This window comes from Ruditapes philippinarum, unplaced genomic scaffold (genome assembly GCF_026571515.1).
Source record: "Ruditapes philippinarum isolate M1 unplaced genomic scaffold, ASM2657151v2 ctg6773_1_1_1_1, whole genome shotgun sequence".
Lineage (NCBI taxonomy): Eukaryota > Metazoa > Mollusca > Bivalvia > Venerida > Veneridae > Ruditapes > Ruditapes philippinarum.
In genome coordinates this window covers 1-144,179 of record NW_026860543.1, presented here as the reverse complement: position 1 = coordinate 144,179, position 144,179 = coordinate 1, and the positions used below count along the sequence as shown (strand labels likewise).

Sequence of the window (144,179 nt, the reverse complement as noted above, 5' to 3'; positions counted from 1 at the left end):
TGTATTTTCGTCTTGTGGTCAAATTTTTCTCCCTCTACAGCTAAGACATTTTTACATCCAATGAGTTCTTTCGACAAATTTTCATTCTCCGATTTAACTTGCTTTAATTCAGTTAATAACGCCGCATTTTCTTTGTGTAGCTCTTCATTTGAATGTTGCAGCGATTTAACTTTTAAATCATTTTCCTGTGCCCTTTGAGCAAACATAAAAATATATGTTTCAATATTTTAGCATACTATTTAGCATTTATGAGAAACAATTATATCATAGTTTGTAAACGTGTCAGAGTTTAATCGTATACCAATGCATGCACAATGTGTTATCTGGAGTGCAAGCATTAGGTTCCCGCACTCACTGTTTGTCTTAAGCATTCTCGTGGATTGGTTAATTTTTTTTCTGGGGTTCCCTTCGGCAGGGAAGGGAAAGAGCTAACGATAGAACTGTCCTATTTGAATGCTCGTTCATTGTTTACTTTTTTCTGGGGTTTAATATTGTGACGACAGTGAACGTGTTTTTATTTTTGCCTATGGTCAAAAGGAGAAATAACATCAGAACACTCGGCTATGCCCCTTGTACAAATCAGATACCCTCGTGTGTTGATGCTGTTTTTATTTTATAACCTACATTACAATAAAAGCAGAATTATTTTTATGTTTTAAATCTTTCATGTATGTTTATCCTCAGAATTATAGTGGAAGCCCTGTACTTCAATTCTGACTTGTGACTTTGACTGATGACTTCAGGTTTATGACTTAATTTTTGAAGTGATAATTGTGTTAATTTTGAAGTGATTTGTGGCGGACGCATTTCGACATTCTGCTAAAGGAAAATATGAGACACGATACTTCTGACGAATTAAGTCATTTAACTGGCATTAAAGTAAATTGTATTTTTTTTTAAATATAATAATAATAATAAAGACAGTAAACCCATTACAAATAATAAATCTTTGGCGAGTGTCTCTCTTTGTATATCCGATGCTTGAATGAAACGGGTTTCAGATAATTGAAGTCGCAGTGTAAGAAATGTTTTTTGACATACAACTTTCGCAAGGAACTTATTACTTCTGTACATGCCATGCAAGAGCAGAGGTACAGCGCGAATGGTCAATTGCAAAGAAAGTGACCTGCGCCGTCCGGTAATCAAACCTGGGCCGCCAGATTCACAGTCCAACGCTCTAACCATTAAGCTAACTGGACGGCATAAATCATTGACTTGACAGGATTTTTTTAATATTTTTATAGCTCTGTTGGCTAGTTCGTGTAGTGAAGCGGAACGTACCGGCAGCATGCAAAACTTAGGAAGGTACTGGTTATAAAGTGTGAAGAAATGTCAAAATCCCGACAGCAAGTTAACCTGGGAATGCTGGACAAAAATTTACTATTTAAATCTCTGGTTGTCATTTTGTGCGGCGATGTGGGACAGCAGTCTGCCCTGAAAGTCGCACAAGATGTTGCTCTGACGGCCATTTTGTGTACCGAAGCAGAACACGCCTGCGAGATGCACAACTAGGAATGTTAGTGATCACTTCACAGATTTTCATTGAATTCCTGCCAGCAGTTTGACATGTGAAAGCCGGACAAGGCAAGGTTTTCTATTTAAAGCTCTGGTGGCAATTTTGTGCAGCCTAGTAGAACGTGCGGGAGAAATGCACAACTTGGAATATTACTGATCACTCCTTTGAAGTTTCATTGAAATTCAACCAGCAGTTTGACATGTGAAAGCTAGACAAGATCTTTTTATTGATAACTCTGGCGTCCAATTTATGAAACGAAGCCATCGAAATGTTCAACAAGGTATAGTATTGATGACTCCTGGGAGTTACAATGGAAGTTTGACCTTTGAAAGCTGGACAAGATTTTCTATTTTTAGCTCTGGTGGCCCTTCTGTGCAGCAAAACAGGTCATGCTGGCGAAATGCACAACAAGGTATCACTAAGGAATTGATCAGTTCTGTGATGTTAAATTGGAATTCGACCAGCAGCTTGACATATGAAAGCTGGACATTTTTTTATTTTAATCTCTTGTGGCCATTTTGTGCAGCGAAGTGGAACGCGTCGTAGATATGCACAACTAAAGATGGTACTGATCACCTCTGTGATTTTACTATGACATCCCGCCTACAGCTTGGCCTATCAAAGCTGTACAAGATTTTTCTTTCAATAGCTATGTAGGTCATTTTGTTCAGCAAAGCGTAACAGGCCGGCAATATGCATAACTAGGGATGGAACTGACCACTTCTGTAAATTTTCATTGCAATCCCGACAGCAGCCTGACCTTCAAAGCCGCAAAAGATTTTGCTCTGACGGCCATTTTGTGTAGCGAAGCAGAACACGCCTGCGAGATGCACAGCTAGGGGTGGTAGGGTGGTAGTGATCACTCTATTGAAGTTTCATGGATTTCCGCCAGCAGTTTGACTTGGAAAGCCGGACAAGGCTTTTCTATTAAAAGGTCTGGTGGCCATTTTTGTGGAGCAAAGTAGAACGTGCGGGCGATATGCACAACGAGATATAGTACTGGTCACTCTTGTGAAGTTTCATTGGAATCCTTCCAGCAGTTTGACCTGTGAAAGCTTGATAAGATTTTACTTTGATATACTCTGGCGTCCATTTTGTGTAGCGAGACAAAACATGCCGGGGATATACACAACAAGAGATGGTACTAAACACTCCTGTGAAGTTTCATTGAGTGTCCGCGTGAAAGCTGGACAATATTTACTTTTTGAAACATGCTGGCGATATGGAAAACAAAGAACAGTACGGATCACTCCTGGGAAGTTTCATTGAGTTCCCGCCATTCAATGGAATTCTACCAGTAGTTTTAACCTTTGAAAGCTGGACAAGAGTTTTCAATGAACAGCAATATACGGATCTGATCACGTCTGTGGAGTTTCAGTGCAATTTCACCAGCAGTTTGACCTGTGAATGCGGGACAAGACTTTCCTATTTATAGCCCTGGCGACTTTGTGCAGCAAAGAGGAACACGCCGGCGATGTGCACAACTAGGAATTGTGTTGATCACTCCATTGAAGTTTCATTAAAATCGAACCAGCAGTTTGATCAAGAAGCCGGACAATATTTTCTATTTATTACTTTGGCGGCCATTTTGTGTAGTGAACCAGAACATATACACCGCCTCCGTGGTCGAGGGGTTGTGAGTCGATGAGTTCTAATCCAGTTACATTTCTAGCGTGGGTTCGATCCCCGGGAGATGCTTAGGTAGTTTAGCACGGAGGAAGGTAGTCTAGTACTGTTGTAACTCTCCAGGAACGATGGTTAGGAAACTACCGGCCTATATGACTGAAATAATGTTGGGACACGGCGTAAAATGAATCAAACAAACAAACAAACAGACAGACAAGAACCGGAACATGCCGGTGATATGCACAACTAGGGTTGGAACTGATCGTTCCTGTGAAGTTTTGTTGAAAACTCCCAGGCATTTTACCTTTGAAAAGCTGAATGGGAACAGACAGACGGATTGACATTTTGGACAGACGATGAAGACAAAATGAAGACAATATTTATACCAAATGTTTGGAGATAAAATGAATATGGATGGTGTACTACAATTTTTATGACTAGTCGCACATCTCTGAATTTGGTAGGACTTGAACCTGTTTAAATTTAGGTGATGGAGTCAATTACAATAATATTTGGAGCTCATACAAATGATTAAGAAAGACAAACGGAATTCTAATCTGACTTTGTATACGATGTTGTTACTTTGATACATTTTTTATCTTTATAACACAACAAAAATATTTCAAAACTAATTTCAATTTACATTTGCAGTTTTAACCAATTGGGTCTGATGATATATTATTCATACACTGTATCCACATGATGTGTGATTTTACAGACGGCAAACTAAAAATAACACTGACAATTTCTGCCACTACTCTCTTAGTAGTCTTATCCAAAAGCACGAAATATTCTGCACAACAAGATGGAAAAATCACCATTTCAAAATGATGAAAATGATGCAATTAAATCCTTGTCAAATACAAGCAAAACAATCGGAGTAAGAGGGACAGTAGGAAATAATTATGACTTTTGAATTTGAAATTATTGAATAACATGTGATGATTCGGAAAATAATCAGCTGATGATAATAAAGGGGAAAACTAAAATATTCCAATACTGCTAAGATGATAAAATAAGTTTTGCTGACATTAAAATTATTGATTTATATATTTAAAAGGGTTTTTAAATTATTTAAATGATGTAGTAAAAATCGGATTAAGATACCTGTCTTGTAAATTGTCCATTTTTGCTAAGAGATTTTTGTACTCGTCAGCAGCTGTCTTTGTTTTGTCTTTAAGAATGTTTTGCAAGTGCTCTAAATTTCTAGTTGCCATTTTTTCACCTTGATTTTTTTCTTTTTCCAAATTTTGACATGCAGTTTCCAAATCTTTGATTCTTTCTTGGTGACATTGGTTTACCTTTGAATATTCATTGACTTGTTCCTCTAATAGCATTACCTCTGCCTCTTTGGACTTAAGATCTTTTTCAACTTTCATTGTCTTCTTGTTCTCATAATCTAATCTGTAAATATAATATTTCATACTTTGTGTTCACATGCTTTTATATAAAAATTTGAAAAGATTAATCGTATCACCTTCCGGGAGCAATGACAGCAACAACAATACCTCACACATACACAATCTTGTCAAATACGGTTTAATATTTTCTATTTTAATACAAATAAGTTGGAAGTGACTTTGTACAGTTTGCAACTAAGAACTACAATTATATAATTAAAATGTAGTGAAACATGCCATTTTTTTCCTGCTCCGACCCGGCTAATTTGCTTATTATTTTCTTTTTAAAAATTACACATACGGACGTTTATACCATCATTGTATATAAATGGACTTTTTTCATCTGCAGATAGCATTTTTCACATAAATCGCTATAACGTTCCACTTCAAACCGATGCTTTTGTTGTTTGTTGTTTCCTTCGTTTAAAGAAAATTTTCAAGAAAATTGACGGAACACCATTACTCAACACTTGACATTGTTAAAACCATATGACGACTTTCTAACTTTACTTGTGGTAAAGGCAGACCTCATAAGCCTAAAATATACATATTTAAGATACAAATGGGCGCCTTAGTCGGACACCGACCTTTCATTACCTTTCTTTTTATTTTCCTAACAATCCTAAAACTCATACGAAATACAATGGTAAATGCACAATCTCTCAAGTCCCCTAGCTCGGTTAAAGGTGTCAATATTATAAAAATCTAAGAATCTCGATGAATTTAAAGAAAAGTAGCAATTAAACAAAGTTCTAGGGTTGACCAATTTTTAACAGTTGCAACAGAAAACTCTAGTCTAAAGAAGGTCCAAAACGGCAAAATGTTCCAGACTCGATATTTGTGCCTGTTCATGAACGGTCTCAACCTGGTACGGAATTAGACTCAACCCGTTTTAGTCTAGAAAGTAGTTCCTTAAAATTTTGTAGTGGTCCAATTAAAGTCATCTCTAGTTAGAATGGTCATAATTAAAGTGTATTTATTGCATGTGTGTAGTTTTTGTGTGTTATATGATGACTTAAAAAGTTGTTTTAATTTGTGTATTCTTCAGGAACTCATTTGTTGGCGGAAGGGTTAAAAATGTACTACCCACCAGCAGTCAGGAGTTTTCAAAGTGGTAAATTTACAGTGTTAAAACAGAATGAAGATTTCTGAAAAAAGTAGATGGCTAACCTATTTTATTTTGGGCCTCATTTGACTTTAGTGTTGATGTTTAAAGTTGAAGAAAGTATATAATTCATCAAGAACAGTGAAATCCAGAATTAAGCCTCAAATGTGACTGATTTACTCTAGAACAAAGAATACAAAAATTCACCAAGCCGACACCTCTATGAAAAATGAGAAAATTGGGAACTGGTTGATGGATATTGATGAAACTTTGCATCAATGTTGTCTTTATGCATATAAATCGGGAAAATAAAGGATAACTGACAGGTTTGAACATTTGAAATTTTATTTGAAATTTTAAATTTTGACATTCAAAATTGGGACAGATGTTGTTATTGTTATCTCCCCTTCAATTTTAGATGTCTGCTTCTGTGTCAGTAAGCAGGAATAAGGGTACAGAACTTTTGCATGAAAGATTAATCACATTTTATTTAATTAAAACTGTAAAAAGTAATTTAAGATTAAAAAATGAAATTTAAAATGTGTATAAATCAGTTTATAAATTGATAAATTTTATTTTTGCACCCTGTGTTTAGCAGTATATTTTAACATATTTTTATAAGATTTATATAGAAGAAATGTATCTTAAATTATGGATAAACTATGCATTGCAAGGAATTGGGGAGTGTGTGTTTTCAGACTGGTTACATTGGTAAAACAGTGATTGGCAAGCTCTTTCCAGAGATCTTAGGGGCCCAAGAAGCACCGGCCATTGGATTCGAACAAGCACCATAGTATCCTATTGCTCATATGGACCACACATTATATGCACCGATGTTTCAGCAAAGGATTGATGCTGTAGTAAACAGTTTGTAAATATTCACTATTGTCTTGTATATCAATGAAGCAGAACTGACAACTGGACAGGACACATGTGATTTACATGTTGGACATATAGACATTTTCAGTGTAGTGAAAGTTTATGTTTTGCTGTGTTGCAGAATGTATTTGCTCATATATACACATAAAAGATTTTCTAGTCATTAAACAGTGTTGTTTATGGATAAATGGCTCATTTAAAATAACACAGATGATGTAATTGTTGTTGTTGTTGTTGTTGTAGCTGTTACAGCAGATAAATAGGGTTAGGTTCATAATATGTAAACTGTTATTTCCATGCAGGCATGCATTTTTAAGTACACAATATTTAAGCCCTCCTGTGTGAATAAGCACATCAGGCTATTGATTAATTAAGACATTATTTTCTTTCTTTTTTAGATATCAGAACTACAGCATAAATGCCTCTTATAATTTCTTTCGACATGTACTGGTGTTGCACAGTTAAGGTTCATATTCAAGAAATTGTACTGCATTAATGTAATTGTTAGAGACACGTCAAACCTATATGATTGTACTTGTATAACACTAAATTACTAGGAAATGAGTATAAATTTTGGCTTAACTTTAATTTTGGATTCATTTAGGTCTCAACCCGGTACGGAATTATCCCAACCCGTTGTAGTCTAGAAAGTTGCTCTTTAAAATTTTGAATTGGCCCAATATAAGTCATCTCTAGTTAGATTGGTCATAATTAAAGTGTATTTATTGCATGTGCGTATTTATCTATTTTATGATCACATCCGTGTTATTTGTGCCGTGTGGCGGCTGTAAAAAGTCTCCCCGTACATTTAATCAATGATGTTATATTTTCGATCCTTGAAGATCGTTCAGCACGACATTATTGTTGTGCTTGTGGTATTTTTATTTTCAACTTTTCGGCATTTTCTAGTTGGGTGGTTCCAATATTCCTACTTGAATAATGTTGAATCACCCTTAGGATATGTTGCCTGCTTTTTAAATTTGTCTTTTGACGTCTTTATCTGTGATACGCAGGCTTCATAACCTCCGATACCCTTTCAAAATTCCATTTCATTTAGTTCTGCCCATTGTTTTCTCGTTTAGGGCACACGCTTTATATTACTTGGGGACCATACGCCGCTTTTCATGGAATGGCACGGAAGTGTCACATTGAAGGTTCCATGATAACCGCCGTATGAGCACATCTGCGGATGTTTATAAATTCAAAATTTTACTATTTCATGTTTAAATGTTGAATTCTGCTTAAGCCGGTGCTAGGGGTCGTGGACGGTAACTTGCACTTTCCACTACCGTCCATGAACAGGCTCAATCAAACCGAGCCTGCAACATTTTCAATTTTGCCGTGTTGGGCTTTCTTTGGGGATTCTGTATTTATCTATTTTGTTTGTAATATGATGACTTTAAAAGTTGTTTTTTTGTGTATTCTCCAGGAACTCATTTGTTAGCGGAAGGGTTAAAAATGAACTACCCACCAGCAGTCAGGAGTTTTCAAAGTGGTAAATTTAAAAAGTGTTAAAACAGAATGAAGATTTCTGAATAAAGTAGATGGCTAACCTATTATATTTTGGGCCTCATTTGACTAAGATAGTGTTGATGTTTAAAGTTGAAGACATTATATTATTCATCAAAAACAGTGGAATCTAGAATTAAGCCTCAAATGTGACTGATTTACTAAAGAACAAAGATTACGAAAATTCACCAAGGCGACACCGAACGGTACTGGTATATGTAAGCTCCCGACAGCGGCTTAAGCAGTATCAACGTATTATATAGAGGGTATTAAATAAGTGTACGTTTAGTACTTAATTTATTGAACGAGTTGAATAAAAATTTATTACGCAAGTCTCCGGCAAGCAAAATATAATTCAATACATTCAGTAATGGACCAACACGAATATGATATTCTATTTATCACATACCCGAAATAAAAACTGTTTAAAGTGCAAAATAATTATTTTCGTTGACGCGCTTAAAGTGAAAATGCTAACATTTAGCTCTTCTTAAAACTGGGTTTGTGTGGCGTAAATGACGTTAAAATACATGCATGGCCGTTTAAATACCATTTTAAGGAGTCCCAAAATTGGCACAGGTATGTGATAAAATGGTATTGGCAAATATGTTTATACGTCCTTGATCATGAAACCTTTATTGCGAAACGTACGTGCCATTTCATGAAAAGCAGCGTATGGTCACGAAATAAAAGAAGGCGTATGAAAGAGAAAAAGGGCGAAACTAATAAAATCATATGTACCAAAATTAAGTTTTTAGCGGTTATTTAAGGTTATTAATATCAATGGTATTAAATGTTGTTTCATAATTTATTGGAAATCTTTTATGAATTAGTTCTGAAAATTTCACTAGACTTTGACCTTTACTTTGAGAGTTTTTGGAACTAATTCAATTCGGTGTTTTCGGTATGTCCTCCTCCCGCAGCTATCGCAGCCATTTCTCATGTGCACTGAATTCAAAGGATGTTTATGTTTCTCATAGAGATATTGCTCCACTCTTACGACAAGACTTTTTCACAGTTGGTCGATCGTGGTTGTGTGTTTGGACGCCATCTTTTCCTCCTGTCCCGTCTGTCCCATAGATATTTGATTAAAGACATATGTAGACTATATGGTAGTTGGCCAGTCAAATGACTGAATGTATTCGCAAGAAACTGTCTACAAACTCTCTCAATATTATGGTCGGTCCTTGTCTTGTCGGAAAATGAGGCTACGTTGATTGACCAAAGGAACAGTTTACGGGCCGAGGTTTTCCTCCCTTTAACTGACGGCGCTAAAATTCCCATCCAACACAACCAGGGTGACTTAACACCGTAAGATATTCCAAACAAGACCATTACTGAGCCACCAGCAATCTGCCTTCCTCAGTTACGCATGCATCAGCGAAGCGTTTCCAACGACGTCGATATATACGACATCGACAATCCGAACGAAACCGGGTGAATGGCGATCCACTCGACTATGAAAAGACCCGTCTCAAATGCCTGATTAGAAATGTTCGGAGTAGGAGCATGTGGCGCTTACCAAGCCACAAGACACGCGCAAAGTATACGAAGAGAGGCTGAGCAACGCAAGGATGACTACACTTAAGATACGCCTCAAGTTATCGGTTCCTTACAGTTTTGGAGAGAATATGATGGATATGATTGCTTTTTTAGTGTCATGGCAGTATCGTACCGGTTATGCAGGTGAACAAGACGTATATCTATGTCCTGACGTCGTGTTGTTACGCACGGGAACCCCTTGACGAAGTCGATCGGTCAGTAAGACTTCCATTTACTCTAGGAAAACGAACAAGGTGCTCTAAAGTAGAAACATTCAAGCCAAATTGTATTTCAACCTGCTGCGGCTTCTCACCTTGCATTAGCAACACAATGGACTACAACCTCTGAAATCCCGCAAGTCGTGTCATCACCGTTGGGAATCAAAACAGAGTTTTAACTACAGAAATGTGTGTGATAATCTCCTTTTAGAGTATCAAATGTAATTAAAAATGTGTTGTATCAGAATCAGAATTATTTTTGCACGGAACTTCTACTTTTCATTGCTTGCACTGAGTGAAACGGTACGTTACATGCTCCGGTAAGTACAAAGAGACTAAGATATAATGTGACAAATTTTTATTATTTTTATCAAAGCCGTTTGAAATTTATTGAATATCATTTCGTTTTCCTTTGGGTATATATTTGTTGATTTATTTTCAGAAGAACATTCCATTTGTCTTTTTTTACGAACCAGCTGGTGGGTAGTAGAAGCTGTAAATTTCCCGTATTTCACTTAAGGTATTAGGACCCTAATGGGCACTATCAGGAACTAAAGAATTGACATCATAGGTCAGATGTATACCTTAAAGTACACCTGTATGCAAAATTTAAACAAAGTTTACCGTACGGAAATCAAGTTATGGCCACTTTTCTGAACTCAAGCTAGGATGTTATGAGGGCCCTTTTTTAGAAATGAGGAACCTTTAAATAATCTGCAATAACATTCTAATGAAAAATGTTTTCCCATGAATTTTTGGTAAGAAACAAATAGTATAATTCAGCTAACAATCCACACAAGCAAAATTATGGTTTCTACTTAAAATTTATGAAATCTGTATAAAAATATTACCCTACCCCACCCATTTTTACCACATGTCTGACCATTTTTCTACTTAGGGAGCCTAATTCAAAACATTCTTAAAATTTACCAAAATGAGTGACTGTTTTCAAAGTTTCCCTAAATTTTTAAAAAAGTATATTGGTTGATCTTTTAAAATATGAAATACTTTTACCGTCTAGTTTTGATTATATTACACTTTGAAAATATCAGGTTCCATATTTATTACTAGATTTAGCATAATTTAGCCAATAAAAACCTATATAAATTAAAAATTCAAAATTAAACACTTTTTTCTTTCCATATGGGACATGAGAGATACATAAATAATGTTAAAAGAAAAAAAGAAAGAGAAAAAAAGTTGACCCTTCTGGGGATTGAACCCATGGCCCTCATTTTCAATGTAGTTAACAGTAATTCTAGCCTATTTGAATACTCTTCAAAGCGGAGGTAATGCATTAGGGTGCTAATACCTTAAGAGTTTTATATATTTTTCTGGTCCTTCAAATAGCCTACTTGTTTTAAATACACATGAAGCGTTTTTTCTTTAACAAAATAAAGTTCCTTACGTAAATTGCATCAACGTTTTGAAGGTTTATTAAAAACAGAAGTACATACCTATTACAGGCTGATCTATTTGCAATTTTTTCTATCTCATGGTTCTTCACAAACCGGTTGTGTTGCCTCAGGCAAATGCCACACATGTATCTACCATACACGCCACAATTAAAACAGAAGTACAATGCTGGTTGCAGTTTCCCATCAGTAGCACAATGAGAGCAAATGTCTGGGTCATCATCATCATCCCTAGCTTCATCACTTCCACATTCTTTGAAACTACGTGACATAGCCATTCTATGTGAAATAAAAAATAAATAAATAAATAAATAAATAAATAAATAATTAAATAAATAAATAAATAAATAAATAAATAAATAAATAAATAAATAAATAAAAACTAAATAAGTAAGTAAATAAATATAAATCAATAAATGATAAAACTAGCATATGAAAATGATTAACAGTATTTTAATACTACATTGTACTCTGTCATTTGTAGCTGAATAAGTTAAAAACTGCTTAAATTATTTATTAGTCTGCATGGGCCGAAAACAAACAAACAAAAAAAAACAACAAAAAAAAAAAAAAAAAAAAAACACGAAACACTAGACTTATCACTGAAGGTGATAAATATCCCCGCATAGTTCTTCTATACCTGAAAAAAGAACAATCTCATGCAGGGGCCACAGTTGACTATTTCTTTTAATCAATTGTAAAATCATTGATAGAGACCCATTTGGCATGTTCAATGTCATATGAATGTTTTGTCATAAATTTTGTTTTGTCCAGTCTAAACAAAATAAATGTTTATATAAATATATATTTGAGCAAAAATTACAAAGTTTTAAAGAATGAGGATGAATTTTCATATATGAACTTAAGGGTCATGGTCAGTTAAAGATCATGAAAAAACTTTAATTACGTAAGTATGAATATAAACGGTTAAAAATAACAATTTTTATCCTTTTTATGATAATTCACTTACATGACTTTTAAGGCCAAAGAAATTCTTACCTGAATTGTTAAAGTATAGGAAACAGTTTATTATTAGGTATTTACGAAATAAAATTGGCCAGGCATGGCTAATAAACTTTAACCTGCTTAGTGTTTGAAATTATTTTCATAAACAGACAATTTACTAGACTGATGCATATTTGCCGATTTACCTATGTAAATGTGTTGCGATTTATTAGGAATACTGCACTCCTATTGGACAAACACTAAAACAAATGAGAAACAAATAAATCCATTTAATTAAAAGCAATTGCAATTTTATCAAAATTTTAAAATAACTTGACGGTCGGGGAAAGTGTGTCATACTTAAATTAGTCAACACGTCTGTTCTGTTAGTAAACGTCTTGTTTTATCTTAGCGTCTAAACAATTTTTTATCGTTTGATTCTAAAAATATGTCGATTACATACTGATTATACGCTCAATGCACACAATATATGTAATCTTCGACGGATTTACGGTAAGTACCGTGAGTTTTACGCAGTAAGATGTGATTTATTAAGTTTGTGTCCAAAAAATATTGAGCGTCATTTAGCGTTATTTAAAATCTCTAGATTTCCTACGTCTTCGAAGGTCTATGCTATCTTTTTTATTTATATTTTCAACATTTGAATTGTTTTTTTATGTTTTCCGTTTTGTTTTAATGTGTTTTGCTTTTATTGGGCCATACTCTTTTAAAATAACAAGGTTTTAGAATTGATATTTAAAATTAATTCAGATTAAAATCAATAAATATCATTTCAATTTCGTAAATCACAATAAAAATCTAGACAAAATAGTGTTCCTAAGATGCTTTATATTTGAGCTAAATCATGCAAGCAATCTGCCTTTTTCAGTAAAATATACGGCAAAATAAAGAAAGAATTGGTCTAAAACGATGGCAGAACTGAAAATCGAACCGCAATCCTCTCATATATTAGGCTATCACTTTACCGACAGTGCTATTGCGGATATACATTTAGATGATATACCTGTTATATAACAGCTATATACTTTATATAAATTCTCGTAAACTACACAAACAGAACCGAAGTGGAATAAACTATTTTAATGAGTTGTAGGATATATTCATAATTGGCAGGTCAATAATATCAGACGAAATGTTCATTTAAGTAACAAAATTTCAATAAAATTCAACGATTTGACCTTGAAGGCCAACGTCATTTGAAGCTGAAAGTCATACAATATAAACGGTTTTACGCCTTGTATTGTTTTGTAAAAGTATGAATTAAAAAAGCGTTCCTTACTGTCATATGACTGGGGTCGGCCAGACCACCAGGTGGAAGGCAAGCCTTAAACCACTTCACCTCCTTATTGGAGTAAGTATAAGATAATATTAAGATTCTATATGGCGTTCAAAACTGCAGATTTAAAGAAGTTTACACGGAATACCGGGTTAAAAGATTGCCAAACACGAATGAATCAATACATATTCTAACACGACCCTCATTTTCCCTATTGAAGGACCGAAATTGTACATAAATATGCAATAAAATCACTGTTGACAATCTAGATTGAGACTTGTGCCGTACTCGTTTAAAGTGCGACGCGGGAAACAAATCAGGCATAATTCAGGTCCGGCAGCATTTGTTTGTTGACGGCGTGTTAGAATTGACCGTGAAATCACAGTCGCTCGGATGCGCCGAGTAATTGCCTCGTAATATAATTCCTCTCATTTAAACTCTAAACAGTGATGTAATTTAGAGATAAAATGTTGGGCTTAAGTACCACGGGGCAGGAAGTATTACACGAGGAATGGAGTTCGTATAATAACTTGCCAAGAAGTTCTTGTGATATCTGTCACGAAGTTCGTCGGAAAACTATTGTATATCCTGCAAAAACAATTGTCAAAAATTGTAATTTTCTTTTTTAGATAATTATGAAATGTAGTACGCCTACTTTTTTCACAAGAATGAGGACATATAATGATGGTTTTGAGTGTATTTTAGTTAAAGAGATATTACTGAGATATCTTATCCCCTTTTCTTTTTTATGGTATTTTTGCTGACGCAGATTTCGAAGACTGGAAAAAGGATTCAGGTAGAGCATTGACTTTCATGATAAAATGCGCTCAAGTATAGTGTCTTTATTTTTCTGCCGATGTTTGAGAGGAAACTTTGTTAATTGTGCTGTAATTGATAACAAAAATATATTTTAGTCAAACTTATTCCGCCCGAACCCGGAGGGACTTGCAAATTTCTTCGAGAGATCGGTAGTAATAGAGCCAACCGCACTTGATTTTTTATCATATTGTTGTACTTTTGGGAAACATATGTTTGAAGAAATTATCCTGGTTATATCAAGCTACTTTTTTATTATGGTATAAAATGAAACAAATCGCTTAGATAAACGATGCACAACTATATATTATCTGCTTAAGAAAGATAGTTGAGAACAACGTGTAAGTTTTGAGACATTTTTGTTTTGTTGTTTAGGCCATGATACTGCCGCAGATTTAATCTTTACTTAGATGATAACCTATCACCTGTTTATCCTTTGCAGACACAAAAGAATAACATTTTATCTACACTACACTATTATATTTCATAAGTATTTACAACCTTATTGAAAAATAAAAAAAAACGCTTAAACGTGCTGTGATTTAGCGCAAAAAACACATTGGCACCATAAGGACTCCAGGACATATTTTAAGGTATCACAAGAACTCCGGGAAATTTGAAAAATTTGGTATAAATTTGTTAGCGGGAGCTTCATGTTTGCAATTTTATATTATCATTAGGTAATTATGTATGGCAATGATGAAGACTTGAAATAAACATGTCAATACTTGCGAATTGTCAAATAATTTGAAATTTTTACTCACAGCTACCAGATTGTAAGCAAGAGGCGATGAAAAATGGACTATTAATTAGTTTTTGACACATAATACAATATATAAGGCAAGCTTAATCATTAAAGTGTAATATAGCACCTAAAACTAACTTTTTAAAGATGAAAATTACTATTTTTGACGAGTGTTTTTGCAGTATATACAATAATTTTCAGAGTTATCACAAGAAATCCTTGACAACTTATCATAAGAACTCCATCCATTGTGTAACACTTCCTCCCCCGTGAGTACTTGATAATATAATTCATCGATAGGAGTTTTCTGGCCTACATTGTTATCTCGTTTTACAACAACTTAACCAAATATTGTAAGATAAACAAAATCTTATGAAGTGCATATTTTCACAAGACTTAAAATAGAGCAATTATATTTAAACCTATTTCATTGATTTAATTTTATAACTCACTGAATTTATTTAAGTAAGACTTTGTATGCAGTTTTTAAGGTCAAGTAATTTATTAAGTAATGATTGTACACTAATAAGAAAAAAATAACAATTTAAACAACTCAAAAAAGCGACGTTGGAGCGACACATATTTTTTTCTTATGAGCGTCTATACATAGTATCTGATCCAACTTTCGTATCGCATCATTTAAATTAGTAAATAAAACTTTTTATTTTATTTTGGCGTCATTCCCATTGGACGAAAAATTATGGCAAAAACTAAAGATAACTCAAAACCCATATGATTGATTTGATTTTTTCATAAATCCGTATAGAAACAGTGAGATAGTTTTTGAAAATCATGCGTTTCCCCACAGTGAGATAGTTTTTGGAAATCATACGTTACCCCACAGAGCTATATTTCAATGGAGAGGACGCTTTGACCTCATAAAGTACACTAAATATCTGTATATTCGATTTATTATCCCGCAAGTTTACACTGAATATTTACAACAAATTCTTAAACGTTACCTGTTGTATACTAATACTGTGTCGTTATATATCACAATGTGATTTATCATTAAACCAAAAATAAGAACACAAATTGTTAATGCTTGCAGATAAGATGAAGGTTAAATAAATACATTTATATCCAGTTTCAATAATCACTTCATCGCGTTATATGAGAAAAAAAATATTGTATAATACCTTTCGTCCGCATTCGTAATGGCGTTGTTCAACAGGAAAGTTAATTTCATAAAACATTTATGCGCATGCGCATGGACATTCAATATAATATCGATCTCATTCGGATTGAACGTGGTTTTAGATGTAAACAAAAACCAAACGGTGTGATCTTTGCATAATGTATAGTCTGATTTTATTGACCTGTCAATTATGAATACATAACAGGACTCATTTAAATATTCGATCCCACTTCGGTTTGGTCCGTGTAGTTTACGAGAACTAATATGGAGTATTGAAAGTCACACCAGCTTAATGTGAAGGTTTTCGTTAATTCACAAAAGCACAGTCGGTTAAGAGAATGCCTGATTATTGAGAGGTCTGTGATCGATCCTTACTGTTGGCACTAGTACTCTTTTTTTATTTTTGCAGTATATTTTTAATGGAACAGATTTATAGTGTGTTTTACGGCATTGAAAAGACATTTATTGATTTTAATCCGTTTTAATTTTTTTACATGAATTCTTAAAACATGTTATTTAAATGAGTATGGACATAACAAAATTAAGTAAAAAATAATAAAATCAAACGAACTATATGAAATAATCATATGTACTTTCAATAATGTTGAAAGTATTAATAATAAGAAAAAACATGGACCAACGAGGTTTCGAACTTTAAACAAGTGTGGCAGATAGATTATAAACTCGTGCTTTACCCTATTGCGCTGTAACGCTGAGTGTACTTCGTTTATAGATACAAATTAAATTAAATTCCATCGTACAGCGTACATCTCACGGAACTTACTGAAAATCTACCGAAGATTTATATACTGTGTGCATCGACCGTGTAATCAGTATGTAATTGACAGGTTAATAAAACCAAACAATATAACGAATGTATACGTTTGACATCCAAAGGAAAATTAAGTATATTTCGCTAAACGTATTGTGGAAAAATATGTCTGACAGTTAGAATAAATTTTAAAGCGCCCACTGATTTATAACCATATCCGACTTAATGTCGACAGGTATACATTTCTTCAACCATAAAAAGAAGTATATAAATAATGTACTATTTTACTTTCATATCTATCAATTTACTAAGTGTTTGAAATTATTTTTTGTACAATAAGATTGCAGTATCTCAAAAGAATCGTTACACATTTACATCGGCAAACTGTTAACATTCTGGTAAGTCGACTGTCTATAAAAAATAATTTAAAACACTAATTAAGCCGGCTTAAATTTATTAGTAAGTATTTACAAAATTAAAATGGACGCGCGGTGTGCCGCGCATGGCCAATTTAATTTTGTACATTTGTACCAATAAACTTTAAACTATATATAAATTTAGGTGGACTTTTACACGATATATTGCGATAAACTTAATTAACAGCTCCAAACATTTATTCACTATTTGTTTACATGTTTAGTTTCCTAGCGCAGGTATGATCCAAGCACGATAAACAGAACTTTCATCAGTTCTAAAATACAAGTACAGTCCATTATAAGATTAACACAGGCAAGCATATTTTGCATTGAAAGAAATGAGCGTATACGGTTGCTGACACATTATTTCTAAAATATTTCCATGAAAATGTTTATTTTTCAAGAGTTTTCGTGAAACTGACGAACTGACTAGCGCACTTGTGGCGTTTTTTTAGTTTCGTTGATCTATCTTTAGATACAATAACATATATATTACTTGATGTTTTTTTATATTCGGTGTACCTGAGACATTTTCCAATTTACTGGTGTCATCTTACACTTAATTTAGCATATAAAGCGTAATTGAAACCATGTTTACGACATCAAGCTAAATTCGTGAATGACGCACAGAAGCAACGCCGGTTATCTCATTTATAGTTTTAACCAGCTTTCTTTTATTGTTATACGACACTTGTAGTTTGACAAATGTCTTAGGTATACAGAATATGAAACCATAATGTTTTTAATGAACAAAAGTATTTATTGAACGAAACACAAAAGACTCCTTCAAAACGGTATAATTAGTTTGTCTTTCTCAAGAATGATCTAAAGAAGTAAACATATGAAAAATAATTGTAATGCTAGTAAAAAAATAATATCGAAACAGCCGTATGATTATTTGTATGTACTTTATATATACTTTTGGGAATAAATATGTTTAAAGAGGATTGAAATGCGTTGAAACAATTTTCATTTGTTGGTCATTTTGTCCCATAAAATGAAAATATACTGAAATAAGAGCTGTCACGAAAAATTGACGAATATTTCCGAAAAGATTTTGTAAGTATTTTCAGAAAAGAATAATGAAAGGAAAAGTAACTAATTGCTTAAGATTGTTCTCGTAAAAAAAGTGCTATTCATAACTTTCCACCATGACCTTGAAGGTAGCGACATGGGTCTTAGACACGATACATCATCTTGAACTGGTGGAAATTGTTGTGAAAAGATGAAATTACCATTTTTGTAGTATACATTGTATATGAAAAATAAGTTTTCCGACGAGCTCGGTGACAGTTATCACACGAATCCCCGACAATTTATCATAAGAAATCCATCCTTCGTGTAACAGTCCCCCCCCCCTCCCCGTGATCATGAGATTTCAGAGCTGAAAATAAAATACCGGTGTTAAAGCGTTAGCTATAATGTTTAAGCGGGAAATGCCAAAGATAATATACATTTTTGTCCCATTAAGCGCTTTCTCAATAATACGTTGTTGCTTTTTAAATCGAACATGTCGAAAAGGTCAGCAATTATGTCGTCATATGTATATTTTTAGATCAGCAGTTAGTTTAAACGGAGACGCAGATCGCATCCTCTCGACTCTTTCCGTCAAACATCGGATGAGACTGTGATTGGAAAACGCGATAGTACGATGGTGAAATCACGATGGTACGATGGGGAAAACGCTAAGTAACATCGCGTTGTCACCATTGTACTATCGCGCCATCACGATTTCTCCATCGTACCATCGCGTTTTCATTATCGTTCTACGGTGTTCCGTTTGGACAGTCGTGATTTTTAATTTAGTCTGTTACCGCGATGCACGATGGTACGATGGAAAAACGCGATGGCACGATGGTAGAAAGGTGAAAACACGACCAGTTAGGCGAATCACTGGTGTATGAATATTGCAATAGTTCAGACTTTCAGTCCATTGACTGAAAAAGTAATTAATGAGACACCTCATGCAAAAAGAATTAGAAAAAAGATAAAACGAGAAAGTGTGATTTCGTTTGAAATCATTTTCTTTCAGCGAGAAACAATTTTCAAAACGAAGCCATTTCATATTTGACTGATATATTTTTAGCTTCTTGCACCGGAATTAACACTTTGTTCGAGACCTGCACCGTCCTTGTTGGTTTTATTCAGTAGCTTTATCGGGCCCTTCATTTTGATCCGTAATTAATCTTGTTAACCGGTGGCGGTTAATCCTTGGACGGCATGCTTACGCGTTTCATAACAGCGACCTTCTGTATGACAGAAACCACACTTTTCCGACAGGTTCATATGTTATACCTGGTATTTAAAATGACTCGAATTTGACCTGTCACGTGCCTTCTCCGCGATAAGCGCGCCCTGTAAGGATGTCATTTTTTCGTGTACCTTCTTTGCAACGAGCAAGCCCAGCGATGAGGAGGTAATTTTGATTCCTAATAGCCTGTCTCAGCTGGAGTATTCATACCGCCGATCAATTGTGATTGAATTTCGCTTAGTTCTGCCTGAAAACCTCGCTTTTTTCCATTGCTTTCGCTTCTTAAAACTTACTGGTGGAAGGAGACTCCAGAAGCTATCCGTCCTTTATCACGTAAGCAATCGGTTTACAGGAAAGAAGCTCTGTACTGTACTGTACTATTTTAAGCTAATAAATGACAAACATGTATTTACTACCTTATATTACAAGTAAAAACCAAATATGAGTACGTGTGAACACATATGTCCTTTTTATATTGCTACTTAACCAAGGAAACAACAACGCTGATGTACGTATGCGAGTAAAGCTTAAACATTTTATTGAGATATTTATGCAAGCATATTCTTTACATTTCATGTTTCTATAAAACGAAGAAAATATAGGTATCTACTTTGAAAAAAAAATGAACGAATACTAATATTTTTACTTTATCATATAAAAAGCATGCCCAATCAAGGATATGAAAAACATTCCCATCAAACAAAATCGATCGCAAATTTGTCCTATGAACTGTTGTCGTTTTACTAGGCTAATATATTTGATCCACTGTACCTGGCGATTCCATAGAATTCGTTTGATTGAAACAAAAGAAACCCCTAATTTTGTAAAAATGTTAAATATTGAAAAAACTGTTAAGATGAAATTTTAATCGCATAGCAGTAATCGCGGATATTGAAAACATACATACTCTAACTGTATTTTTCAATATGTATTAAAATACTATTAGTAAACGTATAACGGATATTAATGTTTGAATGTTCCTGGACATATGCACAAACTCACGCACTTTACCTATATTTTGTTTCTTTTTTTCGCTCTCAAAAGTTCAGTTATTCAAACTGTCCAATAAGTTAACAATGAAGGAGGACAATTTTCAATTTTAGCATGGATTGATACCACCGTCCGTTATCAAGACGGCAGACTTTACAATTTTAAACTTTCACTACAGTAAGCTTCGCATGGAACAATGTGAATTGAAAACAAATGGAACGTTTTATATTCATCTAGGATTTAAGTGATTGCTGTATATTTTGTGCAATTCATACGTGTCAGTCAGTTTCACAGCTATATATGTCTCAGAACCATGCGTACCCGGTATATTTTGGGGGAGAGTCTATCATATCATTTTGTTAGAACTTACTTATCTTGAAGCGGTAGTGCCTTCTGTTAAAAGAAATGACACTAAAACAGTTTGTGTGCTTCAAAATAATCTAAAACATATTGTTGTCATTGGAATATATGTGTGCCTTTGTAAGTATTAGTTTAAACTAAACTTGTTTATAAATCTAGAGTTTGTTATTCATTGAAATATAATAGTAATGTAATTAGACCAAACATCGTGTATTTTTATATTCGTATACTTGCATAATTGTCAAATTAACTACACTAATCTATGTTATATTTAACGTTCCTATCCTAACAAATATATGCGACATTCAATTAAATCTTAAAAAATATATATGACTTATGAACCTAAAAAGTTATAATACAGTCAACTATCGTTATCTCGACATCGCTTTTCTCGATATTTCGTTATCTCGATGAAATTTTGAAAGTCCCGATTTTCTTACCTATTTATCTATATTGGAAATATTTGTTTATCTCGATATTTCTATTTCGATATTTTCAGTATCTCGATGTAAAAGTTCAGCCCCAACAGTTATTTTCACACTATCATCTTTTGTTTATCTCGACTAATAGTTTTCTTTTGTCTGTTCCCGTCAGACGTGTGAAAAACACAATCTAGACGATAATTGCTCAATTAACAGCGCGTGGCATAATGCCGATTATGTTTGTAACAAGTTTAGCTGTGTTTATAAAAGTTAATCTATATAGCGTGTTGATTGACTTATGTCCAAAATGAGTGAATTTTACATTCTTTTTAAATATTCGAACACTGTATCAATTCATTATGACTTTAAATGTAAATGAAAAAGTAAAAGTATAGAAACGCTATCGTTGCAATATTGTTTCACAACATCACCACCAAATCAATCAGCGGTCGAACAATCTCGAGAAAGACCCGATAAATAACCCGGGAGGATATCCGAATCAACCATATCCGATATCCGATTCACTATATTGGTGTATTACTGAGTAAACCTCACTATGTCTTTTTATCACAGACACCCGTTTTTCCGCTGGTAAACATCCGCTAATGTTACTTTGTCAAATATTGACTAGTGCTATGAAAACAAGACATATGGATATTATAGTTTATTTGACATAAGGTATGCACATGTCTTTTGTAAAAATTAGTTTCGCTTTATTCTAACCCTAATATGTTTATCTCGACATTTCGTTATCTCGATATTTTTTGGACGGTCCCACTGACTTCGAGATAACGAGAGTCGACTGTACAATAAAAACGATGTTTAAAGTGTATTTTTAAAGTTAGTTTTATATCAATTTTTTCTATAAAAAAACCAAATGTTTGTGATATGAGTGTAATACATGTACTAGGAATACAATTTAACAATTCAAGCACATATTCCATTCTACCACAACTTTAAACACAAAAAATAACATGGATATTTTACAGACCGCCTAAACGCTGCGGTATAGAAATGCTAAAGTTTCGGTTTTCCTTAGTTGATTTTATTCATGGTAATGATCTTGAGACTTGGTCTTATGTCAATAAGAACTTGGTATACAGACTGCTTCAAATTGTATAATAACAGCTTATATTTTACATTTAAATTCAAATTAATTTTTTATCTATATTAAACACATTTTCTGATATCTTTATTCATCGCTGTTTTCTGTTTTAATATTTTTAAAACTATTGTTTAAGTATTCTTTTCACTAAGGTTAAAACACAGACACTTGGGGTTTGGAGCTCAAAACGCCTTTAAAATCCAAAAAAAATGCATATTTGTCAATCCCAGCACATGTACTGATCATATATATCAAAAAACTTAATATAAGCCGTTTTGAAAAAAAATCATATTTCAACATCTATAATAATACACATTTCAAGATAAAAATGTTTCCCGGAAAAAATCCGCACCCCTACCTTCATAATCACCATGTATTTTATTCCATTTCCAATATTTTCACATAATCCTTTGGTCCATCGTCACAGAAGATATAATTCTTCACGATGATGGTCAATTTTAAACTTCGCAACAGCCGAAATAAACATCAAGATTATCGCCGTTTTTCTCCAACTACAAAATCTTTCGATAAATTCAATGGACCAGACGGCTATGAACGAAGCTATCCGATTATGTGGCCCCAGCTATGCCGTGTGCAAAATGCGCAGCGCTTTTAAGTTTGGGAACCACATAATCGGATAGCTTCGTTCAAAGAGCACAGGCGGTCTTCATAAACGCGAGACAGGTAAGTTTACCTAATATTTGAACATGCTTTAATAGACAAACTTGATCTTGTTGTTTTATTTCTGTATTGTTAAAATAACAATAATGATAAACAAAATTTTACTTGTTTTGGATTTGGGATAATCAAAAAGTGCGGCATCCCTCATGTCCTCTAGCACCACCTTGAGCTGTACTTAATTTTTAGAGCGGTACTCAATTTTTAGAGCGGTACTTAATTTTTAGAGCGTGTTTTAGAGCGGTACTCAATTTTTTTAGAGCGGTACTCAATTTTTGGTATTAATTTATTGTTGCCAGATAAACGAGGAGAATGAGTACTGGCATTCAATTGCAAGTCAAGTCAAGTCAAGTCAAATTTCCTTTATTACACACATTTCATGTTAACATGAATAAATGTGGTTAGTAATAAATACAATGTTAGTAGAGGCTCTTTAAACAAATGTACAATGTATAATTATATAATTTGAGTGGTAAAATAATTCGTAGAAAGAGTATTTATTCATATCATTTGCTGAACTGCAGTACGTTCAATTAACAATGTATCAAAACCACAAATTGTTAAAGTTCTTAGTAATATGTTACCACAAAAAACCGTGGAGAGTCACGTAATTTGGACACTCTCTAAGGGTATAATTTCGTTTCATATTACCTTTCTTTTTATTTATCGACAAACGATGAGAATAGTTACAAAAAAGGAAAAGGGAAAAGAAATAATGATATAAACAACTGACAAGTGATGTACAGTTATGTACAACATAATATTTTAAACCTTTACAATGACATTTCTAGACTCATACTTATAAGCTAAATGAAAAAAGTGTCATACTATTTAGACAAATATTATAACAAACAAACACTTTACAATGGATAATAAAAGATTTATCTGTGAAATATTCGTGTAATAGTCTTGGAATGTAAGTAATTCTTGGAATGTAAGTAATCACATATGAGGTGAATTCTAATTTTAATTATCTTAAAATTATTGTTTTAACAAATTTACATAATTTCAAATATTCGCTCTTGTTTTCTGTATTAATTAGTTGATCTAGTTTGAATGTATTTGCACGTCTATAATAATAGGGTTTCAAAAATTTCTTTCTTTCATCATTAAGCAAAACACATTCAAATAAGTAATGAAAATTCGTCGCCTATTTTATTGTTACAAGAAGTACATGTTCTTTGATTGATTGGTATTCGGGCCCAAATTTCCGGTTTCTATTGGTAATCTATGGTTACGTGTACGAAATTTTATCATGTAACGAAGAAAAGGTTTAGGAGTTGATAAAAGGTATTTTTCGAATTTAAATTCTTTTTTGAATATTCTGTAGAATGTACTTTTGCTGGAGTTTTGAATAACGGAATACCAATCATTTAGAAAAACATCTTTTAGTTTCTGTCTAATTGCTAATTTCAACCACTTCTCGTTTCCAAAATTTTGTGTATCCCATATATTACATCAACCGCAATTTATAAAAATTGTCTTAAGTTTGCAATCCAAGGAAATTGTTTTTCTCAAATTATTTTTCACTTAAGGTTTTGGAAAGATTATATGTAATATTGTATAATAGAGACGACAATTTCTTTTGATGATTATTTACATCGTGCTTTTTTTAATCTAGCCCAAAACATGATTATTCTTTCGTTTATATCAATAGATAGCGGCAGACAGCCTGTTTCTCCGTACACCATATAATTTGGGGTGGATTTTTTCATATTTAAAATATACTTTTAAAATTCTAATTGGACTCGTTCAATCACTTCTATATTACCATATCCCCATATTTCCGCCCCATAAAGAAGAATAGGTTTTATTGTTTTATTAAAAGATCTATTTGGATATCAATTGGTAAACTAAGTCGATTTGAGTTTCTTATTAAACTAACATTGCTCTAGTAGCTTGTAATGCTATATGCTTTTTAGTTTTAGTATATGATCCACTTTTACAAAAAAAAACTCCTAGATACTTGTACTCCGTAACTACCTCTAATCTTTCGTTGTTCAAGATAAAATTATAGTTTTGTTGTCGTCCTTTAGAAATACTACGATTTTAGATTTAGATGTATTTACAGTAAGTTTCCATGTTTTACAATAGTTTTCATACAAATGTAATGATTTTTGAAAAATCTTCAACCGATTCAGATAAAAATATCAGTGTCATCAGCGTAAAGTAATATAAATATCTTTTAAAAAATCACGAATTTCGTCTGCGTTTTGGTCATTTTGTACCGTGATTCCCATAGTGTCATTACTATTTGCAAAATAATCGCTAAGGTCATTCAAAAACATTGAAAAAAGTAGAGGGGACAAGTCTCTCCTTGACGTACGCCTAATGTTACTAGGGAAAAAATTTTGAAACTTCAAAGTTAAACTCTGACACACGATTTAATGTTATCGTACATGTTTTTAATGAGATTTAAACATTTTCTGTTATATTAAGATTAAAGAGTTTTTGCCAAAGACCATTTCTCCAGACTGTATCAAAGGCTTGTTTGAGATCGATAAAAGCACAGAATAATTTATTTTTACTGTTATTAACGTAATTGATTAAATGATGTAATACAAAAAATTTGGTCTGTGGTTGAAAACCCCTTCCTAAAACCTGCTTGATTATTATTTATTATATTATTTTCATCTGCATAAGTAGTAAGCCTATTATTTATTATACTGGTAAAAAGTTTTCCCAAACAGCTTAGAAGTGTTATAGGTCTATAATTTTCAGGTTTACTAGCATCACCTTTGTTTTTATATATATTGGATTATTATCCCAATAGTCCACTTTTCAGGTATAACACCTTTTTTCAAATACTAAATTAAAAAGTTTGAAATACGTATCTTTCATTAAACTATATGAGCATTTTATTTGTTCGTTAACTATTTGGTCTAACCCACATGCTTTATTATTTTTAACATTTTTACTGCCTTATCAATCTCTTCATATGTGATAGGACAATTGATAGATTCGTTTTGGTTTGATTGCTCATTATTTTCTAGATCAAATGTGTTATTGTCATTAATTGTTCCATCATTTGAAAAATTAACATTTCTGAAAAAATTCATACATTTCATCGATACTTGCTTCCGTTTTGCATTGACTGTTATTATTACAAAGTAAAATTCCAATATTTCCTGGGATCTTTGATTTTTAATTTGCGAAATTTATCAATGTTTTCTATTCAAATGTTTATTTTTAAACGAACGCATAGTATTTTGTATATCTTACTTTTTTCTTTAAGATTATATTTTGTTTTCGTCAGTTTTCCTTTAATTTATATAAATATTTTCGCTCTATGAAAGTTTCTTCTTGCTTTCCTACACTGATATCCAAACCAAGAGCTATTGTTATTTACTACTTCATTGTTGTTTTAATTTTATAGCGAAATGCTTCCTCAGAAGTTTTAAGAAAATAGTGAGGAGATATTTGTAACTAAATCATCTGCATTTTGCTGATTAAAATTGTCGCTATTTTTCAAACGTCAAGTTTTTCATTTAATTCCTCTATAAGATTTATATCAAATTTCTGTAAAAAAGCTTTCATTTTCTTATTGTCCCATAATTTAATATAGATGGTTCAGTATTATTAACATGTTCAACAATTTCAATTTGGTTAGTATTCAATGTTAAAAGAATAGGATTATGTGCATCTGATAAATGGACAAAAATCTTTAACAGTAAGATCGAGTACATTTTTAAACAGATTTGAATTTACATATAAATATCGACGGTACTGGTACCTTTATAAGTAGTACTTCCGGTGTAATCGCCAGAAGTTCGACCATTTAATATATACATATTATTTAATTGTAAAAAATCAATAAATCTATTACCGTAACTGTTATTATGTTTATCGGTGTTATAACGTAATAGCTTTACATTTTGTGCATTTTGAAATTTACTCATTTCAGTATCAAATTCATCGCAAAGAAGTTTTGGTTTTCCAAAAAACGTCTATCGACTGTAATAAAATCTTCAGTTGATTTTGTACGTGAATTGTAATCTCCAAACAATATATACGATGAGTAATTGTCCGATAGGCGATTGAAATCGTCTTGAATTTCGGAAAAAGGGTCGTCAACTGCATAGTCCGAGTATTCGGGTGGTATATACACAACACCACAGAAATGTCTGTTTCAGATTTGCATAAAACCTTAGATATCTTAAACCATAATACAAGATCATTATCAGATTCTATGACTGTAACAAATTTGGATAGATTTTTTTTAACTGCTAGAGCTAGACCGCCAGACTTTCTTCTGGTTTTTCTTTTTCGATATTTGAAGTATACATCATAATTTTGTATTTCAATATGATCCAAATTATCAGCTTTAATTTCCGGAAAACCAATTATACTGTGATCATTCACCAACTCGTTAAATTCCGGGCAGTGCAATTTTGATTTAAGTCCGCAAACGTTTAAGGATAAAATCTTAATATTTTTGATTGCAAAGGATGATGTCTCAGTTTCACGTCTGTCGGAATTTGCTATCGCGGTAAAGGAAGAATTTAAGTCGTCTGCATTTTCATATTGGCTTAAGTTGTACGAAGAATTTGTTTGTATGTTATTATTATTATCATTATTATTGTCATTATTATTATTATTATTATTATTATTATTATTATTATCATAATTATTATTATTATTATTATTATTATTATTATATTATTATTATTATTGTTATTCGAGTTTAAGATTCTATCATTCTGACAAACATTTTCATTTAAATAAGTTTGGTCTGTCACAGAAATTGCCGCTTTGTGTAAATTTTTCAAAAACTAAGCAAAGATTGCCGGAAGTTGTAAAATGGAAAACAAACAGCTATAAAAAACGAGATAGTACCAAGTACTAAACCAAACATAAAGTGCACATATCCAAAAATAACAGAAAAATACAAAATAATTGAAACAATAATAATCAAATAAACAACCGTCAATATTTACAGTAAACGGGTTTGCATATACATGTTGATCACTATTAGGTTTAAGCACTGGTTCATATACTTCAAAAGTACTGCAACAATAAATACACAAGTACTGACCTACTAATCTCATAGTCATTTTACAGTTACATGTATGATATATAACATGACTAAAATAATCGATGCATTTACAGCGACAGTATACAGACGGGCACATGTTTTGAAAATAATCATCTTTGCCATTATATTGATTTGTATAATGATAGCCATCAAAAAAGTCAATGAAAAATCTATTTATCAAATTGTCATTATCAAAAAAGTGACTGAAAACCTCAGTATCAATTTGTTTGTGGCAAAGTTGTGTCAGATTTTGATTTAATGAATTATGTTCAATTTCAATATTTTTATAACAAGGATAATCTACATACCAGTTAAGAATATACTTATTTTTTTTTCACAAAAACATAATTTGTTTTCAAACATATTGCATCTAGGCAGCGATGAATAGCTTGCAATGCCATTGCTCAAAATGTCATTTCAATTTGATAATTTCTGATAATTATGATAATAATTTTTGATAATGTTTAATAATTTTCCTCATATGTACCATCGAAATGACCTTTCGGTTAAGATATTTTCAATAATGAGGTTTACACATCAATATGCCAAGACATCATATAATTATATATTCCGATTTTTGACCTGTAGTATACTAAGCCCCAACAATTATATTTATTTTTATTTGTCAAAAACTTTTTTTTTAGTCCTGTTTCAGATTTTTCCCCCAAAATATTCATCTGATCATAAAGCAAAACTATCTTTTCTGTTTTATATATTAATCGCACGGATAGTTATAGTGATTGAGTATATTGTATGACATTCAGAGTATCAAACCGTTTACATTTTGCTACTTTTAGGACAAATAATGTCACAATTCGCGTGACTGTCTAACATGCATGTTTTTTTTTCTATAAATTATACGGGATTTATTTCTTGTGGTATGAATAAATTTTCATCTTGTTGTATGAAAATTATCATAATTAACTCATTGTTACCGCTACTGATGAAGTAATTATTTTCATACCACTCGAAAAAAAAAATCCTGTATTTATATAAAAAATCGAATATTATCCATGCATTCGATTTCTTATACGAGTTGTACTTAAATATTTGCATTCATGCAAAGTGTACAGAGAAATGTTTACGTAAAGGTGTAAGCATAAAATATAATTGTTATGAAAGTATCTTTAAATCTAGAAATGTGTCCACGAGATCAGTTGCCACAAATGTCAGTCTTCTGACTGGCTGTATAATAATGGAATATGACATGATACGTGTATGATATCATATGATAAATGAAACAATCTCAAATGCTAAGGTAAGGACAATTTATGAAGCGGTTGTTTGTTTAATGCTGTACATGTATTAAATGGCACAAAAAGATAAACTAACACACTCTACCGATGTAAAATATCAACAGCAGTATTCAACATTTACCATGATAAATTTTTGATTTTTTAGATATCTGAAGCTATGTTCATACGGCAGTTATCATTGAACCTTCAATGTGACACGTCAGAACCATTCCATGAAAAGGGGCGTATGACCCTCAAGTAAAAGAATGCGTTTGTCCTAAAAACATATTAACTATGCCAATAAAAAGCACTACTTTTGTGTGACCTTTAAACATTGTTTTATGTTATTTTCAGTTGCGCTCCAGTGAAATCATATGGATAAGGAAAAGGACAATAAGGACAGTGATGCACACTACCAATGCTGGAATAAACATGATTTACGATAGATATGTCAAATTTTTTAAATATATAAATCAAGTTTATACTTGTTGTTTGTCTTTTATTAACCAAATGGCTGATATGACACAGTTACTGAAGATGATATATGCCTTGCATGCTCGATCTAGTTTATGTTGAGTTTTGGTTTAATTTAATTGCTTTATCGCAAACAAATGAAGAAAAATGAGATAAAATGCACAATTTTTGTATTAGAAACGAATGAAATTGAAAAGGATAAAAAGTGAGCGAAATATTCAATGAAAAAAAAACAAAAAAACAACCCTCGACAATATGATGAACGTGACGCAAAATGTCCCTTACACCCCGTACACATTGAGCTGCGACTTTAGGACGATCATGCCGATCAAGCCACGATCTGAAAAAGTATTGGGTCGATGTCCAAATTGAACAATTTGACAAATTTTGTCTTCATTACGACTGTACTACGATGTTCTCGCGTCCAACGCGCTGCTGACACGCTTCTACTACGATGTTACGCTGACAGATGCCGACCAGCGGCCGCGTTTACTGCGTTAATACTACGCTGCCTCTACGACATTCAAGCTCGCACTACGACGCTACGCAGACCTAAAAGACTGTACGACGATTTCGCTACGACGGTGCCGATCATATCACGCTTGTAGTAAGCTTCTGGTATGATTTGGGCGATGATATATATATCTTGTGTTTCAAAAATTACTTTTTATTTACTTCCAAATTTCAAGCATGAACGGACGTATTATTGCTGATCTGATTCATCTGGCTTTACTTCAGCAAGAACAAAGTTTAGTTGAAATTGAAATTGCACAGATTGTTAACAGGCGGAGGCGCAGAAGAAGCCAAGAATATACTTGGTACGATCATGGCTACTATCTGCAGATAGGAGACTCTAGTTTGAGCAATATGATACACTGATGAGAGAACTCCGAATGGAAGACACCCCTTCCTTTGATGGAACCAGCGATGTTCGATGAACTGCTTGAGAGAGTTGGCCCTAGGAATCAGAAAAAAGATACATGCTGGAGAAAAGCGCTACAACCAGGCATCAAGCTCGCCATTACTATCAGACATCTTGCTTCAGGAGAAAAGTACCATAATCTCATGTATAACTTCAGAGTTGCTAAGAATACGATAGCGTGTCTCATACCTGAATTTCTCCAGGCCATTTGTGAGAAATTTAAAGATGAAGTAATAAAGTCTCTTGACGAATGGTTTCTCATAGCAGACCAGTTCAAAAACAGATGGAATGTTCCAGATTCATGCGGTGCACTAGATGGCAAACACGTGGCCATCAGATGTCCCCCAAACAGTGACTCGCTTTACCACAATTACAAGCACTTCTTTTCCTTAGTGCTACTAGCACTGGAAGATGCGGATTACAAATTTCTATGGATCGACTGCGGAGGTCTTGGTTCTATGTCTGATGCTCAAATTTAACGAATCTGAGCTGAAACAGTGCCTTGAAGACAGATCGATTGGGTTTCCAGCGCCTGACCCACATGACAACGAGCCGATACCCTACTTCATTCTGGGTGATGATGCATTTGGGTTGAGAAAATATTTGATGAAACCTTATTCGCAAAGAGGTCTAACCAGAGAGGACTTAATCAAAACTACTGAATATCAAGGAGTCTTTGTGTGATTGAAATGTGATTTTGGTATTTTGACACAAAGATGGCAGGTATTACTCACCACTTTGCAGCAATTCCCAGCAGTGATACAAGACATCATAGTGTGTTGTGTATGCCTTCATAACCACATGAGATTGTGCTACCCGGCGTTACAAAATGCCAACTTGACCAAGAGGATGATAATCACTATCCGAAACCTAATGCATGGAGACAAGAAGGTAACATGCACGAGGTACAGATGCAAAGAGGAACAAACAGGGACATCATCGCTGGGAAAAGACTGAGGGAACTACTTAAACTATTTTTAACAGCCAGGTAGGATCGGTACCATGGCAGGAAAGAATGATTCTTCACTAGTTAGTGTTATAATGTACAATGTTGTACATTTAAAGCATTATATGTGCGGTCTTAACAAGAAATAACAAATGAAATAACGTTTTACAATTACTGTTTGCGAGTTCAGATAGTTTTTGTGTAGGGATTGTTTTGAATATGAATGTTTTACCTGCTGCGATTTCGGATTAAGTTCAGATTGTGCAAATGTCTCTGCAGTTTTTTTTTAAATTATAGTCAGGTCTAGTATGTATGTTTTTTGCAGAAGGAATTAAGTGTTTTATGCAAAAGAGCATTAAAATTATGTTTTTGAATTATATTAGTTTTTATCATATTAGGAGTTACTCTCCATACGTGAGTCATTTAGTAAAACAGTACCCAAGTAAATTCAGGTAAAGTATGGAAAACATCGAAGAAATGTAGCCGCACAAAGATTATAGGCAAATCAACGTGCCTGAGTTTATGGAGTAATGAACGATACTAGTATACAGACAAAAGCAATTGGTTATATTAATTTTAGTATTTATTCATATACTTCCTGTATAAAATATTCAGGCATCATAACTTTTTTGACCACAAAAGCTGATGGTACTAACCATAAGGCGTTTTTTATAAACAAAAAGATTTTTTTTACAAGAACTAAGACTCATTCTTAAAACATGCACACATACATACATACGCACAGACACACGCACGCACGCACGCAGACAGACAGACAGACAGACATAACAACTAAATTTTGATTGAAAACCAAACAGTAATACAATCGAGTTTATACAAGTATTAATTTTATAAATGCAAATTTTGAACTAAAGTTTATGTGCAAAATTGTACATACATGCATGCATCAGAAATCCAATTGATCTGATTTTAGAAACAAAAAGAACTACTATTGTCAATTAAGTGCATGTCTGACAAGACTTCAAAATGACAATAAGAAGTTTGACTGCTTCAAAGAAATTGATATCGCTAGAACTGCATGTGTCTATTTATCGTATTATTTAGCGTTTACTGCTGCTGGAGTCATCCATATCTTACAGTGAACTAAGGCCTGCAAACACAATACTTGATCCCTCTTGTGATTGTCTACTAGTGGGAGGGTTACACGTTTGCTTGTCTAACTGCTGAAACTGCTGCTGCTGCACCCAAGCACGTTCCTGAGACACCCCCACAACTTGGGATGGCCATTGTGAGGGATTAGGCTGCCATTGCATGGAACAGGGATCACTATCCTTGTTTGAGGAAAGGCCATGTCTAGACTGTACCTGTTGTTGCTGCTGCTCTTGCATGTCAGTGTAGCGGCTGACCAATTGTTGTACGTCAGTCTGGAAGCGACCCCAAAGAGTCTTATTTAGGCCTGCAAACAACTGGAAAAAGTGGCAAAAAGTCAATATTTATACTTTCAAAGTAAAAGTTCTTTATGAGTCCAGGTCAAGTTAAGTTTGATTTAAATCAAGGTCTTGTCCTTACTAATGATGTACATGTATCTAAATATAAAGACATAAATAAGAAAGTTATACACAGTTACAGCTTACAATCAACACATTCAATAATCTGACACTGAAGGTCAAGTTCATTTATGACTCATAATCAAAGTCAATGTAGTCAACTTGAGGAAACATTTCAGATGATAGATGTGTCCAAGTATTCATTCATTAATAACAAAGATATAGCCACTTTGGCATATTTTTTAGGATATTTTCAAACATAAAAAGGTTGAATGATTATGTCAACCTTTAACTATTTGATAAATAGAAATTGACACACAGAGAAGTGAAACAGTGTTGTTACGAGTTTTAACAAAGTAGCTGATAAAAAAAATAACCATTTGTATTACAGAAGAACTGGATATGTGGTCAAGGCAACATCTGAGGAGGAAAAAGTAGATTTTCAGAGACAGGTAAGTATAATGCTTTAACATTATGAATATATTTTACAGCAGAATAGCCACCTAAAATGCACAATTCTAATCTTTTGTGAAGGAAATATCCTGTTTTGTTATCATTTTAAGAGGTTTCTTTAACTCACCTGCCAACTGTATGTTAACTTGCCAGTCTGTTTGTTGGCAACAGTAACCTTTATTACAATCATGATGATTTGATTGTTGTGTGTTTATTATAAGGCAGCTTTGAAGCAGCATGCCTCCAGATTCATGCTAAATTTCATGAAAATTTTGAGAATGAACTTGATGTTTGATATTGTGAAATAACCAAAAAGCGGCAATGTACACATTTCAATGACACTTACAACCGCCGTAAATTACCAAAAAGTGGTCAAAATATGCATAAATAGCCCTTACTGTGTGTTAGTAACGCAATAGAAATATAGTTGTAAATACTGAAAAATCAGTCATTAATCTCACAGAACAGGTAAAATATTACTTGAATCTTGAATCTTTTTACTTTCCTAAAATGTTAGTACATTTTTCTTGAAATTTGATTTCATTGAAATATTTTGACTCATATGGAGGCATGTAGCTTTAAGTACAAGTTTGACTTTATATTGACATTATTTCAGGAGAAATTGAGGTTTGCAGAGCCGCATAAAGCATATACATACGAGATGCATGGTTACCAGTCAGTCGTAGGACCAGTATTTTCAGCAAGAAAAATGACACAAATAGAGCGAGGGAACACGCGTTACTTATCTCCAGCAGGCCTGCATTTATAACTATATTAACCTTAGGTATATCTATAGTCTGGTTGTGAATATAAATTATTTTACATGTGTTTATTTGAATATCACATTGGATTATGAAATTCTAATTATAAGGAAGTACATGCAACTCTCTAAAGGTCTTTGTGCTTGTCAAGTGCCTGTTTAAGCATTTTCTCCATAAATTCAGATTAGGTTATAAACTATAAACTAAGTTTGGAACTTTATTTTGACTGTGCATTGAAGAAACAGAATAAACGTATATGTTAAACTGACGGTTTTATTTTATTGCAACATTCTTACCTCAATAAGGCATAAGTCGTTGTCTTCTTTAGTTGTTGTTTTCCATTTTTATATACATTCTTTGTACTAATGCAATAAATTCAAAGAGATTTATAGTTATGTTAATTGTAAAGATAAGAAAACTACATGTATTTGTTTTCAGTGAGGGATTCTGTTGCTAGGTTACCAAATGGAGAAGGAAATAGGGCTGAAATTTGTGAACTTCTTAAAGATTCACAGTTTCTTGCACCAGGAATTACTGATGCACAGGTTATATGATGTATTTAGTTATTTAATTGTAATTATGACATAAATACACTGAAAATGATAGTTATATCAACTTCTTTTAATCCTGTTTCTCAGGGTGTGAAAAGTTGCCCTGATGTTTATTTTAGATTGATAACAAACTTTTACAGATCTTATTGAGGACTTTTATGTAGCGGATAAATTAATCAAATCTTGCTTTAAATAGCTAAAGATTGGACGCACTTGTCATATAATGATGTTTAATAGATTGGTTAGGTAACTTGAAATAGTTCAGTGAGATTTGAATAATGTTTTCTTGCAATACCGTTGACATACATTTTTGCCACAACTCAAGGAAAAGCAAAATGCATGTGAATGCAAAATAGTACCTATATAAAATAAGTTAGATAATTGCAAAATAAGTCTAAAAAGAGGCACAAAGGATCATGACTGTGCAGAATACAAGTAGTTGAACATTTCTGTGTCATTTCAATACTTGTTCATGTGACGTCATCACATGTGACTGGTATATTTTAAGAAATGCCCACGACTCTTAGTAGATAAAGTATAATTGCTTTTTAGATCATTGCTTATCTTTGAAAAGTGAATGCATTCATGCTGGCAGTTTTACCCAATAATGCCATATAAGCATGCATGATTAAAGCTTTATCTAATGATTTTTTTTTTAATTTTTAAACACTAAAATTACAGGTATGTTGTTTTCATGATATTTTGGTTAATTCTTTAAGAAGTTGTAACATAGAATGCCTCTGTTGAATATTATACGTAAACAAATAAAATTATTAAAATAATATTATATGTAAACAATAAAATGTTTCAGAACAAAGTATTCTGCTGATCTTTAAGTACCGCTTTAACCATTTAGCAATAATTTTGTGCATGCTCCATTTACTAGAAAGGAAATGTACAAACACATTTCTACGATACAGATATTCTGGAAGAAATATTTGTTCAAAATTCAAACAATAATTGAGTTAACTACATGTAGGAGATATATAGTTTCATACACTGTAACACCATTCTATCTATTTTTTTTTACACACTTTATTATGTGTCAAAATGTAAGTTAAATACTTTAATTGTATATATATTTAGATCAATGTTGTTGTTAGTGGAGCTCTTGATAGGCTTCATTCAGAGAAGGACCCTTGTGTAAAGTATGATGTCAAGAGTAAAGTATGGATCTATCTGCATAGAAATAGAACTGAGGAAGAATTTAGTAAGACAATGAAGTTTGTAACTTGAAATAAATTTGCTGTAGATGTTCAGAGAAAATATAAAGTCCCATATGCATCCTGGTATAGCTTGTTAAAAAAATATCTAGCCTTTGATTAATTTGTTCTAATGACCATGCATATTAAATGGTTTAATATGAGCACTCCAAATTCCCCTGTGTGTGTATTTGAGTTTATTAGCTCACCTGTCACAAAGTGACAGGTCGCTTTTCGTCCGGCGTCCGTCCGTCCGTCGTCCGTAAACTTTTACTTTAAATGACATTTTCTCATAAACCACTAAGCCAATTTCATCCAAACTTCACATGAATGTTCCTTTGGTGGTCACCTTTGAAAACTGTTCAAAGAATTTAATTCCATGCAAAACTCTGGTTGCCATGGCAACCAAAAGAAAAAAACTTTAAATATCTTCTTCTAAAAAATTCAAAGAGCTAGAGCTTAGATATTTGGCATGAAACATCTTCTAGTGAGCGTCTACCAAGTTTGTTTAAATATGAGCCCTGGGGTCAAAATTGGCCTTGCCCCAGGGGGTCATTGATTTTCCCTATATGCATATAGTAAAACCTGAAAAAATCTTCTTTAAAAGAACCCAAAGATCTATAGCTAAGATATTTAGCATGAAACATCCTCTAATGGGTGTCTACCAAGTTTGTTCAAATAAAAGCCCTGAGGTCAAAATTGGTCCCGCCCAAGGGGGTCATTGATTTTCCCTATATGCATATAGTAAAAACTTAAAAAATCTTCTTGTAAAGAACCCAAAGACCTAGAGCTAAGATATTTAGCATGAAACATCCTCTAATGGGTGTCTACGAAGTTTGTTCAAATAAAAGCCCTGGGGTCAAAATTGGCCCCGCCCGGGGGTCATTGATTTTCCCTATATGCATATAGTAAAAACTTAAAAAAACTTCTTTTATTCTTTTATAGAACCAAAAGACCTAGAGCTAAGATATTTAGCATGAAACATCCTCTAATGGGTGTCTACCAATTTTGTTCAAATAAAAGCCATGGGGTCAAAATTGGCCCTGCCCCAGGGGGTCATTGATTTTCCCTATATGCATATAGTAAAAACTTAAAAAAACTTCTTTTATTCTTTTATAGAACCAAAAGACCTAGAGCTAAGATATTTAGCATGAAACATCCTCTAATGGGTGTCTACCAATTTTGTTCAAATAAAAGCCATGGGGTCAAAATTGGCCCTGCCCCAGGGGGTCATTGATTTTCCCTATATGCATATAGTAAAAACTTAAAAAATCTTCTTTTAAAGAACCCAAAGAGCTAGAGCTAAGATATTTAGCATGAAACATGATTTAAAGGATGTCTACCAAGTTTGTTCAAATAAGAGCCCTGGGGTCAAAATTGGCCCTGCCCCCAGGGGGTCATTGATTTTTCTTATATGTGTATAACAAAAGCTTAAAAAATCTTCTTTGAAAAAACTCAAATAGCTAAAGTTTAGATATTAAGCACGAAGCATCTTCTAGTGAGTGTCTACAAAGTTTGTTCAAATAAAAGCCCTGGGGTCAAAATTGGCCCCGCCCCGGTGACATTGATTTTCCTTAAATGTGTATAGCAAAAACTTAAAAATCTTCTTTGAAAAAACCTGAATAGCTAGAGTTTAGATATTAAGCATGAAACATTTTATAGTAAGTGTCTACAAATATTGTTCAAATAAAAGCCCTTGGGTCAAAACTGGCCCTGCCCCAGGTGTGTCATTGTTTTTAACTATATGTGTAAAGAAAAAACTTGACCAGCTAGACCTTAGATGTTTAGCATGAAACATCTTCTAATGGGTGTCTACCAAGTTTGTTCAAATAAAAGCCCTGGGGTTTAAACTGGCCCCGCTCCGGGGGCCTATATACAGGTGAGCGACTTTAGGGCCATCATGGCCCTCTTGTTTATACTCACCACTGTTTGCCCATAATTATGGACAGTGCTCCAGAAGAATATAAGTCATTTTTGATTTTGGAGGATGGTGTTTCAAATGCCAAATTGAACATTGACCTTGATTTTGATATAATGACCTATTTTTCTATTGAGAGCTACAACATTTAAATGTGGACCATGTGCACACTTGCTGATGAAGGATTGAAATTGGATATTACTTGACCTAGATGAAACAAACTGCTCATTATTCAGCTCTTGTTAGTGGTTATCCTGATTTAATTCCTTCAATGAAATAAAGAAACCTTGGGGAAAAAAAGAGACAGTCTTACTATTATATACATGTATATACTTTTGTGTGTTTACAGAAAAAATCCACCAAGCACAAGCTGCTGCACAAAAGGCTAAGAAATCTCTTGCTAAGCAAAAAACATCCAAGGCAACGGCAGTATGTATTCAAATAAATTAATATCATTCTTTATGAAGCTAATTTATGTCATAAATGATTATTTTTCTATTTAAGATTATTTTTGTATTTTAATGATACATGGGATTTTTATTGATTTCTTTTGGAAAGATAGTACATAATGTATGGCTTATAATTTGAATGAGCAAGTAAAAGATTCTCATGACACTCCAGTTTATTCTCTTAGAGTTTTTCTTGTTAAAAACATGTTATGCCCTGTTATGATAGGATTTCTATAGTGATATAGTGATATTTAATCATAACTTAACTGTGAGTTTAAAAGAAACATATTCGTGTGTAATTAAGTTGTTACACCAACTGCTTCCCCCCCCCCCAAGTATTTAGAAGAAAAAAAACCTCTGCTGCAATAGAAAGTTTTCAAACCAGTCTGTAAACTGCAATGCTGAATCATGAACTGTTTTGGTTTTTCTTGTAGATTGTCTTAAAATACATAGTTTTTTTCTTGGATGTCTAGAAATACTTCTATATTGCCTTACTGTAATAATGCCTTATTTTAATTGTCTTGACACTTTTGCATATAATAGTTGCCATGTATATGATGATTGAATGTTTTTTATTCAGCCAAAGTTACGAGACATGGCAGCAGTGCCTGCAAGTGGGCCAACTTCTTGAGGGTTAACTCCATCTTTAGGTTCCAGTTCAAAGAGTATTAATGTAGAAGACTTAAGCCCAGGTCAGTTGGGCTCCCAAGCTCAACTCTTGGCAGGGACAGCTGCCCCAAATGTCAAAGTTCCAGCCAGACAGGTAAGGGCAGTTTAAATTAATTTAAATCCTATAGCTTGTATTCATGTACTGCAACATCATTATTATTTGTGTGGGTACAAATTTTCGTGCTTTTAGTGGATAGGTAAATCCACGAAATTAAGATCCAAAGAAATTATATTTTGTCTGCTATAGATGAATTTTCATAATTATGTTACTTGCATTGTATTTTACAATTTACTTTTTTGCACAAAATAAAAAAAGAAGAAAAAAAGACATATTCTAGAACTCATGAAAAACTTCCGTTCGGACAAAACGACGGAATTTCATGCCTATTAAGTAAATTAACAGTACTTCACATAAATAATAATTATAACATTAATGTATTTGTAAGTAAATTAATTGTTTGTTAGATTCTGTAGTAGTTTAAAACAAAAACAGTAAGTTCAGTAAATATACATAAGTTTACTGTTTTTTGGGTAAATTCACCATTATTTTTTCTCCTGGTTTTTTTAAAAGAGGAATTACTTCCTTCCCGTTCATCAGTGTACATTTGCTTAAAGATCCTGTAACACATTTTTTCATGGTTTTATTTCATAAATATGATGCTCAAATTAAGATTTGTTAATATTGCAAGTTCCAATAAGCATTATTTATAAAGATATTATCCAATTTAACATTTCGTGTAAATAAAGGGAGGTAATTAGAAATTTATTTTCTATGAATTCTAAGTCAAATTTTCCAATAAGAAATGGATGCATGTAATTTATTGATTAAATATAATGTGCACAAATATTTGCAGTACACATTTTACATATTCATCGATGTTTGAAAATTGTTTTATTTGCATAATTATATACATATATAATTTTTTGCAAGTGTGGTATACACACAGTGACCGCCTCCGTAGTCGAGGGGTTAGAGTCAATGACTGCTAATCCAGTTACCTCTCTGGCGTGGGTTCGATCCCCGGGTGATGCTTTGGTAGTTTAGCACGGAGGACGGTAGTCTAGTACTGGTGTAACTCTCCAGGAACGATGGTTAGGAACCTACCCGCCTATATGACTGAAATACCGTTGGGAAAAGGCGTAAAATGAAACAAACAAACAAACAAACAAACAAACAAACAATACACACAGTGACAATATCAATCACAAAACATACAGGATCTTTAAAGTGGTTTGACTTACCTGAAGAAAATGTAGAGAATATTTGTTTTAACCCAAGTTGTTGTAGTGTTCATGTAATCTGGTTTAGAGACATTGGTGTGAATAGGTAGTTTAATATAAAAATTATAAAAAAAAAACATGATAGGTAGTTTAATATAAAAAATAATGATTTAAAGGGACTTAACTGAGTTTTTTTTTGTTTCGTTTTTGACATAATGGGACTGGAAATATCAATTTAAAAGTTGATCTACATCTATGTAATTATTCTAAACGTTATGATTTTAGGCTTTTGGACCTCGGTGAAGCCCCTTTAAGCCCCGTCTTGCCTGAAAGTATTATTGATTAGAACAGACTCAATACAAAATGTGTCTGCAACATTTCAGTTGTGCCATTTACGTGTTACATGGTGACGATATTGTTCAAAAGAAACAACGTCATGACGTCATAAATATTGGCGCTAAATAATGAAATGAATTAGACAACTTTGATAATATTGCTAAATGTTGAATTTTAATTTGTTCATAATGATAAAACAGTTATTGTACTAAAATTTTGGCAAATAACCAAGTATGTGGACTTTGCTTATGTGATTACCCCTTGAGTGTAAGATCAATAATGAATTTCTTGACCAAGTTGATTTAATTATATTGTGCGAGCCTCTGGCGAGCATAATATTATTTTATTCAACGAGTTCAATAAATTCAATAATAAACTTTCATGAATTTAATATTCTTTTTATCACAAACCAAAAATAAAGACAGTTTTAGTAAAATGTCATCGATGCGCCTATAGTATAGCGCTAACATTTATGGCGTCTTTACACTATGTTTGAATAACGCGAATGACATCATGTCAAAATATATGCATGGCTCTGCAATACCATATTTACGGTGTTACAAAAGTGGCACAGGTATGTGAAAGGTATGTGATAAACTTGGATATTTACCTCATCGTACAATAATTGTTTTGTATTATAGACTTTCATCTGGTTTACAGCAAAAAAAAAATCTTAAACTTATATAGACAGATCCATAATGGGACAACTTATGTATCTGTTTTATTATTAAATATTAATCTCAGAAACATATCTTTCATAGGGAAGAAAATTTATCCTTACGGTTAGTATTTTGCTTTCCTTAGATTTGAAACTTTAAATACATTGTGTTATATAGATTGTGTTTTTATTGGGGGTAGATATATTGCCACCTTTGTGCAGTGACAGGTAACTTTAATAGGAGTGAACTTGTTACTGCACTAAGGTGATGATGTGATTTAATCGAAACATTTCCTGTTGTGAATTATAAAGGTCAACTCTTTCATGTAACAGATATTTTTATGAAAGATGAAAAGTTGCACATTTGATCATGTTACAGTTATACTTTTAGTGTTTTTGACAAAAGATAATTTTTCTTACAAAAGAAGGTGATCTGAAAACAAAGTTAAGGAAGGAGTGCGACCAATTTTGAAATTGGAGATATATGTCATAATGATTAGGGACTAAATTTTAATGGTTATCATGATTTTTAAGACCTGTCGTAATAATAAGTCTTAACTTACTTCTTTTTTGTCCCCCGCCTTTTCGAAGAGAAAAGGGGGATAAAGAAATAGGCACCGTCCGTCTTTCCGTCCGTCTGTCCGTCTGTCCGTCCATCACACTTTCGTGTCCGAGCCAACATTTGATTATTATGAGCTTCATTCCGTAGTTAAATAAAGAACAAAAACTCATAAAATTCAAATTAAGAGCTATTTTTTTGTTTTTATGAGCTTATTTTGCTTATGGTCCAGATGGTGTTTATTAGCTGAATTGTCTCATAAACATCAAATTTTGGTACGGCCGGTCCATAACTTTGTCATTTATTGAAGGAATCTGAAATAACTTGGCACAAATGTTTGTTATAATAAGACGATGTGTCATGCGCAACAACCAGACCCCTACCTCCAGGGTCAAGGTCGCACTTGCTCATTCAAGGTCAACATTGTCTATTTGAGGGTATATGTCGTGTCCGGTCCATAACTTTTTTTATCTTTGAAGGGATTTTGTAAATACTTGTCACAATTGTTTACAATAATGAGAAGATTTGTCATGCGAAACAACTGGTCACCTACATCCAAGGTGAAGGTCACACTTGGAGGTCAAAGATTAACATAGTCTGTTACAGGGTATATTTCGTGTCCCGTCCATAACTTTGTCATTTATTGAAGGAATCTAAAATAACTTGGCACAAATGTTTGTTATAATAAGACGATGTGTCATGCGCAAAAACCAGACCCCTACCTCCAGGGTCAAGGTCGCACTTGCTCATTCAATGTCAACATTGTCTATTTGAGGGTATATCTTGTGTCCGGTCTATAACTTTCTTATCTTTGAAGGGATTGTGCAAATACTTGCCACAATTGTTCACAATAAGAAGATGATGTGTCATGCGCAACAATCGGTCACCAACCTCCAAGGTCAAGGTCACACTTGGAGTTCAAAGATTAACATAATCTGTTATAGGGTATAATTTGTGTCCGGTCCATAACTCTTTTTTATATCAAAGGATTTGGAAAATACTTTGTACAAATAGTCACTATAATAAGATGATGTGTCATGCGCAACACCAGCATCCCTACCTCCAAGGTCAAGGTCACTTTTTGAGGTCAAAAGTTAACATAGCATTTTAAAGGGTATATATTGTGTCCAATGTAGAATTTCTTTATATTTCAAGGGATTTTGAAATAACTTGGCACAAATAGTCACAATAATAAGACGATATGTCAAGTACAACACCTGCACCCCTACCTCCAAGGTCAAGGTGACACTTAGAGGTCAAAATAACAGAGTCTGTTATATGGTATATTTTGTGTCCCATCCATAACTTCTTCATAGATCAAGGGATTTTGAAAATATTTGGCACAAATAGTCACAATGATAAGATGATATGTCATGTCATGCGTAACACCAGTGTCCCTACCTCCAAGGTCAAGGTCACACTTAGAGGTCAAAGCTTAACATGATAGATTTTTAATATTCAGTGTTTCATTTTATTTCTTTAATAAATTTATTGTTGCATTTGCAGATCTAGCATTGATTTGATGCTTCATATAAAACTTCCCTGAGGCGGGGGACGTTGGTAACTCTGTTACAAATTCTTGTTTAAGATGATGCTGGCAATCGCAACTACTCGGCCCTTTCCGTCAGTCTTCGGATAAGGACCTCGAACACAATAGTATGAATACACAGAACGGATGCGGTATTTCGGTCTAACCTACGCTAAGAAACTAAACATGTAAACAAATAGTAATTTAATGCTGGGAGTTGTTTAAAAGTTTATTTCCAATAGATGTAGTAAAAGGTCATCTAAAATAAGTAATATCATAGGTACAAAAGCAAACAAGTTATTATTTATATATTTATTATTATGGTTGTAGAAACCGAAAGTACAAAAAACCAACCTGTTGACATTTCGTCGGATTTGTTTAAAATTCGACATCAGTGGGCATATTTAAATTACAAATTGTTGTCAGACATATTTTCAAGCAAAAGAGTACCGGAACAGTAAAGGTGGTGTGTGTGTTGGGTGGGGGGTCGGGGGGTAGTTATACTGCTAATATTAGGGGTAGTACATGTAGTACTGCTAATATTAAAATCTTTGATTTTATTGAAAATTCAGGACAAAGAAAATCTGTTTCTCAAATGCAGCAGTTAGAAGGCTGAATAACACTTTCAGAATTAATTTGATAAATGATATCCTAATTGTAGCCAGTTTATACCTGGACAAGCAAAGCCAATTACAATGGTTGTTTGAAGATTTGATGTTTGGAGTCTCTTTAATTTCATTTTTTTAATTTTTACATTTAAAGGTATCAATTATACAATTTTATGTCCTCTTTCAATGTTTTTCAATGAATCACTATATCAAAGATTCGTTTTTTTGTGAGATAGTAATCTCTATGCATCTCAAGGAAGGTAATGTAGTGACATAAAAGAAATTATCATTGTTAACAGATTATTTAAAGGTTTAATTGCCATCTATTCACAGTTCTGAAACTAGATATGTAACTAGATAACGTATAAGTACTTTTTTCTGCGGGAACTTTATTTCTTTTATTTCTGCGGTTTATAACGGCAGCGCAGATTTAAAAACCGCAGAAAATTAAGCCTTTCGCTATGTCTACATGTATGTCGGAATATGTCAACTACTTGTATTGTATAATTACATTACCATATCAGCTTTTGTAGATTGGAATTTTTCTTTATGTATCCGTGATGAAATAAAATATTAGAAAAAAAAGTTACTTTACTTGTTCTGTTTGTATGATTTTCGCTCACCCTAAGCTTGGTTTATTTTAAAATAAAACAATTATAGTTTGATGGGTGCAATAAACATACCCTTTTGTATTTGAACAATATATTGTGTCTACGTGCGATTTTACCATTGTTTAGTTTTCACACTTCATATTTATACACATGCAACATTACAATTAATTGTTGTCATTGCACGTTGTTATTTTTTGTTTATTAACGTTTATATACCGATACATGGTGATCACGATGAACACACATTATAAGTCGTCTGCATGTTTACCAAAAGTAATGTACATGTTACATCAACAAATCTTGTCTTTTTGTATCGGTTAATTTTGTAAAAACGCAGAAATAAAAAACAGCAATGCGAGAATGATGACACCGCAGAAATAAGATACGCAGAAATTTAAACCCCCTTATTTTAACCAAAATCGCAGAATATTAAGCCCGCAGAAATAAGTACTTATACGGTATGTAGAAAATAACTTCACTTCCTGATATTATCTGCTGAATGGTAATAACATTAAGGGTAGTATATGATACGAGGGGTAATCGAGAAATACCCGGAGTTAAGCCATAAATTCAATAATATTTATGAACTGTTCACACAACAAACTCTGTATTAATGGGTAACATATCCTCTTTACAAGGAAACAAGAATTATAGCAACTATGGCCACCACATGCATATCTTAGCAAACATAGTAATGTGCATACAGCGCAGTCTGAACATTAAATTATCAAAGTTGTCATAGGTATTGACGTAAAAAACATACTTAATGTTTTTGAAGTATTTGCCGCTGTACGCAATATCAGGTTGATGCCTTATAACCCTTTTTTATGAATAATTATCTTCTCAAACCATGAGGGGTCCTTTTGTTGAAAATTTCTGAATACACTCACTGAAAGTTTGATAACAACTCAAACCTATGGCTATGGAACTGTAGTTTGATTTGCTTACGGGGAAAAAATCGAAAAATGATACACATTTTAAAGTTGAAGGCATAAAATATGTTTCATTTCTCTACATGATTTTTAATCAAATAACATAATTATGTACATGATAAAATTAGATGTTAAAATATGTACTTTGGTGCATTATAAATTTCAATGTATGTCGGGTTCTTTGAGCTGTGCTGCTGTGGCATTTCCATGGTTATATAAAGGGGGTGTGAGATGGTGCTGGATGTCATTAAACCATATAATATTTTCCATAACATCAAACTTTAGGCAGGTATAACTTTAATGACGACAACATGACATTTATTAATTTATTTAATTACAAAATGCAGGTAATTCTGGATCATCCCTTGTACAAGTACTTAAAATTATGTCTCCATTAATTTTGCAAGAAAACCTCTATGGAGACAAATGTTTTCTGTTCTTTTGTACATGATTTTATGAAAATTAATGTTTTGGTACAGTAAACATTACTGCTCCCTTTTTTTAATAATACAAATTTTATTTTGGTAAAATAAAATAAAGACTGTTTAAAGTTAAAACAAGAGTCATTTTTCATCAATGTGCGTATAGTGTAATGCTAACATTAAGCATGTCTTTACACTGCTATTGTATAAGGCAAATGACATCATGTCAAAATATCTGCTCGGCAATGCAATACCATTTTTACGGAGTCGCAAAATCAGCATGGGTGTGTATTGAAAAAAATTACTTCTTTGTTTATTGGTGTAATTTTGTACCGGTTATCATACAGCAGTTTGTTTTTATCTGTTATTTGAATGTAGTCTATTAAAGAATTGACTGATAAGAGAATTAGCGGCATTATGTACTGGACGAAGATCTGTTGAAGCAGTGTAACAATCTCTGGCATCATCTAACATGCCTTCCTGCTCCATGCATTGTGCAAGTAAATTTAAGTCAGTTTCCTTGTGTCCGAGATTAGAGTCAGAGTCTATTGCTCGTCTTAGTTTGTCAAAAGCTGCCTGCCGTCTCTCCATGTTACCTTGAATTTTCTGGACTTTGTACAATAAGAAATAATAGTAAGGAATTGAGTCTACCACAGCCAAGTCCATCCAGTCGTCCTTATGAAGATCATCAATGTTTGTGCGAAAAAATTCATGTTTTAACTCCTCTGGGACACAGTTCACTTCACATGGTAAGAACCTTACACAAAAAGCTGTGTGCTTTAATACATGCTTTATATCACCTTCAACACAGACTTCTTCAAATTCATGTTTACGCTTTCCTTTATCTCGACTCTGGTAGCAACAACAAACCGATTGCAAACTTTTCAATGCTATATTGTTTTCTGGTATTGTATCAAGTATACAAAATAGTCCTGAGGGCAATGTCTCCTTTGGCAAATAGAACACTGATGCCCATTTTAATGTTTGATGAGATGTTCATTAGCTGACCCTTTTTCTTAAAAATTACAATTTAAATTTTTCTTTAAATTTTTTTCATTTTTAGAAATAGTTGGGAACCCAGGACTAAATGCCAGAGACAATAAAAGAAAATTTTGGAAATAAGTTCACATGCTTTTTTTTTCATTTTTCCTCCCTTTAAATTGTGAAAGGTTTAACTTTTTTATAGATAAAAGACAATTTTTGGGGGAACAACGTTTTTTGCAATTGTGTCTTTTTCCCAGTCGGGTTAGTCAAAAATTTCCCAATTTATTTGAGGGGGCTCTTTGAAAGATAAATTTAAAATTTTCCGGGAATAAAATTTTTGGGTTTGTTTTTTTAAAAAGTAAAGGTAATTTAAACAAGTAATTGTAAATCCGCCCAGAAATTTTCTCATACCAAAAATGGTCAATTTTCGATATTTGCAAGACCCTTTTCCCGTCACTACGTAAAATATTTTGGATTTTTCCCTGAATTTGGGGGTTTAAATTCTGGTGAAATGCGTTTTGGGGCCAAAAAAAGGGTTTCTCGGTTAAAAATTGGTGGAAGTGTTCGGGAAAAAACCCCAGTCATGGTAGAAATTGTAAGCAAGTATTAAAAACCAGTTTTTAATAAATTATAATCCTTTTTTTCCCAAAGGGGATTTTCTTCTCCCTTTTAAAAATGCAAATGAAAGGGGGCCCGTTTACAGAGAAAACTTAAAATAAGGCATTTTGAGAATAAAAGGTTTGGGGTTTTAAAGAACTTTTTTCTTTCAAAACAAACACCTGTTTTAATATTTTAAGCTGAACAAAAAGTCTGCTTTTCTTTTTTAATTTGATGTTGTTTATTTCCATTAAATTCCTCATTTTCATACCAGGCAACCAACGGTAAAAACAAAACATCCATCTTTTCAAGGTTTGGCCTTTTTAATTTTTCAGAGGGCCCAAATTTCCTGCACGGGCTGTTTTTTTCAATATTCTGGCCTCCCCCTTGGGCCCATGATTCCCAGTAAAAAACGCTTTTGCAAAAGTTCACGGGGCAAATCCGGGTAACCCGGGTTAGGGGAACTGGAGGACCACTTTCTTACCACCTTTGGGGTAATTTTTTTAAACAAACCCAAATCTTCCTTTCAGCACTCTCCCTTCTATTTTGTCAACATAGAAGTTTCGCAGGGGGAAATAACCCCGGGATGGGAAAAATTGCCAAGGGGGTTTTTTGTAGGGGAACAGTTTCCGGGTTTGGTGTTTTTAGATCACGTTCATCAAAAAATTTTTGAAATTTTCCTTTGACGCCATTCTAAAAAAGGTTTGTATAAGTTGCGGGTTTTTTACAGGGCCAGGGTGTAAAAGAGCCCCTGCATGAAGGACCTGCTGAGCCGTTCCTTCAGGGGGCGGCCCAAATTTAAATATTGTGGTTAATTTTATTTTAAAGTTCCTCAACGGGCCCGGAAGTTTCCCTTTTCCATTCCCGTTTGCCTTTTTTTTCTGCCCATTTTTTTAATTTAAACCAATGTAAATTAAAGGCCCCTTAGAGATTTTTAAAGGGTGACACATTTCTTGTTGGTCTGTTGATTGAAACTTTCTGAAAAACATAAAGCCCGTTTACTAAGAAAATTTTCATAAAAACAAATAAAGGGTTTTTTTAGCAATTTTTGGAGGGGAAGGATTGCAATAATTTTTTTAAAAAACCCCACTTCCCTCCCAAAAAGTAAAATGAAAAAATGAAATAAATTTTTTTGGGGTTAAATACTTTTTTAATTGGGGATTAAATTGTGTAAACCCGATTCCCCCGGGGACAAAAAAAATTTTTTTGCAAATAAAAATTATGTTGGATTTTGGGCCCCAATTTTTAAAAAAAAAGATGTTCTCGGCTGAGTCATGGTGATAGAGGTTTTATCCATCATGTGGTACCAATAAATTTACTAAATATAAATCGCAGAATCAATGAAAAAATTCTGTAGTATACTTTAAAAAGAAGGTAATACTCCTGAATGGAAGAACACAAACTCTGTTTTCTATACAAAACTGTTAGAATATGAACATATGAGGATTTTGAAATCTTAGAACAGTAGATAATTGTTATCTCTCAAGGCAAATTGTTTAAAAACATCAGTGAGACCATAATTAGACACAATTGCAAAAAGTCATTCTCTTTAAAAAAGTTTTTCTCAATTTGAACAACATGCAAAGAAGTTCAATTTACAGATAGAGGGCAACTTAAATATGTAGGATTTAACATTGAAAGGTAAAGTGACATTTACCATAAACATCTTTAATGTTGATATTCCATGGGAAAAATGTTTCAAACTTTATAATTTCCCTTGATTTTTTCGTATTTGATAAATCACAGTTCTACTTGGGAAACGAAAATGAAAGGGAAATGAAATTTTATTCCCCAAAAAAGCTGGAAATTTTTTTTATAGATTTAACAATATAGTGTCACTTACTTTGTCAACTCAACCATAAAAAAAAATTTTAAATTTCAGAGCAAAATTATATTGGACCTTTTTTTTATTAGGATTTTTTTTAATTATTATAAAAAAAAAACCAAAAAACAAACAAACAAAAAAAAAGCATAATTTTGGTTGTTTTGCACATCTTTTGTTGGGCTTTTTCCCTTTTGGTTTGATTTTTTGGGAAAGGGATGGGAAAGGAAAATTTTGGGAAATTTACTTGGAAAAATTTTAAACCAAACGAGATAAATGTGCAAAAAAGGGGAAATTTTTTTTAAAAACCTTCCCCCGGTTTTCAAGGGTAAAGGGTTTCTCATTTAAAGGGCCATTGTGTAATCAGTTTCAAAAATTTTGTGTCCCTCTGTGAAATACATTTAAAAGAAATTAACATTATTTAGCAGAAATCGCATTCTTTATAATTGACACAGCGGAATGCAGGAAACACAGGTTGTTTTTTTTTCAGATCAAAAATTAATCCCAAAAATTAAATCCTGCCCCTGGGGGGGGGGTAAATTTGAATTATACACACTTATATACTAAGGGATATGCTACAAAAGCTTACAAAGCCAAGAAGCACAGTAGATTTTGGATATTTGGCATTGAAGCATCATTTATACTTTATACAAAATTGAAATATTAATTCATGACTTTGAGGTCAATGTTTGGCTCTTCCCTGGGGTCACCTTGCCCCTAGTGGAAACTTTTAAGTACATTCTAATTTTTTAGCTCACCTTCAAAAGGTGACAGGGGTGCAGGCTTTTGTGATCGCTTTTCGGTCGGGGGGGTCCGTCCATCCTTTTTGTCCGACGTCCGTCGTCCCGTCCGTAAACCCTTTAGCTGTTAAAATGACTATCGTCCTCAGAAACCACCAAGCCAATGTCAATCCCAACTTCAAGGAATTTCCAGTTGATGGTCACCTTTAAAAATTGTTCAAAGAATTTAATTCCATGAAGCAGAACCCTTGCCTGGATGAATGGCAACCGAAGAAAAAAACCTTTAAATGTTTCTTTTAAAAAAAAAACCCAAAGAGCTACGAGCTTAGAATTTGGCCCTTATAACATCTTCTAGTGAGTGTTCTACAATTTGTTTCAAATAAATGCCCTGGGTCAAAATTGGCCCCCCACCCAGGGGGTCATTGATTTTCCCTAAATGCAATATAGTAAAAACTTAAAAAATCTCTTTTAAAGAACCCCAAAAGCTAGCGCTAAGATATATAAGCAGAAACATCTCTCATGACATGGTTCTCCCAAGTTTGTTCAAATAAAAATCCCTGGGTCCCAAAATTGCCCAGCCCCAGGGTCAATTGTATTTTCCCAATATGCATATAAGTAAAAACTTAAAAAATTTTCTTTTTAAAGAACCCCAAAGAGCTAGGCTAAGATAATTTAAAGCATGAAACATCTTCTCATGAGTGTCCTACCAAAAACTTTGTTCAGAAAATATAAGCCCTGGGTCAAAAATTGACCCCCCCAGGGGTCATTGATTTTCCTATATTGCATATAGCAAATACTTAAAAAAAAAATCTTCCTTTTAAAAAGAACTCAAAGAGCCTAGAGCTAAGATATTTTAGCATGAATACATGTTAATTGGTGTCTAACCAAGTTTCGTTCAAATAAAAGCCCTGGGTCAATATGGCTCCGCCCCGGGGGGTCATTGGGATCTTCCTTTTAATAGTGTATAGCAAAAAAAAAAAACTTCTTTGAACAAAACCCCAAATAGCTAGAGTTTAGATATTAAAAGCATGAAACATTACCCTAGTAAGTGTCCAAAAGTTTGTTCAATGATCAAAGCCCCTAGGGTCAAAAATTGGGCCCCGCCGCGAAAGGGGTCATTGATTTGCCCCTTTATATGTGTTAATAGCAAAAAACTTAAAAAAATCTTCTTTGAAAAAAACCCAAATTAGCTTGGTTTTGAGATATTAAACATGAAATCATCTTGTAATAAGTGACTACAGAAGTTTGTTCCTATAAAAGCCCGTGGGGTTCAAAACTGGCCCGCCCCGAGGGGTTCATTTTTTTAACTAATATGTGTATATAGTAAATAAATTAATAAAATCTTTTTTTTAGTAAAGAAACCCAAATGAGTTAGAAGCTTAGATGTTAAGCCATGAAACATCTTCTTATAGGTGTCAAACCAAATTTTGTTCAAATAAAACCCCTTGGGTTAAAATTACCCTTTCCCCCGGGGGGGGGGGTTTATTTTTTTTTAAATTAAAATTTTAAAATTGTATAGTAAAAACTTTAAAAATAAATAAAAACATTTTTTAAATGGGGTTTTCCAAGTTTTTAAAAATATAACCCCTTTTTTTTAAACTGGCCTGGGCCCCGGGGGGCCTATAAAGGTAACGCCCCTTCAGGGCCAAAATCGCCTCTTTTTTGTTTATAAAGACAAAAGTACTTTAAATTTTATTTGTTTTAAATTCAAAAATCCCCAAAGCTAAAAATATTTGGCATGTAGGATTTCTTAAATGGGCCTCTTTCCTCATAGAAAGATATTTTCATTCAGGCTTTTAATAAACCCCCCCCCCCATTGGGGTTCCCCTTTAAATTTCATAATAAAAATATATTGATTTTTAAAAATCCCTATCTTCAAAATTTGATTTCTAAAAATGTTAACTATTGCTAAACAGTCTCTTTGTTATGATAAATTAAACATGTTTCGACTTCATTTAAAGTAGAATATGTTTATGTTTTGAACCTACACACTATAGGGTATGGTCAAGCAATAATGAATTATAATAGTGGGTCATTGAAAAAACCCGCAGTTTTTTTAAGAAAAAGACAAACTTAAACTTGAACCCATAATGGGGGATGCAGCCTTCCCATACATAGTTTTTTTCTTTCTTTTATAATAAAAGAAAGTGTGTTTTTTCAGTTAAGCCTTTTTGTTATTTTATGATTTGAATACTTGTAAAAATTAAGATTTCTTTAAAAAAAAATACATTCCCTTTAATTAAAGGGCAGAAATCATTGAATTTTTTTTTTGCAAACAAACTGCCTGAAACATACGAAAAATTAAAGTGATAAATTTATAAAAGATAAAAAGATAGAATTATTATACTCACCATGTTCACCTCAAGCATTAATATCGAAATTAATTTCACTTGAAGACCTTTAAACCACAAGGCTGCTTTTCATTTATTTCTCTGTGAAATCTACTGATTGGTAATTTACAGTTCAGATTTATTTAATGTTCCAAAGAAAGATTTTTTTCTCTCCTTTTTAATCCCGTTTTTTAAATATCTTCTCTATAAGATTGAGATACTCTGGATGTAAGTGATTTGGAAAAAAAAGGAAAAATAGTCAAATTTTTTAATAAATCATGAAACTTTGATTGAAAAATCCCTTTAAAAAATACCCCTCCTGAATTTGTTACCTGGTAATACTTAAAGTAAGAACTTAAGGGAAACATAAAAGAAACCAAAGAACATGGGAAAGTTTTATTTTCACATAAAGTTGAATAGTGGTTTTTTTTTCTAGTTAAATTTTTATTGTTATTAATTATTTATTATTATTATTATGATTAATTAATAAGGCTAAATAATCGAAAACCAAATAAGAACTGCAACTAAAAAGAATTGGACTCTCCTTTTTTTTACAAACATTGGACTGGAGAATAGTCTAGGAGCAAAGAAGCATTTAAATTTTTATTTGCCATTAAAAGTCTGTTCAGAGAATCACCAAACATGAAATTATTTAAAAAGATTATAAACATTTAGAGTAATAAACTATCCATAAAAAATCATCTTATTTTGCTTGTAAAGAAGATATTTTCCATAGCAAGTAAGGGGATCGCTTTTTTTTACTTGGGACCATATGCCGCATTTCATGGAATAGCACTTACTGTCACATTGAAGGATCCATCATAACCGCCATATGAACACATCTGCGAATGTTTTCGTATCGTACCAGTTATTTAAATGTTGAATTCCCGCTTTAAGCCAGTGCTAGGGGGGGCGTCGGACGGTATTTTTCACTTGACAGCACTGTCCATGAGCATGCTCAATAAACCAACCTGCAACATTTTCAATTTTTTGCGGTATTGGGCTTTCTTTGGGGATTATTTTTTTGGCCGGGTTGCACTGGGTGCAAACCCGGGTTAAAAGTATGGTGAATGGTTGGGGCGTCCCGGGCGGCGGGGGGGGCGGCCGGGCGGCGGGCGGGGAAAAACGCTTTCGTAAAACAGTTTTTCCCCAGCAAACCCCTACCTTAAAATCACAGCCTTTTTGATAATTTGGTATACAGCCCAAATATCAACACATGGTTGCCCATACTGGTGGGATTTCGCATTTCAGGGTCGGTTTCATCTCATCTACTTCCTGTTTGTGACCCTAGTTAAATTTTCAAAACATTAATGGTCATAGCAGGAAATTTTCGTAACAGGTTTTCTCAGCCAACTACTTATCACACCCTTTTTGATATATGTATTTCCAGCATCAAACACATGGCCCAATTCCTGTGGATTCGATTTTTAGGTCTGTCGCTTCATCTACTTTCTGTTTCTGACCTAGTTAAATTTTCAACATTAATTTGGTCCAAATAGCAGGAAATTTTTGTAACCCAGTTATTCCTCAGCAAACTACTTATCAAAAAAAACATAAGCCTTTTGATATTGGGTATACAGCATTCAACACAATGGTCCCGCATACTGGGATTGTGATTTCAGGTCTGTCGCTCATCTACTTTCCTGTTTGCTGACCTAGGTTAAATTTTCAACAATTAAATTGGTCAATAGCAGGGAAATTTTGTAAACAGTTTTCTCAGCAACTTACTTATCACCAGCCTTTTGAATATTTGGTTTTAATCAGCATCAACACATGAACTCATATTGTGGGATTTGATTCAGGTCTTGTCACTCATCCACTTCCTGTTTGCCGACTAAGTTAAAAATTTTTACATTTAGGTCAATGGTAGGAAATTTTTTCGCACACTTTTCTTGGCAACTACTTATCACAGCCTTTTGATTATTTTGTATACAGCATTATCACATGGTCCGCATACTGTGGGATTTGATTTCAGGTCTGTTGCCTCATTTAAACTTTTCCTGTTTGCCGAACTTTTGTTAAATTTTTTGACATAATTAATGATTCAATAGATAAGTAAGGAAATTTTTTCGTAAACAGTTTTCCCTCAGCAACTAACTTACCAAAACAGCTTCTTGATATGTGGTTTTCACAGCATTGACATGTGGTTCCCATAATTGTGGGATTCCATTTCAGGTCTGATGCTCATTACCAACTAAGTTAAATTTTCAACATCAATGGTCAAGACAGTGGTAGAAAATTGTAAAAGTAACATCACAGCCTCATGATATTTTGTATACATAATGATATGCAACCCGGCCTTTTCTGTCTTTGACCCATTTTTTTCTCTCTATTTTTGGTTTACGATGCACCAACACAGTAGTGGTCATGTAGGTACTTTCCACTTTTTATGCCACCGCAGCATCTGCGATGCGGTGGCATATAGCGATTCACCTGTGTGTGTGTGTGTGTGTGTGTGTGTGTGTTTGTTTGTTTGTTTGTTTGTGTGTGTGTGTGTTATATAGATTATATAGTGAACTTAAAAGATCTTCTGTGAAAAACACTTGTCCAATTTCAACCAAACTTGGCAGGATTGATCCTTGGGTGAAGGGCTCCCAAAGTTGTTCAAAAGAATTTCATTCCATGCAGAAATCTGGTTTGCCATAGGCAACAAAAGGAATTAATAGAATAAATTTAAAAAATCTCTTGTAAAGACTCCAGAAGGCCTAGAGCTTAGATATTTTGCAAGTAAGGCATTGTCTGGTAGACCTCTACCAAGATTGTTCAAATTATAGCCCTGGGGTCAAAATCGGCCCCGCCCGGGATGGTCATTGATTTTCACTATAAGTACATATAGTAAAAACTTAAAATACCTTCTTGTTAAAGACCCAAAATGGCCCAGGAGCTTAGATATTTGCATAAGGCATTGTCTTGTATGGACACTTACTAAGATATGTTTCAAATTATAGCCCTGGGTCCAAAATCGGCCCGCCCGGGGGTCATTGAATTTCACTATATGTACATATAGTAAAAACTTTAAATACCTTCTTGTAAAGATCCAAAAGGCCCAGAGCTTAGATATTTTGCATAAAGGCATTGTCTTGTAGACCCTTACTAAGATTGTTCAAATTATAGCCCTGGGTCAAAAAATCGGCCCGCCCCGGGGTCATTGATTTTCACTATATGTACATATAGTAAAAAACTTAAAAAATACCTTCTTGTAAAGACCCAAAGCCCAGAGCTTAGATATTTTGCACAAGGCATTGTCTTGTAGACACTTACTAAGATTGTTCAAATTATAGCCCTGGAGTCAAAAAATTGGCCCCGCCCGGGGGTCATTGAATTTCACTATATGTACATATAGTAAAAACTTAAAATACCTTCTTGTAAAGATCCAAAAGGCGCCCAGAGCTTAGATTATTTTGCATAAGGCATTGTCTTGTAGACCTTACTTAAGATTGTTCATTATTATAGCCCTGGGGTCAAAATCGGCCCCGCCTGGGGGTCCATTGCATTTCACTATATGTACATATAGTAAAAAACTTAAAAATACCTTCTTGTAAAGACCCACAAGGCCTAGAGCTTAGATATTTTGCATTAAGGCATTGTGTATTGAACCCTCTAGCAAGATTTGTTCAAATTATAGCCTTGGGTCAAAATAGGCCCGCCCCGGGGTCATTGGTTTTCTTTATATGTATATGTAAAAACTTACAGTAAAAACTTTAAAAAAATTTCTTCTAGCAATTGACAAATGCTAGAGGTTAGATATTTTGCATGAAACATTGTATAGTGAACCTCTAGCAAGATTTTTCAAATTATAGCCCTGGGGTCAAAATTGCCCATGCCACGGGGGGGTCATTGATTTCCGAATATATACATATAGTAAAAAATCAAAAAATCTTATTGTTTGAAGGTACAAGGTTTAGAGCTTAAATATTTTGTTAAATGATATCATCTATAGGTACTCTACCAAAGTTGTTGAAATTTTGCCTCTTGTGGTCAAAATTAGCCCCGCCCCGGGGGCCATAGGTTTTCCTTATATGTGTATAGTAAAAACTTATAAAATCATCTTCTCTAAATTAACAAAGGCTAGAGTTAAGATATTTTGCATGAAACATTAAGTATTGAACCTCTAGCAAGATTGTTACAAATTATAGTCCTGGTGTCAAAATTGGCCCCACCCCCAGGGGGTATTTGATTTTCACTATGTACATATAGTAAAAAAATTAAAAATCTTCTTGTCTGAAGGTTCAAGGGCTTAGAGCTTTGATTTTTGGTACATAATATCATCTATGGAGGTTCATCTCTACTAAAATGTTGTTTTAATTATGCCCCTAGTGAAAAATTGCCCTGCCCTAGAGGCGATAGTTTTCCTTATATGTATAAAGTAAAAACTTGAAAAAAAATCTACTTCTCTGAATTGACAAAGGCTAGAGGTTAATTTTATGACATGAGACTTTGGGAAGTGAACCTCTACTTAGATTGTTCAAATTATAGCCATGGGGTCAAAATTGGTTCCGCCCCGGGTTCATTGATTTTCATTATTGTACATATAGTAAAAACAAATATAAAAACTATTTTGTCTGAAGGTACAAGGCATAGAGCTTTGATGTTTGCTATAATAATATCATCTGTAGGTCCTCTACCCAAGTTGTTTTCAAATTTTTCCCCTGGTGTCCAAATCGGCCCTGCCTGGGGGCAGTGATTTTCATTATATCACATAATAAAAACAGAAAATAAAACAAATGTTTTCTGAATGGGAGAAAGCTACAGCTTAAATTTATGACTTGAAATGTTGTTTGTTTGGTGGACCTGTATCAAGATTGTTTTGAATTAAACCCTTGGGTCAAAAATTTTGCCTTGCCAAGGGGACAGTGACCTACTTTCTTGTCCTTTGATGTACAGTAATGAAATTTTGACCATGTGCACAGTTTTAGTTGTAAAACTGAACTTTTATATCAAGTGACCTAGATTTTGATTATGTGACTTACTTTCTTGTCTTTTGATGTACAGCTATGAAATTTGAACCATGTGCACAGATTAAGATGTAAAGTGAACTTTGATATCAGCTGACCTAGATTTTTACAAAAGTGTCTTACTGTGTTGTCCTTTGATGTAGTCATGAAAATTTAGGCTGTCGTCTGCTTATCTTTCTGCAAGGGAATGCTAGCAGTTATTATAGTAATACGTTGGTTTTGCATTGGTACCGACTCATCCAGACAATAATATACAAAGTTAATAAAAGACCCGTTCTTCAACAGTATTTGTTCCTACACTTCTATTGAGTGTTGTATTAATGCGGTGGCATAGCATTTTCTCAAATGCAATCTTGTTACTGGTAGAAGAAGATATCAGGTGCTTCCTCCATGTATTAATTCAGCTAGATGGGGCATCCAAGAACCACTGACATTTCGTAAGCTAGCTGGATAGCTTCCTGACAATTAGAGTCCCTATCTATTTAGTCTTATAACTATCCATACAATTACAGGATTCCCTTACAAATAATAGAATCATAAAACAAGTTGTTGTTATGATTTAAAAAAATGATGGTATACTACACAGTATCACTACATTGATATATAATTTACCTTATAAAATGTAAAGGTTGTAATGCATAGGTCAAACTAATCAAATTATATCATGTAATGTTTATATGAGCCGCGTCATGACAAAACCAACATAATGGGTTTGCGACCAGCATGGATCCAGACCAGCCTGCGCATCCGCGCAGTCTGATCATCCATGATGTTCGCTATCAGTTTCTCAACTTGTTATAGAGTTTGTAAGCGAACAGCATGGATCCTGATCAATAACTTAAGATTCCTTTGACCCACAGTCTTCATATTTAGCATTGAAGTTAGTCGTGATTAGTAGATGACCCCTATTGATTTTGAGGTCACCAGGTCAAAGGTGAAGGTCACAGGGGCCTTGACTACAAAAAGCTTGTCCGCCCAATAACTTAAAATTCCTTTGACCCACAGTCTTCATATTTGGCATGGAGGTTAGTCATGATTAGTAGATGACCCCTATTGATTTTGAGGTCACCAGGTCAAAGGTCAAGGTCACAGGGGCCTTGACATCAAAAAGCTTGTCCGCCCAATAACTTAAGATTCCTTTGACCCACAGTCTTCATATTTGGCATGGAGGTTAGTCATGATTAGTAGATGATGCCTATTGATTTTGAGGGCATCAGGTCAAAGGTCAAGGTCTTAGGGGCTTTAACATCAAAAAGCTTGTCCGCCCAGTAACTTAAGATTCCTTTGACCCACAGTCTTCATATTTGGCATGAAGGTTAGTCATGATTAGTAGATGACCCCTATTGATTTTGAGGTCACCAGGCCAAAGGTCAAGGTCACAGGGGCCTTGACTTCAAAAAGCTTGTCCGCCCAGTAACTTAAGATTCCTATGACCCACAGTCTTCATATTTGGCATGGAGGTTAGTCATGATAAGTAGATGACCCCTATTGATTTTGAGGTCAGTGGGTCAAAGGTCAAGGTCACAGGGGCCTTGACTTCAAAAAGCTTGTCCGCCCAATAACTTAAGATTCCTTTGACCCACAGTCTTCATATTTGGCACGAAGGTTAGTCATGATTAGTAGATGACGCTTGTAGATTTTGAGGTCACCAGGTCAAAGGTGAAGGTCACAGGGGCATTGACTTCAAAAAGCTTGTCCGCCCAATAACTTAAGATTCCTTTGACCCACAGTCTTCATATTTGGCATGGAGGTTAGTCATGATTGGTAGATGACCCCTTTTGATTTTGAGGTCACCAGGCCAAAGGTCAAGGTCACAGGGGCTTTGACTTCAAAAAGCTTGTCCGCCCAGTAACTTAAAATTCCTATGACCCACAGTCTTCATATTTGGCATGGAGGTTAGTCATGATAAGTAGATGACCCCTATTGATTTTGAGGTCACCTGGTCAAAGGTCAAGGTCACAGGGGCCTTGACTTCAAAAAGCTTGTCCGCCCAATAACTTAAGATTCCTTTGACCCACAGTCTTCATATTTGGCATGGAGGTTAGTCATGACTAGTAGATGACCCCTATAGATTTTGAGGTCACCAGGTCAAAGGTCAAGGTCACAGGGGCATTGACTTCAAAAAGCTTGTCCGCCGCCACTAACTTTAGATTCCTTTGACCCAGTCTTCATATTTGGCATGGAGGTTAGTCATGATAAGTAGATGACCCATAATATTTTTTGAGGTCACCAGGCCAAAGGTCAAGGTCACAGGGGCCTGGACTTCAAAAAGTTTGTCTGCCCAATAACTTAAGATTCCTTTGACCCACAGTCTTCATATTTGGCATGAAGGTTAGTCATGATTAGTAGATGACCCCTATTGATTTTGAGGTCACCAGGTCAAAGGTCAAGGTCACAGGGGCATTCACTTCAAAAAGCTTGTCCGCCCAATAACTTAAGATTCCTTTGACCCACATGCTTCATATTTGGCACGGAGGTTAGTCATGATAAGAAGATGACCCCTATTGATTTTGAGGTCACCAGGCCAAAGGTCAAGGTCACAGGGGCATTGACTTCAAAAAGTTTGTCCGCCCAGTAACTTAAGATTCCTATGACACACAGTCTTCATATTTGGCATGGAGGTTAGTCATGATAAGTAAATGACCCCTATTGATTTTGAGGTCACCAGGTCAAAGGCCAAGGTCACAGGGGCCTTGACTTCAGAAAGTTTGTCCGCCCAATAACTTAAGATTCCTTTGACCGACAGTCTTCATATTTGGCATGGAGGTTAGTCATGATTAGTAGAATGACCCTATAGATTTTGAGGTCACCAGGTCAAAGGTCAAGGTCACAGGGGCCTTGACTTCAAAAAGCTTGTCCGCCCAGTAACTTAAGATTCCTATGACCCATAGTCTTCATATTTTGCCGTACGGAGGTTAGTCATGATTAGTAGATGACTCTTGTAGATTTTGAGGTCACCAGGTCAAAGGTGAAGGTCACAGGGGCATTGACTTCAAAAAAGCTTGTCCGCCCAATAACTTAAGATTCCTCTGACCCACAGTCTTCATATTTGGCATGAAGATTAGTCATGATTAGTAGATGACCCCTTTTGATTTTGAGGTCAGTGGGTCAAAGGTCAAGGTCACAGGGGCCTTGACTTCCAAAAGCTTTGTCCGTCCAATAACTTAAGATTCCTTTGACCCACAGTCTTCATATTTGGCATGGAGGTTTAGTCATGATTAGTAGATGACCCCTATTTGATTTTGAGGTCACCTGGTCAAAGGTCAAGGTCACAGGGACCTTGTCAAAAAGCTTTTCCCCTCAATTGCTTCAGAATGCCTGTCCAGAGTGTATTGATTTTTGACATTTTCACATTTGAAGCATGTAGAATACATAACTTAGCAATGCACTGGCCTAGTAACATCAGATTTTGCAGGGAGATTGTCCTTGAGTTCTAAATGGCCACTTTTGATTTCTGACAAAGTGGTATGCGGGGGTATTCATGCCATGACAGTGGCAGTTCTAGTTTTTTTCTGAAATTGTGATTAATATTTAATATGCCAAAAAGAAAAAAAAAATCAAAACACTGGCTATTTTCACAGACTGGAAAATCTATCTCTTTTGACTCTTAAGTGGAAACTCTGTCAAGTCCCATTACCACTGTAAACAAGTTACCCTCTAGCTAAATATTTCAGTCTGTACCAGAAGCCGGATGCTAAGATCCTTTTAGTCTAAAGGGTAGTCAAATTTTCTACCCATCTGTCTAAGTGCAAGTAGTTGAGTAGGTAGGCATGTTTCATCAAAATTCATTGGGTTGAAAGTTCAGAAACAGTTGTGGGATCAAATTAGCTGTTTTATATATAATATTATAGAAATGAACTTATGTTAAACTTTAGAGAAAACAAAACTGAAAATTAATACTTTTGGAAGATTCAAACGGGAGAAGACAACACACCAGTGTAAAATGGACAAGATGTTTTATTTTATCAATTGGTTCTGATCTTATATATAGACCTTCATCAGGATGAAATATAAGTGTAAAGTATACTGATTATTTTCTTAATATGATAACTTTTTCCTTTGTTTTAGTCATCTGTGGCGAGTAAAACAGCTGGTGTGACCCAGTCTCTGACCCCAGCCCAGTTACAGTTGCTACAGCAGGCTGCGGCTGCCCAGGCAGCCCATGTGAAGGCTCAAGCCGAGGCTCAGGCTGCTAAAGCCCAGGCTCAGGCACAGGCTGTGGGAAAGGGACACAAAGGTAAGGAACTTAATTGTTTAAATATTCGTAGATTAATACCCAAGTTTATTTGTCAATGTCAGCTAAATCACCGAGTCTATAAATACATGTAGATTAAACCATAATTTTATGTGTAGAAAAATGAGTGTTTGACATATGATGTTAAACTGAATATATCAAACATAAATTTGTTAGATCAAATTAATGAACAAGATAGAAAACGAAATTAATTGGTCTCTATTTATGAAAATTTTGTTTATAGGCCTGTAGCTGGAGAATTTTATACGAAAACTTTAGGTAACTTTTCACTGATTAATAGGATTATATTATGTAAATGTATTTTAGGCGCATCACCAAAATTAGATCTAGCCCAGAAAATACAGCAGAATATTGCTATCAACCAACAAGGTCAAGTGAAGGTGATCCCACAAACTACATCTATTGCTTCACTGGTGAAAGGAGCTGTCCCCCCAAATGTCACTATTCAAACAAAGCCAGAGTTACAGGTATGATCAGTTTAAAGGTGTTAACTACATCTTTCACAGTTAAAAGGTATGATAAGTCTAAAGGTCTTAACTACATCTTTCACAGTTAAAGTTTTGATCAGTCTAAAGGTCTTAACTACATCTTTCACAGTTACAGTTATGATCAGTCTAAAGGTGTTAACTACATCTTTCACAGAAACAGGTATGATCAGTCTAAAGGTGTTAACTACATCTTTCACAGTTACAGGTATGATCAGTCTAAGGGTGTTAACTACATCTTCACAGTTACATGTAGTCTAAAGGTGTTAACTACATCTTTCACAGTTACATGTATGATCAGTCTAAAGGTGTTAACTACATCTTTCACAGTTACAGGTATGATCAGTCTAAAGGTGTTAACTACATCTTTCACAGTTACATGTATGATCAGTCTAAAGGTGTTAACTACATCTTTCACAGTTACAGGTATGATCAGTCTAAAGGTGTTAACTACATCTTTCACAGTTACATGTAGTCTAAAGGTGTTAACTACATCTTTCACAGTTACAGGTATGTTCAGTTTAAAGGTGTTAACTACATCTTTCACAGTTACAGTTATGATCAGTCTAAAGGTGTTAACTACATCTTTCACAGAAACAGTTATGATCAGTCTAAAGGTGTTAAATACACTTTTCACAGAAACAGTTATGATCAGTCTAAAGGTGTTAACTACATCTTTCACAGTTACAGGTATGATCAGTTTAAAGGTGTAAACTACATCTTTCACAGTTACATGTATGATCAGTCTAAAGGTGTTAACTACATCTTTCACAGTTACAGGTATGATCAGTCTAAAGGTGTTAACTACATCTTTCACAGTTACATGTAGTCTAAAGGTGTTAACTACATCTTTCACAGTTACATGTATGATCAGTCTAAAGGTGCTAACTACATCTTTCAGTTACAGGTATGATCAGTCTAAAGGTGTTAACTACATCTTTCACAGTTACAGTTATGATCTGTCTAAAGGTGTTAACTACATCTTTCACAGTTACATGTAGTCTAAAGGTGTTAACTACATCTTTCACAGTTACAGGTATGTTCAGTTTAAAGGTGTTAACTACATCTTTCACAGTTACAGTTATGATCAGTCTAAAGGTGTTAACTACATCTTTCACAGAAAACAGTTATGCTCAGTTCTAAAGGTGTTAACTACACTTTTTCACAGAAACAGTATGATCAGTCTAAAGGTGTTAAACTACATCTTTCACAGTTACAGTTATGATCAGTCTAAAGGTGTTAACTACATCTTTCACAGTTACAGTTATGATCAGTCTAAAGGTTGTTAACTACACTTTTCACAGAAACAGGTATGATCAGTCTAAAGGTGTTAACTACATCTTTCACAGTTACAGGTATGATCAGTCTAAAGGTGTTAACTACATCTTTCACAGTTACATGTATGATCAGTCTAAAGGTGGTTAACTACATCTTTCACAGTTACAGATATGATCAGTCTAAAGTGTTAACTACATCTTTCACAGTTACAGGTATGATCAGTCTAAAGGTGTTAACTACATCATTCACAGTTACAGGTATGATCAGTCTAAAGGTGTTAACTACATCTTTCACAGTTACTTGTAGTCTAAAGGTGTTAACTACATCTTTAACAGTTACAGGTATGATCAGTCTAAAGGTGTTAACTACATCTTTCACAGTTACAGGTAATGATCAGTCTAAAGGTGTTCACTACATCTTTCACAGTTACAGGTATGATCGTCTAAAGGTGTTAACTACATCTTTCACAGTTACAGGTATTGATCAGTCTAAAGGTGTTAACTACATCTTACTCAAATCAACTGCTAGGGCAACTGTAAAAAAGGATATTCTTCTTATTCATTATGGTTGAGATATTCTTGAAGTCTTTTTGGGTCATAAATCTCAATTTTTATAGTTTAGGTGATAGAAACTTGCGTAAGTCATGGGATTTAAAAAAAGTTCCACAAATTATTGTCTTTGTCATAGATTCAGTAAAATGGACTTCATGCTTAATACTTTTTTGTTTTCATTACTCTAAGACATTTTGTTTGATTAAGAAATTCAGCATGGCCCATAACTATCTCAATTTGTATAAACCCAACCTATAACACCTGTGTCAAGAAATTGAGTTTTTGGCTTTATGTGTTAATGTGTTTCATTTATTTGTGTTTGTAAACTGGAGTTAATTGAATGAGTTTGATGCTTCAGTACAAAAGTATATATGTGCCAATGTTTCAGCATCTTTTTTTTATTGAGTTAATAATACATAGATTATACATCCTTAGAAACAAATAGTACTATAAACTAAAACCTGTGATATCTTCAATAATTACAAGAAAAAAGTACTTTGATACTTTAAAAAAAGGAGGAAAAAGTGACAAATACCTTCATATTTTGTAGGCCATTTCGGCAGACACATCTACTGGAAACACTGATGATAGTTCACCAGCAGTTCAGTTCATCACGTACGCAAGTAAGCATGGTTACCATGGCAGCCAAGTCCAAGTGTTGGTAGCCCAGTAACAGTGATCAGCTCAATGCAACGGTGGTACAAACCCCCTTGTAGCTAGATTGATGCAGCAAATTGTCAGGTTAGTACCCGGTAGGTCAAAATATGTAGCTACACTGATGTAGCAAATGTCAGGTTAGTATCGAAAGTTAAAATGTTTTACAGAGAAAGTTCATGGTGCTGCAAAATGTGAATAAGTTGAAGATACTATCTGTTGTTCATTCTTTCTTTAAATGAAAAAAATACAAAAATTTTGACAAAGTACTCAACATTTGCATGTTTGTTTTTCAAATTTATGAATTGATGGGGGGCGTCCGTGGCCGAGTGGTTAAGGTCGTTGACTTCAAACCACTTGCCCCTCACCGCTGTGGGTTCGAGTCCCGACAGGGACTTTGGATTCTTTCATGTGAGGAAGCTATCCAGCTAGCTTACGGAACGTCGGTGGTTCTACTCAGGTGCTCGTTCGTGCCTGAAATAATGCACGGAAGGGCACCTGAGGTCTTCCTCCACCAGTAAAGCTGGAACGTCGCGATATGACCTATACTGTGTCGATGTGACTTAAAACCCAAAACAAACAAAAAAATATGAATTGATGGCCAGTGACAATAGAATGGTTTTAAGTATATGCAACTTGACTATAGTATTTTGTACAAACATGCAAACAGTAAAATTCAATTTTTACCATGTTTAAATTGCAATTCATACAGAGTCTGTTTTCTTGTGCTACGTTTTCATAAGACCCAGTTTCTATTGCTAGATTATGAGATGACAATCTAAATTTGGGTGATATTCGAAATTTGTTAATATTTACTTTATTAAGATATTCTTTACTTTCGAAAGAGCGTTTATAGGTACTGTATGGTGACACAGCCTAATAGATTTTCTAATATTGCTATACCATTCTTGCTTGTAATTGTTCATTATTCTGTTCTTAATTTGCCGAAAATTGATTGTTATATGTTCTTGATTGAACACATAACATTGAATACATGTATATTCGACATTCCTATTTCAAAATAATGTTTTATTTTGACATGCCCAAAGTTAGTTTTCCACCATAAAGGAAAGACAGCTTAATCGCATCTAGTTTTAAGTCATTTTCACATACATTTAAGAAGGCATTCATTACTGTAAACGAAAGTACATTGTAATTTTGTCCAATATTTTTACATGATTTATTTACGATGTATTCATGTATTTCCATTGGATGTAACGGTTTCACCATAAAGACCATCTAGGTTTGTTGCCTTCTTGACACATAAGATAACTAGCACCATAATTTGTCACCTTAGTGCAGTTGCAGGTTAACTCCTATTTAATTTAGCAAGAGTTATCCTGTTACTGCACTGAGGTGAGAATATCTTAATTAATGATGAGCTAAGGTGTTCTTTTTTTTCAAGAAAAAGTGTTTGTCAAATATAAACATTTAGTATTAGCTTGTCTGTTTTTGAAGAAAAATTTGAGGTATTTTGATCACTGGGCGGTGGATGTCATTGTTGTTGTGCAAAAACTTTAATGTAGCCAATGACTCATTACACTTTTAATGACATCAATACAAACACACTTCATATCACTTTATAATTCATGTAAGCCACATCACGACAAAACCAACATAGTGGGTTTGCGACCAGCATGGATCCAGACCAGCCTGCGCATCCGTGCAGTCTGATCAGGATCCATGCTGTTCGCTTACAAACCCTTTAACAAGTAGAGAAACTGATAGCGAACAGCATGGACACTTCATATCACTTTATAATTCATGTAGTGGCAAGAGGTAGTTGTCAAAGAAGGGACACTAGTCTGAAACCATTTTTTATTGGAGTAATGCTACTTTTCTTTCTAGTATTTTAAGGTTAAGTGTATGATTGATAATATGTTTGTGTTCTGTTTCTAGCTGGAGGTCAAATGGTGTCAGTTAGCAGTCTGCTTGCTGCTCAGAGATCACTTCAACAAGGAAACCAGCCAAGAGGGACTGCTGCCTTTAAAATTCAAGGTACATGAAACGTTGCAATGATTTTACTCTAACCGTTTCAGTCTGACTAATATGTAATCCCATTATCCCTTCCTTTACTTTCTTCCCCTTACCCGACAAACATACATAAAATAGATGGTTTAAAATAAAATACACTCAAACAAGTCAAGCAACAGCTGTTTACACGTCTCATTATAAAATATGTTTACCAATAAGGAAAAGATTGTTATATTTGTATAAATATGTAAATATTAAATATGGATGAATAATGGGTAATAATGGGCAATTAATCACTGATTGAAATTTATTTGTCATATAAATTATGCTGAAGGTTTTTGTGTGTGCATGCTTATTTTTATTGTCTCTCACATTCAATATTTATAACTTGCCTACTTAGTAGAATTGATCATGATACTTAACTTGATAATAATGCTTCACTGATATAGACATGCTGTCAGGAAGGGGTTTTTTTTGTACATGACTATAATGAGAAGATGTTCTACTTGTACAGATCTCCTTATCACTATTGCACCTTTTTTACTGACCTCATTGACAAATTGCTTAAAAACATTACACACTTGCCAATGACCACTTCTTCCTCTTGTAAGAAAGAGTACATAATTTTGTTATGTATGTTCATAGTAGAATAATTCCTTTTTTTCTCAATGGTGCATGATGTGTGAAAATAGGAGTAGTTTTGTGATAGCATGATGACAAGTGTGCTTCATTTTAAATAAAATTCCTTTAAACAACATATCCTTAACCGCATGGTAGATTTTGACCAAACTTCATGGGAACGATCTCTTGGTCAGGCTAGACTACTGTCTTGAAATAAAAGTTTTCTTCAGAGACTGTAATGCCCAGAGACAAATTGTAATTCTATGAATGGCATTGAAGAGTTATGACCTCTTCTAGCAATGGATCTCAAGTGAATGACCACTGTTTTGTTTTCTTTTGCTAAATTTGGCATGTATTTTTCAGGTGGAAACGTTTTGCAACAAGTATCACCGGGCAAACCTGTCCAGTTACAAGAAAACCATTAGGCTCATGCTAAAGGTCAAATCTTACAGCTTGCAGGTAAAAGGTCAGCAAGCACTAGGAGTGATACAGACACCACAGGGAACTATTAATATTATTCCTCAAGGAGCTGCCCAGGGAGGTGTGGTCACTATATCACAGTCTAAGCAACCTGGTTTGTATACTTTTGACTGAAGCAAAAAAGAAAAATATATATTTTTACTGAATCTTAACCATTTACACGTTTGAAGTTAGTTTTACCAGCCCGTATGATCTTATTTCACCTTAAAGGGACTCCACCAAGGTTTTTTGAAATGACAGGACTGGAAATAATTTTTCAAGATTAATGTTACGTTTGATGTAGGCCAAGACCAATTACTTGTGTGCAAAATTTCAGTTCATTCACTCACTCAATTTTTTAAAGGCACTCAACTTAGGTCCAAAAGACTAAAAACATAAAATTTGAATTTGTTACATAGACCAGCACTTAAAACAGTCAGATATACAAAAGATAATTGAAGACTGTTTGATGGAATAATTATTCTAATCATATCAAATGACCAAAAATTGACAAGTGTTACAATACTTATTTAGAATAAATAGTCCACCATATGGTTTTTAACATATATTTTTATTGTCTTTTGTATATCCGCCTGCTCATTTACAATAAATATAACCCTTCTGGCTGTTTAAATTAACAATAATGCTTCGGGACGCTTCAGGACGCTTCGGGACGCTAAAATCCTTCGGGACGCTTTTTAGTGAGACCCCGTTTAATGCCGATAAAGCTGCATGTCATCTATCTACGAAATTCAATATTTATGTTTAGTCTTATAGACCTCAGTGAGAGCTGGCCTTAGCGAACAGTCATGATAGATACCCATATGACAAAATCCTCGAATTAAAAACTGTGTAAGAGTTTGAAAGTGTGTCAAATTGTCGATACCAGCTTCGCGACGACATCAGTTTTATTGGCAATTCCAGTGTATAATTCTCAATCAAATTGATCATTTTGGTCTCCATTTGTTCTGCAAAGAATTGGAAGGGTATATTAATTATGGATAAATCCTAACTCTTAAAAATAACTTTTACACTCTCAATGTGTAAAAACGTACGCATTGTTTATTAATTTTATTGACTTGGTTTAATTGTGCACAGCGAGAACGCCATTATCTGCCTTGCCTATTCTTCTCTTCAGGTAAATACAGTTTCATATTAACTTTTCTAAAAAGAAATCAGCCATCCAGACTAGCTACGGAACATCGGTGGCTTTACTCCGGCTGTCCGCGTTTGTGCCTGAAATAGTAGCACGGTAGAGGCAGCCTGAGGGCTCTCCCTACCACCTAGTAAAGCATGGAACGTCGCGAATGACCTATTACTGATGTCCTGCTGACGTAAAAAACCCAAACAAAAAAATAATTAAAATGGCATCAGCCCAAAAGGTAAATTATTGGCAGATTACTGTTGATGTTCACATTAACTTTATGTTTTGTCTAGGCAGTAGCAGCAAAGTAGTCAGTACTGGTTCACCTGCTACTGTGACGAGCTATCAGCCAATCAGCCTGTTCACAAGGATGCATGTAGGCACAAGTGCTCAGTCCAATCAGCTGTTTCGCAGGGTGCGTTAGGACAAGTGCTCAGCCAATCAGCTGTTTCACAAGGTGCATTAGGACAAGTGCTCAGCCAATCAGCTGTTTCGCAGGGTGCATTAGGACAAGTACTCAGCCAATCAGCTGTTTCGCAGGGTGCATTAGGACAAGTGCTCAGCCAATCAGCTGTTTCCCATGGAGCATTAGGGCAAGTGCTCAGCCAGTCAAAAGCAACTAATCCTGGTGGGGTAATGGTGACACAGCTTACGTCTGGTGGAAGTATCACTCTAAGACCTACAGGTATGGTACACAACTTTTACTGTCATGATCATTATTAAATTTTCACTGTGGACGGGACTACTCATTGTTTTCTCGTCTTTTTCGAAGTAAAAGTCAAGCTGTTATGATTGCTGCAGCGTTGTGATCAATGTAATGTCATACAAAAACTTTATTGTAGGCCATTACTCAAACAATTTATAGAGTTATATCAGTATGAAACTAGGAATGCTTGCTAATCATGACTAGAAAAAGTTGTAAGAACAAGGGGGCTTTATTTTCTGAAGTATATTTTTGAAGTTATGGCCCTTTTTAAACTTGGCATTTTTCCCTTTTTAGCTCGACTTTTTATGAAACAGGGGAGCTATCCTACTCGCCCCGGCGTCGGCGTTAGCGTTAGCGTTAGCGTTGGCGTCACACCCTTGGTTAAAGTTTTTCGTTTACCACCCCACTTTATTTCAGAAGTATTAAGCAAGTATGGCTTTGAAACTTACCATACTTGTTCACCATCATAACCTCCTATCTACAGACAAGAGTACATAACTCTGTCAAGGTTTTTTGACAGAATTATGGCCCTTTTTTGACTTAGAAAGTGTATTGAGCTTGGTTAAGTTTTTTGTACCACCTCACTTTATTTTCAAAACCATTGGAGGTATTGCTTTGAAACTGACCCATACTTGTTTTACCCATCACGACCTTCATCAACAGACAAGAGGACATAACTCTGTCAAGGTTTTTGACAGAAAATTATGCCCCTTTTTGACTAGAAAAATACATTGAATATGGGTAAATCCACTTATTGCACTTCAACCCTTTGAGATTTGCTTTGAAACTTTTAAGCCCCGTGCACCCTATTTCACATCATTACCCCCATCTGTACGCAAGAGAAGGTAACTCTGTCAAGGATTTGTTTTAAAAATTAAGGCCTTTTACTCGACTTAGAATCTTGGTTAAGTTTTTTGTACCACCTCCACTTTATTTCAAAACCATTGGAGGTATTGCTTTGAAACTGACCATACTTGTTTACCATCAGGCGACCTTCATCAACAGACAAGAGGACATAACTCTGTCAAGGTTTTTGACAGAATTATGCCCCTTTTTGACTTAGAAAATACATTGAATATGGGTAAAATCCACTTATTGCCCCTTAACCCTTGAGATATTGCTTTGAAACTTTTAATGCTATTTCACATCATCATTACCCCCTATCTGTACGCAAGAGAAGGTAACTCTGTCAAGGATTTGTTTTTAAAAATTAAGGCCTTTTTATTCGACTTAGAATCTGTGGTTTAAGTTTTTCAGTACCAGTCCACTTTTTCGACTGAACTGTTTGAGATATTAATTTGAAAGTTGGAATACTTGTTTACAATCATTGATTCCCAAACATGTCCAGGAGAAGGTAATTCTGTCAAAGATTTATTTGAATTTATGGCCCTTAACTGTCAATGTTTGTATTATACGGCAAGCACTAAAAAAAGTCGAGCGCGCTGTCTTTACGGACAGCTCTTGTTTTAATTGGACCCTTATTAACATTGGCCTATTAACCCTTTTCCCTCAATGAGCATATTGTGAAAAATGGCCGTTGTTCATATTTGGCATTTCATGATCCACTTTTAACCTTAGACTTGTTTTGTCTGAGTCTATGCCCCTGTATTAAACAGACGAATTTTTGTGATCAAAAATCCCTGTTTTATTAGAGTACATTTCAAACGAGTTTTAACAGATATCAACAATAATCTTGCTAATATCTCCATGCAAGGCACATCTTGAATGACAAAGGGCACTTATTCTGAAAGCTTATATTTTGGGACGTGAAGACCCTTTTTAATTTTTAGAATTTGTTCAAAATTTCTTAGTATCAGCAAAATGAATTCAAAACTTTTAAACAAGTATCAAACATGAAACATTAATACTTGAAATATCAGTTATAAGAGACAAGGGAACATACCCTGGAAGCAATACTTTTCAGAAGTTGTGCCCTCTCTTTTTAAAGTTTACTGATTTTATAAAAGTTGGTTATTCGTATAATGATTGCCCTTTAACACCACATGCAGTTGTATCCATCTTGTCTTTTATGATGTCAGTGAAAAACTTGATTCATATGATAGACATTGTAATATTTGTTAGGAGGGATATCAAAAGACAGCCGACCACTCATTATTTTCCACCAATTAACTGTAGATTGGCTACTTAAAGCGGTATTCTGCAGCACCCTACACTGCATTAACCCTCCTAACTGAAGAGTATTCAAATAGGCTAAGCATTACTGTTAACTACATTGACAAACTGAGGGCCATCGGGTTCAATCCCCAGAAGCGGTCAACTTTTTTTGTCTTTTCTTTTTTTTCTTTTAACACTTATTTATGTACTCTCTCATGTCCCATATGGAAAGAAAAAAGTGGTTTAATTTTTGAATTTTAGTAATTTTCTATATAGGTCTATTTATTTTGGCTACAAGTATGCTAAATCTAGTAATAAATATGGTACCTGATATTTTCAAAGTGTAATATAATCAAAACTAGACGGTAAAAGTATTTTCATATTTTTACAAGATCAACCAATATTACTTCTTTAAAAGTTTTAGGGAAACTTTGAAAACAGGCACTCATTTGGGGTAAATTTTAAGAAACTTTTCATTCGAATTAGGCTCACCTAAGCTAGAAAAATGGTCAGACATGTGGTAAAAATGGGTGGGCACGGGCATAGGGTAACATTTTTATTACAGATTTCATCCTAAATTTTAAGTAGAAACCATAATTTTTTGCTTATGTGGATTGTTAGCTGAATGGTACTATTTGTTTCTTACCAAAAACATTCATGGGAAACATTTTTTCATTAGAATGTTATTGCAGATATTTAAAGGTTTCCTCATTTCTAAAAAAAGGCCCTCATAACAACCTAGCTTGAGTTCAGAAAAGTGGCCATAACTTGATTTCCGTACGGTAAACTTTGTTTAAATTTTGCATACAGGTGTACTTTAAGGTATACATCTGACCTATGATGTCAATTCTTTAGTTCCTAATAGTGCCCATTAGGGTCCTAATACCTTAATGTTATCATTTTCTATTCAAAATATCAAAGTGTATTAACAGGTAGCTCATAATATAAAGTAGAACAAATTCATTACATAAATATATAAGTGATTAAAAGATCTTTGCTATTTATTTCATTGTGCCCCCATTAGGGTCCTAATACCTTAATGTTATCATTTTCTATTCAAAATATCAAAGTGTATTAACAGGTAGCTCATAATATAAAGTAGAACAAATTCATTACATAAATATATAAGTGATTAAAAGATCTTTGCTATTTATTTCATTGTGCCCCCACGTTAGTGGTGGGCATTTAGATTTACCCTTGTCCGTCCGTCCTTCCATCCTTCCGTCCGTTTGTCCGTCCGTTCACTTTTGTGTCGCACGTAACTCAAAAAGTATTTGACCTAGAGTCATGAAACTTTACAGGAATGTTGATCAGCTTGTGTAGTTGTGCACCTGGGTATTTTTATCTGGATATTTTTAGTATTTTCAGAGTTATTGCCCTTGACTTAGTTAAATTTTGCAATTTTCAACTTGTGTCGCATGTAACTCAAAAAGTATTTGACCTAGAGTCATGAAACTTTACAGGAATGTTGATCAGCATGTGTAGTTGTGCACCTGGGTATTTTCGTCTGGATATTTTTAGTATTTTCAGAGTTATTGCCCTTGACTTAGTAAAATTTTGCAATTTTCAACTTGTGTCGCACATAACTCAAAAAGTATTTGACCTAGAGTCATGAAACTTTACAGGCATGTTGATCAGCATGTGTAGTTGTGCACCTGGGTATTTTCGTCTGGATATTTTTAGTATTTTCAGAGTTATTGCCCTTGATTTAGTAAAATTTTGCAATTTTCGACTTGTGTCGCACGTAACTCAAAAAGAATTTAACCTAGAGTCATGAAACTTTACAGGAATGTTGATCAGCATGTGTAGTTGTGCACCTGGGTATTTTCGTGTGGATATTCTTAGTATTTTCAGAGTTATTGCCCTTGACTTAGTAAAATTTTGCAATTTTCAACTTGTGTCGCACGTAACTCAAAAAGTATTTGACCTACGTAACTCAAAAAGTATTTGACCTAGAGTCATGAAACTTTACAGGAATGTTGATCAGCATGTGTAGTTGTGCACCTGGGTATTTTCGTCTGGATATTTTTAGTATTTCCAGAGTTATTGCCCTTGAGTTTGTAAAATTTGGCAATTTTCAACATGTGTCGCTCGTAACTCAAAAAGTATTTGACCTAGAGTCATGAAACTTTACAGGAATATTGATCAGCATGTGCAGTTGTGCACCAGGTATTTCCGTTTGGATTTATTAAGTATTTTTAGAGTAATTGCCCTTCACTTAGTTTCTCAAAAAGGATTTGACATAGTTATTAAACCTTATGGGCAGGTTGCTCAGCATATTTTAGATTTGCACCTGGGGTTTCGCTTGTGGATTTATCCAGTATTTGTATATTTATTTCCCTTGACTTAGTAAAAAGATTGACAGAACAGTGGCGCGGTGGGGGCACCCGTGTCCTATGGACACATTTCTAGTTTTATTTTGTATCACTTTTCTGAGTAAACATTATTTATATTCCAATTTTCAGCCACTAAAAGCCATGGTAAAGTACTTACACATGGACAGGCAGGACTTGTTCCTGCACAGCTTATTTTACAGCAGCCTGGTGGTCTGAAAAATGTAGAGACTCAATCCACAACAGATACTGTAGGTAGGTGTAAGTATTATACAATGATGTACAATGCAAATGCATTTACATTGAAATATAATTATAATTATACAGGGATATAAAGTCAGTTTTCATTTACACTTTTTAACTTTAATACTAACAAAAGCTATTACATTGAAACTTAATATGTAGATGCACCGTGATGTGTTCTATCTGCCAGGCACATTTTCAAGTCAACGGTCAGGCTCTCTGAGACATAAGAAAACCCCACAAAACTGGTCATTAAAGCACATTGATCTAGGAGTTTCATACTTTCTATGTATATGCACTTTAATGATATCTACCTGCCACACCCATTTTCAGGTTAAAATGTCAAATGTCAAAACTACTGGGACCTAAAATAATAAAACTGGCCTTCATTGAAATGCAATGATCTAAAATCTAAGTACTTGTTATGTAGATGCATCTTAATGAGTCCTATGAACATACTTGTGTTTAGTCAAAATGACCTATGTTTTTACTTTTTGTAAAGGCGACATATAGGGGTCCCCTAAAACTTGTCCGGAGCATAACTCAGTCACTATAAGTCGGATTGACTTTAAACTTGGTATGCATGCTTCTTTCAATAACCCGAAGTGCAGTGCACAAGGACCGGTACTCTGCACTTCTTAATTTTTGAGTTATTGCCCTTTGTAAATTTTCATTCTTTAATTTTGTCCGGGCCATTTCTCTTTAACTATAAAAGCTATGGACTTGAAACTTCATAGGATGATAGATCTCATTAAGAAGAAGTGCAATGCACAATAACTGGCACTCAGCATTTCTTATTTTTTGAATTATTGCCCTTTGATAATTTTCATACTTTATTTTTGTCCGGGCCATTTCTCCGAAAGTATTGAAGCTATGGACTTGAAACTTCATAGGATGATAGATCTCATTAAAAAGAAGTGCAGTGCACAAACCGGTACTCTGCATTTCTTATTTTTTGAGTAATATCCCCTTTGTTAATTTTCATACTTTATTTTTGTCCAGGTCATTTCTACTCAAGTATGAAAGCTATGGACATGAAACTTTATAGGATGATAAATCTCATTAAGAAAAAGTGCAGTGTACAAGAACCGGTACTCTGCATTTCTTACTTTTGAGTTATTGCCCTTTATTAATTTTCATACTTTATTTTTGTCCAGGTCATTTCTCATAAATAATAAAAGATATGGACTTGAAACTTCATAGAATGATAGATCTTTTTGATAAGAAGTGCAGTGCACAGAAACTGCTGCTCCGCACCTATTATTTTTTGAGTTATTGCCCTTTGTTAATTTTCATATTTCATTTTTGTCCTGGCCATTTCTCCTAAACTACTAGTATATTGTTCACAAGGCGACACATCTGACTCGCGGAGTTCTAGTTAAAATGTTTTTGCTTATTGTCGGTTGCTTCAAGTTGAATATAAGTTTACATTTAAACAGGGTATGTGGGTGCATCTTGATGAGTCCTATATTTGGGTGAAAAGGTCAAAGGTCTAGGTCATTGGGACCATTAATTCCTATTATCTCTATATTTGCAATTTTCTGTTCTGTTCTGAAAATAGTGGACCAAGCTGGTCCTCTAAATCTCTTGTATAAAAGTCTCAATGTAACAAATCTTTTGTATAAAAGTGACAAATTTCCATGTTTATGCTAAATTTGAAATAATACATACCAGTGTGTTCAGATACAATAGCTTAGCACTGTAACTCTACTGAGATTTCTAGTTGATAAAATAAGGATAAAAGAGTAAAGAATCACTCATTTTCCAGTTTCAGGTGCAGTGGGTACCCCACAAAGTCCTAATCTTCAAATGGTTAGAACAGTTCTTTCACAACAAGCTGGACTTAAGGCAGGTCAAGCTACAATCTTAATTTCCCAGCCAGCTCTGCAGCAAGGGCAAGTGCTACCTCCTGGTCATATTGTTCAGAATTCTAGACCACAGGGAAAAACACCACAGCAAGGGAAGCCTGTATTTGCTCGAATAATTAATCCTGGATCTGTGAAGCTTGCCGGAGGAGTTCAGGGATTCTCAACACAAGGTCAGCTTATCCAAACAGTTGGTCCTACAGGACAGACAATTGCTGTGCAAAGTGATGCAGCCCTTAGACAAACACTGAGTAAACTTGTCACGGGTTCAAACTCTGGAAGCCCTGCTAATGTCATATTTACAACAGTTGGGTCGTCTATAACAGGTGTTACCCCTGGGAGTCCAGCAAATGTTATTCTTGGTTCCTCAGGGACATCTATCACAACAAGTCAACAAATTCTAGCAGCAGCTGCAGCAGGTAAAGCTGCCCAAATTAAAGAATTAGAAAAAGACAAGAAATCGTGAACTTCATTTACTTCTGATTATATATATTGCCATGTTCTATTCTGTCTTTAGTTAATTCCGATTTATCTGTCCTTAAGTGAATTAAATATCAAAGAATAAATACATTGTACATGTATTAGGCAGTTAGCTTGCAGTTAAGGGGCTTTTTAGACATGAATATCAAAATATAAATACATTGTACATGTATTAGGCAACTAGCTTGCAGATAAGGGACTTTTCAGACAGGAAAGATGACATGCAGGACTTAAAATGTACGATTATCGTGTGGTATAAAGCGTGTTTATCAATTATTACCTTTCAACATATTGATAAATTTGTAAGTACTTAGAACTGTAAAAATTAGTAAACTGTAGACATGTTATTATAAGAAAAGGAATAATAGCTGATGTATAGCTGAACTAAAAAATAAATGCTTTATTGAAACTTTATGCAATTTGTAATTATCTTTCCAATGAATGCCATAACGAGTTGTATCATATAATAAATTGTAAGTAGGACACAGTTTACTAAATAGCCATCTGTCTGTTGGGTTTTTTAACCAGGTTTTCCGAAGGAAAAAACTGGTTATTAGATTGAGGTATGTCGGCGGGCGGATGGGCGGGCGGGCCGTCGTAAACAATTTCTTCTGTGCGCAACTCCTCCTACATTTCTCAACAGATTTTAACCAAACTTTCACAGAAGCTTTGTGGTCAAGTGCCCTGGCGCATATTGTCGGGGTTTTGCGATTAGATAATATTTGACCTGATTATGGCCCTTTGTTTTTTTCCTTATATAGGATAGTAAACAATTTCTTCTGTGCGTAACTCCTCCTACATTTCTCAACGGATTTTGACCAAACTTTCACAGAAGCTTTGTCATCAAGTGCCCTGGCGCATATTGTCGGGGTTTTGCGATAAGATAATATTTGACCTAATTATGGCCCTTTGTTTTTTTCCTTATATAGAATATATAGTGAACAATTTCTTCTGTGCGCAACTCCTCCTACATTTCTCAACGGATTTTGACCAAACTTTCTCAATAGCTTTGTCATCAAGTGCCCTGACACATATTGTCAGGGTTTTGCAATTGGTATATATTGGACCTAAATATGGCCCTTTGTTTTTTTTCATTCTAGAGAATATATAGTGAACAATTTCTTCTGTGAGCAACTCCTCCTACATTTCTCAACGGATTTTGACCAAACTTTCTTAGAAGCTTTGTTATCAAGTGCCTGGCACATATTGTCGGGGTTTTGTGATTGGATAATATTTTACCGAATTATGGCCCTTTGTGTATTTTTTCCTTATACAGAATATAATAGTGAACAATTTCTACAGTGCGCAACTTCTCCTACATTTCTCAACGGATTTTGACCAAACTTTCACAGAAGCTTTGTCATCAAGTGCCATAGCACATATTCTCGGGGTTTTGTGATTAGATAATGTTTTACCTAATTATGGCCCTTTGTTTTTTTTCCTTATACAGAATATATATAGTGAACACTTCTTCTCTGCGCAATTCTGTGCGCAACTCCTACAATTCTCTAGGGATTTTGACAAAACTCTCGCAGAAGCTTTGTCATCAACTCTTGCTGCATGTTGTCAGGGTTATGAGATTTGATAATGTTTGACCTACATGTAATTATGACCATTTATTTTTTTCCCTTATATAGAAATATATTGTTTTTGTTCCATATATAGAATATAAAGTGAACAAATTCTTATTTGCACACCTCTTCCTACAAACTATTTTGACAAACTTTCACAGAAGCTTTCTCATCAAGAGTCCTTGTGCATATCATCAGGGTTTTGTGATTTTGGGTGGGCGGGCGGGCGTTCACTTTAAAAGAAATGCCCCTGCATGACAAAGCTTCTGTGAAATATTTTGCTGAAAACCTGGTTGCATCGCATTGCGATGTTCCTTGTCTTGCTTTGGAAATAGTCCGAAAATTTTTTGGAGGCATTAACATAAAATTGGTTTGGTTGAGAGGTCTCATTTATACAAAAACTATAACACTCTTGAATACTTTGAAAGTTTGCTGTTTGTTCATTAAACAAATGTTGATGCAGTTTTCGTTTAAACACTTTTGGAATCAGTTCCTTTTATAAGTTTTATTTTATACATAAATACAAATAACAGGTTGAAAGTCGGTCAAAGGTTGATAAATGTACTGCGGCAGGGTGTTTAGCTGTCCTTCAAACATAAATAGAGGCTGTTGAATGAGTAAAGGTTTAATACTGACTTTATTGAACGCGTTGAATAAAATATGTTATGCGAGCTTCTGGCCATATGTTCACTAAGAAAATATCAGGATCAAGTGATTATTATCAAAACCTAATTTTATTTTCATTGTTTTACATTACTAAAATTAATTGTGTTTTGCTAGAATTGAATAATAAATATTCAAGAGGTAAAAGATTGCTGATTTGCAAAGAAATCAAACTGGGTTCGGATATAATTAACAAATAACAAAACAAATACAAAAATATTCTGATCAAAATAAGGATCAATTTTAAAATGCCCGTACCTTGCAAAAATAACAATAATTTATTCTACAATTTTCACAAACTTGCTATTGCAAGTCCAGTTTTATCAAATTAATATTGGATATTAATCTATGAGGATAAACAATGAAGAATATTGAAGTTTTTAGATTTGATCCTGATCCTGATCTTGATCCTTAAATCTTTGTGAACACGGGGCATGGTGAGCATAATATCATTTTAATAAACGAGTTCAATAAAGTCAGTAATGAACTAACACAAATTTAATATTCTATTTAACACAAACAAAAATTAAAGACTGTTTGAAGTAAAAAAGAATCATTTTTCATCAACGCACCTATGATATAACACTAATATTTAGTGCGTCTTACGGCTATGCTAGTATAATGCAAATGACGTCACTTCAAAACATATCCACGGCCATGCAATACCATTTTTACAAGTCGCAAAATCTGCACGGGTATATGATAAAGTTACATAATACATTCCCAAGCTTTTCATATTGTAATCATCGGCTTTGAATGTTTAGGACTTAATTTAGTGAAGTACCAAAGGTTTCCAAAAATTCTTTGCTATAATTTGAAAAAGGATTAGCAAAGCAATATGTCTTTGGGTAGGAAGACACCTATCTTAGTTTTGATGCAAATTATTACCCACTCATAATTCAAGTCTAATATTAGATCTATGTCCCAGATTAGATTAAAAAGCATCGATATAACATAGTATTGTTGACTTTAGATCAAACTCATTTTTAATGCATATAATCATTTAAGGAAGCATAATTCTCATGTAAGTTACATGATAGTTTGAACAAAAATGTATACATGCATATCTTTTATAAGATATTAACAATATAATCTTGAACTCTTAATCTTCTTTTGAGTTATCATGCGTCCCTGGATACATTGGTAATGACAAGTTAGTTATCAAAGTCGGTTAGGCGGATGGACCATTGAAATCTGACTTAAATGTTAAAAACAAACAAAAGCAACATAAAGTCATGGCATTATTTTACAAAGTTTCATTTTTTACCAGCAGAGATTAAATAGGAATAAGATTTCCAAACTTTAAATTTAAAGAACACTTAATCTTGACTGAAAAAGCAACGAAAATGATTATATGTAGTTATAATATATTTCTTTCTTACATAAATATTTTTGATGTTAACAATACACCATTCTGTATGTTTTAGGAAATCTTATTTTATTATTATATCTTATCTAATGTATATCAAAGAAGCTCATTTATAATATTATAAGAGTTATAATATTTGTTTCTACAGTTAAATTAAAGGGAAGTCAATTCTCGTTTAATTAGCTGTAATTTTTAAGTTCAGCTTATGTGCAACATCTGTGCAATTAGAATAAATTTGGGGCTTATTTTTTCCTTTCCTTTTTTGTTGCGTAAAAATATTCTTTAGAAAATAAGAGGTGTCGTTCACGGTATATGATGTACTTTTAAATCTGTAAACTGTGAAAATAGATTAGAACGAAAGATATTAAATCTTTTAAAAGTTCTTTTTGATCAGGTATTTAAGTCTAGAAAAAAATGTTTATCTGGTATATATCTTAACACAGTGTGTGTGTTAAATCAGTAGTGTCTAACTTTTACTCTAATGTTGATGACCATAAATCACTGCACCTTTCACAACAACTATGCCTGGTTCTTCTGCAATGAGGACGTTAACAGTCGGGAAGGCTTTTATTATGGCCTCTCGAACTATTGAAGACTCGAAAAACCTGCCGACCATCAGAAATATGTTTGTTCCTTGAACCTCAGGTTCTTTCAGTAAATGTTGAACATGATCTACTATAATATCAGTGCAAGGTTTAAACAGATTGTGTACTATTTCTGCGTCTATTCTTAATCTATTACTACGCCATTTAATTCTACCTTTATATTGTGATCTCTCTATAGCTTCCCCTATATTTTCATGATTTACTTCTTCGAATGCTTCAATTATTGAAACTGGAACTCTGAATCCTTTGAGCCCAGTTTCACCAGTTTGAATTGTACTAATTTTTGTTTCAAACTCATCTTGCAGATCAATTTGATCATAAACACATTCGTCAATCCATTTCTGATAGGCTTCGTTACCTGTTATGTTACGGATGAGTTTACGAAATTCATCTATCACCATGTTTTTACCACATGCTGTCCAAGTTGAGGCTTTGATTTCCTTATTCCCACCGTCCGACTGACGCTCCAATATAGTGAAATCAGCAGTTTCGTCTGCAAAATATTTGTGTTAAGTTTTTTTTATCACACAGCCATGAAAAATGACTCTTATTTCACTTTAAACGGTCTTTATTTTGGGTTTGTGATAAATTAAATATTAAATTCGTGTAAGTTCATTACTGAATTTATTGCACTCGTTGAATAAAATAATATTATGCTCGCCACAGGCTCGCATAATATGATTTTATTCAACTCGTGCAATAAATTTAGTATTAAACTTACACTCATTCAATATCCTCTTATATGTTAAAATAGAGAAAAACAGAATCCCTAAAGAAAGTCAAACAAAACAAAATCGAAAATGTTGCAGGCTCGGTTTGATTGAGTCTGTTCATGGACGGTACTGGAAAGTGCAAGTTACCGTCCACGCCCCTAGCACCGGCTTAAGCAGAATTCAACATTTAACACGAAAATGGTGAAATTTTGAATTTAGAAACATCCGCAGATGTGTTCATACGGCGGTTATCATGGAACCTTCAATGTGACACAGTAGTGCCATTCCATGAAAAGCGGCGTATGGTCCCCAAGTAAAAGAATGCTTTTGCCCTAAACGAGAAAACAATGGGCGGAACTAAATAAAATGGAATTTTGAAAGGGGATCTGAGGTTATGAAGCCTGCATATCACAGATAAGACGTCAAAAGACAAATTTAAAATGCAGGCAACATATCCTAAGGGTGATTATACAGTATTCAAGTAGGAATACTGGAACCACCCAAGTTGAAAATGGCCAAATAGAAGAAACTAAAAGTACCACATAACATGTATACACAACAATAATGTCGTGCTGAACGATCTTCAATGATCGAAAATATAACATCATTGTCTTAATGTACGGGGAGACTTTTTACAGCCGCCACACGGCACAAGTAACACGGATGTGACAATAAAATAGAGAAAACAGAATCCCTAAATAAAGGCTTTATCAAGTGTATTATAATCTACCAGAATAAGAAAGAAAATTCAGAAAGATTTTTCAGTGATTGATTTATTTTGCTGCTTCTAAAAGTCAGTGTATACACTACGATATGTTACAGAATTACATAAACATTCTAATTCATTGCTGAGTGAACAACTTCAAAAGGTTTTAATATATTGTTTGAGACCACTTTACAGTTTTGTTTTGCTTATCATCCTAATGTAGCAAGAATATTATAGCTGTTTAATCAGCAATAAAATAGAATGTTTATGTGTGTCTATTTTTGATACTATACAGTACACACGTATTGAGATTTTGTGCTCGATTGTGTGCACATTATACATGTAATACACCCCTGATGAAGGCATAATACGCCGAAAGTACTTGGGTATTTATACTTTAGCACTGTATGAACGTTTATTTTCTCCAAATATATATGTACATATATATATACATCCAGAAGTTACAGAAGAGAATCAGATTTAAAAAGCATTAAATAGTCGTTTTAACTTCATAGGGAATATGCCTAAGAAATCAATTCAATTAAATAAAAGTGCACATGTTTTTTTAATTAATATCTGGAAAAAGGGTGATCCCTCATAAGCATTTATCACAATAAAATTACTTGAAAAAGTGCGACATCCTTCACACACCGTAGCGTTACTCAGTTGTCGATACTTAAAAGTGCTGGAATCATTAAGCAGCACCGCACCATAAAATTGTATATTGAAGTGACGACCGAATATAATTATTACTCCTTGTATTTTTTATCAAATAAGAAAAACAATTTATAGAAAATATCTATCCACCCAAGTCATGTAAAATAGATATCTTAAGATAATGAATTTTAGAGTTGTCAATTTGACATTGATATAAACAGACTGTCCTTATTACAAAAGTAACAGAAAACATTTATTAATTTTATTCTTCCATCCTGTATAACATAAGTACATACCTCCAAGACCAATAACCATACATTTTGTCCCAGGACTGGATATCGTGTTGAATGAGTTATGTTCCAGCATTTGGTAGAATGCAATTGCTGCTTCTGGTTCTGTGACAATTGTCAACTGTGTTTCTGTAATATCAGCCTAAAATATTGAAAAAGATAATGCTACATTTAATCCTAAAAGCTTTGTAAAGCATTATTACATAAAAATTGTAGGTCTCTTCTACACGGTTTAATTGAGTAAAACCCGTTCCAGGTGCTCGCAATATAAAAAAATTGTTTAAGATGTCTACTTAGGTCATATGTTATTAAATTGGACGACATGCAGAAGCCATATTTAGTGTAAAGCGTCAAGGTCAAAGTCAAAGAAAAGGTGTAAAATTTCAGCAAGCAAGTCTGTGTCAGATCTTAGAACTGGTTGGTGCGACAAAAAAAAACAGCAATTAATTGATAAATGATGTCTGTGTCAAATATATTGCTTCATTGACATGTCGCGCAGAACACACATTTTGGCACTCCACTTCAAGATTCAAGTTCCATAAAAGTGTCAAATATTTGAGCCTTAAAATCACGTCATCTGTATTGTTTATCTTGCTACAAAAAATGTTATAATGCATGGTATTTGGCTCCAATGTTACGTGTTCGTGGTGAGCTGTGTCCGATGTCTGTCGCACACCATCAACTTTTGTTTCAAACAATATCTGATCCTAAACCAGGCGGCCGATGTTGTGAGTACGTAATTGTTCAAAGATTTTCATTCCATGCAGAAGTCTTGTTGCCATCGCAACCGAAAAAAACACAACTTAAACACATGCTTCCAAACCCAAGGGACAGGAGTTTAGGAATTTGTTTTTATCATATTTATTTAAGCTCGATTGCGAAACAAGTTCTTGCAACATTAATCACTTTAGATTCAGCTACCTTAAACCAACAAGTACTAGTGTCCTCCCCTTTAGATATTCTTTATTACAAATTTATTTAAGTTCGATTGTATTGGAAGCTATAAGCTTATTGAAACACTCTTTAATATTTGGTATGCAACATTGTCTAGCAGGTCGATTCCAAGCTCTAATTATGGCTTTAGGGTCGAAATTGGCTTCGCCCAAGGTGTCATGGGTTTTCATTATATGCATATTCACTGTTATAGAAACTTACCAAAAAAAATCTCATAAAAATGCCAAGGGAAGAGCTTTGATATTTGATAAATCACATTGTTCAGCAGGTTTCTTCAAAGTTTGTTAAAATTCCCTGGGGATCTTTGGTTTTCCTTAAATAGATATAGTAAAAACTTTAAAAATCGTGCACTCCAAATAAGCAAGGACTAGGCGACCCCTTACATATTTGGTATGCAAAATTGTCTAGCAAGCCTTTACCAAAATTGTTGAAATTATAGTCATAGGGTCAAAAGTGGCCTGAATCAGGTATATGATTTCCTTATATGTATATAGTTAAAACGTAGAATTGAATTTTGACATAAGATGACCAGCATTTTGACCTAGTGACCTACTTTGACACCCATTCGAAGTATCTTGACCTCCCATAAAGAACCGCGAGAAGAATCGTCACCGATTAAAAAATGCCCTCTTCTGTCATTTGTTGTCATTTTCAAAGTTAACCCTTTTCATAATAAACAAGAAAATAATGAAGAAATGCTAAAAGGAAAACTTAAATATTAGAAATTAAATACTTAAATACTAGAATGATTTCTCCTCATTTGGTTATAACATTACTTCTTGTGGGTAAACTGTATAACATTTAATGGAACAAAACCATCAATTACATGTTGTACTTTTTGTTTATGTAAAATAAATTTATATCATTAGGATTTAATTTTCTACAGAAGATAAAGACTTAAATATTTATCCAAACCAATATTTTTAGGGAAGCGGTGGACAAGTGTCTGGATCACGGGTTCCTGCCTTACTGGGGTCACGACTATGATTCTTCAAACTAACCAGGTCAGGATACTTCAAGGAAACGAACTTTAGAGTGGTTCAAATAAAGTTTCATAAAATTAATATGGTTCAAGTTAGTCATTATTTTATAATGAAGGGGTCATGTTTCCTCTTAAAATCTGACACGGGTCAATAAAATACATTTATTTCTAAGATTGAGTGTAGTTATTAAGTATGCATCCCTAGAAACGTACGTAACTTTTTATAACAAAATCAGAAATTTTACATTTTGTTACATCCGGCTTCTTTTCGGGTAAATGGGAGGAGAACGGATAAAGTTATTTATTAACTTATTATGTTGAGCAAACGTTCGGTATATAATAAACATCTTTTGCAGAAGTTTAATATTATTCACTTAATTTCATTTTTAGCTCGACTTTTCTATGAAAAGGGGAGCTATCCTACTCGCCCCGGCGTCGGCGTCGGCGTCGGCGTTGGCGTCACACCTTGGTTAAGTTTTTCGTACCACCCCACTTTATTTCAGAAGTATTACAAGTATGGCTTTGAAACTTACCATACTTGTTCACCATCATAACCTCCATCTACAGACAAGAGTACATAAACTCTGTCAAGGTTTTTGACAGAATTATGGCCCTTTTTTGACTTAGAAAGTGTATTGAGCTTGGTTAAGTTTTTTGTACCACCTCACTTTATTTCAAAAACCATTGGAGGTATTGCTTTGAAACTGACCATACTTGTTTACCATCACGACCTTCATCAACAGACAAGAGGACATAACTCTGTCAAGGTTTTTGACAGAATTATGCCCCTTTTTGACTTAGAAAATACATTGAATATGGGTAAAATCCACTTATTGCCTTAACCCTTTGAGATATTGCTTTGAAACTTTTAATGCTATTTCACATCATTACCCCCATCTGTACGCAAGAGAAGGTAACTCTGTCAAGGATTTGTTTTAAAAATTAAGGCCTTTTATCGACTTACAATCTTGGTTAAGTTTTTAGTACCAGTCCACTTTTTGACTGAACTGTTTGAGATATTAATTTGAAAGTTGGAATACTTGTTTACAATCATGATTCCCAAACATGTCCAGGAGAAGGTAATTCTGTCAAAGATTTTATTTGAATTATGGCCCTTAACTGTCAATGTTTTGTATTATAGGCAAGCACTAAAAAACTTAAAAAATCTAAAAAAATTCATTCCTATCCACTTGTTCACTTTACCATAAATTATGTCATATAAACATTAATTCTTCACTAAATATCTTAATGCTCATGGCCATTGTTCACTTTAAAAATACAGAGATTCTTGTATTGCCTTTTACTGCAAAAACTTTTTTTATTGGCAAGCAATAAAAAAGTCGAGCGCGCTGTCTTACGGACAGCTCTTGTTATATATGGTTAGGTCAACATTCTGTACAGTATTTAACGTAAATATTCCTGTCTTTCATTATGAAGGAGTGTCATATTTCTCTCTGTCATTCAACTTAATGAATGTTGACCCAGGCTATTATGTAGTATGACCCCTTAACACGAATATATGTATAAATAATATAAAACTTAATAAACTTCTCACTCTTCTCAGAAAAGAGCATTCAATATATTTCAAGTAGCACGCACTAGGAAAAGCAAAACATCTTACTCAAACGTAGAAAAACGTTCAGTTCATCAATCATTAGTTGGCTATAACTTTCAAAGATTCCACTGAATACTGTATTTCCAATATACTTAAGCTTATACCAAATAATCATAAGTACTAAACATTTGATAAAATAATGCGGAGTAGATCTACTTAAAATGATCACACAAAATGCTGGTTAATGTCAGTAATAAAGTCGGACAGTGTTACAGTAAAATATTGAATATTGTCCCGTTTCTATTGAATTGAATACAGTTTAAACCTGTGCTAGAAGGCGTAAGAGATGCTGGAACTTTTCATGATAATTATGAGAATCTAAAAAAGCAAGCCATTAGAGCAGATACGAAACTTGAAACTAAAATTAGGACACAGGTCAATGACTCAATGGTAAGATCAAGCTCACATAAAAGTCAAAGAAAATGTAAGCCAAATGTTGTTTATTAACCGAGGGGTTATTATTATGATAGGGTCACTTTACTAATTTACCACGACAGTATATGTCATATTGACCGAGGCTATAGCTCCGTGGTCAATGAACATTTTGCTTCAGTGTTCATTCTACGATTATTGACTCTTAGACTAGTCTGTAGGTAGATGATACGTGTACATTTGCCACGATTGTCGCGAAATAAAGTACAGTTATCATTTTTCGGAAGATCCAATGTAATAATACTGATTGCCATGTCTATTTACGACCTAAGAATTTCTATGTTTGAAATATATTTTAAAGTTAACTTTGAAGATTTCCTTATTTAAATACCAGCATAATGTATAAAGGTGGTCTCACCGAATATGCCGCTTCCCTCATAAATTGTTTAGCTGAGTCTGTCCATATAGCGGGCACAGTCAAAACCCAGTGAATGTCATTGTTCTGTACACCCGTCAATCTTCTGTTAACCTGGTCTAGCAGATGATCTTTTAGATATTTAATGGCTGCACCAAACACGTCAATAGCTTTCATCTTCCTACCTTTGTAATCATCAATCTCTATATTCCGTGTTATCTGTTGATTGTTAAAACTAAATGGCAGAAAACGGGAGGAAAAGATATGTAAAATTGTAATCAATTTATGAAGACCTTTAATAATAAATCATATTACAAAAAGGGTATTTCATTAGGTTATTTTTTCGAATCAATACATAGTAAACTCCATTTGTATCGATATCGCTTCTATCGATTTATCGGTCATAGCGATATGCTGATCTCTCGAATCTGTCAAATATGGGATTCGGATCTGAATATATGTCGGCAGAGCACCCACGCGAAAGGTATCGAGACTTTCTCTGTGTCTTCTAAATAGTTTACCTCTAAACATTGATTTCATAGAAATTTTAGAATGTAAACACCTGTCAGAGTGAGAATATTTTACAAAAATGTTAGAGATATTTACTTTTGTGTGGATCTTGTGAAGCTCTGACCTACACATATTCCCTTGAATTCATTTTAGTTTGGTTTCAATAGCGAAAAGGTTAACGTTATTGAAAGTAAATTGATAGTTACTGATTTTGTGGTGGTTAAAAAGGCATATGATCAAAGCCCATATCGTGAATGATGGATAATATTTCAACTTACAACTGATGTAGATACTCATTATATAGTTGCATAGCAAATACAATTGTGTACAGACATATGCCGACGTCTTGATGTCCAAATATGTAAGAGTACGATGGGTTTTTGTACGATGAGATAACTCATTTATATAGATATAGCTAGTACTACGCGGAAAATACACATAAGAAAAAAATGTACTTCAATGTGTATTAAAACGCTAGTTGCTAAATCAACATTTTGTGTGTGCATATTAGCTCTTTGTAGTACATGTATTTATAGCTTGTTTTTCATATTGAGTAAAAATTAAAAAAAAAATGATAATTTTGTTAAAGAATAAATATGGTTGAACACATAAGAAAAATCAAACTTACATCTCTTTTGTAAAGTTTTCGAAGTAAAACCACTTGTGATGTTCATCATCTTCCATTAAGTGTACATAAGCTGTCTGTGCTTCGAAACCAAAGCTATGAAACTGTTTATTCTCATCGAATAACACGGCAGAGTGATTTGTTTTTGAAAGTCTCCCGGCGTTTTGACAATCCCAGGCATTGTTGGTTTGCACAAGTAAAGGATATCTGTCTTGTTTTAAGGATGAAGCATAACAGCTTCCTTTATTGCCAATTTCAAGACCACCCACAACAAGCTTATTTTCTATCGTTCTTATATCACAACTGTGTAACTTGCCATCAGATAGTTCCCTTGGTCTTGAATATCTATATAACATTTGTGAAAAAATATAATTAAGGAAAGAGGACTGCTATCATACATTACCAGCTATCAGTAGCTTAAAAGTAATCTGTTAGATCCAATTATATATTGAAGCAATCTTCTAAAAGGACAAGTGCACACTTTTTAGATGGTCAATAATTGAATATAAAAATCTTGAAAATTGAACAAGTTTTACTTGTCAAATAGCATTAAAGACCAATAATGTGAAAAAAGTTTGTGTTCAATTTTTTATCTGGTCGTGCATTGATCTAATAATCATATTTTGAAGAGGTCGCTAACATATCATAAGGTTTTTTTAAACAAACCAAAACACAGCATTCTATGTAATACATTTTAAATAACTTGTTAAATAGCATTTAGTATTCATAATATGAAAACAGTTTATGTAGTCATCTTCCATCTGGCGTAAGTCTACAGATCGAATATTTGATTAAGAATCTCTTTTGAAAAAAAAAGTCCCTTTTTTTCGAATATAATTTCAAAAGTTTTTATAAATCTAAACACGATCTTAGTAGTTATGATCTTAAGAGTATGTTTATAAATAAATCGACACAATAAAAATCGATACTTTTACAATGTAAACGTAAATAAAATTGAATATAAATCAGGATTGTAAACACATTTAATTGACCGAATAAATGACAAGCACAACAAAAAATTCTCATCTACACTTAAAGTTCTTTTGTATAATAAATGAAATAAGCATATCCTAATCTGTATTAATCTTGAAAAACTGTCATTTAAACAGAAAAATGTCTTGTTTTATACTTTTATGTTAAGTCTTGTATTCATTTTTATTAATTATTTCTTATCACTATCCTAGTCAGATTAACAACCGTTAAAACTGTATAAAATAGATAAAATCAACTTTTGCACCAGTTAGGGTGCACGGTAATTGAAATTAAAATCGTATACTAGAATATTTTCCAATATCATTAGCTGAAAGGTAATTTTTTATGAATTAATTACCTTGTGTGTGTATCATCTTTTCCTTTGAAAATGAGCTTGCTTCCCTTTCTCTTTGTATCACGTTCACATGCTTGTATTTTCGTCTTCAGGTCAAATTTTTCTCCCTCTAGAGCTAAGACTTTTTTACATTCATTGAGTTCTTTCGATAAATTTTCATTCTCCCATTTAACTTGCTTTAAATCAGTGAATAAATCCGCATTTTCTTTTTGTAGCTCTTCATTTGAATGTTGCAACGATTTAATCTTTAAATCCTTTTCCTGTGCCCTTCAAGCAAACATAAAAATATGTTTCAATATTTTAGCATACTATTCAGCATTTATTATAAACAAGTATAATTATCATAGTTTGGAAAACGTGTCAGAGTTTTATCGTATACCAATGCATGCACAATGTGTTATCTGGAGTACAGGCATTAGTTACCCGCTCTCAATGTCTGTCTTAAGCATTCTCGTGGATTGGCTCATTTTTTTCTGGGGTTCACTGATTTCGACCACAGGAAAGGGAAAAATATAAAGATAGAACTGTCATATTCGAATGCTCGTTCATTGTTTACTTTTTTGGGGGTTTTATATTGTGACGACAGTGAATGTGTTTTTATTTTTGCCTATGATGTAAAAGCGTATCAGAACACTCGGCTATGCCCCTCTAACAAATCAGATAGCCTCGTGTGTTACTGCTGTTTCTATTATATACCCTACATTACAATAATAGCAGAATTATTTTTTATGTTTTACATCTTTCCACTATCTATCTTAAAGGGACTCCATTATCTATCTTAAAGGGACTCCACTAAGGTTATTTGACATGACGGGAATGGAAATAGTTTTTCTAGATTAATGCTCTATTTGATGTAGGTCTTAAATAACTTGTGTTTAAAGTTTAAGATCATTCGCTTATTCCATTTTTCCAAGAAAATTAATCTAATTTTGAAAAACTATCCAAAATTGGGCTAAAAAAAATTAGGACAAAATTACAATTTTTGAATTAATTTTGAGTATATTTCTTAGTCATCTTTTGCATATCTTCAAGTTTCAACTCCTCAAACTAATCTATGTATGAAATTCAAAGAAATTCAAATTTGATGTTTCAAAGTGTTTAAAAGAAGTGATAGGTTATGCTCAGACTAATAGTGAAAGCCATGGACTTCACTTCTGACTTTTGACTGATGACTTCTGGTTTGTGACTGTTAATTTTGAAGTGATTTGTCGCGGGCACATTTATACGTTCTGCTAAAGGAAAAGATTGCTATCAACACGATACTTCTGACGAATTCAGTCATTTAACTGGCATTAAAGTAAATTGTATTTTGAACGAAAGATAATAATAAAAATAAAAGCAATAACATTTACAGATAATAAAGCTATGGTGAGTGTCTCTCTCTATATATAGCCGATGCTTGAATGAAACGGGTTTCAGATAATTGAAGTCGCAGTGTATGAAATGTTTTTGACATACAACTTCCGCAAAGAACTGGCTACTTCTGTAGAGCAGAGGTGCAGTGCGAATGAGTAATTACAAAGAAAGTTACCTGCGCCGTCCAGGAATCAAACCTGGGTCGCCAGATTCACAATCCAGCGCTCTACCCATTGAGCTAGCTGGACGGCATAAATCACTGACTTGACAGGATCTTTTTTTATTTTATAGCTCTGTTGGCCATTTTGTGTACCGAAGCGGAACGTGCCGGCAACATGAAAAAACTAAGGAAGATACTGATCACCCGTGTGAAGTAATGTCGAAATCTCGACAGCAGAATAACCTGGGAATGCTGGACAAAATGTTCTATTTAAAGCATCTGGTTGCCATTTTGTGCAGCGATGCGGGACATGCCGGCGAAATGCACAACTGGGAATATTACTGGTCACTCCTGTGAAGTTTCATTGAAATTCAACCAGCAGTTTGACTTGTGAAAGCTAGAGAAGATCTTTCTATTAAAGCTCTGTGACCATTTTGTGAAGCAAAGAGGAACATGCCAGCGAAATGTTCAACAAGGTATGGTATTGATCACTCCTGTGCGTTACAATGGAATTCTACCAGTAGTTTGACCTTTGAGAGCTGGACAAGAGTTTGTTTTTTAGCTCTGATCGTCTTCTGCGCAACAAAACAGATCATGCTGGCGAAAATGCACAACAAGGTATCACTTAGGCATTGCTCAGTTCTGTGAAGTTTAATTGAAATCTGACCAGCAGCTTGACATGTGAAAGCAGGACAGTTTTTGATTTATAGCTCTGCTCTGGTGGCCATTTTGTGCAGCGAGGTTGAATGTGCCAGCGATATGCACAACCAAAGATGGTACTGATCACTCCTGTGAATTTGCCATGACATCCCGCCTGCAGCTTGGCCTGTCAAAGCTGTACAAGATGGTACTGACCACTCCTGTAAAATTTCATTGAAAACCCGACAGCAGTCTGACATTTAAACCAGCACAAGATGTTTCTATTTTAGGCTCTGACGGCCTTTTGTTTAGCGAAGCAGAATACGCCTGCGAGATGCACAACTAGGGATGGAAGTGATCACTCCACTGAAGATTCATTCCCGCCAGTAGTTTGACATGTGAAAGCCGGACAAGGCCAGGTTTTCTATTTAAAGCTCAGGACCGGGTTGTTCAAAACATTGGTTTAAATTAATCAATGGATAGCTTATCCACTGGCTAAATCCTTAACCAGCGGCCAGCTATCCAGTGGATAAAATTTCATTGTTCAATAGTTGGATAGTACCCTGGCTACCTAACCAGTGGATTGCGTATTTATCCACTGGTTAAGTACCACAATGCAACAGGGTTGGTTAGTGATTCTGGAAACAAAATGGCTGATTTTTTAATATATAATAAATTTATTAGAATCAAAAAGCTCCCAAAAAATAATTTTGCATGTTTTGTGCTTTCTTGGTTTTGGAATTTCACAAGAAGTATATCAGAGGCCTTAAAGTATTTATTTTTCCCTTAGACACACATAAGAAAAAATTCAAATTTTGTTTTCTTCAAATTTTGAATTGAAATTACTTCCATTAGATGAGTTATGTTCTAACTAAGAAAATGAGTAGTGACACTTGTGTGTTTTATTAAAAAATAAGAAAGTTATGACTGTTTAACTGAATATTCTGAACTACAACAACAACAAATTTAGATTCAAAAAGGGTTCTAAAAGCACTTTTTCAGAAATGTTTCAATTTAACCCTATGCATTTTATATTAAATGTTTTAGTTAAGAAAAATAAACATATATTTGCAACAAAAATCTTGTTTTAAACAAGTTTTAATGATTTTTACTGTTTTAATGATGATGACTAACCACTGGTTAAGGGCATTATCCGGTGGTCATAGGACTGGTTAAAGTTAACCGCTGGATAATACATTTTATCCATTGGATAAGTTTTGAGCAACAGAATTTATCCAGCAAGCAGACAAAATTTAACCAGCGGATAATGATTTTAACCACTGGTTAACACTAACCAATGTTTTGAACAAACGGATCTTGGTGGCCATTTTGTGCAGCGAAGTAGAACGTGTGAGCGATATGCACAACGAGAGATAGTACTGGTCACTCTTGTGAAGTTTCATTGGAATCCCGCCAGCAGTTGACCTGTGAAAGCTTGATAAGACTTTTCTTTGATATACTCTGGCGGCCATTTTGTGTAGAGAAGCAAAACATGAATGGGATATGCTCAACAAAACATGGTAATGGACACTCCTGTGAAGTTTCATTGAGTTCCCGCCATCAGTTTGACCTGTGAAAGCTGGACAATATTTTACATTTTGAAACCCTGGCGGCCATTTTGTGTATCGAAGCAGAATAAGCCGGCGATATAGAAAAACAAGGAACAGTACGGATCACTCCTTTGGAATAACATTGAGTTCCCGCCATCAGTTTGGCCTGTGAAAGCTATACAAGATTTTTCTATTGATAACTCTGGCGGCCATTTTGTTAAACGAAGCGGGACGTGCTGTAATATGAACAACAATGTATGACACTGATCACTTCTGTGAAGTTTAATTGCAATTTCACCAGCAGTTTGACCTGTGAAAGCGGAACAAGACTTTCCTATTTATAGCCCTGGCGCCACTTTGTGCAGCGAAGAGGAAAACGCCTGCGATGTGCACAACTAGGAGTTGTATTGATCACTCCTTTGAAGTTTTATTGAAATCCAACCAGCAGTTTGATGAAGAAGCCGAACAAACGATGAAGGCAAACATATTTTGTATACAAAATTTTTGGAGATAAAATGAATATGGATGGTATATTACAATTTTTATGACTAGTCGCACATCTCTGGATTTGGTAGGACTTAAACCTATTCAAATCGAGGCTATGGAGTCAATCAGAATGATATTTGGAGGGCATACAAATGATTAAGAAAGACAAACGGAATTATAATCTTCTAATATTGTTTACGATGCTGTTTTTTTATACATTTTTATCTTTATAACTCAAAAAAAATATTTCAAAACTAATTTCAATTTACATTTGCAGTTATAACCAACCGGGTTTGATGATTTATTTTTCATACAATCTATTCACATGATGTCTGGTTTAACAGACAGACAAACTAAAAATAACAATTTCTGCCACTACTCTCTTAGCGGCTTTCAAACACTTTTATAGGAATGATAAAGTCAAAAGCATGAAATATTCTGCACAACAAGATGGAAAATTCACCATTTCAAATGATAAAAATTATGCAATGAAAGTCTTGTCAAATACAAGCAAAACAATCGCAGTAAGAGGGAGGGTAAGAAAAAATATGATATTGAATAACATGTGATGATTCGGAAAATAAACGATAAAGTATCAGCTGACGATTAGAAAGGGCAAACTATAATATTCCAATACTGCTAAGATGATAAAATAAGTTTTTGCTGACATTAAAAATTATTGATATATTTAAAAGGGTTTTTAAAAACTATTTAAATGATGTAGTACAAATTGGATTAAGATACCTGTCTTGTAAATTGTCCATTTTTGCTAAGAGCTTTTTGTACTCGTCAGCAGCTGTCTTTTTTCCGTCTTTAAGAATGTTTTGCAAGTGCTCTAAATTTCTAGTTGCCATTTCTTCACCATATTTTTTTTCTTTTTCCAAATTTTGACATGCAATTTCCAAATCTTTAATTCTTTCTTGGTGACATTGGTTTACCTTTGAATATTCATTGACTTGTTCCTCTAACAGCATTACCTCTGCCTCTTTGGACTTAAGATCTTTTTCAACTTTCATTGTCTTTTTGTTCTCATAATCTAATCTGTAAATATAACTTATTGATACGCTTCATACTTTGTGTTCACATGCTTAAAAAAATATAAAAAATTTGAAGAGATTAATCGTATCACCTTCCGGAAGCAATGAAAGCAACAACACTACCTCACACAATCTTGTCAAATACGGGTAAATATTTTCCACTTTAAGAAACAAATAAGTTGGAAGTGGCTTTGTACAGTTTGCAACTAAGAACTACAATTATAAAATTTAAATGTAGTGAAACATACAATTTTTTTTCTGCTCCGATCCGGCTTATTTGCTTATTATTTTCTTTTTAAAAATTACACATACGGACGTTTATACCAACATTGTAAATTAATTGACTTATTTTCATCTTAAAATGGCATTTTTTTTACATATATCTGTATAACGTTCAACTTAAAACCGATGCTTTTGTTGTTTCCTTCGTTTTAAGAAAATTTTCAAGAAAATTGAGGGAACACCAACACTTGACATTGTTAAAGTCATATGACGACTTGCCAACTTTACTGGTGGTAAAGACAGACCTCATAAGCCCATATGTACATATTTAAGGTAAGATTGGCGCGTTAGTCGGACACCGACCTTTCTTTACCTTGCTTTTCAGTTTCCTAACAATCCTAAAACTCATACGAAATACAATGGAAAATGCACCATCTCTCAAGTCCCCTAGCTCGGGTTAAGGTGTCAATATTATAAAATATCAAAGAATCCTGATGGATTTAAAGAAAAGTAGCAATTTAACAAAGTTCTTGGGTTGGCCAGTTTAACAGCTGCAACAGAAAAAAAGCAAGTCTTAAAATAAAAGAATATCGATGTGCTTAAAGAAAAGTAGCAATTAAACAAAGTTCTAGGGTTTGGCAATTTTTAACAGCTGCAATAGAAAACTCTTCTCAGAAGAAGGTCCAAAACGGCAAATTTTTCAATACTCGGTTATTTGTGCCTGTTCAAGAACGGTCTCAACCTGGTACAGAATTAGACCCAATCCGGCTTAGTCTAGAAAGTAGTTCTTTAAAATTTTAAAGTGGCCCAATTTAAGTCATCTCTAGTTAGATTGGTCATAATTAAAGTGTATTTATTGCATGTGTGTAGTTTTTGTTTGTTATAGGATGACTTATAAAGTTGTTTTTGTGTATTCTCCAGGAACTCATTTGTTGGCGGAAGGGTTAAAAATGTACTATCCACCAGCAGTCAGGAGTTTTCAAAGTGGTGAATTTAAACAGTGTAAAAACATAATGAAGATTTCTGAAAAAAGTAGATGGCTAACCTATTATATTTTGGGCATTATTTGACTTAGAAAGTGTTGATGCTTAAAATTGAAGACAGTATATAATTCATCAAGAACAGTGAAATCCAGAATTAAGCCTCAAATGTGACTGATTCGCTATAGAACAAAGAATACGAAAATTTACCAGGCCAACACCGAACGGTACTGATATGTGTAAGCTCCCGGCATCGGCTTAAGCAGTATCAACGTATTATATAGAGGGTATTAAATAAGTGTACGTTAATTACTTAATATATTGAACGAGTTGAATAAAACTTTACTATGCAAGTCTCTGGCAAGCAAAATATAATTCTATACATTCAGTAATGGAACAACACGAATATGATATTCTATGTATCACATACCCGAAATAAAAACTGTTTAAAGTGCAAAATAATAATTTTCGTTGACGCGCTTAAAGTGAAAATGCTTACATTTAGCTCGTCTTAAAACTGTGTTTGTGTGTCGTAAATGACGTTAAAATACATGCATGGCCGTTTAAATACCATTTTAAGGAGTCTCAAAATTGGCACGGGTATGCGATAAAATGGTATCTGCAAATATGTTCATACGTCTCTGATCATGAAACCTTTATTGCGACACGTACGTGCCATTTCATGAAAAGCAGCGTATGGTCCCGAAATAAATGAAGGCATATGTAAGAGAAAAAGGCGAAACTAATAAAATCATATGTACCCAAATTAAGAATTTAGCGGTGATTTAAGGTTATTTATATCAATGGTATTAAATGGTGTTTCCTAATTTATCTGAAACAAACTTTTATGAATTAGTTCGGAAAATTTCCATAGACCTTGACCTTTACTTTGAGAGTTTTTGGAATTAATTCAATTCGGCGTTACGGTATGTCCTCCTCCCGCAGCTATCACAGTCATTGCTCATGTGCACTGAATTCAAAGGATGTTTATCTTTCTCATAGAGATATTGCTCCACTCTTACAACAAGTCTTTTCACAGTTGCTCGATCGTGGTTGTATGTTTGGACGCCATATTTTCCTCCTGTTCCGTCTGTCCCATAGATATTTGATTAAAGACGTATCTAGAATATATGGTAGTTGGCCAGTCAAATGACTGTATGTATTCGCCAGAAACTGTCCACAAACTCACTCATAATATGGTCGGTCATTGTCTTGTCGTAAAATGAGGCTACGTTGATTGTCCAAAGGAACAGTTTACGGACAGAGGTTTTCCTCCCTTTAACTGACGGCGCTAAAATTCCAATCCAACAAAGGGTGACTTAACACAGTAAGATATTCCAAACAAGACCATACTAAGCAACCACCGAATCTATCTACCTCAGTAACGCATGCATCAGCAAAGCGTTCCCAACGACGTCAATATATACGATATCGACCATCCGAACGAAACAGGGTGGATGGCGACTCCACTCGACCATAAAATAGATCCGTCTCCAAAAATATATTAGCTGACAATTTTTCATGTTTTTAAAATTTATTTAATATTATTTCATAATGCGATTCTTTTTCTTTATATATATTTATGTATATGTATATTTTCTTAATTTATTTTTCACCAAGAACCTTCCTTTTCTTTTCCTTCTTTATAAAGCAACAGCTAAGTCGAGTATGGCAGCTGTAAAATTGTAAGTACTTCACTTTTTTGGTCTTTCAAAAGCATGAAACCTACTCGTTTGAAAAAACATACACTTTAAACTTAAATTCTTACAAATAAAAATAGTATTTTACGTTAATTGCATCAACAGTGCTACAAACAGAAATGAATACCTATTAGTGGCTGATCTATTTGCAATTTTTTCTATCTCATGGTTCTTCACAAACCGGTTGTGTTGCTTCAGGCAAATGCCACACATGTATCTACCATACACGCCACAATTAAAACAGAAGTACAATGCTGGTTGCAGTTTTCCATCGGTAGCACAATGAGAGCAATTGTCTGGATCATCATCATCATCCCTAGCTTCATCACTTCCACATTCTTTGAAACTACGTGACATAGCCATTCTATATAAAAGGAAAGTAAAATAAAATAGCATATAAAATGATTTACCATACTTTCAAAAACTACCCTTTGTACCTAAATTAGTTAAAAACTGCATAATTATTTAACAAACTGCATGGGTCGAAAAAGTAAATAAACAGTTTCTGCATAATCGGTCGATTATCAGCACATCAATTTAGCTTTTCCTTTTAAGAATAAAAAAAGAAAGAAAAACACGAAGCACTAGGATTATCACTTAAGGTGATGGATACTCCAGCATACATTTTTTATTCCTGAAACAAGAACCACCTCATCCAGGGGTCACACTTTACTTTTTCTTTTTATCAAATGAAAAATCATTGCTAGAGTCTCGTTTTCAGTGTTTCAATGTCATACGAAAGATAAGGTAACTTTTTTATTACTCAGCAAAGTATGAATATAAACGGTTAAATAGTACAATTTTTGTCCATTTTATGAAAATTCACTTACTTGACGTTGAAGGTCAAGGTAATTCATACCTGAATTGTTTAACTTTCCTAAGGAGTTGTTAAGTCAAACGAGAAACAAATTAATCCATTTAAAGCTATGGCAAATTTATCAAATTTAAATGAAATTGACGGTCGAGGTAATTTATAAAGTCAATGTCATACTTATATTATTCAACAGATCTGTTTTGTTTTCGTCTTGTTTTATCTTAGCATTTTTATAATGAATCAAATCAGTCCATTTCTTACAAATTTGTATTGTTTGAGTTTATGAATCTGTCAATTACATACTGATTATACGGTCAATGCACACAATATATAGTAATCTTTGACAGATTTTCGGTATGTTCCGTGAGATGTACGCAGTAAGATGTGGTTTAATTTACCGTGTAAGTACATGTACTTATTTCTGCGGTCTTAATATTCTGCGATTTTTGTTAAAATAAGGTTTTTTTTTATTTCTGCGTATCTTATTTCTGCGGTGTCATCATTCAGTCTCGCATTGATGTGTTTTATTTCTGCGTTTTAATTCAGATATTTTTACAAAAAAGAGACAACATTTCAAGATTTTTTAATGTAACCTGTACGTTACTTCCGGTAAACATGCAGACGACTTTTAAAGTGTTTTATCGCAATCATCATGTATCGGTATATAAACATAAATAAACAAAAATCAACAACGTGATATGAATACAATTAATCGTAATACTGCATGTGTATACATATGACGTGTAAAAAATTAACAATGGTAAAGTCGCACGTAGACACAAGATATTGTACAAATACAAAAGCGTATGTTTATTGCACCCGACAAACTATAATAGTACAAATAATTTTGCAAAAAAAATCAAGCCTAGGGTGAGCGAAAATCATACAAACATGATATTTATTTAAACAAAATGAGCAAGTAAAGTAACGTTTTTTTTTCTAATATTTAATTCATGACGGATACATAAAGAACATTTCCCATCTACAATACCGATAACGGTACATGGTAATGTAATTATACAATACAAGTTGATATATTCCGACATAGACATAGGGAAAAACTTAATTTTCTGCGGTTTTTAAATCTGCGGTGTCCTTAAGAACCGCAGAAATAGCAGAAATAAAATTCCCGAAGTAAAAAGTACTTATACGGTAAGTTTTGTCTAATTTTTGAATTATTGCCCTTTGCTGATTTTTAAACTTTGAACTTTGTCCAGGACATAACTCTAAAACTATAAGAGGTATCAACATGAAACATTCTATGTAGATCGATCTCATTAAGTAGGTACAATGCACAGGTACCGTAACTCTGTCGTGCCAAATTTTTGAATTATTGCCCTTTATTCATTTTTACACTTTGAACTTTGTCCGGGACATAACTATTAAACTATAAGAGATATCAACATGAATCTTTGTAGGTAGATATATCTGTTTAAGTAGAAGAGACTTGTTAAAGAACCATAACTCTGCCTTGCCTTATTTTGGAGTTATTGCCCTTTGTTAGTTTTGACACTTTGAAATTTGTCCGGGACATTACTCTAAAATTATAATAGGTATCAATATCAAACTTTGTACGTAGATAGGTCTCATTAGGCAGAAGTGCAGTGTTAAATAACCATAACTCTGCCTTGCCTTTTTTTCAAGTTATTGCCCTTTGTTTATTTTTTATTTTTTGACTTTTGTCCGGGACATAACTCTAAAACTATTAGAGATATCAACATGAAATTTTGTAGGTAGATAGATATAATTTGATAGAACTGCAATGCTAAAGAACCTAAACACAACCTTGTGTTATTTTGGAGTTATTGCCCTTTGTTCATTTTTACACTTTGAATTTTACTCGGGACATAACTCTGAAACTTTAAGAAATATCATCACGAAACTTTATAGAAAGATAGGTATTATTGAATGAAAGTGCAGTGCCAAAAAACATAACTCTGTCTTGTCTTATTTTAGAGCTTTTGACCTTTTTCATTTTTTTTATACTTTCCTGTGTCCAAAACCTTCTCGAGGAACATCACCCGGTTCAACCGGTTCTTGTTTTTAATATGTTTTGAGATTATTTTGGAAAAGTCCATACTTTTTTTTAAGTAACAAGGTTTAAGAATTAATATTTGAAATTAAATCAGATAAAAATCAACAAATGTCATTTATATACATTCATATACTGCACAAATAAAGAAAGATTAGGTCTAAAACGATGGCAACAGTAGGGATCGAACCACAGACATCTCATATATTGGGCCATGACTTAACCGACTATTGCGGATATACATTAAGATGATATACCTTTTCAAAACAGTTATATACTCCATATTTATTCTCGTAAACTACACGAACGAACAATGCCGAAGTGAAATCGAATATCTGAATGAGTTCTATAGTATATTCATAATTGACAGGTCAAAAAATCAGACCTAATGTTTATTTAGATAGCTAAATGAAACTTCAACTATTTTACCTTGAAGGTCCACGTCATTTGAAGCTTAAAGTCATACTTTCATTGATAATCTAAACGGATTAAGGCCTTGTGTTGTTTTAAAATAAAATAAAGTCGCTGCAGATATAAAGAAGTTATAAGACGAATAAATACCACCAAACACGAATGAATAAATAGATATTCTAACACAACCCGCATTATCTCTATTTAAGGACCGAAATTGTGCATATATATGCAATAAAATCACTGTTGACAATCTATATTAAGAGTTATAAAATGCGATGCGCTGAAATAAGAACGCGCGATTAAGCTTTATATCAGGTCTTGCAGCATGTATTTGTTGACTGACAGCTCGGATGCGCAGCATTATGTTACCCGAGTTACGCCCTCGTAATATAATTCATCTCATTTCAAGAGTGGTTTTATTTAGCGATAAAATGAAGGGGATATATCATTTGACAATATAATACATTAAAAGGAGTTATTCAATGCAATCCGAATAAGCTGACCTAAATTGTTATCTCGTTTGTCTTGTTTTACAAAAACTTAACCAAACATTATAAAATATACACAATCTTATGAACTGGATTTTATTACAAGACCAAACATAGAGCAATTTCATTTAAACCTATTTCATCGATTTAATTTTATAACTCACTGAATTTATTTAAGTAAGATTTTGTATGCAGATTTTAAGGTCAAGTTATTTATAAAGTAATGATTGTACACTAATAAGAAAAAAATAACAATTTAAACAGCTCAAAAAAGCGACGTTGGAGCGACACATATTTTTTTCTTATAAGCCTCTATAACATAGTATCTTATCCAACTATCGTATCGCAACATTTAAATAAGTAGAAAAAAACATTCTTTTTTAAAATTTTGGCGTCATTCCGATTGGACAATAAATTATGGCAAAAACTAAAGATAACTCAATACCCATACGACTGATTTGATTTTTTCATAAATCCGTGTAGAAACAGTGAGATAGTTTTTGGAAATCATACGTTTCCCCACAGAGCTATATTTCAATGGAGAGGACTCTGTAAAGTCATAAAGTACACTTAACCCATTACTTCATATACACGCCTTTTAACGCCTTTTTCACCCCCCCTTTTTGTTGTCTCAAATGATGAAAAAATGCCTTATTTAGGCCTCAAACACTTGTTTTTTTTTTTGAGAAATGTTGTTAAAAAAAGTGACCTCTTTTTCGGCGCGGCCCCCCAACCAAAAGAAACATCAGGGGGTTGCCAGAAGGGGGATGTGCCCCCTTCTGTTTGGGGGGGTTTGAAGGGGGGCAGAGTCCCCCTCATCGCCAAGAAAATTTTGGACTTGTGAGAGGCTGTAAATGACCCCAGATTGATCATAAGGTAACGTGTAACCAACGCTGAAAAGCATTTGACTCTATCTCAATCCATTGAGAAGTTGCAGCACTTTGAAATCAATTTTGATGGAAAAAGTCAACGCAAAATAGTGATTTTTGGCAATTTTGAGATGTCCCCTCGTTGCCATGGTAACAGAAAATTTAAGCCTGAGCATGTTGTTGCAAGGGCAACGGTCCAGTCAACATTTGTGCCAAGTTTGATTAGTGTTGAAGCAGTTTTTATAGTATTATAGCAATTTGAACTTGTAACGGGAGACTTTTCAATGAAAACAGCCATTTTTCACAAAATGCTCATGAAGTAATGGGTTAATAAAAAAAATAAAAAAATCTACAAAACAACAATTTTTCTTCAAATTTATATGACAGACCATGTTTAAACATGAAAAAACGCGATTAATGGTAATTTCAAGTATTTTCATCATTTTCTGTTAACCCATTACTTCATATACACGCCTTTTAATGCCTTTTTCACCCCCCCCTTTTTGTTGTCTCAAATGATGAAAAAATGCCTTATTTAGGCCCCAAACACTTGTTTTTGTTTGAGAAATGTTGTTAAAAAAAGTGACCTCTTTTTCGGCGCGGCCCCCCAACCAAAAGATACATCAGGGGGTTGCCAGAAGGGGGATGTGCCCCCTTCTGTTTGGGGGGGGGTTTGAAGGGGGGCGGAGTCCCCCTCATCGCCAAGAAAATTTTGGACTTGTGAGAGGCTGTAAATGACCCCAGATTGATCATAAGGTAACGTGTAACCAACGCTGAAAAGCATTTGACTCTATCTCAATCCATTGAGAAGTTGCAGCACTTTGAAATCAATTTTGATGGAAAAAGTCAACGCAAAATAGTGATTTTTGGCAATTTTGAGATGTCCCCTCGTTGCCATGGTAACAGAAAATTTAAGCCTGAGCATGTTGTTGCAAGGGCAACGGTCCAGTCAACATTTGTGCCAAGTTTGATTAGTGTTGAAGCAGTTTTTATAGTATTATAGCAATTTGAACTTGTAACGGGAGACTTTTCAATGAAAACAGCCATTTTTCACAAAATGCTCATGAAGTAATGGGTTAATGAAAAAAATAAAAAAATCTACAAAACAACAATTTTTCTTCAAATTTATATGACTGACCATGTTTAAACATGAAAAAACGCGATTAAGGGTAATTTCAAGTATTTTCATCATTTTCTGTTAACCCATTACTTCATATACACGCCTTTTAACGCCTTTTTCACCCCCCCCCCTTTTTGTTGTCTCAAATGATGAAAAAATGCCTTATTTAGGCCCCAAACACTTGTTTTTGTTTGAGAAATGTTGTTAAAAAAGTGACCTCTTTTTCGGCGCGGCCCCCCAACCAAAAGATACATCAGGGGGTTGCCAGAAGGGGGGCCGTGCCCCCTTCTGTTTGGGGGGGTTTGAAGGGGGCAGAGTCCCCCTCATCGCCAAGAAAATTTTGGACTTGTGAGAGGCTGTAAATGACCCCAGATTGATCATAAGGTAACGTGTAACCAACGCTGAAAAGCATTTGACTCTATCTCAATCCATTGAGAAGTTGCAGCACTTTGAAATCAATTTTGATGGAAAAACTCAACGCAAAATAGTGATTTTTGGCAATTTTGAGATGTCCCCTCGTTGCCATGGTAACAGAAAATTTAAGCCTGAGCATGTTGTTGCAAGGGCAATGGTCCAGTCAACATTTGTGCCAAGTTTGATTAGTGTTGAAGCAGTTTTTATAGTATTATAGCAATTTGAACTTGTAACGGGAGACTTTTCAATGAAAACAGCCATTTTTCACAAAATGCTCATGAAGTAATGGGTTAATGAAAAAAATAAAAAAATCTACAAAACAACAATTTTTCTTCAAATTTATATGACAGACCATGTTTAAACATGAAAAAACGCGATTAAGGGTAATTTCAAGTATTTTCATCATTTTCTGTTAACCCATTACTTCATATACACGCCTTTTAACGCCTTTTTCACCCCCCCCCCTTTTTGTTGTCTCAAATGATGAAAAAATGCCTTATTTAGGCCCCAAACACTTGTTTTTTGTTTGAGAAATGTTGTAAAAAAGTGACCCCTTTTTCGGCGCGGCCCCCAACCAAAAGATACATCGGGGGGTTGCCAGAAGGGGGATGTGCCCCCTTCTGTTTGGGGGGGTTTGAAGGGGGGCAGAGTCCCCCTCATCGCCAAGAAAATTTTGGACTTGTGAGAGGCTGTAAATGACCCCAGATTGATCATAAGGTAACGTGTAACCAACGCTGAAAAGCATTTGACTCTATCTCAATCCATTGAGAAGTTGCAGCACTTTGAAATCAATTTTGATGGAAAAAATCAACGCAAAATAGTGCTTTTTGGCAATTTTGAGATGTCCCCTCGTTGCCATGGTAACAGAAAATTTAAGCCTGAGCATGTTGTTGCAAGGGCAATGGTCCAGTCAACATTTGTGCCAAGTTTGATTAGTGTTGAAGCAGTTTTTATAGTATTATAGCAATTTGAACTTGTAACGGGAGACTTTTCAATGAAAACAGCCATTTTTCACAAAATGCTCATGAAGTAATGGGTTAATATATGTATATTCGATTTATTATCCCGCAAGTTTACACTGAATATTTACAACAAATATCAAAACATTACCTGTAATGTTGTGTCGTTATATATCACAATGTGATTATTATCAAACCAAGAATAAGAACACAAATTGAAAATGCTTGCAGATAAAATGAAGGTTAAATAAATACATTTATATCCAGTTTCAATAAACATAACATCGCATTATATGAGACAAAATATTGTATAATACCTTTCTTCCGCATTCGTAATGGCGTTGTTAAACAGGGAGGTTAATTTCATAAAACATTAATGCGCATGCGCATGGACATTCAATATAATATCGGACTCATTCGGATTGAACGTGGTTTTAGATGTAAACAAAAACCAAACGGTGTGATCTTTGCATAATGTATATCAAATGTATACGTTTGGCATCCAAAGGAAAATAAAATATATTTCGCTAAAAGTATTGTGGTAAAATATGTCTGACAATCAGAATCAATTTTAAAGCGCCCTCTGATTTATAAACATATCTGACTTAATGTCGACAGGTATACATTTCTTCAACCATAAAAAGACTGAAGTATAAAAATAACGTACTATTTTACTTTCATATCTATAAAATTACATAGTGCTTGAAATTATTTTTTGTCCAATATATTGCAGTATTTCAAATGAATCGTGGCAAACTGTTAATCAGTCTGGTAAGTCGACTGTTTATAAAAACAATTTAAAACACTAGCCGGTTAAAATTTATGAGTACGTATTTACAAAATTAAATTTGACGCGCGATGTGCCGCGAATAACCAATTTAATTTTGTACATTTGTACCAATAAACTTTAAAATAAACTTAATCAACAGCTCAAAACATTTATTTACTATTTGTTTACATGTTTAATAGTTTCTTGGCGTAGATATAATCCAAGCACGATAAATATAACTTTCGTCAGTTCTAAAATACAAGTACAGTCCATTATAAGATTAACACAGGCAATCATATTTTACATTGTACATCAAATTGAAAGAAATGAGCGTATACGGTTGCTGATACATTATATCAAAAATATTGCCATGAAAATGTTTATTTTTCATTTTTTCGTGAAAATGACGAACTGACTAGAGTATTGATGGCGTTTTGAGTTTCGTTGATATCTTTAGATACAATAACATACATATTACTTTATGTTTTTTTTTATATTCGGTGTACCTGAGACATTTTCCAATTTACTGGTGTCATCTTACGCCTAATTAAGCATTTAAAGCACAATTGAAACCATTTTTACGATATCAAGCTAAATTCGTGAATAAGGTACTGAAGCAACGTCGGTTATCTCATTTAAAGTTTTAACCAGCTTTCTTCTATTGTTTGACAAATGTCTTAGGTATACAGAATATGAAACCATAATGTTTTTAAATGTTTTAATTGAACATATGTATTTATTGAACGAAACACAAAAGACACCTTCAAAACGGTAATCAGGTTGTCTTTCTCAAGAATGATCTAAAGAAGTAAACATAATTATGAAAAAATTGTAATGCTAGTAAAAGTAAATATCGAAGCATCCGTATGATAATTTGTATGTACTTTATATATACTTTTGGGAATGAATATGTTTAAAGAGGATTGAAACGCGTTGCAACAGTTTTCACTTGTTGGTAATTTTGTCCCATGAAAATGAAAATATATTGAAATAAGAGCTGTCACGAAAAAGTGACGAATATTTCCGAAAAGATTTTCAGAAAAGAATAATGAAAAGAAAAGTAACTAATTGCTTGAGATTGTTCTCGTGAAATGAAGTGTTATTCATAACTTTCCACCATGACCTTGAAGGTAGCGACATGGGTCTTAGACACGATACATTATCTTGAACTGGTAGAAATTGTGAAAAAGATGAAAATTACCATTTTTGACAAGTGTTTTTGTAGTATATATGAAAAATAAGTTTTCCGACTAACTCGGTGACAGCTATCACAAGAACTCCTGACAAGTAATCATCCTTCCTTCGTGTAACAGCTCCCCCCACCCGTGATCACGAGATTTCAGAGCTGAAAATAAAATTCCGGTGTTTTAGCGTTAGCTATAATATTCAAGCCGGAAATGCCAAAGATAATATACATTTTGTCACATTTATTTCTCTATAATACGTTGTTGCTTTTTAAATGGAACATGTTGAAAAAGTCAGCAATTATGTCGTCATAGCATATGTATATTTTTTGATCAGCAGCTAGTTTAAACGGAGACGCCAATCGCATCCTCTTGACTCTTTCCGTCAAACATCGGATGAGACTGATTGGAAAACGCGATGGTACGATGGTGAAATTACGATAGTACGATGGTGAAAACGCGATGCAACGCGTTTTCACCATCGTACTATCGCGCCATCGCGATTTCTCCATCGTACCATCGCGTTTTTATCATCGTACTACGGTGTTCCGTTTGGACAGTCGTGATTTTTAATTTAGTATGTTACCGCGATGCACGACGGCACGATGGTACGATGGTGAAAACACGACCAGTTAAGCGAATCACTGGTGTATGAATATTGAAATATTTCAGAACATCAGTCCATTGACTGTAAAAGTAATTAATGTGACACCTTATGCAAAAAGAATTATAAAAAAAGATAATACAACAAGAAAGTGTGATTTCATTTGATCATTTTTTTCAGCGAAGGAACGAAGCAATCTTATATTTGATTGGTATGTATACTTTTTGGCGTCTTGCACCGGAATTAACACTTTGTTCGAGACCTGCACCGTCCTTGTCGGTTTAATTTTGTAGCTTAACCGAGTCCTTCATTTTGATCCGTAATAAATCTTGTTAATCGATGGTGGTTAAACCTTGGAAGGCATGCATGTGCGTTCCATAACAGCGACCTTCTTTATGACAGCTACAACTCCTTTCTGACAGGTTCATATGTTATACTTGGTATTTAAAATGATTCGAATTTGACCTGCCATGTGCCTTCTCTGCGACAAGCGCGCCTGAGTGGGATGTTTTTTTTTAATGTTTTCCTTTAGTTTAAACAATATTTTATTAATAATCCACACATTTACATAATAAATTACATAAAATAAAATTTACGGATTGAGTAGGAAGCTTGTAAAGCTTTTTTGAAAACTCTCTCCGTAAAACAAATGGGGCGTTTTATATTTATCTACAGTTTTAGTGACTGTTGTATATTTTGTGCTAATCAAACGTGTCAGTCAGTTTCACAGCTATATATGTCTCAGAACCATGCTTACCCGGTATATTTTGGAGGAGAGTCTATCAAATCATTTTGTTAGAACAAACTTATCTTGAAGCGGAAGCGCCTTCTGTTAAAAGAAAGGACACTAAAACAGTTTGTGTGCTTCAAAATAATCTAAAACATATTGTTGTCATTGGAATATATATGTGTGTCTTTGTAAGTATTAGTTTAAACTAAACTTGTTTATAAATCTAGAGTCTGTTATTCATTTAAATATAATAGTAATTAGACCAAACATTGTGTATTTTTATATTCGTTACGTGCAAAATTATCAAATTAACTACAATAAGCTATGTTATATTTAACGTTCCTATCCTAACAAATAAATATGCGACATTCAATTTAATCTTAAAAAATATATATGACTTATGAACCTAAAAAGTTATAATACAATAAAAACGATGTTTAAATTGTATTCTTAAAATTAGTTTTACATCAAATTTTAAGTTTTTCTATAAAAAAAGTCAAATGTTTGTGATATAAGTGTTATACATGTACTAGGAATACAATTTAAACACATAATTTATTCTACCACAACTTTAAACAAAAAAGCTAAAATGGATATTTTACAGACAACCAAAACGCTGCGATATAGAAATAGTAAAGTTTCGGTTTGCTTTAGTTCACTTATTTATGCTAATAACCGTGCATGATCTTGAGACTTGGTCTTATGTCAATAAGAACTTGGTATACAGACTGCTTCAAATTGTATAATAACAGCTTATTGTTTTATATTTAATTTCAAAATTAATTGTGTTAAACTATAAACAAATTTTCTAAATTTTTCTATCTTTATTCATCGAGGTTTTCCTTTTTAAGATTTTTGAAACTATTGTTTAAGTATTCTATTTTAAATGAAGGTTTAAAGAGCACAGGCGGTCGTCATAAACGTGAAACGGGTAAGTATACTTAATATTTATTCATGCTTTAATAGACAAACTTGATATTGTTGTTTTATTTCTGTGTTGTTAAAATAACAATAATGATAAACAAAACTTTTTACTGGAAACTATTACTATGCTGCAGTATTTACATTAATGACTAGTTTAGAAATTTATCAAGTTAACCAAAGCAACGGACATACTGTTGAGACAATAAGATTGTACGGTAAATGTTTTAATCGTTTGTAAAATGGGTTCAAACAAAACTAAACTATGCAGATAAATTCATCAAACGACGGTGGATAGAATGATCAAACTTCAAACATTAATTCGAAAAAAGGAAAAGAATGGAACATATTATAAACATATAAAATTTATATGTGTATATAACGAATGACAAAATAATATATAAATATTCCTTACTTGTTTTAGAATAAGTGAGATATTTTGTCTGTTAGGTCCGTACGATCCAAACCCGTGCTTGAATGGCAGTACATGCACGGTTGATGGTACAGATTACACGTGCAGCTGTACAAGTCAGTTCAGAGGCAGATATTGTGACAGTGAGTAGTTCCCTCGGAAGCATTGATAAAAACAAAATAACACCACCTTGAGCTGTACTTAAGTTTTAGAGCGGAACTAAATTTTTTAGAGCGGTACTCAATTTTTTAGAGTGTTTTTTTAGAGCGGTACTCAATTTTTTAGAGCGGTACTCAATTTTTGGTATTAATTTATTAATTGTTGCCAGATAAACGAGGAGAATGAGTACTGGCATTCAATTGCAATGCCATTGCTCTTAATGTCATTTCAACTTGATAATTTCTGATAATTATGATAATAATTGTTAATAATGTTTAATAAATTTCCTCATATGTACCATCGAAATGATCTTTCGGTTAAGATGTTTTCAATAATGAGGTTTACACATCAATATGCCAAAACATCATATAATTATATATTCCGATTTTTGACCTGTAGTATACTAAGCCCCAACAATTATATTTATTTTTTTTTCTCAAAAACATTTTTTAGTCCTGTTTCAGATTTTTTCCCCAAAATATTTATCTGATTATAAAGCAAAACTATCTTTTCTGTTTTATATATTAACCGCACGGATAGTTATAGTGATTGAGTATATTGTATGACATTCAGAGTATCAAACCGTTTACATTTTGCTACTTATAGGACAAATAATGTCACAATTCGCGTGGCTGTCTAAAATGCATGTTTTTTTCCTATAAATACGGGATTTATTTTCTTGTGGTATGAATAAATTTTCATCTTGTTGTATGAAAATTATCATAATTAACCCATGGTTACCGCTACTGATGAAGTAATTATTTTCATACCACTCGAAGGAAAATAAATCCTGTATTTATAGACAAAAATCGAATATCATTCATACATTCAATTTCTTATACAAGTTGTACTTTAATATACGCATTCATTCAACGTGTACAGAGAAATGTTTACGTAGAGGTTTAAGCATAAAATATAATTGTTATGAAAGTATCTTTAAAGCTAGAAATGTGTCCACGAGATCAGTTGCCACAAACAACACTCTTTATCAGTCTTCTGACTGGCTGTATAATAACGGAATATGAAATGATACATGTATGATATCATATGATAAATGAATCAATCTCAAATGCTAAGGTAAGGACACTTTATGAAGCAGTTGTTTGTTTAATGTTGTACATGTATCAAATGGCACAAAAAAGATAAACTAACACACTCTACCGATGTAAAATATCAACAGCAGTATTCAACATTTACCATGATAAATTTTTTTATTTTTTAGATATCTGAAGCTATGTTCATACGGCAGTTATCATTGAACCTTCAATGTGACACGTCAGAACCATTCCATGAAAAGGGGCGTATGACCCTCAAGTAAAAGAATGCGTTTGTCCTAAAAGCATATTAACTATGCCAATGAAAAGCACTACTTTTGTGTGACATTTAAACATTGTTGCATGTTATTTTCAGTTGCGCCCCAGTGAAATCATATGGATAAGGAAAAGGACAATAAGGACAGTGATGCACACTACCAATGCTGGAATAAACATGATTTACGATAGATATGTCAAATTTTTTAAATATATAAATCAAGTTTATACTTGTTGTTTGTCTTTTATTAACCAAATGGCTGATATGACACAGTTACTGAAGATGATATATGCCTTGCATGCTCGATCTAGTTTATGTTGAGTTTTGGTTTAATTTAATTGCTTTATCGCAAACAAATGAAGAAAAATGAGATAAAATGCACAATTTTGTATTAGAAACGAATGAAATTGAAAAGGATAAAAAGTGAGCGAAATATTCAATGAAAAAAAAAACAAAAAAACAACCCTCGACAATATGATGAACGTGACGCAAAATGTCCCTTACACCCCGTACACATTGAGCTGCGACTTTAGGACGATCATGCCGATCAAGCCACGATCTGAAAAAGTATTGGATCGATGTCCAAATTGAACAATTTGAAAATTTTGTCTTCAGTACGACTGTACTACGATGTTCTCGCGTCCAACGCGCTGCTGACACGCTTCTACTACGATGTTACGCTGACAGATGCCGACCAGCGGCCGCGTTTACTGCGTTTATACTACGCTGCCTCTACGACATTCAAGCTTGCATTACGACGCTACGCAGACCTAAAAGACTGTACGACGATTTCGCTACGACGGTGCCGATCATATCACGCTTGTAGTGAGCTTCTGGTATGGTTTCGGCGATGATATATATATCTTGTGTTTCAAAAATTACTTTTTATTTACTTCCAAACTTCAAGCATGAACGGACGTATTATTGCTGATCTGATTCATCTGGCTTTACTTCAGCAAGAACAAATTTTAGTTGAAATTGAAATTGCACAGATTGTTAACAGGCGGAGGCGCAGAAAAAGCCAAGAGTATACTTGGTACGATCATGGCTACTATCTGCAGATAGGAGACTCTAGTTTGAGCAATATGATACACTGATGAGAGAACTCCGAATGGAAGACACCCCTTCCTTCGATGGAACCAGCGATGTTCGATGAACTGCTTGAGAGAGTTGGCCCTAGGAATCAGAAAAAAGATACATGCTGGAGAAAAGCTCTACAACCAGGCATCAAGCTCGCCATTACTATCAGACATCTTGCTTCAGGAGAAAAGTACCATAATCTCATGTATAACTTCAGAGTTGCTAAGAATACGATAGCGTGTCTCATACCTGAAGTTCGCCAGGCCATTTGTGAGAAATTTAAAGATGAAGTAATAAAGTCTCTTGATGAATGGTTTCTCATAGCAGACCAGTTCAAAAACAGATGGAATGTTCCAGATTCATGCGGTGCACTAGATGGCAAACACGTGGCCATCAGATGTCCCCCAAACAGTGACTCGCTTTACCACAATTACAAGCACTTCTTTTCCTTAGTGCTACTAGCACTGGAAGATGCGGATTACAAATTTCTATGGATCGACTGCGGAGGTCTTGGTTCTATGTCTGATGCTCAAATTCTTAACGAATCTGAGCTGAAACAGTGCCTTGAAGACAGATCGATTGGGTTTCCAGCGCCTGATCCACTTCCACATGACAACGAGCCGATACCCTACTTCATTCTAGGTGATGATGCATTTGGGTTGAGAAAATATTTGATGAAACCTTATTCGCAAAGAGGTCTTACCAGAGAGGACTTAATAAAAAACTACTAAATATCAAGGGGCCTTCGTGTGATTGAAAATGTTTTTGGTATTTTGACACAAATATGGCAGGTATTACTCACCACTATGCAGCAATTCCCAGCAGTGATACAAGACATCATAGAGTGTTATGAATGCCTTAATAACCTCATGAGATTGTGCTTCCCGGCGTTACAAAGTGTCTAACTTGACCAAGAGGATGATAATCATTATCCGAAACCTGGTGCCTGGAGACAAGAACGTAACATGCACGAGGTACAGATTCCAAGAGGACCAAACAGGGACAACATCGCTGGGAAAAGACAGAGGGAACTACTTAAATTATTTTTAACAGCCAGGTAGGATCGGTACCATGGCAGGAAAAATGATTCCCCACTAGTTTGTGTTATAATGTACAATGTTGTACATTTTAAGCATTAGATGTGCGGTCTTAACAAGTAATGACAAATGAAATAACGTTTTACAATTACTGTTTGCGAGTTCAGATAGTTTTAGTGTAGGGATTGTTTTGAATATGAATGTTTTACCTCCTGCGATTTTGGATTAAGTTCAGATTGTGCAAATGTCTCTGCAGTTATTTTTGAATTATAGTCAGGTCTAGTATGTATATTTTTTGCAGAAGGAATTTAAGTGTTTTATGCAATGTAATCTACATAAGAAGTAATCTTGACAGCTTTTGACAAAAGTATATACTGTTGTATAGTCTAAACAAAAGAGCATTAAAATTATGTTTTTGAATTATATTATTTTTACCATATTAGGAGTTACTCTCCATACGTGAGTCATTTATTAAAACAGTACCCAAGTAAATTCAGGTAAAGTACGGAAAACATCGAAGAAATGTAGCCGCACAAAGATTATAGGCAAATCAACATGCCTGAGTTTAAGGATTAATAAATGATATTAGTATACAGACAAAAGCAATTGGTTATATTAGTTTTAGTATTTATTCATATACTTCTTGTATAAAATTTAAAGGCATTATAACTTTTTTGACCACAAAAGCTGATGTTACTAACCATAAGGCGTTTTTTTTATAAACACATAGATTTTTTATTACTAGTACAAGAACTAAGACTCATTCTTAAAACATGCACACATACATACATACGCACACACGCACACACACACGCACGCACGCAGGCAGGCAGACAGATAGACATAACAACTAAATTTTGATTGGAAACCAAACGGTAATACAATCGAGTTTATACAAGTATTAACTTTATAAATTCAAATTTTGAACTAAAGTTTCTGTGCAAAATTTTACATACATGCATGCATCAAAAATCTAATTGATCTGTTTCTAGAAACAAAATGAACTACAATTGTCAAGTAAGTGCATGTCTGACAAGACTTCAAAATGACAATAAGAAGTTTGACTGCTGCAAAGAAAAACGATATCGCTAGTGTGTCCATGTATCGTATTATTTAGCGTTTACTGCTTCTGGAGTCATCCATATCTAAAAGTGAGATAAGGCCTGCAAACACCATACTTGATCCCTCTTGCGACTGTCTACCAGTGGGAGGGGTACACGCTTGCTTGTCTGGCTGCTGAAACTGATGCTGCTGTACCCAAGCACGTTCCTGAGATCCGCACACACACGACTTGGGATGGCCATTGTGAGGGATTAGGCTGCAATTGCATGGAACAGGGATCACTATCCTTGTTTAAGGAAGGCCATATCTAGACTGTACCTGTTGTTGCTGCTGCTCCTTTATGTCAGTGTAGCGGCTTACCAATTGTTGTACGTCAGTCTAGATGCGGCTCGAAAGAGTCTTATAAAGCCCTGCAAACAACGGGAAAAAAGTGGCAAAAAGTCAATATTAATACTTTCAAAGTAAAGATTATTAAAGTAACATTAAATAAATTTCATAAAAAACTAAATAGCGACATTTCATTAATAAATTGGGTTTTATATCGACTCCAGGTCTTATTTTGGTGTCCAAACAACCAAAATGAGTTAAGCATAAAAAGGTAACCTTATTGTGGCGAAATGGGAAATACAATTTCTGTTTGCATGAAAAACTCCGCCTTCGGATCATCCTTACATCAATATTAAATCAACAATCATGACTATAAGTAGCAGTCCTAATTTAACGGTATATTTCCGTATTGTTACTGATGTTTTCATACAAATTTAAACTTTTTACGAGATTATTACTTTTACTGAACCCCAGGTTTAGTGCGCCGTGAAGCTTAAACGGTTAAAGTGTGTTTGCACAAAAATATAACATTGGCAGTGTTCGGATAGCAACTATAAAACTGTGACGTAGCGCATACACGAGCTTCATTTGCATGTTAAAATTCGTATACGAACTTTAGTGGTACCGTGGGGTTTCCCGTTTAAAATCCTTATTTATGAACAATATTTGATGAGATTTACAACAATACTATTAAAAAGGTTAATGAAACTGTAGAATGTTTGATTTTCAGGCCGACAGCAAAATATTTTTACATATTTATTTAATGTAACTTTAATGAGTACATGTCAAGTTAAGTTTGATTTTCATCAAGGTCTTGTCCTAACTAATGATGTATCTAAATATAAAGACATAAATAAGAAAGTTATACACAGTTACAGCAAACAATCAACAAATTCAATAATCTGACACTGAAGGTCAAGTTCATTTATGACTCATAATCAAAGTCAATGTAGTCAACTTTAGGAAACATTCCAGATGATAGATGTGTCCAAGTATTCATTCATAAATAACAAAGATATAGCCACTTTGGCATATTGTTTAGGATATTTTCAAACATAAAAAGTTTGAATGATAATGTCAACCTTTAACTAGTATCTAATAAATGGAACTTGACACACACAGAAGTGAAACAGTGTTGACATTAAGAGTTTTTACAAAGTAACTGATAAAGAAAATAAAGAAAAAATTGTCTTACAGAAGAACTGGATATGTGGTCAAGGCAACATCTGCGGAGGAAAAAGTAGATTTTCAGAGACAGGTTAGTATAATGCTATAACATTATGAATATATTGTACAGCAGAATAGCCTTCTAAGATGCACAATTGTAATCTTTTGTGAGGGTCTCTTTAACAGGTTTCTTTAACTCACCTGCCAACTGTATGTTAACTTGCCAGTCTGTTTGTTGGCAACAAACAGTGACCTTTATTAGAATCATGATGATTTGATTGTAGTGTTTATTATGAGGCAGCTTTAAGGCAGCATGCCTCCAAATTCATAGTTTTCATGAAAATTTTGAAAATGTATCTTAATGTTTGATATAGTGAAATAACCAAAAGACAGCAATGTATACATTTCAATGGCACTAACAACCCCCGTTAATCACCAAAAAGTGGTCAAAATATGCATAAATAGCCCTTACTGCATTAGTAACACAATAGAAATATAGTTGTAAATACTGAAAAATTAGTCATTAATGGCACAGAACAGGTAAAATATTACTTGAATCTTGAATTTTTTTACTTTCTTAAAATTTTAGTACATTTTTCTTAAAATTTGATTTCATTGAAATATTTTGACTAATAGTGAGACATGTAGCTTTTAGTACAAGTTTGACTTTATATGAGCAGCGTCACAACAAAACCAAAATTGTGCGTTTGCGAACAGCATGGATCCAGACCAGCCTGCGCATCTGCACAGTCTGATCAGGATCCATGCTGTTCGCAATCAGGTTCTTTACTTGTTATAGGGTCTGTAAGCGAACAGCATGGATCCTGATCAGACTGCGCCGATGTGCAGGCTGGTCTGGATCCATGCTGGTCGCAAACCCATTATGTTGGTTTTGTCGTGACGCGGCTCATATTGATATTATTTCAGGAAAAATTGAGGTTTGCAGAGCCGCATAAAGCATATACATACGAGATGCACGGCTACCAGTCAGTTGTAGGACCAGTAAAGGGCGTTTTTAGCAAGAAAAACGACACAAATAGAGCGAGGGAACATGCGTTGACCTGTATTTATAACTATATTAACATTAGGTATATCTTTAGTCTGGTTGTGAAAACAAATTATTTTACATGTGCTGATTTGAATATCGCATTCGATTATGACATTAAATATGTTAAGAGCTAATAATCTGCATGTACATGTACTATGACGTAGCTCTCTAAAGGACTTTGTGCTTGTCAAGTGTCTGTTTTAGCAATTTCTCCACAAATTCAGATTAAGTTATAAACTATAGACTACGTTTAGAAGCAATGAGGGAACAGAATAAACTTATATGTTAAACTGACGGTTTAATTGTATTGCAACATTCTTACCTTAATAAGGCATAAGTCATGGTATTCTTTAGTTGTTGTTTTCCATTCCCATAAACATTCTTTGTACTAATGCAATAAATTCAAAAGAGATTTATAGTTATGTAAAGATAAGAAAACTACGTGTATTTGTTTTCAGTGAGGATTCTGTTGCTAGGTTACCAAATAGAGAAGGAAATAGGGCTGAGATTTGTGAACTTCTTAAAGATTCACAGTTTCTTGCACCAGGAAATACTGATGCACAGGTTATATGATGTATTTAGATATTTGAGCCGCGTCACGACAAAACCATCATAATGGGTTTGCGAAGAGCATGGATCCAGACCAGCCTGCGCATTCGCGCATTCTGATCAGGATCCATTCTATTCGCTTACAAACCCTATTACAAGTAGAGAAACTGATAGCGAACAGCATGGATCCTGATCAGACTGCGCGGATGCTCAGGCTGGTCTGGATCAATGTTGGTCGCAAACCCATTATGTTGGTTTTGTCGTGACGCGGCTCATTTAATTGTAATTATGACATAAATATACTAAAATGATGCTTAAACCAACTTTATCTAATCCTGTTTCTCAGGGTGTGAAAAGTTACCATGCTGTTTAGTTTCGTTTATGATAACAAACTTTTACATATCTTATTGAGGATTTTTAAGTACCAAATAAATTAATCAAATCTTGCATTAGATAGTTGAAGATTGGACGCACTTGTCATATAATGATGTTTAATAATTTGGTAAGGTAACTTGAAATAGTTCTCAGGGATTTGACGAATGTTTTCTTGCGATACTATTGACAAACATCTTAGCCACAACTCAAGGAAAAGCATAATGCATGTGAATGCAAAATGGTATCTATATAAAATGAGTTCTATAATCGGAAATAAGTCTTAAGGTGACAACGGAGTCAATTATCACTCAAAATACCTAAAATGAGATTTTTTGCTTAGTAGATATATCAACCTTTTCTGAACACATTCGTGATTTAATTTTGGTAGCAGTTAGTCCAAAAAATGTGTTTTTAAACATTTTAAAACGGTACCTATCGCATTTTATCTGCTATTTGCGTAACTTGTCAATTAACGATAACGCTCCGCCCCCTGTTGAGGCATCAATGAGGGAAATCGGTAGTTCCATATATCCGTGAATTACCGCTCCATACAACTCGTAATACATGTATCGTACAAATACTGTACATCTTTTATGAATATCTCAACGTTATATCGTCTACCTTTTATTAATCCTTTTTTATAAATTAAGAAATTACTTTGAAAGTAATATGAGATTTTCAGTTTCCGTTTATTATCTCCCCAATGGTACAACACATTCAACTCAAATTTGACATATGGATATGTTTTTGGAAGGCCCAGGCCAAGTTCGAGTTTGGTCATGGTTCAATGATTTTTGGCAGAGTAATGCCCCTTTCACTTTGAAAATAATATGAAATTTACAGTTTCTGTTCATTATCTACCAAACAGTGTTACATATTCAACTTAAATTTGATATATGGATATGTCAAAGGAATGGGCAGGTCAAGTTGGAATTTGGTCATGGTTTGATGATTTTTTGGCAGAGTTATGTCCCTTTCACTTTGAAAATAATATAGATACATCTTAGGAATAAGCAGTTTAAGTTTGAATTTGGTTGTAGTTCAATGATTTAAGACAAACTTATCTTTCCTGAATGTTGGAAAAATTTTGAACTTTCACTTTCAGCACTCTTACTTTTAGCCATTATTTTGGCTACAAATATGCAATATGCTATTTTTAAAAGGTTTAGACTGAATAATTTCAGTGCCTTGAACATTGTATGAAAATGGTTTGTGTTAACATTGAAAAGTTTTAAGGGATTTGAACTTAAAATGAAAAAAATAATTAAAGCACCATCTGAAATTTTGGCTGCATGCGGGGGCATCCATGGCATGATGACACATTTCTAGTTTAATAATCAAGCAATTAACATGCGGTTTAAAGCACATGAAAGGGAATTCATTTACGGACGGAACTATGTCAGGGATTTTTGTTTGCTCAATCAGCGACTTAATTATCTGTAATTACGTAATATGTATGGTGAAAAAAGTCGCATAAAATGTTTGACGTAATATTTTTTTAAGAAAAGATAGAAAAAATTTGAGACACAATTCCCCAGATATTATAATTATGTTTACTTTCCGAAAGTTTGATGACAAAAAAATAAAAAGATGACTTTGATATGACGATTTAAAATTTTATGATTTTTATTCAAAATCAATTATTTACAAAGGCATTTTTTTCAAATATGTTATTTTTTATGATGATCAACGACATTTAATGCACAAAGATTAAATAAATAACAATTTTGACTAATTAAGTTGGTTTAATGACATTTATGTGAGTACCACAGAAAGTGTCTGTTGTCGCTTAAAAGAGGCACAAAAGATCATGACAGTGCAGAATACAAATAGTTGAACATTTCCGTGTAATGTCAATGCTTGTTCCTGTAATGTCGTCACATGTGACTGGTCTATTTTTAGAAATACCCACAAGTCTTAGTAAATAAAGTATAATTGCTTTTTAGATCATTGCTTATCTTTAAAAAGTAAATGCATTCATGTGGGTAGTTTTAACCAATAATGCCATATATGCATGCATGATTCAATGGTATAAAGCTAAATCTAATAAAATCTTTTTTTTATCAAAAACAATAAAATTATGCTGTTTTCATGATATTTTGGTCTTTAAGAAGTTGTAACATAGAACGTCTCTGTTGAATATTATATGTAAACGGAATAAAATGATACATGTTGAATATTATATGTAAACAGAATAAGATGTTCCATGTTGAATATTATATGTAAACAGAATAAGATTTTCCATGTTGAATATTATACGTAAACAGAATAAGATGTTCCATGTTGAATATTATACGTAAACAGAATAATATATTTCATGCTGAATATTATATGTAAACAATAAAATGTTTCAGAACAAAGTATTATGCTGATCTTTAAGTACCTCTTTAACCATTTAGCAATGACTTTGTGCATGCACCATTTATTTGAAAGGAACTATATAAACATATTTCTACGATACAGATATTCTGGAATAAATATTTGTTCAAAATTCAAACAATAATTGAGTTAACTACATGTAGCAGATATATAGTTTCATACAGTGTAACAACATATTATCTATTTTTTTACACACTTTATAAAGTAACAGAATGTAAGTTAAAATATTTTTATTGTATTTAGATCAACGTTGTTGTAAGTGGAGCTCTTGATAGGCTTCATTCAGAGAAGGACCCTTGTGTAAAGTATGATGTCAACAGTAAAGTATGGATCTATCTGCATAGAAATAGAACTGAGGAAGAATTTTGTAAGACAATGAAGTTTGTTATTGATTGAATTCGCTGGAGATTTTCAGAGAAAATATAAAGTCCCATATGCATCCTGGTTTAGCTTGTTAAAAAAGTATCTAGCCTTTTATTAGTCTAATTTTTTCTTATGACCATACAGATTAAATGGTTTAATATGACCACTCCAGATTCCCCTGTGTGTGTGTAATTGAGTTTATTTATACTTGCTACTGATTCCCCATATGGACAAGTGCTCCAGAAGAATATTAGTCATTTTAGATTTTGGAGGATAGTGTTTCAAATGCAAAATTGAACATTGACCTTAATTTTGATATAATGACCCATTTTTCTGTATTGAGAGCTACAACATTTAAATATGGACCATGTGCACACTTGCTGATGCAGAATTGAAATTGGATATCATATATCTTGACATAGATGAAGCAAATTGCTCATTATTCAGCGCTTGTTAGTGGTTATCCTGATTTAATTCCTTCATTGAAATAAAAACAACTTGGGAATAAGAGAGACAGTCTTGCTGTTATATACATGTATATATTTTTGTGTGTTTTCAGAAAAAATCCACCAAGCACAAGCTGCTGCACAAAAGGCTAAGAAATCGCTTGCTAAGCAAAAAACATCAAAACTTAACTATGAATTTAAAAGCAACATATTTGTGTGTAATTAAGATGTTACACCATCTGCTTCCCAAAAATTCTTAACATTGAATCAGGGTCTGTTAAAGAGAATCACATCTTAAGCTACCTTATCAGTATTTAGAAAAAAAAAACAACAAAAAAACTTCTGCTGCAATAGAAAGTTTTCAAACCAGTCTGTGTACTGCAATGCTGAATCATGAACTGTTTTGGTTTTTTTTGTTAATTTTTACATTACAGTTGTCTTGACACTACCCTTATTTCTAAGTTCCATATAATAGTTGCCATGAATATGATGATTGAATGTATTTATTTCAGCCAAAGTTACGAGACATGGCAGTAGTGCCTACAAGCGGGCCGACTTCTGTGGGGTTAACTCCATCTTTAGGTTCCAGTTCCGAGAGTATTAATGTAGAAGACTTGAGCCCAGGTCAGTTGGGCTCCCAAGCTCAACTCTTGGCAGGGACAGCTGCCCCAAATGTCAAAGTTCCAGCCAGACAGGTAAGGGTTGTTAAATTGAATTCTATAGCTTGTATTCATGTACTGCAACATCATTATTATTTGTGTGGGTACAAATTTTTGTGCTTTTAGTGGATAGGTCAGTATCCACGAATTTGAGATCCAAAGAAATTTTATTTTGTCTGCTATATATGAATTTTCATAATTATGTTACTTGCATTGTATTTTACAATTTACTTTTTTTGCAAAAAAAGACAAACAACAAAACCCCAAAAAAAAACAAATTCTAGAACCCATGAAAAACTTCCTCCTTTTGGACAAAACCACGAAATTTCATGCCTATTCGGTAAATTAACAGTACTTCACATAAATAATAATTATAACAGCAATGGATTTGTAAGTAAATTAATTGTTTGTTAGATTCTGTAGTAGTACAAATTTTAACAAAAACAGAAAGTTCAGTAAATATACATAAGTTTACTGTTTTTTTTTTTGGTAAATTCACCATTATTTTTTCTCCTGGTTGTAAAGAGGAATTACTTCCTTCCTGTTCATCAGTGTACATTTGCTAAATGTGGTTTGACATGCCTGAAGAAAATGTAGAGAATATTTGTTTTAACCCAAATTGTTGTAGTGTTCATGTAATCTGATTTAGAGACATTTGTGTGAATAGGTAGTTTAATATAAAAATTATAAAAAAAACATGATAGGTAGTTTAATATAAAAATTAATGATTTAAAGGGACTTAACTGAGTTTTTTCCGTTGACATAATGGGACTAGAAATATTTTTTTAAGAATTGCATAGCATTTGACGAAGGGCCTGATGCAAAATTTCACACAATTTCTACTCTTAGTTTTTCCAGACTAATCATTTCAATTGTTGAAAATGATCCAAATATGAAATATCAATATTAAATCATATCGGGCTAAAAATTACATCAAAAAAGGGATTTTCAATTCAATTTTATGAATATGTCCTTTTGCATATTTTCCTATTTTACTGTAAGTGCCCAAGTTGATCTACATCTATGTAATTATTCTAAATGTTATGTTATGATTTTAGGCTTTTGGACCTCAGTGAAGCTTCTCTAAGCCCAGTCTTGCCTGAAAGTTTAAATGATTAGAACAGACTCAATCAAAATGTGTCTGTAACATTTTCAGTTGTGCCATTTCAGGCATTCTTTAAGGAATCTATTTTCTATGCAGTATATTATACACATAATACATAGATATGAGCCACGTCATGACAAAACCAACATAATGGGTTTGCGACCAGCATGGATCCAGACCAGCCTGCACATCCGCGCAGTCTGATCAGGATCTATGCTGTTCGCTATTAGTTTCTCTACTTGTTATAGGGTTTGTAAAAGAACAGCATGGATCCATGCTGGTCGCAAACCCATTATGTTGGTTTTGTCATGACGCGGCTCAACTATATTAAAAAAGACTTGATCGCATTTAACCTCAAATATGTTAGCATCAATTATGATATGACAACCTATTTTCCCATGTTACGATTGAGGGACACTAGAAAGGGATATTACCTTGACGATATTGTTCAAAAGAAACAACGTCATAACGTCAAAAAGATCGGCGCTTAATTATACCGTCTGTTATTTAAGAAATAGAAATAGATTTAAGAAAAGAAATAATAAGAAAAACGTTATTTTATCAAGTTTTCAACAATTAAAACTTACGTCGTATTGTGTTCACACCATTGCCCCATTTATCATTCTTGTATATATGAAATAACATCAGCTTGTTTATGAATGAGTTTATGAAAGACTACTTAGGATTATCAGTGACTAGTGGCAATTTGCTTGATTTTATGTTTGAAGATTTGATGTTTGGAGTCTCTTTAATTTCATCTTTTTATTTTTACATGAAAAGGTATCAATTATACACTTTAATGTCCTCTTTCAATGTTTTACAATAAATCACCATCAAAGATTCGTTGTTTTATGTGAGATAATAATCTCTATGCATCTCAAGGAAGGTAATGTAGTGACATAAAAGAAATTATCATTGTTAACAGATTCTTTAAAGGTTTAATTGCCATCTATTCACAGATCTGAAACTAGATATGTAACTAGATATGTAGAAAATTACTTCACTTCCTGATATTATCTTCTTAATGGCATTCAGGGTAATAAAATTAAGGGTAGTATATGAAACGAGGGGTAATCCAGAAATACCGGAATAAAGCCATAAATTCAATTATATGATATATTTATATTATATAATATACATGAACTGTTCACACAACAAACTCTGTATTATTATATGGGTAACATATCCTCTTTACAAGGAAACAAGAATTATAACAATGGAACACACTATGGCCACCACATGCATATCTTAGCAAACATAGTAATGTGCATACAGCACAGTCTGAATGTTAAAATATAATTGTCATAAGCATACTAAATGTTTTTGATGTATTTGCTGCTGTATGCAATATAAGGTTGATGCCTTATAACCCTTTTTTTGTGAATAATAATCTTCTTAAACCATGAGGGGTCCTTTTGTTGAAAATTTCTGAATTCACTCACTGAAAGTTTGATAACAACTCAAACCTATGACTATGGAACTGTAGTTTGATTTGCTTACGGGGAAAAAATCGAAAAATGATGCACATTTTAAAGTTGAAGGCATAAAATATGTTTCATTTCTCTACATGATTTTTAATCAAATAACATAATTATGTGCATGATAAAATTAGATGTTAAAAATATGTACTTTGGTGCATTATAAATTTCAATGTATGTCGGGTTCTTTGAGCTGTGCTGCTGTGGCATTTCCATGGTTATATAAAGGGGGTGTGAGATGGTGCTGGATGTCATTAAACCATATAATATTTTCCATAACATCAAACTTTAGGCAGGTATAACTTTAATGAAGACAACACGAAATTTATTAATTTATTTAATTACAAAATGCAGGTAATTCTGGATCATCCCTTGTACAAGTACTTAAAATTATGTCTCCATTAATTTTGCAAGAAAACCTCTATGGAAACAAATGTTTTCTGTTCTTTTGTACATAATTTTATGAAAAATTAATGTTTTGGTACAGTAAACATTACTGCTCCCTTTTTTTAAAAATACAAATTTTATCTTGGTAAAATAAAATAAAGACTGTTTAAAGTTAAAAAAGAGTCATTTTTCATCAATGTGCCTATAGTGTAATGCTAACTTACACTACTATTGTATAAGGCAAATGACGTCAAGTCAAAATATCTGCTTGGCAATGCAATACCATTTTTACGGAGTCGCAAAATCAGCATGGGTGTGTATTGAAAAAAATTACTTCTTTGTTTATTGGTGTATGTACCGGTTATCATACAGCAGTTTGTTAACCAGGTTTTCAACGAAAACCGGGTTATTGTAATGCCGAAGTCGGCGGGCAGGCGGGCGGGGGGGCGTCAACTTTTGGTTTCCGCTCAATAACTTTAGTTTGCTTTGGCCTATTGACACCAAACTTGGTGTATGGATAGCTTATATCAAGAGGCAGCTTGGGATTGCTACCCAGGTGTCTGTGATCAAGGTCAAGGTCACTTACTAAAAAAAAGAAATTCAGTTTCTGCTCAATAACTTGAGCTTGGTTTGGCCTATGGACACCAAACTTGATGTATGGATAGCTTATATCAAGAGGCAGCTTGGGATTGCTACCCAGGTGTCTGTGATCAAGGTCAAGGTCACTGTTACTAAAAATAGAAATTCAGTTTCTGCTCAATAACTTGAGTTTGGTTCGGCCTATTGACACCAAACTTGGTGTATGGATAGCTTATATCAAGAGGCAGCTTGGGATTGCTATCCAGGTGTCTGTGATCAAGGCCAAGGTAACTGTTACTAAAAATAGAAATTCAGTTTCCACTCAATAACTTGAGTTTGCTTTGGCCTTTTGACACCAAACTTCATGAATGGGTAGCTTATATCAAGAGGCAGCTTGGGATTGCTACCCAGGTGTCTGTGATCAAGGTTAATGTATTTAGTTTTCATGTTATAACTTGAGTTTGCTTTGACCTTTTGACACCAAACTTGCTGAGTGGCAGCTTTGGCTTGCTACTTAGATATCTGGGAGCAAGTTCAAGGTCATTTGCTTACAATAGAATTTTCAGCTTCTACCCAATAACTTCAGTGCACTTTGACCTATTGATTGCTGTCACATAAAAACTTGGCCGTTGAAAACCTGGTTTTCGTCGCATTGCGGCGCTTCTTGTTTTTATCTGTTATTTGAATATCGTCTATAAAAGATTTGACTGATAAGAGAATTAGCGGCATTATGTACTGGACGAAGATCTGTTGAAGCAGTGTAACAATCTCTGGCATCATCTAACATGCCTTCCTGCTCCATGCATTGTGCAAGTAAATTTAAGTCAGTTTCCTTGTGTCCGAGATTAGAGTCAGAGTCTATTGCTCGTCTAAGTTTGTCAAAAGCTGCCTGCTGTCTCTCCATGTTACCTTGAATTTTCTGGACTTTGTACAATAAGAAATAATAGTAAGGAATTGAGTCTACCACAGCCCAGTCCATCCAGTAGTCCTTATGAAGAGCATCCATGTTTGGGCGGAAATATTCATGTTTTAACTCCTCTGGGACACAGTTCACTTCACATGGTAAGAACCTTACACAAAAAGCTGTGTGCTTTAATACATGTTTTATATCACCTTCAACACAGACTTCTTCAAATTCATGTTTACGCTCTCCTTTATCTCGACTCTGGTAGCAACAACAAACCGATTGCAAACTTTCAATGCTATATTGTTCTAGTATTGTATCAAGTATACTAATAGTCTGAGGCATGTCTCCTTTGCAATAGAACACTGATGCCCATTTTAATGTTGATGAGATGTCATTAGCTGATCCTTGTTCTAACATTACAAGTGAATTTCGTTGAATTGTTTCATTCTTAGAAATACTGTTGGAAGCCAGGACTGATCCCAGAGACATATATAAGAAGTTGGAAATAAGTTCACATGCTTTTTGTTCATATTCCGTACCTTCATTGTGAAAGGTTGTAAGCTTATTTATAGATACAGACAACTTTTGGACAACGTTTTCTGTCTGCAAGTGTGTCAGTTCAGTCAGATAGCCACAAATACCATAACTGAGGCGGCTCATGAAAGTATACAATAAATGTCCAGATATATCTGGTTTGTATTTTAAAGGTGATAGTAATTTACAATGTATATGTACAATGCGTCCAGTGATTCTCATACCAAGATGGTCAATTTCGATATCTTCAAGAGCTTTACCGTCACTACGTAAAATATTTTGGATTATTGCTAGAATTTGTGGTTTGATGTCTGGTGAAATGCGTCTTGCCATCAAATTGTTCTCTGGTATAAGAAAGTGTGGACAGTGTTCTAACAAAACGCAGTCATGTAGAAATTTCAAGCAAGTATTCAAACAGTTTATTAAATTATCATCTTGCCATAGATTTTCTTCTCCCTTTTCAATGCAATGAAGGAGGACTGTTTTACAGATGAAACTTGATAAGGCATCTTGAGAATCAAGGATTTGGTAAGATTTTAGAATCATTTTCATCAAAACATAACACCTGATTTGAACTATGTTTAAGCTGAACATAAGTCTGCGTTCTGTTAATGATGTTGATATTCTCCATTGAAGTTCCTCATTTTCAGTACCACGGCAACCAACAGGTACAACAAAACATCCATCATTCATAGCTTGCCTCTTTAATTCTTCAGAAGGCCAATTTCCTGCACTTGCTGTTTCTGTCAATATTCTGGCCTCCCTTGGCCATGATTTACAGTAAAACGCATGCACAAGGTCATCATCAGCAAATCCAGGTAAACCTTGTATGGACTGTGATGGACCACGTCTTACACTACCATGGGGTAATGTTTTTACAAACCAATCATTCTTCATCAGCACTCTACTTCTACTGTCAACATAGAAGTCTTCGCTAGGGGGATAATCAACCGGATGTGGAAAATTGTCATATGTTCTTTGTAGGAGACAGTATCCTGGTGGTGTGTTAGCATCACGTACCATCAACAAATTTGTATATCCATGACGCCATTCTGAAAGGTCTTGTATAATGTTGAACTGGTTGTTACATGCCAGGGTGTCAGAGTCTGCATGAAGACCTGCTGTAGTCGTTCCTTCAGTGCGGCTCCCAAAATTATATGTGGTTAATTTCCTATCTTGTAAGTTCCTCATCACTGTCCGGAGAGATTCTTCTGCCATTACTGTTTGCCTTCTTTTTCTGACCATGTCATAATTTACACCAATGTCATCAAGGACCTTAGAGAGTTGTAGTGACACACTTCTTGTATGGTCTGTTGGACTAAACATTCTGCAAAACATATAGCCCGTTTACTAAGTCATTCTTATATAGGTGTTTATAGCAATTAAATGGATTGGAAGGATTGCATAATTTCTTAAAAGCTTCTTGCCGCCAGAACCTAAATGGAAAAAATGAGGAAGAAAATATTAAGTTAAAGGCAAATACTGATTTAGTTAGGATTAATGTGTAAATTTATCATTACTGACCACTTATTTTAAGTAACAAATTTGATAAATTCATCAATAAAACATGTTCATTCTTTGCATAAACTACTATGTTACTGACAAAGTAGCCAAATGAGTAGAAAAGATAATAATTTATTCCACATGGTCATGTGCCACAGTGATGGATTGGAAAATTTTATTGTTTATGTGTTGGTTGGTTTTGTGCTTATCTGATGTTTCATGCTTTAATTTCAATTGATATACTTTTCATGATATTGTATGGTGTAATTGATTAATTATAAATTTGTAGTGCCACTGGAAAGCAGTTTCCATCATGTGGTACAATAATACTAAATATAATCAGAATCAATGAAACAGTTCTGTAGTATATTTAAAAAGAATGTACATCCTGATGGCAGAACATCAAACTCTGTTTTCAATGCAAAACTTTGAGAATATGAACATAGGGAGGATTTTGAAATCTTAGTATGACAGTAGAGTATTGTTATCTTCTCAAAGCAAGTTGTTTTAAAACATACAGTCGACTCCGCTTATAACGAACTCAATGGGACATTTAAATATTGTTCGTTATAAACGAAGTTCTTTAAAAAGGAAAGTAGCAGCAACCTTCTGACTTGTTTGTGTGGGCAAATTTGCCGTAAAAAAGCCAAACCTGTCACTAGTCACAGGTGTAATTGGTATTTTACAGCAGCGGTTATTTAATGCGGGGCACATTATTGAACAATGTACATGTATTCAGACTATAAAGTGCTTACTATTTGTATTCTTTTGCTATTTGTTTGTTATTGTTTGGTTAATATTGCATACAAAACATTGATTGTTTGGTAATTATCGGGTATTTACAGAATTTATCAACTGAAGGTGGGAAATACAAACTTATCGTAACAAAGAAATTATGTAGGGAGAACATTTTATCAAAACCTTTATTCCCTGAAGCCAAAAAATACATGTCCAATCACTGGATTGAATAATAATCGGATAGCGCTATTCATGAACTGATCTTAATCGAGCGCATCCGGATATTTCAATTATAACAGTTTGTTTTAACTGAGGAAATTTACATAGTTTTTACCATTTGGTACTTGGAAATATGGTTTGCTATAGCCGAAAATTTGTTTTAAGGGAGTACATATTAAGCGATGGTATTTATTATAAAATAAAGAAGGAATCAGCTGGGGATAGAAGATTTGGTTTGTTATTACCGATGATTCGTTATAAGAGAGTTCGTTATAAGTGGAGTCGACTGTAATTAGGCACGATTGCAAAAGTCATGTTCTTAAGAAAGTTTTTTTCAATTTGAACAACATGCAAAGAGTTCAACTTACAGATAGAGGACAACTTAAATATATAGAATTTAACTTGAAAATAGGACATTCACTATACATTGCTTTAATGTTGATATTCCATGGGAATGTCAACTTATAATCCTTGATATTTCGTATTTGATAAAGTCACAGGTTCTACTTAGGTACAGTATGCAAGGAAATTGGAACTTATTATTCCCCAGAAAAGCTGGAAAGTTTTTATATGATTCTAACAATATCAGTGTCACTTACATGTACAACTCAACCATAAAATGAAAATTTTATTCAGAGCAAAATTATATTGGACTTTTTTTATTAGATTTTATAATTATTATGCAAAAAAAATAAATAACAAAAAAAACAACAGCATATGATGTTTTGCACATCTTTTTGTCAGTAATCTCCTGTTTGCTTTGTATCTTTTGAAAGGATGGGAGGAAATTGAAACTAAATGGGAGAAATGTTAACCATAACGAGATGATGTGCAGAGCGAAGGTTTGACCTTCCTCAGGTCAAGGTCTCACTTAGCCATTATGTATCAGTTTCAAAATTTTGTGTCTCCTCTGTATCATTTAAAGGAAATTAACATTATTTAGCAGAAATGCATCTTATAATGACACGGAATGCAGAACACAGGTTTTTTTTTTTCAGATCAAAATTAATCCCAAAAATTAAATCCTGCCCCTGGGGGAGGGGGTCATTTGATTTATATACACTTATATACTAAGGGATATGCTACAAAAGCTACAAAGCCAAGAGCATAGATATTTGGATATTTGGCATGAAGCATCAATTTATACTCTTCTACAAAATTGATATTAATCATGACTTTGAGGTCAATGTTGGCTCTGCCCTGGGGGTCACTTGCCCTATGGAAACTTAAGGTACATCTAATTTTTTTGTGTTATGGAGACTAAAGTAACATCTAATTTATTTGTGTTATTCATAAATGCCCAAAGCTAAGATATTTGGCATGTAGGACTTCTTAAATGGGTCTCTTTCCTCATAAAAAGATTATTTTCATTCAGGCGTTTATCACCCCCCCCCCCCCATTTGCGGTTCCCTTAATTTCATAATGAAAAATGATATTGATCTTTAATGCTGTCATAATAAAGAAAGTGTGTTTTTCAGTTAAGCCTTTTGTTATTTTATGATGGAATACTTGTAAAATAAGATTTCTTTAAAAAAAAATACCTCCCTTTAATAAAGCAGAAATCATTGAATTTTTTTATTGCAAACAAACTGTGAAACATACTAAAATGTTAAACTGATAAAGTTTATAAAAGATAAGAATAGAATTATTATACTCACATGTTCACACAAGCATTAATATCGAAATAATTCACTGAAGACTTTAAACAGCAAGACTGCTTTTCATTATTTCTCTGTGAAATCTACTGTATGGTAATTTACAGTCAGATTTATTTAATGTTCAAAGAAAGATTTTTTTCTCTCCTTTTTAATCCCTGTTTAAATATCTTCCCTATAAGATTGAGATACTGGATGTTAGTGATTTGGAAAAAAAGGAAAATATCAAATTTTTTAATAAATCATGAAACTTTTGATAAAATCTTTAAAAAAAAACCTCCTGAATTTGTTACCTGTAATCTAAGTAACTTAAGAAACATAAAAGAAACCAAAGAACATGGAAGTTTATTTTACATAAAGTTGAATAGTTGTTTTATTATCTAGCTTATTTTATTGTTATTATTATTATTATCATTATGATTAATTATAAGGTAAATAATAGCTCCAAATTAAGACTGCAACTAAGGAGAATTGACTCTTGTTTACAAACATGGACTGAGAATAGTCTAGGAGCAAGAAGCACTTATTTTTATTTGCCATTAAAAGTCTGTTCAGAGAATCACACAAATATGAAATTTATAATAGAGATTTATAAACATTTAGAGTAATAAACTATCCATAAAAAATTCATCTTACTTTTGCCTTATAAAGTAAGATATTTCCATAGCAAGTTAGGATCGCTTTTTTTTTACTTGGGGACCATATGCCGCATTTCATGGAATAGCACTTACGTGTCACATTGAAGGTTCCATGATAACCGCCATATGAACACATCTGCGAATGTTTTCGTATCGTACCAGTTCATGTTAAATGTTGAATTCCGCTTAAGCCAGTGCTAGGGGGCGTGGACGGTATTTTTCACTTGACAGCACCGTCCATGAGCATGCTCAATTAAACCAAGCCTGCAACATTTTCAATTTTGCCGTATTGGGCTTTCTTTGGGGATTTTTTTTTCTCTCTATTTTTGGTTTACGATGCACGAACACAGTAGTGGTCATGTAGGTACTTTCCACTTTTTACTGGTAGTAGAAGATATCAGGTGCTTCCTCCATGTATTATTTCAGCTAGATGGGGCATCCAAGAACCACTGACATTTCGTAAGCTAGCTGGATAGCTTCCTGACAATTAGAGTTCCTATCTATTTAGTCTTATAAACTTACATACAATTACAGGATTCGTTTACAAATAATAGAATCATTAAACAAGTTGTTGTTATGATTTAAAAAATGATGGTATACTATACATTCTAACACGACCCGCATTTTTCCCTATTGAACATAGAAGAACCGAAAGTGTGTGTTATTATTTTATAAAATCACTGTTTGACGTTCTATATTTAGACATGTGATGTAATCATTATACACGTGACGTAACCACTAAAAATGTGACGCTCTGACATTAAGTACGGACACAAATCAGGCGTAATTTAGCTAATTATCATGTATGGGCAGCATTTATTTGTTGATGTCGTGTTAGAATCGAAATAATATATCCAAATCAGTGATTTTATAGCTTGATAACATCACTGTTTGTCGTTAGGATGCGCATCAATATATCACTCGGGCTACGCCCTCGTGATATAATTCCCCGCATCCGAACTCCAAACAGTGATGTTATTGAGCAATAAAATCACAGTTTGAGATATATTTTTGCTTAATAAAGTATCACTACATTGATATATAATTTACCTTATAAAATTTAAAGGTTGTAATGCAAAGGTCAAACTAATCAAATTATATCATGTAATGTTTATTTGAGCCGCATCATGACAAAACCAACATAATTGGTTTGCGCCCAGCATGGATCCAGACCAGCCTGCGAATCCGCGCAGTCTGATCATGCATGATGTTCGCTATCAGTTTCTCAACTTGTTATAGAGTTTGTAAGCTAACAGCATGGATCCTGATCAGACTGTGCGGATGCGCAGGCTAGTCTGGATCCATGCTGGTCGCAAACCCATTATGTTGGTTTTGTCGTTACGCGGCTCATATATGTAAATTCAGTTCTTCATGTAGTGATCAGATATGTATCATCAGATTGTTTATAATAGACTGATCACCATTACCTATATATAGATGTTATACAAAACAACTTGGACTCACTGTTTATGTAAAGAATCCTATTTTTATACCCCAGAAAGGTAGTTTGGGGGGTATATAGGAGTCACCCGGAGGTCGGTAGGTCCGTCGGTCGGTCCAGCGGTCCGTTGCATTTTCCTTGTCCGGAGCATAACTTGAAGACTAATAGTTGGAATTCAATATAACTTCATATAATGGTCAAGCACATTGAGAGGAAGTGCAGTGCACAAGAACCATAGCTCCATCTTGACTAATTACAGAGTTATTGCCCTTTGTTACTTTTCCTTGTCCGGAGCATAACTTGAAAACAACTGGTTGGAATTCAGAACAACTTCATACACTTGTCAAGCACAATAAGGGGAAGCGCAGTGCACAAGAACCATAACTCTATCTAAAGTAATTACAGAGTTATTGCCCTTTGTTATTTTTCCATTGCTTTCTTTTGTCCAGACCATAACTTGAAGATTAATAGTTGGAATTCAATATAACTTCATATAATGGTTAAGCACATTGAGAGGAAGTGCAGTGCATACGAACCATAAATCCATCTTGACTAATTACAGAGTGATTGCCCTTTGTTACTTTTCCTTGTCCGGAGCATAACTTGAAAACTGCTTGTTGGAATTCAATACAACTTCATACAATTGTCAAGCACATTGAAGAGGAAGTGAAGTGCACAAGAACCATAACTCCATTTTGACAAATTTCAGAGTTATTGCCCTTTGATACTTAACCTTGTCCGGAGCATAACATAAACATACTGGTTGGAATTCAAAACAACTTCATACAATGGTCAAGCACAATAGGAGGAATCGCAGTGCATAAGAACTATAACTCTGTCCAGAGTAATTATAGAGTTATTGCCCTTTGTTACTTTTCCATTGCTTTTTTCTTGTCCAGAGCATAACTTGAAAACTGCTAGTTGGAATTCAATACAATTTCATACAATGGTCAAGTATATTGAGAGGAAGTGCAGTGCACAGAATTTATAACTCTTTTCTTGACTTATTTAAAAGTTTTTGCCCTTTGTTACTTTTTATTGTCCAGTGCATAACTTGAAAATTAATGGTTGGAATTCCATGAAACTTTATACAATGATCAAGGGCAGTGAGATGAAGTGCAGTGCACAAGAACCATAACTCTATTTGGACAAATTACAGTTATTGCCCTTTGTTACTTTTTTGTCCAGTGCATAACTTGATAACTGGTAGTTGGAATTCAATACAACTTCATACAATGGTCAAGCACAATGAGAGGAAGTGCAATGCACAGTAACCCTAACTCCATACTCAGTATTAATAGAGTTATTGCCCTTTGTTCCTTTTCCTTGTCTTTCTGGACTAATTAAAGAGTAAGTCAATGGCCAACCACATTGAAAGGAAATGCAATATACAAGAACCACAACTATCTTTATTTGCCCACAACCATATCTCTATTTTAATTCTTTTACAAGGTATTCTGTTACTAGTAATATCCTCATTTCTGAAGCTGTCTTGCGGGGGTATTTATCACATTTAGTGATAGTTCTAGTTATGCATACATTAAATACCATGGTTTCATATGGTCTAAACAATAATGTACTGTTTTACATGTACATGAACTAATTGCCTTCTTAGAATGACATATTTTGCTGTTATGAATGAAGTTGTTAATTCATACATTACTTTAAGAAAAAAGTGCTACATAAAAATATTATTTTTTGTAATTAAACCCCCGCACAACAAAGTTGTAAAGGGGGTATACTGGGATCAGCTTGTCCGTCGGGCTCTCCGTCCATCATGCCGTCCGTTGTTTTTTTCATTTTTGGCATGGAGGTAAGTCATGATTAGTAGAAGACCCTATTGATTTTGAGGTCACCAGGTCAAAGGTCAAGGCCACGGGGGCCTTGACATCAAAAAGCTTGTCCGCCCAATAACTTAAGATTCCTTTGACCAACAGTCTTCATATTTGGCATGGAGGTTAGTCATGATTAGTAGATGACCCCTATTGATTTTGAGGTCAAAGGTCAAGGTCACAGGGTCCTTGACTTCAAAAAGCTTGTCCGCCCAATAACTTAAGATTCCTTTGACCAACAATCTTCATATTTGGCATGGAGGTTAGTCATGATTAGTAGATGACCCCTATTGATTTTGAGGTCACCAGGTCAAAGGTTAAGGTCACAGGGGCCTTGACATCAAAAAGCTTGTCCGCCTAATAACTTAAGATTCCTTTGACCAACAGTCTTCATATTTGGCATGGAGGTTAGTCATGATTAGTAGATGACGCCTATTGATTTTGAGGTCACCAGGTCAAAGGTCAAGGTCACAGGGGCCTTGACTTCAAAAAGCTTGTCCGCCCAATTACTTTAGATTCCTTTGACCCACAGTCTTCATATTTGGCATGGAGGTTAGTCATGACTAGTAGATGACCCCTATTGATTTTGAGGTCACCAGGCCAAAGGTCAAGGTCACAGGGGCATTGACTTCAAAAAGCTTGTCTGCCCAGTAACAGAAGATTCCTTTGACCCACAGTCTTCATATTTGGCATGGAGGTTAGTCATGACAAGTAGATGACCCCTATTGATTTTTAGGTCACCAGGCCAAAGGTCAAGGTCACAGGGGCATTGACTTCAGAAAGTTTGTCCGCCCAGTAACTTAAGATTCCTATGACCAACAGTCTTCATATTTGGCATGGAGGTTAGTCATGATAAGTATATGACCCCTATTGATTTTGAGGCCAAAGGTCAAGGTCACAGGGGCATTGACCTCAGAAAGTTTGTCCGCCCAGTAACTTAAGATTCCTATGACCCACAGTCTTCATATTTGGCATGGAGGTTAGTCATGATAAGTAGATAACCACTATTGATTTTGAGGTCACCAGGTCAAAGGCCAAGGTCACAGGAGCCTTGACTTCAAAAGTTTGTCTGCCCAATAAGTTAAGATTCCTTTGACCGACAGTCTTTATATTTGGCATGGAGGTTAGTCATTATTAGTAGATGACCCCTATCGATTTTGAGGTCACCAGGTCAAAGGTCAAGGTCACAGGGGCCTTGACTTCAAAAAGCTTGTTCGCCCAATAACTTAAGATTCCTATGACCCATAGTTTTCATATTTGGCACTGAGGTTAGTCATGATTAGTAGATGACCCTTATAGATTTTGAGGTCACCAGGTCAAAGGTGAAGGTCACAGGGGCATTGACTTCAAAAAGCTTGTCCGCCCAATAACTTAAGATTCCTCTGACCCACAGTCTTCATATTTGGCATGAAGATTAGTCATGATTAGTAGATGACCCCTTTTGATTTTGAGGTCAGTGGGTCAAAGGTCAAGGTCACAGGGGCCTTGACTTCCAAAAGCTTGTCCGTCCAATAACTTAAGATTCCTTTGACCCACAGTCTTCATATTTGGCATGGAGGTTAGTCATGATTAGTAGATGACCCCTATTGATTTTGAGGTCACCTGGTCAAAGGTCAAGGTCACAGGGACCTTGTCAAAAAGCTTTTCCCCTCAATTGCTTCAGAATGCCTGTCCAGAGTGTATTGATTTTGACATTTTCACATTTGAAGCATGTAGAATACATAACTTAGCAATGCACTGGCTTAGTAACCTAAGATTTGGCAGGGAGATTGTCCTTGAGTTCTAAATGGCCACTGTTGATTCTGACAAAGTGGTATGCGGGGGTATTCATGCCATGACAGTGGCAGTTCTAGTTTTTTTCTGAAATGTGATTAATATTTAATATGCAAAAAGAAAAAAAAATCAAACACCGGCTATTTTCACAGACTGGAAAATCTATCTCTTTTGACTCTTAAGTGGAAACTCTGTCAAGTCCCATTACCACTGTAAACAGTTACCCTCTAGCTAAATATTTCAGTCTGTACCGGAAGCCGGTGTAAGATCCTTATAGTCTAAAGGGTAGTCAAATTTTCTACCCATCTGTCTAAGTGCAAGTAGTTGAATGGAAGGCATGTTTCATCAACATTCATTGGGTTGAAAGTTCAGAAACAGTTGTGGGATCAAATTAGCTGTTTTATATATATAGTAATGAACTTATGTTAAACCTTAGAGAAAACAAAACTGAAAATTAATACTTTTGGAAGATTAAAACGGGAGAAGGTACAACACACCAGTGTAAAATGGACAAGATGTTTTATTTTATCAACTGGTTCTGATCTTATATATAGACCTTCATCAGGATGAAATATTAGTGTAAAGTATCCTGATTATTTCCTTAATATGATAACTTTTTCCTTTGTTTTAGTCATCTGTGGCGAGTAAAACAGCTGGTGTGACCCAGTCTCTGACCCCAGCCCAGTTACAGTTGCTACAGCAGGCTGCAGCTGCCCAGGCAGCCCATGTGAAGGCTCAAGCCGAGGCTCAGGCTGCTAAAGCCCAGGCGCAGGCACAGGCTGTGGGAAAGGGACACAAAGGTAAGGAACTTAATTGTTTTTATTCGCAGATTAATACCCAAGTTTATTTGTCAATGTCAGCTAAATCACGGAGTCTATAAATGTATTAAACTATAATTATATGTGGAAAAAAATGAGTGTTTGACATATGATGTTAAACTGAATATATCAAACATAAATTTGTTAGATCAAATTAATGAACAAGATAGAAAATGAAATTAATTGGTCTCTTTTTATGAAAATTTTGTTTATAGGCCTGTAGCTGGAGAATTTTATACCAAAATTTTAGGTAACTTTTCACTGATTAATAGGATTGTATTATGTAAATGTATTTTAGGAGCATCACCAAAATTAGATCTAGCCCAGAAAATACAGCAGAATATTGCTATCAACCAACAAGGTCAAGTGAAGGTCATCCCACAAACTACATCTATTGCTTCACTGGTGAAAGGAGCTGTCCCTCCAAATGTCACTATTCAAACAAAGCCAGAGTTACAGGTATGATCAGTTTAAAGGTGTTAACTACATCTTTCACAGTTAAAAGGTATGATCAGTCTAAAGGTGTTAACTACATCTTTCACAGTTACAGTTATGATCAGTCTAAAGGTGTTAACTACATCTTTCACAGTTAAAAGGTATGATCAGTCTAAAGGTCTTAACTACATCTTTCACAGTTACAGTTATGATCAGTCTAAAGGTGTTAACTACATCTTTCACAGTTACAGGTATGATCAGTCTAAAGGTGTTAACTACATCTTTCACAGTTACAGGTATGATCAGTCTAAAGGTGTTAACTACATCTTTCACAGTTACAGGTATGATCAGTCTAAAGGTGTTAACTACATCTTTCACAGTTAAAAGGTATGATCAGTCTAAAGGTCTTAACTACATCTTTCACAGTTACAGTTATGATCAGTCTAAAGATGTTAACTACATCTTTAACAGTTACAGGTATGATCAGTCTAAAGGTGTTAACTACATCTTTCACAGAAACAGGTATGATCAGTCTAAAGGTATTAACTGCATCTTTCACAGTTATAGTTATTATCAGTCTAAAGATGTTAACTACATCTTTCACAGAAACAGGTATGATCAGTCTAAAGGTGTTAACTACATCTTTCACAGTTAAAAGGTATGATCAGTCTAAAGGTCTTAACTACATCTTTCACAGTTACAGTTATGATCAGTCTAAAGGTGTTAACTACATCTTTCACAGAAACAGGTATGATCTGTCTAAAGGTGTTAACTGCATCTTTCACAGTTATAGTTATTATCAGTCTAAAGATGTTAACTACATCTTTCACAGAAACAGGTATGATCAGTCTAAAGGTGTTGACTACATCTTACACAGTTACAGGTATGATCAGTCTAAAGGTGTTGACTACATCTTTCACAGTTACAGGTATGATCAGTCTAAAGGTCTTAACTACATCTTTCACAGTTACAGTTATGATCAGTCTAAAGGTGTTAACTACATCTTTCACAGTTACAGGTATGATCAGTCTAAAGGTGTTAACTACATCTTTCACAGTTACAGGTATGATCAGTCTAAAGGTGTTAACTACATCTTTCACAGTTACAGGTATGATCAGTCTAAAGGTGTTAACTACATCTTTCACAGTTACAGGTATGATCAGTCTAAAGGTGTTAACTACATCTTTCACAGTTACAGGTATGATCAGTTTAAAGGTGTTAATTACATCTTTCACAGTTACAGTTTATGATCAGTCTAAAGGTGTTAACTACATCTTTCACAGTTACAGGTATGATCAGTTTAAAGGCGTTAATTACATCTTTCACAGTTACAGTTTATGATCAGTCTAAAGGTGTTAACTACATCTTTCACAGTTACAGGTATGATCAGTCTAAAGGTGTTAACTACATCTTTCACAGTTACAGGTATGATCAGTCTAAAGGTGTTAACTACATCTTTCACAGTTACAGGTATGATCAGTCTAAAGGTGTTAACTACATCTTTCACAGTTACAGGTATGATCAGTCTAAAGGTGTTAACTACATCTTTCACAGTTACAGGTATGATCAGTCTAAAGGTGTTAACTACATCTTACTCAAATCAGTAGCTAGGCAACTGTAAAAAAGGATGTCTTCTTATTCATTATGTTGAGATATTCTTGAAGTCTTTTTGGGTCATAAATCTCAATTTTTATAGTTTAGGTGATAGAAACTTGCGTAAGTCATGGGATTTAAAAAATGTTTCACAAATTATTGTCTTTGTCATAGATTCAGTAAAATGGACTTCATGCTTAATACTTTTGTTTTCAATACTCTAAGACATTTTGTTTGATTAAGAATTCAGCATGGCATAACTATCTCAATTTGTATAAACCCAACCTATAACAACTGTGTCAAGAAATTGAGTTTTTGGCTTTATGTGTTAATGTGTTTCATTTATTTGTGTTTGTAAACTGGAGTTAATGAGTTTGACGCTTCAGTACAAAAGTATATGTGCCAATGTTTCAGCATCTTTTTTTATTGAGTTAATAATACATAGATTATACATCTTTAGAAACAAATAGTACTATAAATAAAACCTGTGATATCTTCAATAATAACAAGAAAAAAGTACTTTGATACTTTAAAAAAAGGAGGAAAAAGTGACAATACCTTCATATTTTGTAGGCCTTTCGGCAGACATCTACTGGAAACACTGATGATAGTTCACCAGCAGTTCAGGTCATCACTACAGCAAGTAAGATGGTTACCATGGCAGCAAGTCCAAGTGTTGGTAGCCCAGTAACAGTGATCAGCTCAATGCAAGCTGGTACAAACCCCCTTGTAGCTAGATTGATGCAGCAAATGTCAGGTTAGTACCCGGTAGGTCAAAATATGTAGCTACACTGATGTAGCAAATGTCAGGTTAGTACCGAAAGTTAAAATGTTTTACAGAGAAAGTTCTTGGTGCTTCAAAATGTGAATAAGTTGAAGATACTATCTGTTGTTCATTCTTTCTTTAAATGAAAAATACAAAAATTTTGACAAAGTACTCAACATTTGCATGTTTGTTTTTCAAATTTATGAATTGATGGCCAGTGACATAAGTATGGTTTTAAGTATTTGCGACTTGACTATAGTATTTTGTACAAACATGCAAACAGTAAAATTCAATTTTTACCATGTTTAAATTGCAATTCATACAGAGTCTGTTTTCTTGTGCTACGTTTTCGTATGACCCAGTTTCTATTGCTAGATTATGAGATGACAATCTAAATTTGGGTGATATTCGAAATTTGTTAATATTTACTTTATTAAGATATTCTTTACTTTCAAAAGAGCATTTATAGGTACTGTATGATGACACAGCCTAATAGATTTTCTAATACTGCTATACCATTCTTGCTTGTAAATGTCCATTATTCTGTTCTTAATTTGCCGAAAATTGATTGTTATATGTTCTTGATTAATACATATATTCGACATTCCTATTTCAAAATATGTTTTATTTGACATGCCCAGTTGTTTCCACCATAAGAAAGACAGTTTTCTGCATCTAGTTTTAAGACATTTCACATACATTTAAGAAGACAGTCATTTTGTAAACGAAGTACATTGTAATTTTGTCCAATATTTTAACATGATTAATTTACGATGTATTCATGTATTACCATTGGATGTAACGGTTTCACCATAAAGACCATCTAGGTTTGTTGCCTTCTTGACACATAAGATAACTAGCCCCATAATTTGTCACCTTAGTGCAGTTACAGGTTAACTCCTATTTAATTTATCAAGAGTTATCCTGTTACTGCACTGAGGTGACAATATCTTAATTAATGATGAGCTAAGGTGTCCTACTTTTTCAAGAAAAAGTGTTTGTCTAATATAAACATTTAGTATTAGCTTGTCTGTTTTTGAAGAAAAATTTGAGATATTTTGATCACTGGGCGGGTGGATGTCATTGTTGTCGTTGTGCAAAAACTTTAATGTAGCCAAAGACTCATTACACTTTTAATGGCATCTATACAAACACTTCATAACTCTTTATTATGCTCCCCGAAAAATTTCGGGGGAGCATATAGTCGGCGCCTTGTCCGTCTGTCCGTCCGTCTGTCCGTCCGTTTTCTTGTCCGGAGCATAACTTGAAAACCTTTGGAGATAATTTGTTTAAACTTCATACAGTGGTAGAGGGCATTGAGGGGGAATGCAGTGTCAAAGAACCATAACTACATTTGCCCGGTTTTTGAATTATCTCCCATAACTCTAAAACTATAAGAGATATCAACATGAAACTTTGTAGGTGAATAGATCTCAATGGGTAGATGTGCAGTGCATAAGACCAATAACTCTTTTTGTCCTAATTTTGGAGTTATTGTCCTTTGTTAATTTCAACACTTTGAACTTTGTCCGGAACATAACTCTTAAACTATAAAAGATATCAAGATGAAACATTGTAGGTAGATAGATCTCATTGAGTAGAAGTGCAGTGCAAAAGAACCATAACTCTGTTAAGCCTCATTTTTGAATTATCTCCCCTTATAGAAAAATCTTGTCCGGGGCATAACTCTTAAACTATAAGAGATATCAACATGAAACTTTGTAGGTGAATATATCTCAATGGGTGGATGTGCAGTGCATAAGAACAATAATTCTTTTTGTCCTAATTTTGGAGTTATTGCCCTTTGTTAATTTTAACACTGAACTTTGTCCGGAACATAACTCTAAAATTATAAGAGATATCAAGATGAAACATTGTAGGTAGATAGATCTCATTGAGTAGAAGTGCAGTGCAAAAAAACCATAACTCTGTTAAGCCTCATTTTTGAATTATCTCCCCTTTTAGAAAAATCTTGTACTGGACATAGCTGTAAAACTATAAGAGATATCAACATGAAACTTTGTAAGTTGATAGATAACAGTGATTAGAAGTGCAGTGGAAAGAACAGTAACTCTGCCTTTCCTAATTTTGGAATTATTGCACTTTGAACTTTTTCCAGGGACATAACTCAGAATCTACAAGAGGTGTACTTTCCTGTGTCCAAAACCTATTCGGGGAGCATCACCCGGCTCAAACCAGGCTCTTGTTATTCATGTAAGCAACATTATGACAAAACAATATAGTGGGTTTGCGACAGTCTGATCAGGATCCATGCTGTTCGCTTACAAACCCTATAACAAGTAGAGAAACTGATAGCGAACAGCATGGACACTTCATATCACTTTATAATTCATGTAATGGCAAAGGGGTAGTTGTCAAAGAAGGGACACTAGTCTAAAAGCGTTTTTTTCTGGAGTTATGCAACTTTTCTTTCTAGTATTTTAAGGTTAAGTGTATGATTGATAATATGTTTTTGTTCTGTTTCTAGCTGGAGGTCAAATGGTGTCAGTTAGCAGTCTGCTTGCTGCTCAGAGATCACTTCAACAAGGGAACCAGCCCAGAGGGACGGCTGCCTTTAAAATTCAAGGTACATGAAACGTTGCAATGATTTTACTCTTTAGAAGTTTCAGTCTAACAAAATATGTAATTCCATTATCCCTTCCTTTACCTTCTTCCCCTAACCGTACAAACACACATAAAATAGATAATTAAAAAACATACACTCAAACAAGTAAAAAAACCCACTCAAATTAAGTCAAATAACAGCTGTTTAAATGTCTCATTATACAATATGTGTATCAATACGAAAAATATTGTTAAAGTTGTATAAATATGTTAGTATTAGATATAGATTAATCATGGGTAATTGAATTACATGTATTTAAATTTTTTACTGATAAACAGTTTTTTGTCATATTTACTGAAGATTTTTTTTTGTGTCTGCATACTTGGTTTTGTAGTCTCTCACATTCAATATTTCTTACTTGCCTACTTAGTATTATTAAACCACAATACTTAACTTGATAATAATGCTTCACTGATATAGACATGCTGTCAGGAAGGATTATTTTTGTACATGACTATAATGAGAAGATGTTCTACTTGTACAAATCTCCGTATCGCTATTGCACCTTTTTTACTGACCTCATTGACAAATTGCTTGTAAACTTATCACACTAACAAATGACCACTACTTCCTCTTGTAAGAAAGAGTATATAATTTTGTTTTGTATGCACAATGTCTGAAAATAGGAGTTATTTTGTGATAGCAGGATGACAGGTGTGCTTCATTTTAATAATTTTTTTAAACAACATCTCCTTAACCGCATGATAGATATTGACAATACTTCATTAGAATGGTCTCTTGGTCACAAGGGCAAAAAATAGACAAGACTTCTATCTTGAAATAAAAGTTTTCTTCAGAAACTGTAATGCCCAGAGACAAATTGTAATTCCATGACTTGCATTGAAGAGTTATGACCTCTTCTAGCAATGAATCTCAAGTGAATGACTACTGTTTTGTTTTCTTTTGCTAAATTTGGCATGTATTTTTCAGGTGGAAACGTTTTGCAACAAGTATCACCTGGCAAACCTGTCCAGTTACAAGGAAAACCATTGGCTCATGCTAAAGGTCAAATCTTACAGCTTGCAGGTAAAGGTCAGCAAGCACTAGGAGTGATACAGACACCACAGGGAACTATTAATATTATTCCTCAAGGAGCTGCCCAGGGAGGTGTGGTCACTATATCACAGTCTAAGCAACCTGGTTTGTATACTTTTGACTGAAGCAAAAAAGAAAAATATATATTTTTACTGAATCTTAACCATTTACACGTTTGAAGTTAGTT

The 144,179-nt window shown here is 34.0% G+C and overlaps 7 protein-coding genes and 1 long non-coding RNA gene across 8 annotated transcripts in view; 5 read left to right on the top strand and 3 right to left on the bottom strand.

The window, feature by feature from the left end:
* LOC132760534 (heat shock 70 kDa protein 12A-like) overlaps nucleotides 1–16,203 on the bottom strand; it is a 29,463-nt gene extending 13,260 nt beyond the window's left edge. Inside the window, exons 1-4 of the mRNA XM_060752521.1 lie at nucleotides 16,153–16,203; nucleotides 11,253–11,489; nucleotides 4,250–4,546; nucleotides 1–192 (exon numbers count right to left, since the gene is read on the bottom strand). The exon at nucleotides 1–192 is cut by the window's left edge and continues 72 nt beyond it. Coding sequence (XP_060608504.1) covers nucleotides 1–192; nucleotides 4,250–4,546; nucleotides 11,253–11,489; nucleotides 16,153–16,202 — 776 coding nt within the window. The 5' untranslated portion in view covers nucleotide 16,203. The remainder of the gene's footprint in view (nucleotides 193–4,249; nucleotides 4,547–11,252; nucleotides 11,490–16,152) is intronic.
* Nucleotides 16,204–30,816: 14,613 nt separating this feature from the next.
* On the top strand, nucleotides 30,817–31,290 carry LOC132760538 (uncharacterized). The gene has a single exon (XM_060752525.1). It carries the CDS (start codon nucleotides 30,817–30,819, stop codon nucleotides 31,288–31,290), a length of 474 nt encoding a protein of 157 aa, XP_060608508.1.
* Nucleotides 31,291–69,212: 37,922 nt separating this feature from the next.
* Nucleotides 69,213–77,148, top strand: LOC132760537 (POU domain, class 6, transcription factor 1-like). Its single transcript, XM_060752524.1, has 4 exons — nucleotides 69,213–69,230; nucleotides 69,293–69,677; nucleotides 74,279–74,401; nucleotides 76,158–77,148. Exons 1-4 carry the CDS (start codon nucleotides 69,213–69,215, stop codon nucleotides 76,718–76,720), a joined length of 1,089 nt encoding a protein of 362 aa, XP_060608507.1. The 3' UTR covers nucleotides 76,721–77,148.
* A 779-nt stretch (nucleotides 77,149–77,927) lies between these two features.
* Nucleotides 77,928–105,714, bottom strand: LOC132760530 (heat shock 70 kDa protein 12A-like). Its single transcript, XM_060752517.1, has 8 exons — nucleotides 105,666–105,714; nucleotides 98,366–98,602; nucleotides 95,044–95,340; nucleotides 90,112–90,375; nucleotides 88,785–89,126; nucleotides 87,650–87,881; nucleotides 83,315–83,450; nucleotides 77,928–81,435 (listed from the first exon to the last, which is right to left on the bottom strand). The coding sequence occupies exons 2-8, from the start codon at nucleotides 98,599–98,601 to the stop codon at nucleotides 80,816–80,818; spliced, it is 2,127 nt and encodes a 708-aa protein (XP_060608500.1). The 5' UTR covers nucleotide 98,602; nucleotides 105,666–105,714; the 3' UTR covers nucleotides 77,928–80,815.
* A 6,857-nt stretch (nucleotides 105,715–112,571) lies between these two features.
* LOC132760535 (uncharacterized) lies at nucleotides 112,572–113,249 on the top strand. Its single transcript, XM_060752522.1, has one exon. It carries the CDS (start codon nucleotides 112,572–112,574, stop codon nucleotides 113,247–113,249), a length of 678 nt encoding a protein of 225 aa, XP_060608505.1.
* A 4,371-nt stretch (nucleotides 113,250–117,620) lies between these two features.
* Nucleotides 117,621–121,454, top strand: LOC132760533 (uncharacterized). The gene is made up of 3 exons (XR_009629857.1): nucleotides 117,621–117,723; nucleotides 120,706–120,829; nucleotides 121,385–121,454. It is a non-coding gene; the product is annotated as an uncharacterized LOC132760533 (long non-coding RNA).
* A 335-nt stretch (nucleotides 121,455–121,789) lies between these two features.
* Nucleotides 121,790–144,097, top strand: LOC132760532 (E3 ubiquitin-protein ligase RING2 homolog spat-3-like; the record flags this gene model as incomplete). The annotated part of the gene is given in 6 exon segments (XM_060752520.1): nucleotides 121,790–121,966; nucleotides 137,351–137,519; nucleotides 137,836–137,996; nucleotides 140,139–140,322; nucleotides 142,820–142,918; nucleotides 143,888–144,097. Coding segments are annotated over 6 exon segments (991 nt in total), but the record flags the coding sequence as incomplete, so codon positions are not given.
* On the bottom strand, nucleotides 125,993–131,983 carry LOC132760531 (uncharacterized). The gene is made up of 2 exons (XM_060752519.1): nucleotides 131,039–131,983; nucleotides 125,993–128,247 (listed from the first exon to the last, which is right to left on the bottom strand). The coding sequence occupies exon 2, from the start codon at nucleotides 128,244–128,246 to the stop codon at nucleotides 126,150–126,152; it is 2,097 nt and encodes a 698-aa protein (XP_060608502.1). The 5' UTR covers nucleotide 128,247; nucleotides 131,039–131,983; the 3' UTR covers nucleotides 125,993–126,149.
* Nucleotides 144,098–144,179: the final 82 nt, after the last annotated feature.

Excerpts from the sequence above, each read along its gene's own strand:
- LOC132760537 (XM_060752524.1), top strand. Across the intron at positions 69,678-74,278 it reads TATCACTCTAAGACCTACAG|CCACTAAAAGCCATGGTAAA; the intron begins GTATGGTACACA and ends TCCAATTTTCAG. Across the intron at positions 74,402-76,157 it reads ATCCACAACAGATACTGTAG|TTTCAGGTGCAGTGGGTACC; the intron begins GTAGGTGTAAGT and ends CTCATTTTCCAG.
- LOC132760531 (XM_060752519.1), bottom strand. The coding sequence starts at position 128,246 with ATGTTTAGTCCAACAGACCATACAAGAAGTGTGTCACTACAACTCTCT.
- LOC132760530 (XM_060752517.1), bottom strand. The coding sequence starts at position 98,601 with ATGGCTATGTCACGTAGTTTCAAAGAATGTGGAAGTGATGAAGCTAGG. Across the intron at positions 87,882-88,784 it reads GAAAACTTTACAAAAGAGAT|TTTTAACAATCAACAGATAA; the intron begins GTAAGTTTGATT and ends TCTGCCATTTAG. Across the intron at positions 83,451-87,649 it reads TGAGGGAAGCGGCATATTCG|GCTGATATTACAGAAACACA; the intron begins GTGAGACCACCT and ends TCAATATTTTAG.
- LOC132760538 (XM_060752525.1), top strand. The coding sequence starts at position 30,817 with ATGTTCGATGAACTGCTTGAGAGAGTTGGCCCTAGGAATCAGAAAAAA.
- LOC132760535 (XM_060752522.1), top strand. The coding sequence starts at position 112,572 with ATGGAACCAGCGATGTTCGATGAACTGCTTGAGAGAGTTGGCCCTAGG.